Raw genomic sequence first — 115,639 nt, forward strand, 5'->3', positions numbered from 1 at the left:
TTTGTTTAGGGAAACATGAATGAAACTCATTTGGTTCAACAGCTTTTAGATTGGCTGCCGGACATGGTGCTAAGTAAGAAATGTGCCCTGAAGGAATCTACTATCACAGAGGTTTACCCTCAGTTGGACTAAATAATTAATCAAATTAATAAAAATCATTTTTATGTAAAATTAAAAATATGAACCAGAACATCTATAAAGAGGCTTTCTACAAGGCCTCTACTGATATTATGAAGAAATAAAAACATTCTACAATTAGTCATTAAATAGAAAGCAGAAAATCAACAAAAAACTGAATATATTCATAATATATCTAAGAAACCTATTTAAGAGATTTAAACCCTTATTTGAAAAAAACAAAAACAAAATATGAAATGATTAAAAAGAAACTGTTAATATAATCCTAGTATTAAAAGTAGCAAAATTAAACAAACACTTGTTAATTATACTTATACATATTTATATTGTACATTAAAGAACTTTCCCCCTGTATTCATAATAAATCATAAACTACATGTTAGGAATCATTGTTTTGATATTGTCATCAGAAAAATGATCTATACTTCCTTAACAATAATCACCAAATATTCTCTTAACTCTTAGGAAAGATTGAATCTCAGCAAAAGGAAATCTGGACGATGTGCTAAATTTTAATTGCAAAAAACAGAACAGATAAAAAAAGGTGAATCAGAACCCAGAAAGTAAGATGGAAAAAATGTGAAGGAGTAGCATACAATGATCCTATAGAGCACAGATTTAAGGACTCACCAGTCACAATCAAAGTGATTGGTGATTAATATGTTGGGAACTATAGTTATTCCAATATAGAGGAAAAAATAGAGGATACCAACCCTTCCATAAGTGTATATGACTTTTAATGACAGAATCCTACTCTTAAAAATTGAGGGAAAAGCTATTTAGGTTGAATGTTAAACTGCAGGAACAATCATTTTGCAATATACTTTTTATTCCATTTGTTGCAAATCATCTAACCTGGATCTGAAAACTACTCAGTTAACTGCACTGAGTAGTAAAAAGAAAAAAAAATACAAAGATACAGCTTTTTCCTGAAAAAAAAAAGTTGATTAAATGAGAGACAGATTTAAGGGACATTTGGATTTGGATTGGATATTTCCTAACCATTGCACACGTTTTACCTACAAACCAATAACCCCACTCCCACTGTGGTGTGGTCTTAAGATTTTTTTGTGGAACAGCACCGTGAGCCTTAATCACTTCTGGAGTGCCTATTTGCCCACCTGTGTATGGCTTCTCTTTTTGCACCTGGCTTCACCTAGTAAATCTCAGGATTCTAGTTCCTAACAAAGCAGAGCCTACTAACCCAAAGTCTGCTCATCCTTGGGAAAGCAGGGTTTACACTCCAGGCAATCTGGAAGAACCTTCACTTCGTCCTTTCCAGGCAGTGAAATACTCAGCCCCCGAAGCCCAGTGGATCGGAAGAGCCTGAACTCGTCGGAAAATGGGAAAGTCTGCTCTAATTAAAGAGGAAATTCGGATTTTTAAAAAGTACTGCCTTGGTGAAAGGGAAACGAGAGGATTTTTTTTTTTTTTTTTTACTTACGCGGGTTAATCTATATCACAATTCGCGCCTAAAAAAAAACAACAACCTGAGCCCAAGTGAAGCCTATATGGTGCCTCTGCCTGCAAACATGCCTGCAAACGTGTCAGCACATGTCTTTTTCTGAGCGCGCGTATGCACACACACACACACACACATGGAAGCGCGCGTCTTGCCTTGCGTTCCTTCCCTTCCCTTCCGTTCCCTCCCCTTTCCTCTCCTTGCGCGAGCCCGCCTAGGGTGGCTACTGTGGCAGAGATTGGTGTGTTTTTCTCCATCTGCGTCACATGGCTGCCCCTCCCCCCCTCTCTCCTCGCCCTTCCCTTCCCTTCCCTATCGCGGCTCGCCACTCAGCTCAGGTCACTTTGACAAGCTCGCTCTCCTCTTCTTCCTCCTCCTCCTCCTCCTCCTCCGCGCAATTAGCATATTAATCAGCCCAGCGATCGGATTCCGAGTCGGTCGGAGCGCAGGGTCGTCTCGCGCCTAGCCAGGCCAACGCAGCCCAGCCCTGCCCAGCCCTGGACTTGCCGACGAGCGGAGGGAGAGAGGCATCGGGCTGCCCCACTTACTGCGGTTGCTGTGCTTCCCGGCGGGGAGGCCCCACAATCGGGGGGCGGCCTTGCCCAGCGATTGGGGTCTCTCTCGGAGCGGCGGATGCCAGGACCCGCCGAGCGGGCACGTCGCACCTTTGCTGCGCCAGGCCGGGCATGTGAAGATGTCAGTAGGCTGTGCATGCCCAGGTGAGTCTAGGCGCGCGGAGAAAGAGAAGGGCTGGGGCGTACATCCTTTTGGCGAGTCCAGGGACTCCCCTTCCTCCTGCCCCTGCCCGGGCCCCTCTGCAGTTGGGAACAGGCAGTGGGGAAACAACCTCCGAGCAATCTTCCTTCTTCCAGGAAAAGACAAGGGAAAAAGAAAATGGCATTTGGGAATTTAGGTTCCCCCAACAAGCAAGGGCGCGGGAATTCGGTTTTCTGGCAGAGGGGGAGGGGGCAACAACCTGGTATCGGTTTGGGGATGGGGCGCACAGTGCCTATGCTTTTGATCGTTTTGCTTGCCGTTAATTGTTGGTATCAGTTGAGAAAGAAGTCTGGGGTTCCTGAGGGGTTCGCGGCTGGGAGGTGAATATCCGTGGAAGTTACTATGGAAGGGGAATATCCGTGGAAGGGAAGGCAATCTCCGGGAGAAGGAAAGGGGGACTGGGGGACTAGAAGTATGCTGCAGGTAATCTGAAGAGGTGCTGGGCTACGGAATCCATGTTACAAAAATAGTTAAGGGGGAGCTTGTCCTCAGTGGGTCCTATTCTCTAGGGCTTCTCTGCACGGGCAGAGCATTGGCCAGGACTGTTTGTGTTCATAGCAGAAGGATGCAGCTGTGCTGAGTTGGTTTTCTGTGATCTGGCCTCTCCTTCAAGGTGGACGTTGACGTCTGAAACATCTCTTCAGTTTAGGATCATGAATGCCCATTATTGAAGGCATACCAATTCTCAAGGATGTGGTTATTGAGTTTGCTCTGTTTGTGTCAGGGCAAAGCTTTGCTCCCTGATGGAGGAGGAGCTCTGTGAAGGGATAGCTCTTTGCACTGCTAAGTTGGCCTTTGTGGCCTGGGTGGGGAAGATGATGATACAAGTCTGTTTATGTGGAGGATGGACAGACATCTTCCACCTTTAAGAAATGGAACCTGCATAGCTTTTAAACATGGTTGGCATAGATACAGACTCATCATTGCTGAATAGATTATAATGTACTCCATAATGGCTCTTTCGCATGAAACTTAGAAGGAAATGCTACACTGTTAGGTTTAAAAAAAAGTCAGCATTTATCTTGAGTCAAGCTTGATTCTTAGTGACTTTATGGACATACCTTGATTGTTTGCTTGGCAACAGTGTGGAAACATTCTGTTGTTGTCTTCTCAATTAAGCCGACCTTGCAATTTCATGGTCATTTCCCATCCAAGTGTCAAACAAGGCTGGCATTGCTTAGCTTTCCGAGATCATCCAAGACAGTTGGATACTGACATTATGTGTTTCTTTCACTGCCCCACAATTTTGCTCATGGAGCTTTTGGATTATTTTAAGCTTCCTGGAGTATTTTAAGCCTCCAACAATGAGATAGATGGCAAATAAATTTAATAAATAATAAATAGTACTAGAGTTTCCTAGAGGACACATAAATGTATTGAATTTAGGATGAGATATGTTCCAAAATTGGAAATGCAATTCAGGTATTACTCTTCCTTAGAAACAGGATTATTTCAGCTTCTCTGCTTGAAATAAATGAACTATGCATTGTAATAGGGATAGTTTAGGACTTGCAGACAGGCAAGTCTGACATATTTGGATGCCTTTCACTCCAGGTATGAGGGATGATCTCCTCTACTGTAGTTTGACAAAGATATGATTTCTCTCTGTGAGAATTCCTGCAGTTCTTGAAAAGCAATTCAGCTCCATGCTGAGATTCTGCCAGCTGTGGAACATCCAGATAGTATTACCCAAGTTGTCTGTCTCAGTGCATCATGTTCCTTGCTCCAGATACTGGTAAATTTCTTCAATGTGTATAGAGCAGCACAACCATTCCTCCCTCCTAGAAAGAGAGAGCCACATGCCTGCTCTGTTGCTGGATATTTGAGTGGCTCACCTCTCTGATTCTGCCATTGCCCCCTACCTGTTGTCTGGCTGAATCTATTTCCTTAGCTTGCAGCAATCCCTGCTTTAAACAAGTCCTTTCCTTTCCTGTTTCCCTTCCCCCACCACCACTGCCACTACTACCTCCTTGTCCTCCTCCTCCATCTCCCGCTGGAAGCTGCCAGAGCGGCTGCTGCTTCCTCAAGCAGAAAGTCACGTGTTCTCCCTCCAAAGCCAGGCCAAACATTTAAAGCACCAGGCACAGCGTGGGCTTCTCCCCCTTCCCCCATCCAACTTCCTTTCACACTTTTCCAGGATTTCACCTCTCTCTCTCTCCCTCCCCCCTTGCCCATTGACTGAGATGGGGGCTGGCAGGATAGCTCATGGAACCAGCACCCTCCTTCCAGGCTGCAGCTTGGACATACCTGATTCCTCTGAGGGAATTTCACATTCTTACTTGCTCTGTGAGCTTGAGGTTAATTCTTGCTGCATCTGTAGCTAAATGCTCACAAATGTCTGTGCAGGATAATGCCATTATCACTATTTTGCTTTTTAGCTGAGCCTTGGGGAGGGTGGAGTGGCTGTGATGCAGCAAGGATTTTATTAAATCTCACCTTCCTACAACATTGCATTTGAAACAAACGCTGTGTTGTTACTATGCCATGCCCCAAGTTATGATGTAATCATGTTTATAGATAAGGTATTATAATTGCCCTGGGATTCAGAGGGCCTCCTAGAAGAATCAAATCAGCCTGCCAGTTGAATGTGGACTTTTTTTTTTTTTAAAATGCAAATAAGAAGTAAACTGCTGGGTTTATATTTTCGTGTATGATTTTTCTTCTCAAATTGAAGCTTTCCTTGTGATTTTGCTCTTGGAGTTCATGACAGACTGTTTATTGGAATGAAGAACAAACAAGCTCCGGTTCTGGCTTTCTGCCAGCTAGAAACATTTAATGAACCTCTCATGTGGCTGCTCTTCTGGGGAGGGGGTGCATTAACTTGGAGGAGTTTCCAGCTGTGGGTGTCTGCCTTTAAAGAGGAAGCAGTGGCATTTGTAAGTTACAACAAAAGGGCTGCCTCCATTGGTCATTTCTACATATCTGTATTTCTTCTATTCTCCAAAGGATAAGGCAAAGCAAGTTCCTCATCTTCATTCTTTAGAGTGGAGGAAAATGTCTGATCCCAGTATTTGATCTGTTCATTTGCTTTTTGCTTTACAGTTCTCCAGTTTCCCAAATTCAGATTTTTTAAAGAAAAAGTTTTCCATTTTTAGAGGGAAAAGAATGGCAAAAGTGTATAATGCAGAAGGAGGGTATAACTGATTGAAGCTGGTGCTGGACATGCTATCCCTTTGTCACTGTTCACTCAGTGAAGCTGCTCTGTAGAGTGCTTGATGATGATTTTCATGCAGTCTGGGAACTGTAAGAATTTCTACAATTGAACACAATTGAGCAGAAGTAACTTCAGTTCAAGGGGATTGCCATGGCTAGTATCCTTTAAAACCATTTTAATGGATTGCAGTGAGTCAGGCAAAAAAGTCTGCTTGGAAAATAATGAAAATGTTTAGATTTGTGAATGGTTTTTGTTTTCATGTTTCTAATATGAAAAATTGACTGACAATTTTGAGTTCACTGTATATCACATGCTTATGTGCTGAATCTATTTTCTAAATGCATTCATTGATCTACAAGTATCTCTACTATAATATTGGTGGCTTGATTATCTGCTTCTCTAAACATTAATCTACAAGATATAAGCTTGTCTTCTGGGAATAGTAAAATATAGGAAGGTCTACCTTGATGTAAAGATATAAAGATAATACTTCCAAGCTCAGTAAATCTGTATATCTGTAAATATTTTGATATGCATGTTTTACAAAGTGCCTTTAATTTTTTTCCTCAAAATTTCCCTCTTAGGCACAATCAAGTAAAGACTTTGGGTTGGTTAGATCTTGTAACTGTGGCCATTGTCTGACAGGATACTTTTTTTTTTTTTACCTTGTGGTAAACTTACTCTTTCTTTTTGTTAGTGTGCTGCTGAGGATTTCCAAGTTAGGATTGGATTACAAGAGCTTTCCTCTCAATGTAAAAGTGTCACATATTCCTGAGAATTCAGATAACCTTCCTTGCAAAGCTTTTCTTATATTTTCACATTCCTCTATGTTTTTTTTACAAATTAGCATGGATTAATTAACATCCTCTATGAAGTGGGGTGGGTGGATTATAATACATTTGGAAATAAAGGTCTTTAAAGGGTGGAATGGCAAAGAAATACCGTATTATCTTATTTCACATAACACACCAAAAAACTTTATGGTATTATGAAACCATTTCTTATGCTTGCATTTTCTTCATTGGCAGAGTATGTAATGCTGTTTACCTGTGTTATTCTACATTACTATTAACTTTGTTATTGTTTATTTGTGATATTTTTATTTCTCTTCATGCATTTATTCAAATTTGCTGTTTATTTATTATTAGATTTATAATGATTTATAATGTTAATAATACATTTAAAATATATTTAAGAACTCACATTTGCCTGGCTTTGTTAAAATTGATGGGTATAAATAACTGAAGTTGCTTACCTGTCATGTACCTCTCATTTCCAATATTCACTTGATACAGATTGCAAGAATGCAGGATTAGTAACTCAATGTTAAGTTCAATGTGAAATCACAATGATAAATACATTTTCAAATTACAAAGGAAGAGTAGTGCCTGCACTGCAGTATTGTGTCCCAATGTGGAGGCATTCTAGATTATTTTAGTCCTTTATCCTGACTTTATAATCTCAGACAGAAAATATGACTTGGAGGCAGGGGTGAAATTCAGCCGGTTCTATCTGGCTCGGGCGAATCAGTAGTGGCGGCTGCGGGAGGCTCCATCCACCCATGCGGACGTCATGACATCACTTTTTTGTGACGACTATAAGCCTCTGTGCATGTGCAGAGGGCTTTGTGCATGCGTGGACGACAGCGCATGTGAGCAAAGCGAGCACACTCATGGCGTGCACATATTTGTGAACCGGTAAGGAAGGTAAGTTTATTTCACCCCTGCTTAAAACCAAATTGCCAGCAGTCATACTGGAAATTATGGCTGAAATCCTTCCCTTTCAAGTCCAACCACCACTTTCATAAATTAGGTTAACTGCTGCCTGAATAGAATAACACTCTATCATTCATCTTTAGATGATACATCACAGCAGAAAATAAGGACCAAGGATCTGATTCAGGGTCATATTGTATTCTGTGAAGGAAATACCAGTTCTAAATTATTGTAAATATTATCTCTGAATTGCTTTTTGTATTGAGTTGTCAAGATGGGCTAGGAGAGAGATCAAAGAAATAAAAGTGATCCATCCTTTGTTTTTTTCTCATACCGGTAGTATTTTTAAAATATATTTGAGCAAGTGAGAGAGAAATTGTCCATAGAAGTACTTGATTCAGCACATTAGGAGCTTGAGTAAGTTTCTGTGTAAGAGCTTAGAAATTCTATTACCCTGTTTTCCCCAAAATAAGACATCCCCTGATAATAAGCCCAATTGGGCTTTTGAGCGCATAGCAATAAGGCCAAGCGCTTATTTCAGGGTTCAAAAAAGAATAAGACAGGGTCTTTTTTTCAGGGAAACACGGTATTACTTCTAGAGCAGTGATAGGCAATTAGGAGCTCTCCAGCTTTGGGGGACTACAACTGAATGCTCACAATTGTTTACCATCACCAGAGTATGTGGGAAAGAGGTACCAGAAAAAACTCTGCAAATAATAATAATAATAATAATAATAATAATAATAATTTTATTTCTATACCGCCCTTCTCCCGAAGGACTCAGGGCGGTGTACAGCCTATTTAAAAACACAAAAAACACGACAACAATTAAAATTTAAAATCATTAAATAATTAGGCTCCAATTAAAATCCCAGAAATTTAAAATACCCCAATTTAAAACATTATGTTAATAGCCCTGCCTGGCGGAACAACAGGGTCTTCAGAGCGCAGCGAAACACCCGGAGGTCGGAAATCTTTCGTATTTCGGGGGGCAATTCATTCCACAGGGCTGGAGCTCCCACAGAGAAGGCCCTCCCCCTGGGTGTCGCCAGCCGACATAACTTGGCTGATGGCACCCGGAGGAGACCCTCTCTGTGGGAGCGAACTGGTCGGTGGGAGGCTATTGGTGGCAGAAGTCGGTCTCGAAGGTACCCGGGTCCTATGCCACGGAGCGCTTTAAAGGTGGTAACCAACACCTTGAATCGCACCCGGAAGACCACTGGGAGCCAGTGCAGCTCGCGCAGGAGGGGTGTCACATGGGCACAACGGGTTGCACCCATAACCACCCGCGCGGCCGCATTCTGGACCAGTTGGAGCCTCCGAGTGCTCTTCAAGGGGAGCCCCATGTAGAGAGCATTACAATAGTCCAACCGGGAGGTGACAAGGGCGTGAGTGACCGTGCGCAAGGCGTCCCGATCCAGAAAGGGCCGCAACTGGCGAATCAGGCGAACCTGATAAAAGGCCCCCCTGGCCACGGCCGTCATATGCTCTTCTAAAGACAGCCGTGCATCCAGGAGGACACCCAGATTGCGAGCCCTCTCTGTGGGGGGCAAAGATTCACCCCCAATAGTCAGCGATGGCACCTGCTGACCATATCGGGGCGCCGGAAGCCACAGCCACTCGGTCTTGGAGGGGTTGAGTCTGAGCCTGTTCCTCCCCATCCAGGCCCGCACGGCCTCCAGGCAGCGGGACATCACATCAAGGGCATCGTTGGGGTGGTCTGGGGTGGAGATGTACAGCTGAGTATCGTCAGCGTACAGATGACACTTCACCCCGAAACCACGGATGATCTCACCCAGCGGCTTCACATAAATGTTGAACAGGAGAGGCGAGAGGACCGACCCTTGTGGCACTCCCCATGCGAGATGCCTCGAGGTCGACCTCTGTCCCCCTGCCAACACAAACTGCGAGCGGTCGGAGAGGAAGGAGGAGAACCACCGCAAAACGGTGCCCCCTATTCCTAACCCCCTCAACCGCTGCATATGAAATGAAATATTGACTGAGCAGTGTTGGGTTTTAGGGTTTAAATACTGCCTGTAATTTCATGAAGAGAGACAAAATAATACTGAGTCAAATTTAAGCAAATGCTGATGTTGTCCAATTTCTCCTAGCAATGGACATTTGAAAGAGTGCTTGGCAAACCAAAAGGAAGGAGTTTTCTTATTATCCAAGCCACAGGATGGCAGTAGTTGCTGACAGGAATTTTTTTTCGTTCCTACTGTCTCCCTTCTCCCTCTGCAAGTGCATGGTCTGTCAACTGAATGTTGATCCTTTGATTGCAACAGGAATTGACTGATCAGCTTCTTGCCTGAGCCTGATATCCAGGCTGAGAAAGTGACTAGCCCAAAGTCACCCAGCCAATAACTTGCATGCCTAAGGCAATACTAGAACTCACAGTTTCCTGGTTTCTAGCCTGGTGCCTTAACCACTAGACCAAACTAGCTCTCAGATGCTGATAGGAATTGTTGCCGAGGAAAAGAGAACTGGAGATAGGACTTTGCTGCCTGCAATGGCCAGATTAGAAAAGCAGTAGAATGAGGATGGAGACAGTAGGTGGTAAATGGAGGCAGGAGCTGTAAATATCCATCGGTGACGGTTGGTGGGAGATGAGAGAGCTATATTGTCCATGTGTGTGGCTTTTCCTGCGTATGTTCAGAACTGGAACAGGAGTTAATTGGGAACTGTCACATGCTGGGTGCATGTGAGACCCTGCCAGCCAGACTGCAGCAACTCGCTGTACTCTGCCGCTTGGCTGCCTAGGGGATTCACCAGCCAATCACCTCCAAGAGAAATACAAAAGAGCCTCCTTGCTGCCAGCCTGGGGCTTGCTCAGCACCGCCTGGGCATGCACTAGTCTTGGGAATAGAGAGGGGATGGGCAAGGCTGGGGGAGGGGGGACTGCAGGAGGCAGGAAGTGCTTCCTACTGGGACAGGCTAAAGCTGCAGCAAACTGGAATTCCCCTTTACCATCTAGCTAGTTCTCTTGCAATCACTCAGATTGTTTTCTGTTGAAAGAAGCTGATTCTAAACAAACTCTCAGGTCCCTTCTCGACCTAACCATCTGTCTTTCATATTTGTGAAGAACTTTCCTAAACTGGCCTCCCCTCTCAAGAGTCATATCTGCAAAGATAAACTGACCTCTGAAAACCTATGCTGGAGCAGCTGGAAGAGGCAATTGCAGCAGAAAAAACGGCAAGAGATGAGAGAGACTAAAAACCCCTCCTTTCTCACTATTCTCAGTTTCTTACCCTCCAAAGGAGCTTTGCTAGCTCAGGATTTAAATTTATATCTTGGTGGAGGTTGGAGGGCTAAGGAAGACATACAAGCAATAATGGGAAGCTAATTCAGTTTTGGGTTTAAAAATTTAGCATAACACTAGATACAATAAGAAGACCTTACAACTGCATGAGAACAAAACATTGTTCACATTCCACTACACTACAAGCTATTATTTTTATTATTATTTTATTTGTGATACAACAGTTGGTTCACATATGGCATAAAGCCATGCAATTAAGCTGAGTGGGCAGCTTTCCCAGGATTGGAGGCTGCAATTTGCATCTCCAATCAACATGAAGGTCAAAGTTGATGTCACTGGTAAGGAAGGTGCCCCTTTTTAGCCTTGGGGAAATTAAGGGTAGGAATAGAGACAGGAATCACTGGGAGACAAATTGTTCCCACTCCTACATTAAAAAAACTTTCTTAGATGTTAGGGTATGGTCCAAATCACTGCTAGATTTTTGCAATTCCACTTTGGACTTTTTGGGAGGATACATGAGTGGAAATTGAAACAGTTTGCCTCCTAGTGGCTTTTTGTTCACATCTTTTTAAGAAATAAAAAAAAATGTGCTGCTGAAATCAGCCATTTTGCCACCTCTATTTTCTTTATATTTTGTATTCTCTTTCACCTAATCCTTTCTGATTGTACTGTGTTTACATACTTTCTAAAACTGCCACTGCCACAAATTCTCCCTGTGCAATTATATTTTATATTTTGTTTTATGTCATTCTTTAGCTATTAGCAGTCTTAAGGAAGACTTTACCAGGAATTATACAGTAGTATATGTTTCTGTTTCTTTGCAAAATATGCTTTGAAGTCATAGTTCTATGAAGCATTTGTCATGCAATAATTCTAACTAAGGTGCTATCACAAACTCTGTTGGTCCTGATTTCTAGGTAGGATATGCCAGACAACAGAATTTCAGTAATCAGTTACAGTAGGTATCTCACAAATGTATGGGGACACCATGAGGTGTGTTTCATCTTAGCAAAATAAATTTTAAGGTGCCAGAAAAATTAAGGAAATTTAGCTTTGTATGAGTAAAGAAAGGGGAAGGATCTGAACTTGGTATAAAATCTAGAATTTAGTGCTGAGATGATACCCTGCTGTGAAACTGGAAGGTTACTTAACTCATCCTCTGGATTTTTTTAACAAATAACTTATGTAAAAGGCCATGTTTAAGCCATAATCATTATCTCTGCACTGCATAGATATACTTTCATTCTAATAACTTTGACTATGAAATGCAAATAAAAATGGTCTATTTAACAGAAATGTATTATCCTACACCAAAATATTATATAGAAATAAGAATAGTGAGAATTTGTTTGTTTGTTTGTTTGTTTGTTTGTTGATTGATTGATTGATTGATTGATTGATTGATTGATTCGATTTATATGCTGCCCTTCTCCGGAGACTCAGTGCGGCTTGTTCCTCCTCTGTTTGTAACAGTTAAGTGCTCCAAAAAAGCAACAGTATTTCCCCCTTTTTCTAGCTGAATGATGAACAAGAAATTTCTTTTCAGCTGTTTACTCTGTGAAAAAGAGAATGCTATTCTAATATTGCCAGCCTACAAATAAGTTTCTAACAGATTTTAAAAACATTCTGTTAGCTGTGCCATTTTTCCATGAATGAATCTCAAATAGTGAAAGTTATGTTTCAGTGATGTTGGTGTCTCATGAAGGTATTTCTATGGACCTTTTCCATTTTGTGAGAATCATATACAGAAATAAAGTACACAACAGTCACACATTCACCTCCTGCTATGGGAAAATGTATATAGTGTTTCAATACATAGGGTAATATTGAGCATAGAAACTGTGTTGGCTTGAACTACAATTATTACATTAAGCAGTCCAGAATAATCCAGAAGCAGTGATTCCCAGTAACTATAAAAGTATAATTCCATCTTTAGAATATTTCTTTGCTGGATTTTTCCACTTCACCTTAAAATATTTGGTATAGTAGTTGGTGGGGAAATGATCAGAATAGAGCTGGAAGAGACCTTGGAGGTCGTCTAGTTTAATCCTCTGCTCAAGCAGGAGACCCCATACAATTTGAGGCAAGTGGCTGTCCAGTCTCTTCTTAAAAACCACCTGTGATGAAGTACCCAAAACATTTGAAGGCAAGCTGTTCCACTGGTTAATTGTCCCATCAGGAAATTTCTCTTCAGTTCTACAGGTTGGTTCTCTCCTTGATTAGTTTCCATCCATCCATCCTTTAAGGTGTTGGTTCTCATCTTTAAAGCCCTCCATGGCTTAGGGCCAGGGTACCTACGAGACTGCCTGCTGCTACCGATAACCTCCCACCGGCCAATATGCTCTCACAGAGAGGGCTTCCTCAGGGTACCGTCGGTCAAGCAATGTTGGCTGGCGGCCCCCAGGGGGAGAGCCTTCTCTGTGGGGGCACCCGCCCAGTGGAATGAGCTACCTCCTGGAATACGACTGATCCCGGACCTCCGGACCTTCCATAAGGCCCTGAAGACTTATTTATTCCAGCAAGCTGGCCTAGTCTAAATGGTTTTTAATGGGATTTTTAAATTTTATAGACTTGGGGTTTTAAATTGGGTGGCTGATTGATTTAATCTCTTTTAATTATCTTAACTTTTGTATTGTATGTATTTTAATTTTGGCTGTTCACCACCCTGAGTCCCTTTGGGAGAAGGGCGGTATACAAATTAAATCAATCAAACAATCAATCAATCAATCCATTGCTTCTTGTCCTGCCTTCAGGTGCTTTGAGGAATTAATTCCCCCTTCCTTGTGACAACCCCTTAGATATTGGAACATTATCATGCCACCCCTAGTCTATCTTTTCATTGAATTAGACACTCCCAATTCCTGCAACCGTTCTTCATATATTTTAGTCTCCAGTACCCTAATTATCTTTGTTCTTTTCTGCATGCTTTCTCAACATCTTTTTTATATCATGGTGACCAAAACTGGATGACCACACTTGGTATGATCCAAGTGTGGTCATACCAAGGCATTATAAGGTGGTACTATCATTTCATGTGATCTTGATTCCATTCCTCTGTTAATGCAGCCTAGAACTGCATTGACTTTTTTGGCAGCTGCAACACATTTCTGGCTCATATTTGATTCTCCACTAGGACTCCAAGGTCCCTCTCACAGTAATTACTATTGAACCAGGTGCCACCTATTCTATACATATACATTTGGTTTTTCTTGTCTAAATGTAGAATCTTACTTTTCTCACCACTGAATTTCATTTTGTTAGATAGAGCACATTGTTTGACTCTGTCAAAATTCTTCTCTATCTTGAGCCTATTTTCCTGACTGTTGGCTATTCCTGCCAGCTTGGTGTCATTTGAAATTTGATGAGTATCCCTTCGTCTAAATGATTTATGAAGATATTGAAGAGCACTGGGAAAGAAGATTCTGGAATAAATTTGCTCCAATTCTTATGATTTGAGAGGCTGACTTGAGATTTCAAAAAATTGTCCTATAATGCTGATACAATATAGATCAGGACTCTCCAAACTTGGCAACTTTAAGACTTGTGGACTTCAACTCCCTGAATTCCACAACCAGACATGTCTGTTAAAGTTGCCAAGTTTGGAGATTCCTGATGTAGATATTAATAGTACTGTATATTGTATTGTCAATATAATGCTAGAAAAGTGACTCCTTATTTTAACAATAACAGTTTAGTGACTGGGTGAGAGATGTAAAGAGTTTAGCAATTTTTTTTTTTTTAGTTTCCTTTTTAAAGCAAGAACAAATATTGGTCTCCTGTTTATACAGCATTGTATTGTTTGGATATTAACATCATCTTATTATCTGATGGGATTAGGAAAATGGGCTAGTAGGATCATTTTCACAGACCTGACAATAGTGCAAACTGTGGGTTTTATATGTATGCATGTAATCTTGGGGAAAGAAAGAAATGGGGGAAATAATGGCAAGAAGAAAATCAAGCCTGCTCCTCATTTTTTATTTTTTTTTTTTTTTTTGCATAAAATGACTTATAGGAAAGGTTCTTATCAGGCAGCTGCAGGAGAACTTGTGGTTTCCTTCAGTTGATGGGACATTGGGAGAGGTGGAATAGCTCCTTATTCATCTTCTTGGGAGAAAAAACTTAACTACTCGTTTATAGCTCATATGACACAGATACTTTATTGATTTATTTGATTTATATCCTGTTTATCATTCAGGAAGTAAAGGTGGACTACATAGTACTCTTTCCTCCTATTTTCCCCCACAACATTAACTCCATGAGGTAGGTTGGACTGAGAGTGTAACTGGCTCAGAGACACTCAGTGAGCCTCTGTGGCTGAAGATGGACTAGAATCTGGGTCTCCTTGATCCAACACTAATGCATTATCCTGGTTTTCTAAAAGTCAGAAGATGGATGGGGACAAAGTTAGATCATTAAGGTGTCCTCAGTGAAACAAACTTTCTTCAAGTGAATTTGTTAATGAAAAGTGGCTTACATTTGGTATGCCATGGTAATGTTACTAGGAAAATAAGCAGTCTTCTGTATTCAGATGCTTTCTAGATAGGTTGAATGGCAACTCCTATAAAGTTAGGCCAACATGACTAGTGGCTATGAGTGCTAGTAATTATGAAGGTTCTTAGCAATAACAATTATGTGGGAGGCATCCAATATAGGAAAAAAATTAGGAGAACTGTCCACCACCTGCTGCCCAAAGGATGTATTGAGGGACTAATTTTATGTATCAGTATGCATTCCTTGGGAAATGACTACTGAACGTGGATAATATCTTGAAATCTAGATTCAAATGTGTATGCTTAGGAAACCAGTTACCTTTGCAATTATATAAAATAAAAATATGAAAAAGTAACTATGCAGATCCTGTAGATTAAAAACATCTCAGAGCCCAGATGCACAAACATGTAGATTGAAGCACAGATCACAAATGTTCATACTCAGGAGATACAAATTGCTCTATTATTTGCAGAATGCCTAGTGTTTATGAATGCCTACATTTAGTATATAACATCCATATATTTGCACAAATACCCAAATGCAAATGTTTATTAACACATATACAATAGCTCAAACACATTCATTGCCCCATATCCTCCATTAGCTCTAGCATCTGGATTCCTAGGGGAATGTTGAATGCACTAGGAAGACAGTTTCTCCTGCCAGCTCTGTCCCAGGAGAACAGTATAGTCCAATCCAGACTGGTTTACAGTCCCTTTTGGGATCCTGCCTAGTTAAATAGAGAGTTCCCTACTGAATAGGTATTTTTTCTTTTTCTCCTGTTTAATCCCTCAGCCCTGTGTCCAAGTAAGAAGGAACACTTCGCAAGTTCTAATCTTAGTGCTGCAGATGCTGCTACTCCCTGTTGAGTTTGGTGTTGTTGTCTGATAACATTTTCTGCCTAACTTGGAATTCACAAACTGCCTGCCCTGTACAAGGGCTCTGCAACAGATACAAGCTCCTTACCAAAGAGTGTCCATTGTGTTACAGGGATCTAGTTAAGATTTCCTGTTGTAAGCATACTACTATGTTTCACTTTCTCTTTTCATAGTAGAGTTAATTAGAAATGCAGCAAAAATTGATTAGTTGAAATGTTTGCCTTAGAAGTATTGCATATTATTCTCAGCAGAGAAACCATATCAGCTGAAAGCCTGAAACCCATTGTGATGTATCTTTAGAAAGTGACCATAGAAAGCAATATAACAAGCAGCAAAGATGGGGAGATTTTGGAATGGACATCACACAGCGTACCCGGCAAATTGCTGATGCCACCAGTTCTGCGTATATGCACACTATGTAACTTCTGTCATTATCCCATCAAACAACGATGGTACTTACATATACAGTACACAAAGGATTCTCCTGTCCAGCACCTATAAGCTACAAAGAAGCTTCCTGTCCAGCATCTACAACTATACAGACCAGTGGTTTTCCTTCACAGAGTGGGTGGATTAAGCTGAGCTACTACCATTACCATATATATCTCCTTGTAATTAGCTAACTGCTGTGGACTTTTAGTTCTCAAATCATTACTCTATCTGGCAGCCTGTGATACTGTAGCAAGAGTAGCTACAATGTTCTATGATTATAGAAATAGCAACCTTGGTCACAGTTTTGCAGTTATTTGTGACTTTGTTGCCTTCCCCATGTTTTACCTTCACAGTACCTCTTCTGAATTTGACTGATTTTCTTTCCTTTTCTGAGTTTTATCCCATGTATTGATTTAAAAAAAAACCTTCCTCCTTTAATCTGTGCAAAGATTATCAGTTGCCTTTTAACACAATGGGTTATTTTGGGGAAACAACTTGTTTTATACCAGCTTTTCCCAACCTAGCATCCTCTGTTTTTGAAAAAATTGCATCTGCCAGAATTCCTGCCAAACACTCACTTAAAGATAGCATCATCTACTTTAACCTTATCAGAATTTTACAATTCTATAGAGAAACTTATCTTGATAAGGAGTGGGTAGCATCTTTCCCTTCCCTCTGGTCTTATCAAAGGAAAATATTCCCAGTTTATTTACTCTTTTGTTAGTAGGATTAGTTTGTAATCTCCTGATCCTCCTAGTGGCCCTTTTTTTGATTCTGCTCTAACTTATCTGAAACTTTTAAAAATGTATACAGCTCTGAGTACAGTATTCAAATGAAGTATGCTGAATATAGAGTAACATTACAGTCTTACATCCCATGATTTGGAAGTTCTATTTCTGCTAATGCAGCCAGAAATTGTGTTTCATAATGTTTATTTATTTAATAGATTTATACGACCAGTCTTCTTAAACAACTTTGGAAAACTTACAATTATAAAATGAATAAATACATAAAGCATAAAGCATGAAAACAATAAAATAATAAACAAAAACTCTCTGCCATATCAATTTCCCTTGGGATGCCTCACAAAAAGCCTCAGTTCTCTCCTTCCATGTCTTCTACCCACACCATCCCAGAATCTCAGTAGAAAGCCAGCCCTTAATGGCCTTCTGAAAGGTAGAAGGGCAGGGACCAGTGGTGAAATTCAGCCGGATCTATCCGGATCGCCCGATGTGGTGGCATCAGCAGTGGAAGGCTCCGCCCACCTGCCCGGACATCACATCCTGTTTTTGACCCTCTGTGCATGCGCAGAAGGCTCTGCACATATGTGGAGGAGGCGCGCGTGAGCGCATTCACATTTGCTATCCATTAGCGAAGGTAAGTGAATTTCACCCCTGATAGGGACCTCTCAAATTGCTTCCACAATAGAGGCAGCCATGGAAAAGATATACTTCTAAGGTTCTGCTAGATGGCAAGATTTCAGGGAGGGGACCTGGAGCATGCCCATCCTATTTGATTTAGTGGGACAGGTGAATATTCTTAGGCAGTCCTACAAATAATCAGGTCCTGTGTCAGGTAGGGCATTAAAAGTGATAACCAGCACCTTGAATTGCCCCCAGAAGAAAACTGGAAGCCAATGTAGTTCATGCAACAAAGGTGTAACATGGATAGGTAACCAATACTGTATCTGCTGCTGTGTTCTGCACCAGTTGTAACTTCTGAGTAGCCTTCAAGAGCAGCACCATGTAAAGTGCATTGCAATAATCCAGCCTGAAGGTGACTAAATTGTGACTGATTGTGAGCAAGGCTTCCTGGCTAGGAAAGAGCGCAATTGGTGCACAAGATGAATCCTTAGCCTTGATTGCTACCTGCTCATCAAGTGGAAGCCCTGAGTCCAGAAGGACCAAACCTTTCAGACTTGCAAGTTCTGTTAACATAGACTTACAGTAAAATAGAATTAGTCCATCTTGTTGTGTTTCCTGACTAATTTACCTGGAAGGGCTGACAACAGTTTTGCAAATCTGAAAGTACAAACTTTCTGACACCACTTTTAACTGCTTGATCTATTAGGGTGGATTCTTAAGTTTCTTTTTCAGGCAATTAAACTTCTGGGAGCTCCTGCCTCTCTTTCTGATTGTTTCCTAGGCAGCATCTGTATGCATTTCACAGCTCCCTGTACTGATGTGCTTTTATAATTAATATGTTGAAGTTGGACTTGGGAGACCCAGCTTCCAAGTCCAAACTTGATCAGAGCTCACAGGGTGATTTTGGGGTGAGTCATTGTCTTGGCTCAATCTATTTCACAGGAATGTTATGAAGATAAAATTAGAGAGGAATCCTTTTCCCTTCCAAGGCTACCTTGAGTTTTCAGAGAAAAGGTGGGATATAAATATAATAAATAAAGAAATAAAGAAATAAAAGAAATAAGTTAAATTCAGCAAAGCACAGAAATTGCAAAGACCTATTTTATAATATCTTCTAAAACTAGTTGATAGCTATTAATGACTGTCAATTTAAATGTGACATGAAATCTCAGAATTCAAGAGCAGATTTTAATTAGTAACTTTAAGGAGCAAAGAAATAAAAACTAAGACTTCCACGTCTTTAGAGGGGACATGGTTTGGCACTTGTTGCTTGGCCATTCTTGTGGTTGAAAAAAATATAGAGAGTATACAAAATAATCAAAATCACATAATATTATTGAGGCTGGATGTTTTGTTGTCTTATTCAATTTTGAGAAAAGATAGTTCTGACATTTTGCTTTAGAAAACAGACAGAAGAGATCAGAACTACTTCAGTCCCTTTAGTAAAGCATGCCCTCCATAACAATACAAATGTTTGGGTAAATTCACCTGGAGATAAAGCTGTTTGTGAATATAATCCTTCACTGAGCCCCTGCTTAAAAAAAAGAAAAGAAAAAAATAAACCGTATGTTCTCTTGTGGCAATGGCAATCAAATTTGCAACATCTGCAGCATGAGTTCCTGGAATCTTGAGAATTTCAGAACAGACAAGGCCTGGTGCAAAAGTCTCCTGGAAACTTCATTGAGCAAAGAGAGCACACTGTGAGCAAATCAGAATCTTTGGCTCCAGAACTTGTTCTGGAGGAGGAAAACCAGGGGTTCAGTTCAGAAGGTCTGAAGAAAACACTTAACTTTCTGAAACAAGTGACAGGAAGCACCTGCTCAGCAGTGGCCTCTACACCTGCAGAGTTTACCCTGCTTCCAATTTATTCTAGTAAGTCACAGAGCAGACCTGCCTGTTTCACTGATGGTAATGTTCTCCCTCATGCACAAACAGAACGATAAGAAATGCCGGATAGCAAGGGTAAGGATTTGCTATCAGATTGATGCTTTGTTTTGGTGTTTTCTGTAGAAATTAGGTTCCAGAAAATATTGACCTTGCATTCCCAATGCCTTCAAGCTTGAATTCTGTGCACGTGGTTTGCAAATTTAATATAATTTTTCTGCAGTCTTCATATTTCCCAATGTATTGTAACCATTGCTGTTCCAATCTTAGCAAGTGGAGGGAGGCACCTGCAAAAAAGGCCTGAGTTTCTGAACAGCTGTGTCTCTTATAATAAGAGGAAATGCTGCTTGTCTGAGAGTGGCATCCACTGCCACGTGGTTGGATCAATGGCCATAAAGCTGTGTCCATGTGATTTATGTCTCCCAGAGCAGCAGTGCTAGCTGCACAGTGTGCAGTAAAAAGCCTGATGAACCAGGATATACAATAGAACTGAAAAGAAAGCTGCAGGTATAAAAGGGGGTGGGCTGGGGAAGATGGTACTGTAGGATTTCTAAATACAGGGTTTGAGGGAGGATACATCAATGCCTCCTGCTGGGGACTAAATGGGACTTTTGCCAGCTGCATCCCAATCCATCTCAGCATTCATCCAGTGCATCTTAAATTATTAACTTGACCATGGGCATGGCCAGAATCAGCTGGAGTTGCTGCATCTCAGTGGGTCTGCACCTAAGTTACATAGCTTCAAGACTGCTGTATATCTAGGATGCCTTCACAATGCTCTCCTCAGTTTGCTAACTGGTTGTTTTAGGTTCTGACTTTCAGAATTCTCAACCAGAATGGCTTTATTTTTGTAGGCTTAAAATACAAGAAGTTGAAAACAGCCATCTGGAGGGCACCCTATTGAAGAAAGGATAGAGAGTAAGATCTATGCTGGTGCTTATACAGTACATATTCTCTTTTATACAATGCCAAATTAACATGAATCACTATACTTCTAGTTCTAATAGCCAGAGAAGCTATTTGTTTCATTTATTTCCTAGAAACATGTATACACATGCACATGTGCACATATACAAATACATTTGTATACAATATATTGCAACACTATTTCATGTGGCATCTAGGGTGGAATTGAATCTTGATTCATCCCATCTCTGCCACAAAACCATTGATCAGAAAAACTCAAGCTCAGTTCTATTGGTGTAAAATATTAATGTTTCACAGGGTTATTTTCATAGCAAATTCAATAAAACCTATCACATAGTTTGCAAATTAGAAATGCCATAGTAACTACCATGTTTCCCTGAAAGTAAGACCCTGTCTTATATTTTTTGAATCCTGAAATTAGCGCTTGGCCTTATTGCCATGCGCTCTAGCATTGGGGGTATTGTAATATGTTTTAATATTTCATTTTATAGTAATCAGTTCTAGAAACTCAGCTTTGGTGTTTAGGTTAACTTGGATATGCTTCTCAGTATGATAGCAACATAAATGTGGAAAGGAGAGAGAAAGGGTATTTTTTGTAGCATTCTGCAATATATACAGTATCAGGATATTTTTTGTAGCATTCTGCAATATATACAGTATCAAATTTCTAATATCTACAACAAAGAACTGTAAATGTTCACTTTAATTAGGAAGCATGAATTTTGAAAAGATACTAGATTAAGAAATATTCATCATCAATTCCTAATGCTGACAGGTATTTCGTTTTCCTTAATTATCTCATTGGCACTTATCACTATGGAAAATTAGAAGGTCTCCAGCTAGTTCATGAGGGAAGAAGGATTTTCTTCAGAAAGGTTATTGTAAAGGTTTGTATTGTCATTAGTGAATTTTAGGTTTATCTGAAAAACTGGATTGTAACTAGTCCTTTTGAGTTTTCCATGGCTATTCAGCATTCTGTCACAAAGTGTGCCACTCAGCATTTGGGGAATAATGACTCATGTCTCTGCTATCATAGTGAACCATAATTGGACCAACATACTTCCCAGTCATCATCACTGCAGCCATAGCAGCTGGTTATGCCAAATGACAGATCCACAATCTCTTTGTTGCTGCCAGAAGGAACAGTTTACCCTGTTGCTATACATCTACTTGTAACAAGTATTTTCTGCAAACCCAAATTGGTAAAAAGACTGTTGCTAGCCTTTTAAATTTGGGTCAGCTTAACTTTAGAGTTTTTTTTTTTTTTAAATACACTGTTTTGCATTTCATTTAGTAGCATAGGAGCAACTGGAGGAATGTGTAAATACTGCCTTTGTTTACTATGCTAAAATTCTATGTTGCACTTAATCTGAGAATGTTGGGTTTGAGGGGGGGTTTGCAAAAAAAAAAAAGGATTCAACAGTAATTAAGCAACATAATTTGATTAATTTGCCTAAGATGGTAGATACTCACAACATGCTAAGCTAAAAAATTGTTAGTTTGTGGCTCAGTGTACTTTGCAAATCCAGGGAAATAGCTTAACAAACAATGATTATATGAGTTAGCATGTTGTATGAATTTAGTTGGTGTCTGAGGTTGAGAGGATCAGATTTTTAAAAAGAATACAGACGGGATAGATATTTGAATGCAATGTTTTAGATTTTCCTTAGGGTTGATGTGCTTTTGGGAGGTGCAGTGCAGAGACTGTAGAGCACGGGTGTCAAACTCGATTGTATTACATGACATATTATCGTGACATTTTTGCCTTTGCGGAGCTGGGGGTGGGTGTGGCCTGTGTGTGATACATCTGGCCCATGGCCCACCAGTTTGCCACCCCTGCTGTAGAGTCTGCAGGATAATGACACAAAGTAGGTAGTCTACAGTATGTTTTGATATTTTATCTTTTTTTTCGCATATGCGGATGTTTTGAATGATATGTTTTATTTTTAAAAATAAGTGAAAGCTGTTCTGGGGATTTATACAATTGTTTCATTATCTCTCCAAAATAAATGACACTAACTTTTGGCACTATACCAGAAAAATCTGATTCATACTTGGAGAGGACTCCAGAAGGAGGCAGAAAAAATGGAATTTGCCTCTTCTTAAACTGATGCATCTGAGACTGGTACTTGTCATGGAATATTAACCTAGACACCCGACCAAGTAAGACTATTTTTATATATTAAGGCATTTTTATATATTACAGATCCAAATTTGGTGATTACTCATTGAAACCAACTGAGTCTTGGAAAATTTTGTGATCTGAGTTCTGAAGCTTAGTTCTGATAATTAGAACCATGCTTGTTGTTCTATTTTCCAAAGCATAGTCTTATTTGTTCCAATGGTAGTTTGACATGTAGTGCTCTGGCCAAATTATGTTTGTGTGTATGATACAGTATTTCAGAACAGAAACTCCAAGCTCCAAATCCTTTCATGGAAAAGAAAACAAACATGCAGGCCTTTAGTTTTAATCAAATGCAATTGCTCAGAATACATGGAGTAAATTTTCCTGCAGCATTATGTTTTCTTCTTTTGTTTTGTTGTTTTTTGAGCTAGCATTTAAAACAGCATGTTTGCTAACTTCTAAACCGAACACTGGATGAGAATATGATAACTGTTTGGTCTCCATTACATTGAACTAATCAAGGACTTGTTGCTGTCCATAATTTAAAGATTTGCCTCATAGGTATACTTTGGGGGTGGGTAGGCAGCAAGGACAAACTTACAACATCACATTGCTGCTATTCAAACCATATGACTTGTGTCTAGACAGTTGGATAAAAAGATGGGCCTTTTGTTTTCAAATCACTACATGTTACATCTTTTCATTTACTGTTTCCTAATTTGCATTGGATGCCTGTGGTTTGTTTTATTATAGTAAACCTAGAAATACATTAATTTTTTTAAAAAGTTCACAATATTTTAAAACAGATGCAAATCTGTGGGGTCCTTGATGCTTTCTGAGCTTGGTTGTTTTCTTACAGGTCTTTCATTACCAAACTAAGTAACAGCATCAGTGCTAGAAAGGAGTGGGGTTTGCACTTATTTTATATACTAATGGCTTGCCCTGTCACTGTTGGTGGAAGTTGTTTTAGTGGTTCCTTGGTTAGGCTGTTGTTTACTATTAGATTGTTTGTTTGAGTTAGTGGTTTCTTGTTTACTAGATTGGGTTATTGTTTTTGATTGTTGGTCTCCAAGATTAAGACTAGATCACCAATCAAGAAGTAAACAATATCATAACCTACAAGTTTATGTGTTCTCATCTTGCCTTGATGTCTTCAGGATATTTAACAGGAAAAAGTAATCTGTCTATGCTCACATACATAAATATATAAGCAGGTTGACGTATGTCCACAACTGAGCCTAAAGTTTCAGTTGCAGTTGTTAAGTGAGTTGTGCCTCATTTTACAACCTTTTTTGCCACAGTTGTTAAGTGAATCACTGCAGTTATTAAGTGAATCACACTGTTGCTTATTGACAGTGGCCCTATCTTGTTGGCATCTATATTAAATATAAAAATTCAAAAGCAGAAGCTTTAACCATTGTAGTAATCCCATATTTCATCTGTTGTATTTCTGCATCATTGCAGGTTGAATAGGAAATCTACAAATTGTAGTCTAAAAATAATCTGAGGACACCATATTGGGAAAGGCAGTTGTTGGCGTCTCCTATTAGTGATATGTATGAAAATTGGCAACTCAACTTCTAGTTCTAAAAGTCAACTGCAAAGTTGAGTCTAGAACAGGGCAAACCCTACCACTAAATAGTGTACAGCAATAATCTCAGGATACATATCAGATTTGGTGGAAATAGCAGGGATCTTATCTGTTGAGGTAGTTTCTTCTATATTCCTTGCCCTTTATTGGAAGGCAGAGCTATATAAGCTATATAAGACCTCATATTTAAGAACTCATCAGATCCTGTATATGGGACTCCTGATATGGAACCAAATGATCCTAAAATGTCTTGGTATATTAATATCCAATCTCTGTATAACTGGATAAAATTATGATTTTCTGTTGCTGTTATGCAAGTTTCTGGCTCATTCTAAACCTCAAACATCCACGCATACAGGATCTGTGGTGTGATCAGATACCAGTTTGCCACTATTCTCTCCCTCCAGTTTTTATAGAATTAGCTTTCTATTTTAATATTGGTAATGACAATACTAATTTCAACCAGGCTTTCATTATACACTGCTCAAAAACATAAAGGGAACACAAGCAGAAGATATCCGAGATCTGAATGAATGAAATAGTCTTATTAAATACTTTGTTTGTTACATACAGTAGTTTTGTGTTCCCTTTAGTTGTTTGAGCAGTGTATAAACTACTGTATGTAAGGAACAAAGTATTTAATAAGGCTATTTCATTCATTCAGATCTCGGATGTCTTCTGCTTGTGTTCCCTTTATTTTTTTGAGCAGTATATTTACTTAGAAGTAATTCCCATTAAATTCAGACAGATTTGCTTGCTAGTACCTATTCTTCTGATTGTGGTGGTTTTTTTTTTCCTAGTACAAATACATCTCACTCTTCCACACCCTTGTAACTGAGGCAATACTGGCTTTATTTCATGCAGATATATAAGAGAGCACCCAGATATGACAAAGTTCTGTTTCCTTCCTCCCATTTTCAGACTCCCAAAATATAACACGCACTCTGAAGCTTTCCCATCCTTCTTGGATCACGGTTTTTTGGGGGGTGGGGAAGAGAGGGAACAGGCCGAGTTTCTTCCAAGGTGTGTGGGGGGGGCTCTTCTAGTTGTGAGATCTGTTTTGCAAGGCAGCTGTGCGTACTTTTACAACAGGAAGCTTTTTCCTTTTCAAGGGCTGGCATCAGCTCCTGCCCTTGCTTTCTCTCCTCTGGTCTTTCCGCTGCGTTGTCTCCCTTCCGCCTTGGGGATTTACCTCCTCTTTCTGCCGGACTCTGCCTCTCCCTTTTGTTTTTCTCTCAGCCTTGGCATAGCAGATCCCTCCCTCGTTCCTGCGATCAGAGCAGCTCCTGGAGCGGGGGAGAGAAATGGGAGGAGGGAAGAAGGTCCCCCTCCTTGGATAGCTTCTGGGCCTCTTTCTGAGAGGCACTGGGAGGTGTGTGTGTTTGTGTGCGCGTGTACGCGAGAGCGAGCGAATGTGCAATAGCAGGAGCCTCCTCCATACCCCAACAGAGGGCCTGAGACAGCAGCAGCAGCAGCAGCCATTGTTCTGGGAAAACCTGGCAAACAAAGGACGGGCTTCCTCCTTTCCACCGAAGCCTTCCTGTTTCCTCCGCCTGCCATTCGCACAGCTAGGCCTCTCGGCGGCCCCCTCGCTCCACTCCTGCCTCGTCCGGTTGCAACTCGGCTTTTCTCTGTTATTATTTTCATTTTGAACTTTTCTCTCCCCCCCCCTCCCCATGGCTGGGTTGGAGTAAGGCGCCCGCGGAACAGAGATGTTCTGAGTTTCCGTCCTGCGTTCTCCCACCTTTTCCCTGCCCCACCACTTCTGCACCGCTCCGGCAGTTCTCCTCAGGTAAGCCTCTGGGTTGGGAGGGATGCGGAGTCCCAGGGTGCTTGGAATTGGTCGGTGGTGGCGGAGGCACTTTCCAGTGGCTTCTCCCCAGCAAATGGATCTCTTGCTGCTGTAGTAGTTGGTGCCAGATCCATGTGAGGATTTGTAACTAGCTATGCAAGAGAGAAAGGCAAGAGAGGCTTCAAGCCAATGCTGGAAGATTTTGGATTAATGGGTTTGGATTGGATATAGATATATGTGTGTGATCTGTGTGTGTGTTTATCTTTGTGTTTGTGTGTGAAAGTGATCTTTGGGTAAAGAACTTGCTATTTCCCACCTTATGCATTTTAGTTTCCTTTCATCCTCTTGAATTGATGGGTAGAGATGCAAGTTCTGCTCTCAGAAGATAGTTGTAAATTGGATTGTGGAGAGGGAAGTGAAATACAGGAAGTGCAGAGAATATAACTTTGTATGGGGAGGCTTTTGGATGTGGGTACTCTGTTTTGGAGGAATGGGACTGGAAAACCAGGAACATATTTTAAAAGTTCCCAATCGAGGTGTGCAGTTCATCAGGGGGCTGAATGAAATGGCTGGCCAATAGACAACGAGGTAGAGTTTGACTCTGCAACTTCTAGAGATCATGATGACTTTCAAACAGGAAAGGCAGGTTCCTGGTATCCTAAAAAGAAATCCACCTCAGAAGTGTGCAGTATAGAAATCACAAAGTGTTGTGAGTAGCACTGTTTGTCTGGAGAGAGCTCCAGTTCATGTTGTCAATCTGTTCTTGCAACCATTTCTATAAGTCTCAGACCCTTTCCCCTCACTTCTCTCTTGTTTTTTTTTCCCTTGTAAATAAGAGTAGCATCCCTGTACTTGGCTGAGGTTGCAGGTTTTTCCAGTTCCCAGACTATTTCACTCAAGTAGAAGAACAGGATTGGTTGGTGATAAAATGGAGTTTGTATCTTAAATAAGTGTGTGTTGGCATTGCTGCCAGATTATACAGAGGGGCCTTCTTAACCAAGCCTCATGCTTTGCTGAATTTGCTACACCATTTCTAGATTTGAAGCAAATGGCCCCATATTTTTATGCTTTTAATATATGCAGCTCTTGGGGAAAATAATGAAGAGCATTGTCAGCAATTCTGTTTAATATCCTTGAATCTGAACATAGTTTTTAACACTGAAGAAATTGCTTAATGGGTGAAATGTATATTGAGTATGGTTGGAAGGCAGTTCCTTGTATCTTGATTTATTCATTTAGAAAAACCTTGTCATATTAGAAACATGCTTGCCTGGAGATTATTATATATTAACTAATTTTGAACATTAGAGACTACTGTTTACTCAGGCCATGGTCCTGAATATTGATATAGTATTAAAATGAGATTTACAGTGATAGTATTATCAAGGGTTAAATAAAAGTTGCATATTGAATTGATAGTAGTATTAAAGTTATAATCTAGATGGCCTGGGGTCTGAGATAATATTGCTAACCTTTATTGTCGTGTGTATGGTGCTTGCACTAAACTTTGAAATAATATGGAATCTGCATATCCATATTTTACCTAAAAGAAGCCTAGATGCTGAACACCAATAGTTTACTTGTGCATAGGCAAAAACAGAACTATTTCTACTCTAGCACTATTACATGTTCCTTGCAAATCTTCTGGCAGTTAGGAGAAAAGATAATTTAAACAAATAGGATTTAAGACAGAGGTCTTCAAAGTTGGCCACTTTAAGACTTGTGGACTTCAACTGTCAGAATTCTCCAGCCAGCTATGCTATGCTGGCTGGAGAATTCTGGGAGTTGAAGTCCACAAGTCTTAAAGCTGCCAAGTTTGGGGACCCCTGATTTAAGACATGGCAGAGTGGAATGAAATTTCTGCATGCCTTTCAGCTTGATGTTAAGGAAACAGCAAGAAGGCTGATAGATGAATTTGTAAAATCCTTAGACCTTCCATGCAATACATAACTCATTATGAAAAATTGGGGAATACATATTTTTAGACGATTTGGTGACTTGTTCCAATTACCTAAGTCCTTTTCTCATAGAAACTGTTAGACTCACTATATGGTGATAGATGCAGTGTTGGAAAGCAATAATATCTCAGAGGCAGGGTGTCAGTATTCATTCTAATGCGGAGTCAACATTGGGCCCAGCAGAGTGTTGTAATATGTCAATAAAAGTCAGTGGTGTTTGGCAAAGTATGGTGTCCACTACATAATATTAGAACTTTGGGATCATCCAGTGAAACTAAATTGGGAGAAATTCTAGTCAAATGAAGGAAGTACTGCTTCAAACAGCACATGATTGAAGTAGAATTTGCTATTACAAGATGTAAGGCATAGCTTCTCATAAAAAGTTTGGTAAGCTACCTACCTAGTATGAGAGATAGAGATTTTATTTTCAGTACTAGAAAGATTGAAATGGGGATAATGTTGGCAGCATGTTCTATTTGTGGGCTCTTCCAGAGCATTTTGTGAAGATAGAATGCTGGGCTACATAAATCTTTGATTTGATTCAGAATGATTTTTATTTATTTTTAGGTAGGGCAACAATATTTAACTCCTTTATATGGGGGAATCATTTCTAGTTGTTGTCCTTACTTACTGCTACTTAATTCTTTCAAATTATTAGGTAAATATATTTAGGAAAAGAAACAGAGACATGCATTATTGTACATAATTTCTTTTCTAGAGGTAACAGTGCAGGAGCTGACAGTGTCTTTACTGATAAATCTAGCCCTTTGGCTGATGTTAAAGAGTCAAGATTGTAAAGATAAGAGAGGTGGAAGGAGGGAAGAAGAAATGTAATACATTTTAAGGTTGGAAATATTTTTCATTTTTTAAAGGTAAGAATCATAGGTTAGGCTTCTTATTTCTAAGCTTTATTGCAGATGATAATTACAACTTGCTTCAGCATCTCCTTACAATGAAAACATATCCTTTATTTGAGTGTTGGTGGAGAATGAAGAGTAGTTGAGTTTGTTAACATCATTACAGTGGTCCTTTGGAGATTTAGTAGAAATAAATCTTGTGGTATTCAGTCCAACATTGGCTGCAACTTTAAGCGTAGTTATAAGGCATTACATTTTTGCACAGAAACTTAGGATAAAAACTTTAGGACATCACAACAGGTAATAAGAATATTTAAAATGGAACGTATTATTTAGAGGAAGGTTAGACTGTAGTTTGATTTGATCTTGATTCAGATGTGAATTCAGATTTTGTCTCTGTATACCCATATACAGACCTGTATATAGTCTGTATATAGAGCCTTGGTGGTGCAGCGGACTAAGTGCTGTTATGTAGCACTTAGCTGCCAGCTGCCTGCAATTAGTGCGAGTTCAAATCTCACCAGGCTCAAGGTTGACTCAGCCTTCCATCCTTCCAAGGTAGGTAAATTGAGGACTCGGATTGTGGAGGCAATAAGCTAATTTTGTAGAAACACCGCTTATGGGGGGTCAAAAGCCCTAATAAGCAGGTATATACAAAAGAATGAAGGCTATTGCTATAAGTGCATTGTAAGCCGCCCTGAGTCTTCAGAGGAGGGCGGCATATAAATTGAACTAATAAATAAATCTATATAAATAAAAATGTAAATGTCCGTTTGTACATAACCACACATCTCCAAAAGTTCTTCACCGATTGCTTTCAAATTTTGACGCAACATTGCATTTGACTACAGGCGTGTTTCTATATACCTATATTATATACATGTCACACCTGTGACAGGTAAAAACATGAAAAACATTGGAAAACATTGAAAGACATTGACAAACATTGACAAACATTGAAAAACAGTGCCATCTGCTGGACGTAAAACCAACATTGCAGCCTCCCAGCCCTGATTACGCTCAACAGATTTCTGCTCCTTATATTTAGACTCTCCATATTGCTTCCAAGAAACTGCGCATTTGGAAGGCAGAAACGCCCGAGGGCCATATCCTGCCCCCAGGCTCGGCAGGTAAGCAGCTGGCTCCCGGCCAGGAAGCCCTCGTAGCTGGCGCTTCTAGGGCTGGGTGGGGCCTGCCCGAGCCTGGCTCTGACCTCCCCCTCTCCCGGCCACCCTGCGAACTATCCTCACCCGCTGCTGCTGCCCATCCCCCTCGCCAGCTGCTCTCAGGGCTCCCTCCAAAGAACACCTGACAATGAGGCTGCCTGGGTCCGCCGAGCGGGAACCCTCCATCCCTCGCCTGGCCCAGCGCTAACACGGGCCCTGAGGTCAGAAAGACCAGACGCTAACCGGTGCTATGCAAATCTGGTCGGTGAGCATGAGATGGAGGCAACTGGAGCCTTGGGGCTGCCTTTGACCAGCACCTCCTTTGATTCCCAGGTGGGCGCTCTGGCAGTTCATGGAGCCTATATGAAAATTTCAGCCTCTGGCAGAAAAGGGGCTCTGGGGAGGCTTCGGGGGGTGGAAACGGGCAGGAGGGAGCATGGGCAGCCCTCCTTCGTTTCACCTGGAAGAGCGGGGGATTTAATCATTCCCCTGCCCTTAGCAGGCGGAGGAAGAGAACTGCGTAGCAGGGTCCAGTGGGGTGTGCATGACTCCTGGCTTTGCTGCTTTCTTCCTTCGGATGGGAAGTCCCAAACCAGCCTCGAACCCCCACTGCACCCCCTCCCTCCCTTTCCTTCCCTGCTATGCATCTCCCCGTTGAGCCCCCAAAGAACATCTGTGTAGGGAGGACGGAAGCACCCCCCCCCCCCGAGTTTCTGCTGTGGTGCGGAGAGCTGCGAAGGCCTGGCCTGAAAAGGTAAGGGTGATGGTGGGGGATGCAGAAGAGGCTGGGCCAGAGACAGAGATAAACAGAGAGAGAGGGAGAGAGAGACATAGAGAAATACAGAGAGACGGGGGGGGGGAGACACATACAGAGATACAGAGAGAGAGGGGGGGAGAGAGAGAGAGATAAAGAGGGGGAGAGAGAGAGATACAGAGAGAGGGGGAGAGAGAGAGAGAGAGATACAGACGGGGGAGAGAGAGAGACATAGAGAGACACAAAGAGAGGGGGAGACGGAGGATTTTGTGGTTTCCATTGTTTTTTAGCAACCGGTTCTCTGCCCTAATCACCAGCTGGGTAGGTGTGGCTCGGGGGCTGTCATGTGACTGATGAAAGTGAGTGACGTCGAGTTGGCCATGCCCACCAAATGTTCGTGGAGACATTGGAACTTCAGCCTCACTCTTTTAGCCCAGCGGAAGCACCAGACTGGGCCATAGCAACGCGTGGCCGGGTACAGCTAGTAATAAATAGATATGGTATATATTTTGTCTCTGTATAGACAAGAAACAATGGATGGAAACTAATTAAGGAGAGAAGCAACCTGGAATTAAGGCAAAACTTCCCAACAGTGAGAACAATTAACTAGTGGAACAACCTTTTTGACATGGCGTGCCAAAAGTGGGGGGAGCGCGTGGGTGTCATGCGTGTGGGTGCCCACACCCATAATTCAATGCTCCCTGCACATGCGCGCATGATCCCCCCAGCACTCCCCCCACTTTTGGCATGGAATGGCCCGGTGGGCCAGTAGGCCCGTTTATTGCCCTCCCCAAGCTCCAGAGGTTTCCTAGGAGCCTGGGGAGGGCGAAAACGCCCTTCCCCACCCCCCAGGAAGCCCTCTGGATGCCGGAAACGGCCCATTTCCTGACTTCCAGTGTGACCGGAAGACCCGTTTTCCGTTGCCCTGCTTAATGCACATTTGTTTGGTAGCTTTTGGAAACTATTCTAACAGATAGATAGTTTTCCATTGGATTTATTTAGATTTAGAGTTCCACAGTAGCACGTCTTAGCCTAGTCTCTTCAGGCCCTTGACATTAAATTTAAGTCTGTCACTTTCTTTTTAAAACACAGTGGTAGTACCAACCCATGGGGCTGGTGGTTACACAACAGTCTGCTGAGCAAACTGACCAATATCACTCAAAGAGCACACAGTGAAAGAATTGTACAATCTAATGAAAAACCGGAGTTTCCAACTATATAGAAAAAAGTGCTCCACCAATTAAATTTCCCATTTCCTTCAGTGTACTTAAAGGCAGATTATTTAAGAGTTAATATATTTGGAAGACTTTTGGAAATAAAAAAAAGGATGATGGCAGATGAATAACTGAATTTGGAAATTAGATAGTAGCTATGCACTGTCTAAATGGAGCTGCTCTATCCTTCTGTGGCTGAATATGTAACCTTTTGAATTTTACTGTGCTGGCAGGAAAGAAGCCTTGAGGTTTCATATTGGAAAGATAAAAACTATCAGCATTTTTGCTTTGCGGTTATTAGCCAGACTTTTTTCAATTATCCCTAATTTTAAAATGATAAGGACATACAAAACTAGAACTCTGAGAGATTAGACTAGAGTACCTTGTCAACAACCCAAATTCTGCACATGTGATCGAAGGAACACTACGATGGTCATGAATTCAAGAACAGGTCATAAATCAATTTTTCAGTGCTGTGGTAACTTCAAATAATCATTAAACAAATGATCGTAACACTAGCTGTAGAAATTTATAGCCTTAGACTATAATCCTATGAATCTTTACATGAGTGAAAGCTCAATTGAATTTAATGGTTTTACTGTGGTGGGATATATAAACCAGCAGACAACTTTCCCCCATCATAATCTTGCCTTATTGCATGATGCAGTATTGTAATTAGGATGTAGTATCAAATCTAAAATAACACAAATTATTTTACGAATTGTGTAAAAGAAGCTTTGGGTTTATATGGAGGTAGATAGATAGATAGACAGACAGACAGACAGACAGACACACACACACACACACACACACACACACACACACAAACACACTACCATACGTTTTGCAGAACTCACAGTTCAGTATAAGATACCAAATGATACATGCTGACTATTATTCTTGAATACCTAAACTCCATTCATGGGTAGCAGGAGGCATAAATATCCTAATGCTAGACAAAGGGTTGGGATTCCAAAATGTCAGTCAAACACATGACAAGAAGACTCTGCCTAATTACATCTTTGCAAACAGAGAATTCTGAAAGACTTCAGTGGCTGTTTAGTGATCATAGAAATGTTGATTACATTCTGGTTTCCATCTGTTTCTTTTACAATTACTTAAATAAATATTGCCATACTCTAGACTCTTAAATTCAGAACTGTTACTTTATTAAACAAAAAAGGTTGATAAGAAGTAGTGATATAACAGAAGGATTGTTAGATAGGTAATGTTTGTCTTTTTGCTGGTGCCACAAGGGTGTATATTAAACTTGATGTTCCTGGGGATATTTGTAACATGGAAAACGATTTGGCATTGCAGGAAAATTGTTCAAAAATGTGGAATGCATTTAATTGTTTCTAAATGTAAGATTATGCATGTGGGGAAAAATAATCGCCTGGCAGGCTACAGTATTAGGGCTCCAGTGCTAGAACAACAGAAGAAAAGGATTTAAGTGTGCTCATAACAGAAGACTGCAAAATAAGTAAACAGTGTGGCCAGGCAACTGTGGAAACAAAATTCTGGGATGTATCACTAGAGGGATCACCAAGAAAAAGGAGGTCTTAATCCTACTATATAGTCAGATCCCATTTGGAATACTATTTCCATTTCTGGAGACCTCATTTTAAAAAACGATATTGATAAGATTCAGCGAGTCCAAAGACAGGTAACAAAAATAGTGCAAGTTCTGAGGACAGAACATATCAGGAGAGATTGGAGATATGTACAGCCTGGCAGACAGAAGGGAAGGAGGCGGGACACGATTGAAACCTTTGAATCTGTATATAAGGTTCTAGAAGGCAGTATTTTCAACATTAAGCAAAAAACAGAAACACGGGAGCATAAGCTTAAACTGACAGGAGGGAAATTCAAGAGTAATGTTAGAAAGTATTCCAAAGGTGCTTTTTTCAAGAGGCAACTGGACTTTCTGGTTTTTCTTTGAAGACATTTCGCTTCTCATTTAAGAAGCTTCTTCAGCTCTGACTGAATAGCATTTTTTATGATACAAGTCTTTGAATTGTCTCAATAGCCTGTAATAAAGCAAAAATGGTAACATCATGTTTTTGTGGTTCTATCCACTTTCATTCTGAGTTGAGTTGTATAAAAACATAGTTGTGGGAAGTTACTACCAGTAGTTGTAAATTAGAAAATTGAGAAGGGGGGGAATAAAATGGATTAAGGGACTGTAGTAGTCAGTGATACACATTTAAAAAATATTTTTAATATTATACATTATATAATAATATTATTATATAAGGTATAATATTAAGTGATTTGACATTCGGCTCTCCTAAGCATTTGTTCCTAGCAATACAATTTAAAGTAACTGCCAAAGTAAATAACTTGTATTGGATTTATTATTGCAGTTGCTTACTAATAATGAAAACATCCCTGCATGTTGTACATTGGTGCTAAAGGCTCATTAATGAAAATTAATCATATTTCAACAACTTTTAAAAACCCACATTAGATATTAACTAATACTAACTTTTATCTTTTCATATATCTATATATTATGATTTAAAGTTGGTACATTTTTCCTTCAGTACCTCCATGATGTCTGGATCTTATTTCGTATGTCAAACCTTGTACCTCTAAATATGAGATGACGGCCAGGATATAAAAGGCTTAATATTGGTTCAAGTTAAAGACCTGTAAATTTGTATTTATTTTATTTCTTTTCATTTCATTTCATCATTTATTTTATTTTTTATTCATTTGTATAGTCACCCATCTTATACCAAATTTTGGGTAGTCAAGAATTAACAATAATAAAACAACATAAAACTATATTAAAATTATTAAAACCATAAACATTAAAAGGAAAAAAATTAGCACCTTTAAGCTTCCAGTAGGTAGTCACGTCATCCTATCCCAGTGCTTGGGAGGAAAGTCAAGTCTTCAGGACTTTTCAAAAGGCTAGCAAGGTAGATGTCTGCAGATTTCAAAGGGAAAGTGTTCCATAGAGCAGGAGCTGCCATAGAAGAGCCACACTTCCTAGTTCTCCTAAGGTGGCATAATGGTCCCATAATGTTTAAGGGAAGGGACTACCAGTAGGTGTATGCTCACACTATCTAATATGGTAGGACAGGTAGATTTCTTTAGGGAAAGTTATTCCCACTGATAACTTGGCCCTGTGCCATATAGAGCTTTAAAGATAATAACTAGTACCTAGAATTGCATCTAGAATTGCAGAAGTGGACCTGAAGCCTATGCAACTACTTTGCTTATAATTCTTATTCTTAAATGGACTTTTCCTAAAATACCACAAGTTAAATGCTACAGATAAGGCCGTACGATCTTATATTCTCCTTTCAGAGCAAGCAGGAATGGTAAGTGAAGTACAGCTAAGTGAAGAGGTGAATAACTACAGTCCTGTCCAACATATGATTCAATCTCAACTTGGAATTCAGATTATGCATAAATTTTTAATCTGAATGTTTTAATCAGGACTGCAGCTTCCCCTTTTCTATTTTTTTCCCAGATATTGCAAAGATTTATCTGATTCCTTTGTGTACCTTAATAGCACTTCTCTTTATTTCTTGGTGCAGTATCTGCTGAGTGACAATAGGCAGCTATATAAATTGGTTAACTAACTAAATAAAAATGGTTCTGTTTGTCCTGGGGCTGTGCTACTAAGGAAAGCCTTCAGGGACTAATGTCATTTGTAGTTGTTAAGGCAATTCTTTTTTCATCTGATCTATGTAGACACTGCCCCATTTTTCTGGCTTTCCCCAAGTAAATCACAATCAATATTACACTCTTATCTAGCTAAACCTTGTTTCACATTAACGGCTAATAATATCTGGCCACATAACTGATAACTGATAATATAGATTTATCCTATACTATATGTCTTTCTAGACTATCTGGCTGGGTTCTAGTTCTAGACTGTCTCTTTAGAGGATCTCCATATGTTCTGAACGTATAAGCACTGCTGTGTCATACTGTTAATCAGAGAAGATATATCTGCCTCATAATTATTGCAAATTATGACAATCATAAAATATTATTGATTAACTGCTGTGCAGACCCAAGTTCATCTTTTGACCATAACTGATTTAATGAATTTGTAGTGACTGGGGTATTGAACTTGATTAGTGAAGAATGTGGGATTGAATTGCACTTAAAATCCCTTTTGCAATTGGGAAAAAGTCTTTGGATAGAGCTTTGGATAGAGCTGTGATGGCGAACCTATGGCACGCATGCCACAGGTGGCACGCAGAGCCCTCTCTGCGGGCATGCCAGCCGTTGCCCCATCCCAGCTCCACTGTGCATGCAAGTGTGCCTCCCGCCGGCCAGCTGATCTTCAGGTCTCTGCCGTGCATGTGCGGGGGACACGCATGCTCATGGGGATGGGGCGCATGCGTGGGGGGTGCAGGTTGATGCAGGAGGCTTTCCAGGCCCAAAACGGGGCACGCGGGGGCCATCGTGCCCCATTTTCTCTTCCAGGTTGGTGCAGGAGGCTTTCCAGGCCCAAAACGGGGCACAGGGAGGCCTCATGTACCTTTCCGGCCCTGAGTGCCCAAACCAGAACGTGCGTACCGGAGCGCCGGAAACCTGGAGACCAGCTGGCCAGTGCACATGTGTGTGCTCGCCAGCTGGTCTCGTGTGCGCCAGAGCCAGCTGTTTCCAGCACATGCATGTGCACTGGTCAGTTGTTATTCCAGTTTCCGGTACTCTGGTGCACATGAAGACCAGCTGGCCGACGTGTATGCGTGCACTGGAAACCAGAAGAGCAGCTGGTGACGGCGTACGTGTTCACAGAGAGGCTCTGCATGCCACCTCTGGCACACGTGCCATAGGTTCACCATCACGACTATATACTGTTCTCTGGAACTGAAGTTTTGTCCCCCCCACCCCCTGGATTTGTATATTAACGTTACTGTTCTATTTGTTTCAGTTGTATGCAGAATCATGTACAGAAATACATGTTTTCTGACTATCTTATCTGTAATTTCAGCCCTTTTCCTGCAATGATGAACAAGGTATTTTCCTTTATGGTTTGTTGCAGTAGGTGCTTTAGATAAAAGATATGTAAGGAGTAGAACTTCACAGTGGCTCAGTGAGGTAATTTGAATACCAGCTGCTACCCATCCAACACTTACATAACAAAAGATTTCCATTGGAGTTGCAAACTGCATATGTTATCCACATGGTCAAAAATATTTTAAATACACCCAGACACCCTATTTCTCATTGATTTTCTATGCATCTTCAAATTCAGTGATAGTTTTTTTTAAAAAAAAATTAAATCGGTATGCAGCAGAGTAAAGAGGCAAAATAGGTCAATACAGATAGTCCTCAACTTACAACAGTTCATCTAGTGACCGTTTGAAGTTACAAAGACACTGAAAAAAGTGACTTATGACCGTTTTTCACACTTATGACTGTTGCAGCATCCCCATGGTCACGAGATTTACATTCGGATGCTTGACAGCTGACTCACATTTATGACAGTTGCAGTGTCCCGGAGACATATGATTCCCTTTAGCAACCTTCTGACAATCAAAGTCAATGGGAAAACCAGATTCACTAACAACATGTTAGTAATTTAAGAACTGCCGTGATTCACTTAACAAATGTGGCAACAAAAGTCGTAAAATGGGCCAAAACTCACAAATTTCTCCCTTAGTAACATAAATTTTGGCCTCAGTTGTGGTCATAAGTTGGACTACCTGTACTATCCAAGTTTTAAGGTAGGGGATACTTAAAGTGCTGTCACATGTTAATACAATTTTTACACACTATTTGTAGAGAGAACTACAATGATACTTTCTTCCTGCTATACTACTTTTCTAAATAAAGGGAGCCTTTTCTACGCAAAGAAATTTTACCTGATTTGATCTTTTGTTTGTACTTCTGAATCTCAGTTTCATCTATTTCATCAGTAAAATTTTTCTTTCAGTCTGTTCCCCATGTAATAAAGTGTGTACTATGTACTAACATACAAGAATAGAAATCAACAGCCCTTTTTTGAACTGCTGGGAAAAAAAAGAACAAAATAAATGAAGAAGTTGGTTGATACTTTCGTGGCAATGAATGAGGGAGTATATTTTGATTCTCTGGTACAAAAGCCATATTTTTGTCCATCAAACCAACATTTTATACCTGTAATGGAATTATCAGCCTATGACAACCAGACCAGTTTTACTTTACCCAGTTTAGGTGGCGATGAAGCAAAGAGATTACAGTTGCTGTGGATAATGAAGTGTCCTACAGCCTTTCCCAACTTAATACCTCCCAATGTGCACGTTTCAGAATGTTCAGTAATGCCTAAGCAGACAGAGAGATTTGGGGAGCTGAAATTCCCACATCTATAAAGTACCACGTAGTACTTAGGGGATTTAGCAAGCAGGAGGCCAAATGGGAAAGAGAGACTCAAAAATTTGAGTTTGCAAAAAAGGATGGAAAGCAAGTTCATTACATTCCCATTTTGGTATGAACTGATACACTTCATACTTCACAAACTGATTGCAATTAAAGATCGCAAACAAAAATTGCAATTATTTTTAGCGTGCTTTTGCTTTTTCAATATAGTTATTTCATCCAATAATACACAGTGACATAGGGTATAGAAAGATACATATTATGAGAAATACTTTTTAAGCATTGATAAATATAAATGAAAATGAGGGTGAAGGTTCATTCTCCGAGCTTGTTGGGTGGTTTCCGAATGTTTCGCTACTAGCCTAGGTAACATACATGAAAATATTTGACTTCAAAAATAGATGGGATGGATCTTTGGCAGATGGAATATAAATGCAACATGAAACAGAACTATTGCCTGTGAGATCACAGTTGAGATTATAGGTTTTTCGGCTTCTGCCTTTTAGATACCCTATACATATGTGTTCAGAGATCTTCTAGTGTAGACATAGTGTTATTCTAATACAAGAAGTAATAACTAAGTACTGCAGAGTATGGCAAGAGTAAACTCTTTCCATGACAAAGATGGATGATTCTCTTTGACTAGAATCCCAGATCGTATTCATTCATTCATTCATTCATTCATTCATTCATTCATTCATTCATTCATTCATTTTCTATGGCTGCCCCTTTTAGTCTCTGACTGAGTAGTTATCCTAGTTCAAAAGGTAAGCATTTAAAATTGAAGTATTCTGAACTCATGAATTAGTTTTGAATGTCAAGCAATAGAATATACTCCATTTTCTTTTCATTGCAAGAGTAGAAATTGGGATAGGAGAAATGAAAATGTTGTCATCAGACAATTAAGAATCATAATTGTCAGTTTATTGCATAACATCTGGAAATCTATCACTAGATCCAGTTGTATTTTTTTTAAGTTTACATACTATATATGTGCACAGAAAATATATGTGCAATATATGCTGCTCAATACTACATTTCCAATCTAAATATTGAGCATAAACTTTGCCTCAGAGTAGAAGCAAACAAGGCAATGAGTTTCCAAAGGAAAGTAATGTTTTAAAGCAACTTGTTATTTTGTTATTAACCTGTGCTAATATAAAGAGTTTTGATCTTTGGTCCTTTGGCCCCTGGGTTTTTTACATAATTACAAAGAGATGCTACCCCACTGGCTGACTTGCTCTATCAAGTTTTGATATTATGAGGGTAAATGTTCTCCAAGGTCACAAGGATTTGGAAGCTTTTGTTTCCGTTTTAGATTATTTTATCTATTTATTGGGGGAGGGATTGCCTGCCTCATTCAAAAGTATCTGTGTGGGTTATATTTCCAACATTAATATGTACGAGTAAAATTGCATAAAATAAACAATAAGCAGCCCCTCCCCCAGAATTAAACCACAGATGAAACCAGAGAATAAGTAATAAAATAACTATAAATCAAAGGATCCCTTAAAAGTCTTTTTAATAATTTCCTGCAGTCTAATAAGGTATTTTTTTATGATAGACAAGGCTAACAAAGTAGTTTCCTAAAATAAGTCCACTTCAAGCCCTCATTAAAAGAATTAGCTTATTCTGGCAAATCAGCTTCAGATACCTTTTAGATGCAGCAAATCTAAAACAAGTTTCAAATCTTTATGGCTGACCCAGCGTAGAGGAAAAATACATGAGTTTTTGGTTGTTAATCTTCATATAAACTATCAGTATATTGGCTTTCTGAGTGAACACAGCTATCTTTCTTGCCTCTCTCTCTTGCTGCATATTAAGGAGGAACTTGGTTATTTTGGAATGCCAAGTCTAGATGCTATGAGTTGGCCAGAATAGTTGACTATCTTTTTTTGGTCAACCTGGGGTTGCAGTCAGCCTGGCAAGCTCCATTACTCACCCAGCAGCAGATGGTGACTGTCAAGGGATGCTGGGAGGGGAGGAGCCGGGTGGTTGCCTCGGTGATTTCTGTATCTCCACAGCAACGGAAAGGTCATCCAGAAGGCCCCTCATGCTCTCCTTTTCTGTATGAAGCTCAGAGATCTGTTGAAACATGAGTTAGGGGTATGGCTGTAATTAAGGCTCTGCTGGGGTGAGGCAGTATACAGTGGGTGAATGGGGTTTATATGTGAGTTTTCAAGCTAAGTGGAATTTATTTTGGGGACGCCACTCCAGAACTCTTCTGAATGTTATATATTGGAGTTATGCTTCATGCAAGTAAAATGAAGACTGAATTCACACTGCTTTATCCTCACACTGAGAATAATCTATTTTTTTAAAAATTTGATTTATATGCCGCCCTTCTCCGGAGACTCAGGGCGGCTTACAGTGCGTTAAGCAATAGCCTTCATACTTTTGTATATTTATACAAAGTCAGCTTATTGCCCCCACAATCTGGATCCTCATTTTACCTACCTTAGAAAGGATGGAAGGCTGAGTCAACCTTGAGCCTGGCGAGATTCGATCTTACTTTAATTGCAGACAGCTGGTGTTAAATTACAGTGCTCTGTCTGTTGAGCTATCCATATTATCCATATGTCTTGTGTCAAAATACAGGTAGTCCTCAACTTACGACCACAGTTGACCCCAAAATTTACGTTGCTAAGCGAGACAGTTAAGTGAGTTTTGCCCCATTTTATGACATTTCTTGCCACAGTGGTTAAGTAAATCACTGCAGTCGTTAAGTTAGTAACACCGTTGTTGTTAAGTGAATCCAGTTTGATCCCGATTGATTTTGCTTGTCAGAAAGTTGCAAAAGGTGATCGCATAACCCCGGGACACTGCAGCCATTGTAAATATGAGTCAGTTGCCAAGCATCTGAATTTTGATCACATGACCATGGGGATGCTGCAACGCCCGTCAGTCCCTTTTTTCAGGGCCGTTGTAACTTTGAACGGTCACTAAACAAACTGTAAATTCAGGACTACCTGTAAATGCAAAACTAACTTACTTATCTTGGATTTTGTAAGTTTCTGAATCTGTATTGTTCAAAGCTAATGTTCTGTCTGATACATAGCAGCCTCCATTTTATCACAAGAGCATTCCTATATACATGTTGATTGGGTTGTGTAAAATTGGGTGAATATGAATTACAGTTTTGCTCAGTTTTTCCAGTCCGAAATTTGTTTCAACCTGTAATCCATGTCATTTTATTATTTAAAAAATACACAAATATTGTGTTAATGTTTATGTACATTTCTCATCATGCGTTTAGTATACTGTACTTGTATGTGTATTATGCACAAGTGATTTTTTTACATATATGGGTTTGTCTGCATTTTGTCTCTAAATTCATGCTTCTTTATACACATTTTGTTCTGTCATATGATTTTGAAAAAAAAAAAGTGGATTTTGGCATTAGACTGTATATTTGTTTGGATTAAATAGCACTGAATGCAATCCAAATTTCTTGGTTTCCAGAGCAACTGCTATCGAGCAACTATATCTTAATTGTAAAGAAGTATATATCTCAGGAATGAGTAGTGTGGGCCACTCCAGCTGTTTTCTTCATATCATTGCTGGGAAAGTGACCAAAAAGAGTCTTTGAAATGCCAGGAATAAATATGCAATTATAGCATGATTGATCAATTGATTATATGCCATCAAGTTGGTGACAATTCTTAGCCATTGCCTGCATGATTCACTCGCCCCCCCCTCCCGTATAGACACATCATGGTATCTGAATATAATTTCTAAGTCCCTCTTTGCTACTATACTGAGTGCTAGTCTGCAATTTTTCTATTGCAGATAATTGATATTAAAAGGCAGAAGCTATCCATCACTTTAGTATCTTCATTGTCAGGTGAAGATTTGAAAGGTGATTTGCTGTACCTGTTGTTGTTAGTTTGGTCTTTATCTTTAATCTTAATCCCATATTTTTCACTGTTTTCCTTGACTTTTATATAAAGTCATAATGCGTAAAATTCCATGTCTTGGCCTGATTTTTGATCTGGTAGTTTTTAGTTGTTTCTTAGTCACTTTTATTGTGGTGATGTTTCTGCAGTTGTCAGCTAAGCATTCCCAACATTAATTAAATAATCAGTACCAACGGCTATACCTGAATGGAGAAAATGAGGTGCTGCAACATGTGTGATATAGACATGATGGCACCTGCCATGTATAGAACTGGTCTTTCTTGCTTACCAAGAGCTGTTAATGTTTTGGCATGTTGCTTCTTCTAGAAGAACAAAGGCAAGCTCTGGCTTTGTTCTGCTGATTTAAATGAGGGAAAAGGGAATGAGTGGAAAAACACCCATAAAAATGGAATAGAATATTCTATAATTACAGACCTCAAGGGTTGGCAACTTCACAAAAATAGGAAACAGTAATCCACTGCAGATTTGATTATTTCATCAAGTCACATTCATTCATTTCTATTGCCTATAACCACCATGTTCTTCTAAGGAAGAGATGTTTCGCGGTTGGGTTTTTAGTCCATGTTTCAATAACCAATGCTGAAACTGTTATGGCTTTTTCCTAAACTATGTCAATTTCAGAAAAGCGCATGGGGACTGAGGTAGATGACATTTAAACATAACAAAAGCAATTGGTGGATTATCCTTTAAAAGAGCAGTGCGATTCTAGATATATTCTCTTAGCCAGCCAACAAATGTCACTAGAGGGCTCCATGTGCTGCTCATCAATTTCCTCTATAATCAATGCATTTCATTGTCAAAGATTCCAGTTTCTCTCCCTTCCCATTCTATCATGTTGATCTAGAGGATAGGATCAATAGTAGCATTTTGAAACTGAAGCCTTATATAATATGTTCCATATAAGTTTGCATTGACAGGAATTCTCAAATCCAGGGTAAGCGCCTTATAGTATATACTTTCCTTTTCTTCAATAAAAGAACATTCATTTAAACCGTATTTAGGATTCTTGGAGTCACTAACCAATAGTTCATCCAACAGTGGTATTAATCTGCCTTTCATTGAGGGAAGATATTGTTCTGTAATGATCTTGAAGCTTATCTCTGTTAAATGCTTTGATGGTACCAAATCATGTGCCCATAAACAACTTCAGAAAGGTTAGAATATGAAAATAGATTCTACACTGAGGATTTTCATCATTGTGCTTAAGCTGCAATTGTCAGCAAGCAGGTCTTGTAATCTTGTGCAGAATGAAATACCATCTACAAGCTCGGAACAATCCAAGTAGTTAGAGTACAGTAATCATATATACAAATTGGATTATACATATGAGAGAGTTTTCCAACATTGAGAGTACTAAAAGCTGCAATTTTTATGTGTCACTAAGATCACCAAAAGGATCTAGGCAACCTTTCTTGTATATGTATCAGTGTGGTATCTGAAATACATAAACTTATAATTCTGAAACACTCATTTGTCTCAGATAGTATGGATTATGTATTAAATTCTTTTGTCATCATTTATTTCTAGTTCTTTTGCTTATTTTTTGAGGAAACGAATGTCTCTTAATGATCTTCCAGAAGACATTATTCTGGTAATTGTGGATGTATACATCAATAACACACAGAAATTGGTGTATATTGCCACAAATATTATCCTACATAATGCTAATTGGTTGCTTAGTTTTGTTAGTTGGTTTCATTGATTTGAAATCCAACATGTCTCTGATATATTATTACTTTTGATTTGTACTGTCTTAACAAAAATCAAAATCTTTTATCTACAGTAGGTTTGGCCGAGTAGAAAAAAATAATGCTGCTTATTAATTGTAGATATTAGTTATAATTCCTACAAGAATTATCAAGGCTGTAGAGGAAAATGCTTCCTTTAAATATTAGATATTTCTCTACTACTGATCTCCTTACATGTAGCCGTTTGAAATGACAGCAGTGGGCTACCTTAATGAGTTTAACCACTTCTGTTAGGAACTGAAGACATGAAACAGACCTAGTGTACTGCAGGGTGAATCTTAGAGTGTCTGTAACATCATAATGATATTCTACAAATGTTTTGTTTTTTCTAAGTAGCATTCATTAATCTATGGCCTTTTTTTCCTTCCTCAGGCTGTTCCTCTAAGTCATTCAAGCTGTACTCTCCAAAGGAGCCCCCAAACGGCAACGCCTTCACCCCCTTTCACTCAGGCACTATGCTGGATCGAGATGTGGGGTAAGTGAAAAGCTCTATAGTCCAAAATTGGGATGTTCTTGATCAAAACCAATAAAATCTCAAACCTGCTTCTTCTATTCAGCTGTGAGGCATAACCTTTATAGCCAGTGAAGGGTCTTTAAATTCCAGATCAGAAGTAATGAAAGAAATGGGTTCTGACATCCGACAAAGATCATTCATGAGCTATATGTACTTTTTAGCCAACCTGGATATGGCCTGCAAGCTCTCTGCCCAGCTAACCAGTCACTGTCAACCTAATTAATGTAATTTGTGGGAAGCATCCCAACATTGATTACTTTGGAAGTGAGGTGGACATTAGGACTGCTAAAATGCAGGAAATAAAACTCTAAAGATACTGTTTTCTTCCCATGTTGAATCAAAATCAAATACAAAACATTACCTCCTTTATTCATATTTAATTTATATTTTTATGTTTTTTCAACTGGCAAAGTGAGTGTGATTTGTTTTTGAAGTTAAAATTAGAGAAAGAACCTGAAAAAAAAGATTCTATCCAGGATACAAAGCAGCTTTTTTCCCCCAAGATCCATTCTTGATTGGAAAGAGGATAGGCCAACACTTATTAATCATGCAGAGACATTGATGATACTAGTTTGTGCTGATAATAAAATTGTGATTATTTATATTCTCCTGGCATGCTAGTGTTCTTAGGAGCACAGTTTAAGTATCAATCTGGAGCAATGTGTTTCAAGTGGTAGGAAGTTCCAGGTCAGTTAATGTGTGATTTTTGGAAAATGAGTCCACTTATTCAATGATACCCTGACCTATAACATACTGCTCTTCAATGATGAGGAACCTGAAGATAGATGTGAGTCTTAAAATAGAGAAAACTTTCTTGCAGGGATTTTGGACAGAGATGCATAGTTCTTATAGCAGAGTTAACAACCTGAATATGATGTAGGCCATGAGAACTGCCTGCATGTAAAAAGGAAAAGGAAGTATAAGAATCAAAACTGCCAAGCAGCTTCTTGCCAGACAAAACATGCTATCAAACTCCTTGACAGAGCAAGGGGATCTCCATGGAGTAGGAATGGTCAGATTCATAAGGCTTGAATAACCAGTTTCTCCTGGCTCAGTCTCCTGTGGAAGGGTTGCAGTTTCCCTTTGGTATGGTTCTCCGTCGTGCTGATTGGATAATACAATTCATGGGTTGTTCCTCTACTTCCTTGCTTGAAGCTGAGTCAAAAGTCAAAACTGATTTTTAGAGTTTTTTACCCCCTTTTTAAAAGATGCCAAAATACAAGAAAAAGCACAAAGAAATATTCTCCACAGATGTTCACTAAGATGCAGCGCTGTTAAATCACTTCAAATATTCCAAGACAAACTTCCTTTAATTATATTTTTACTGTACATCAATGATTCTCCAGTGGGAACTTTGATGCAATACTTTTGGTTGTGAATTTTGCCAGTAATAAATAGTCAAACTGATCTCTAATTGGGGTTGTAGCTTAAACCCTTCATCCAGTCTGATGTATATGTGTTTGAGTACAGTGTGAATTATCTACAGCACTCAGTGTATTATAAGTTATGGTGATCATAATACTACCCCATAATAATAATACTTCAATAACTTTGAAGTCACTGGAGGATCTCTAAACTAAGAAATAAAATCTGAAGTGGGAGGTGGACATTGGTAAAACATGTTCTCTTCCCCCCCCCTTCCCCCCCCCCCAAAGTTATTTGTCTGGGATACACTCTGCTTTGTAATGAAATGATTTGATGGGGTTTTGATTAATCTTATATGGGCTTATTTCTTCGCAGACCAACTCCTATGTATCCACCAACATACCTGGAACCAGGGATTGGGTAAGATACCATATAAAGTTTGTGTGTCTCCTTGTTCAACTTAATGCCCTCCAAATGTGTTGGTCCTGCTGGAGAGGGGAGATGAAATTGAAAAAGCTTCTTATAATACTAGCCAGAGTACAGCTAAATCAGAATATTTCAAGTGTGATTAAAATGATTTCTTGATTATTATTATTTTCTTATTTCTAAGAAGTAAATACAAATAATATCTTATTTATTTATTGCTTTTTAATTAATAACAAAAAGAAAAAAGCAAAACACAAAGATAATAATGATGGGGAAACATATATTGTCAAAGAGAAGGAAAAAAGGAAAAAAGTGCTTTAACAAAAGTGAAAGAAATATAACAAAGGAAACATAATATGATATGGTTTTACAACAAGAAACAGTTATAATTCTATATATACTAGTCTAATGCAAATATTCAAGTATGTATACATTACATTTGAACAATTACCGGTATCTTATTCTATACTGTATTCTGTATAAATGACATTGGGCTATATCTGATAGATAATACTTAAAAAATCATCTTCATTTATTAGATGAAGTTAATATACCCACTTCCATTCAATTTTTTATATCACCATCTTTCTCCAATTTTTAAAGTTGGGTTTTTCCAAAAAGTCAATTTGCCAGGCTATTAAAATTCCATAACTTTTTAACTGATGTAATTGCTTCCAGAGATACACTGCAAGCAGTTGTAAATGTAAGCCAATTGCCAAGTGCCTGAATTGCAGTCATATGAACATGGGGTAGTGCAGTAGTTATAACTTCTAGAACAGATCATAGGTAACTTTTTTCAAGCTCGTGATAACTTCAAATGGTCATTAAGCAAACTGTCCTAAGTCAAAGACTACCTGTAATTTTCTGCATTTTCTATAAAGATGTTCTCAGAATTGCAGAACCCCAGAAAAATTGTTTAGAAATTTTCTAAGCAATTTATCTTCTGAAAATATTTTATATATATATATATAATAGTGATTTCTTAATCTTTATAATCAGGATAGAAGAATTTAGAATTTCCCATTCTAGAAACAAAGTAATCAAGTCCTATGAATATTAAAAAGTCAGCCTTTTCCATGTTGTAGTAGTGATTTGCACTCATGAGATAATGCACTTGTGTACAGAGTCCTGTTTAGAAGTTTGTAGAGCCTACAAACATGTTTAGTGAGAGCCCTGACCTGTCCATATCAATAGCTAATGCAGCTTCTGCTGTACTGCCTTAGTTCATTTAGAAATGTCTTAGGTAATTCTCTCTTAACTGCCCTGTTTAGCATCGTTCAAAGTTATGTTGCTGCTGAAAAAGTAACTTTACAACTTGTCCTTGCAGTATGACTGTTGCTGCAACAACTTTGTGATCATGTGATTTGAGATTCAGGCACATCACAACCAGCAAACATTTGTGACAGTCATAGTGTCCTGCAGTCATATGATTGCCATTTTGCAGAATCAATGAAACCAATGCAGAAGTCAGCAATAAAATTGCAAATTATAATCACACGATGTCTCGCTTAATTACTGTGGGTGATTCACTTAATAACCACAGCAGAAATGTGTTTATAAGTCCATTCTCGTCACGTGATGTCTTGCTTAATGATTGTTGCTTAGCATCAGAATTGCCAGTCCCAGTTGTAGCTGTTAAGTGAGGACTGCCTGTAGTCATCCTTTTGACTCTACTAGAACAATATAAAGTTTTTTTTTACCGGTGTCATGGATTTCTAGCCCCTTTGGCGTCATTTCATAAGGTTCAATACTGAGGGAATAAACTTCCTCTTCTGGATAGACATAAATTATGCTATTTTTCCTCAGTAGACTATAGGAGATGTATACAGTAAGTTCACTGCAATTATTTCTCATGTTGGGTGAATCTCTCTTTCAGAGCAAACTCTAAGGGCAGCAAACTGAAGCTTCATCATCTAAGTGTTTCATTATGTCCCAGAATTGATTGGGTGATTCCTTTGCCTCTTCCAAGAGTCAGGCAAAATCTCCCTACCCATACTTTTGCTGTACCATTATAGGAGACCAATGAAACTTCCCATTAAGGACTCAAAGGTTTCTAAAAGTGCTGTTCCAAGCATGAACAAAAAAAAGTGGGATAAAGGCTTGTTGCTCTCTAATTCTGGGTTTGGTGGCATCAAATTCTGCAAAAAGAATTTCTCTCAATCTGCTGATCTTTTTTAACCAGACCATTATGCTTCCAGAGCATCCTCTGATATCTCTTTCTACTTTGTTACTCAATGCATAAGTTGAAGCTCTTTGGTTAGAAGACTTCTGTTTCTATAGAAATAGAAATAGAATAACTGAGTTGGAAGGGACCTTCGAGATCTTCTAGTCCAACCCCCTGCTTAGGCAGGAAACCTATACCACTTCAGACAAATAAATGGTGTCAGAAGTTTCATGCAAAAATAAACAGTTGGAAATACTTCTCCAAAGGAAAATAATTCCACACTCATGTCCAACTATTTTACATTACTAAGAAGGATAGTGGACTTAGACTTCTTGTTTGAGGTATTCTTTATTTTAGAATATTTATCAGACCGCTCCTTCTACAAAGTGAAACATGACCTGTTTTTATAGACTGCGGAATGCTTATTTTCATGTTTTTGTAGTGTACTTACTATTGTTTTAATTTACTACGATTTTGTAGTAAATGAAATCTGTGAGTAAAATAATATTCTATCATTTGCCCTTTTATGGCCCTGAAAATATTTTCTAAATTGATGGAGTTACCTTTTTTTTTATCTGCAAGTCATTAGTCCATTCTCTTAAGTAGATGGCTGTTACATACTCCTGTGCAAAGTTATCCTGCCAAGTGCTTCTCCTTTTCATTCTCTTGGTCTTCAGATCAGTTATGAAAAAAGTTTCCTTCTTCCTTCGTAGTTTATTCAATTTACAGAGGCAATGATTATGCTGTCAGAGAAATTGCCTTGATATCATTACCATGGCTCTGTATGTTTCAAGCATGTATGCATAAGATCCTTTCTTTAGCAAAAAAGAGCCCACATTATTCCTCAGCTCTTCACATGGCAGCTTGCATTCTTCACATGACAACTAACTTCAGTGTTTTGTTCTGCAACCTACATAAGTGCTCCCCTGGAGCTGTGGTAACTCCATTAAATTTCCCTGAATATGAATGTAGGCTAACTCTTGCTCCCCATTCCACCCTGGAATGTGGCTGTTTTCTTTTGACTGTAACTGTGGCATTAGCTCATCAGGCTAAAAAATTGCACCCTACAAAGAAACTCCCTTCTTCATTTTTTCGTAGAGTGAATATTGCCTAGATATTTCCTGCTGCCAAAACAGTTTCTGTTTTTCACTTTGACATAATTATGCCTCCTTTCCCCCCACTAGGAACATTGCTCCATTCATTGGATGTCTGTTACACCTTTTAGCTGGACTTTATGGCACCCTTCTGCCAATTCAATACTTATTTTTGGCCTTCTAAGGGCTTTCTAAAAGTTTATAGGCTTTCTGCTCAAATGGGTGGTCGTAACCATCAAGGATTATTATGAGCTGCCATGCTTTTCCTCAACAGCAAGACCAGAAGCCTTCCTCTGAGACAGGAAAGCTGTGTATCATTTGCCATTAATAGATGTCTCAGAGCTTTGCTGGGCATAGTCTCAATATTCCTCCCTTATTATAGAGTGGACTTTTGCTTCTAAAAGGATGCAGTCTTTATGGAGTTCTCCTCTGGTCATCTTGGTGGGCCAAACCATACTCCTAGTAAGAAGCTTGCTAATCAGCAATCTTTCTGAATCTCAAGGACTATGATGATGAAGAATGGGTACTTATTTGTGATTGTATTTCTTTGATTGGTCAACTATTAATTCATCCAGTATGTCCTTTTACCTTGTTAACTCTGAGGTGATTTGGCTGTTTCTTTATCCTATTATATTATTGTTAGGAACAGAAGGGGTTCAGTGTAGTCCCTCTAAATGTTTCTGTAAACTCTTGAAGGTCCTGTGAAGGTGCGCAACCTAAGTGAGTGAATTCATAGATGACCTCTGACAAAACTGCTCTTACAGATAAATAACTAGTTTATTTCCTGTTCCATCTGCCTAATAATTTTTTTTTATTTTTCAGCAGAGCTACACATAAGAACCACTTAAAAGTTGTATTTAATTTTTAAAATTCAAATAAAATAAAACATTTCATAAAAATATGGTTTGAGATTACAATAGCATTTATGTCTCACCAAATAATAAAACATTTTGCACACTCAGGTTTCTTGGATAAATGGCTTTTTTTGTTAGATAATTGCTATGGTTGTTTGACAGGAGACACACACCATATGGAAACCAGACTGACTACAGAATATTTGAACTCAATAAGCGGCTTCAAAACTGGACAGAGGTATGTTACTGTGGCTTCTGGATGACTGAATTAGAAGAAAAGATAAAGCTTTGGAGGGATATAGTTCATATAGCTGTTAACGATTACACAAGAGAAGAAAGGACTATGGCTATTAATCAGTCCTTGGTTTTTATTTAACTTTTGAGAACTGATTTTACTTATTTTAATTCTTTTCTGTATCATTTGCCATTAATAGATGTCTCAAAACAATTTATAATTTAAAATTACATTAATAATTAAAACAACAAGTAAAATTAATGAGCATGTATGTTAAATGTTTTATAAAAACACATTAGAAAAATATAAAATAAACTCAGCAAAATAAATGACAAAACAATAGTAGAAACAAAATTAAGCAATAAAAAAATGACAGCCAAACTAAGAATGAGTAAGAGTCCTGAGAGAATAAAAATATTTTTGCCTATCACTGAAGAGGTAAATAAGGATGGCGTCATGCATATCTCACTAGAGGAAGACATTTCAAAGTTTAAGGGTCACCATTGGAAAGAGCCCCTCCCAATTAATTGCTTGATGTACCTCAATGAGAAGGCATTTGGAGCAGATATCATTTTAAGGTACTGGTAAGAAAATATGGAAAGAAGCCTCTTTCACATAGTGTTATTTCAAACTGCAAAACCCTTTATAAGATAAAACCTACACTTAGACTTGAAACTGGAAGCAGATTGGAAACCAGCTTTGTATGTTTATATTACCAAATTCCAGTCAGTACTCATGTCTCAACATTTTGTATTAATTGAAATGTCTAAACAGTCTCCAAGGGCATTGCAGTAATCTGAAGAAGACATCACTGGTAGATGGATCACTGTACTGAAGCTAGCTGTATCCAATAGCATAAGTAGAGGACCAACTAAATTGGTAAAAAATAATCTTGACTGCAGTGGCCACTTGCTCCTGAAGCAACAAGGATAGATCCAGAAGTACTCCCAAACTCTAAATTTAATAATTTATTTGGAATGTTCCCCTATATGGAACAGGTTGAATTCCACTCACTTGGACAGATACACCATTCATTAATAGCACCTCTGTCTTGTATTTGCTCTTCTCTGTGTCTACAGGAATGTGACAATCTCTGGTGGGATGCCTTCACCACTGAGTTTTTTGAGGATGATGCCATGTTAACAATCACTTTCTGTCTGGAAGATGGACCAAAGAGATACAGTGAGTCACATGGAGTTTCATGCCTGTTCGATATATACTATTGTCTTATTTCATAAATCTTTCATGCATAAAACCACAGATGCAAATAGTTATCTGCTTATCCACCTCCTGGAGTAAATCCTAAGGGAACAGCTTCCATTGTCTTTATGACCTTGGGAACTAGTACACATTTGCTGTAGCTGCCTCAGATGCCTCTTTGTCTTCATAGTCCATCACAAAAAGGAATATTCAGAAGAATTCTGAACATTAAATTCAGAAATTAAGAAAGTTGGTTTTAGACTAAGTAATGTATATATTAAGGGACACGGTATCTGGTGGTAAAGACACTGGGCTTTTTCACTGGAAGGCTGGCAGTCCAAGACACAAGCATCTTGCAAAAGCATGCAAATACAAGTAGATAAAATAGATACTACTTTAATGGGAAGGTAACAGCATTCTGTGTACCTTGCTGACCACATGACTGCGAAAGTGTCTTCGGATAACATTCCCAGCGAGCATTTAGCATTTATCATCTTGTATAAGAGTTGTACTCCCCATTGGATATTTTTTGAAATTCCCAGCTAGAATATATTACCTTTGGGTTGACAAACGATTTTCAGGAATGATTTATGTTGAAAATTCCTTGTTCCACCTACTTATTATATTTTTGTTATTCTAGGGGGATTTGTATTTCTTACATTAAAATTATGTATCACTAATCACAATACTGCTGGAAGTCCACTTTATGTAATGCTTCGCATTTTTTCCTTTGCTCTCCACTTTTAAAAATCAGTATCTGATAAGATTTTCCTTTGGTGTTTCTTCCAAAAGAAAGTTGGAAGTTAGAAGTTACATTAAAAGGATGCTTAGGGTGTTTGGAAAACCCATTAAATATATCAGCAAATGGATATTGTTCCTATTTCAGAATATTAAACTTTGAATAAAATATTACTAACATATTGACAGTTTTCTGGACTCAGGAGTCATGCGTGCATTGACTCCTTCCACTTGTCATGTTCTAGAAAGTAGATGAATTATTTTAAGATGGAAAAATAAATTATATCTGTTTAGAACAATGTAAAGCTGTTGTGTTACTGTGGGAAAATAAAGTTCTTTTTGAGATAGTTCTGTCCTACTACCCATACTTTTTAAATTAGAGGAATCTAAAAGAAATATAATTAAGATGGGTAAGGGATCTTGGCAGCATCAAGGAATGATCAACAAAAACATTATTGCTTATGAGCAGTACATTCAGGACTTGGGTCTTGGCCTGTTGTCAGTTACATTCATTGTTCATAATCTCCAAAAAATGCTTTTGCCAATGCTAGTCATGAATGTATACTACAAAGAATGACAAGTAATTTGATTTTTATCATCCTTTTCTTCCTGATGTCTAGCAATCGGCCGTACCCTAATTCCTCGCTACTTCCGCAGTATCTTTGAGGGGGGTGCTACTGAGCTGTATTATGTTCTGAAGCACCCAAAGGAATCCTTCCATAACAACTTTGTTTCACTTGATTGTGATCAATGTACTATGGTCACTCAGCATGGCAAGCCCATGTTCACCCAGGTGAGAGTGCAATGGTGTTTCCCCAGCCCCAGGGGAACTTGTGTATAATTACAGTCTTCAGCATTCTTCACGTATTCTTGTAAAGAGATCTTCTGCTTGGGAAGAGTTGGTAGCTACAAATAGAATTAGAACAAAATTATGTCACAGTGTATTTTTAAATATATTTTTATTCTAAAAAATTAATAAAAATGCAATTGCATATAGCACATGTTTAAATTTAATTTTAATTCAACTCTGTTTAGAAATGGGATAGGCAGGTATAGCAATTTTTTTAAAGTAGAAAAATAGAGCCTGAAAATTACATTTTAAAAACCAAGTGCTGCAAAAGAAGGAATGGATGGATTTATATTCTTTGCAGTCATTCTTTGCAGAGAGCTAACAACCAGATGACCCCAAACAATGTAACTCCTCCTGTTCCCCACCATTCAGTTAGAACTAAAGAAGCTCTTGCATGAGAAGCAAAATGTTTTCAAGGAAAAAAACAAGAAAACCCAGTTGCCTTTTGGAAAAGCACCTTTGGGACAACCAACTTCTGCCTAATATTCGCTGAGGCAAAGCAAATTTTGTCATTGTTATGTTACCCTCATTTTAAGAGAACAGGAAATTAATTTCATTATCAATTAGTGAAATTGTCGTATTGATTAATGAGAAAAGGACATTCAAGCTCATTATAATATAATGATGGGCTCATTACATCTGCCCATCCCACCACATTCAGCAGATAGGGCCTGCTGAGGTTATTTCATTTTGTAGATCTTAGGCAGCAGGCCTTTTTCTGCTATCAGTTTTTATTGACAAACCAGGAATTTCTTATTTGTAAAATTTCTAAAAGGGCAAAATAAAATTTTGTTATTCATTTATTTGGTCCAGATGCAATTGCTCTTTAATGGTTAGAGATTTTGGAGAATTTTTTAAGGCTTCTAAACCAGTAATCCTCCTTTATAGAAAGCTGAAGAACGTTAAATTAATGTTAGTTATTTATATAACCTTTGAAATTATTTATTTATTCATTAAACATATTTATATAGCTCCCACCTCACAATTAAGTGATTCTGGGTAGCATACAACAAAATTAAAAACAAAATCTACAAAATTAATATTACTAATAATATGAATGCAAATATAAAAAGCCACTGAGCTAAAAACAGAATAAAAAAGCGATTAGGTGCAGGGGAGATATTAATTAATCAGTGGTCATCTCAATATTTCACCAGTCCCTAGAGGTCCCCAGGCTTGTTGACCCAACTTAAACCTGAGGAACCTCAAGCTACAAAACATGAGGCCAGATTTACTTTGGAAAGGAATTTTTCTGTTAGATAAAGCAATAATTCTTTTAGGAATGTAGTTTGAAATTATAATGGTTTCTATAGCTCATGTTTTAATTTTAGATACCAAAGAATGAGAAATCAGGAAATAATCTAACAGAAGGCAGTTATAAGAAAAGAAAAGTATATGCCTGCTGGGAAAGACTAATAGAATGTCAGATATTCACTAAATGAATTTCAGATGTGGTCTAATAAAATAGTATAACTCTGGGGATATAATTTGAGTAGTGGGATGCTATAATCTAAAAAGCGATCCAGAATTTGATTCTATTATATGGCTCATAGACTTTATATACAAGCATTAAAATAGTTACTTAGAGAATACTCACTTGAATCTCATAGCCCTTTGCATTCTGCTTGTCCAGGTATCTGTGGAGGGCCGCCTCTACTTGGAATTCATGTTTGATGACATGATGAGGATAAAGACATGGCACTTCAGTGTCCGGCAGCATCGGGAACTTATTCCCCGTAGCATCCTTGCTATGCATGTAAGTTCAGAGGTTAGTAATAGCCTCTGTTTAGACTGGGTTTAAATATTTCTGAGAGTGAGTCTTGACAAGTTGTTTCGCTTGCTTTGTGCCTATTCATTGTGTTGAGGGTTTTTCTGTTGCACCATTATTTTTTGAAAATTTCAAGCTTCAATTTTTATTTTGATGTCCAAATATACTGTATCATTTTAAAAGATTAACCTTCCAGTGCTCCAATGTACACTTTATGTGTTGAGGCAACATATTTTTGTTTAACTGTTTCATTTCTGCTTCTAACATTCTCTCTCCAGGCTCAAGATCCCCAAATGTTGGACCAGTTGTCCAAAAATATTACTCGATGTGGACTTTCAAACTCCACACTCAACTACCTCCGAGTAAGTACTTTTCTTCAGCACCTATGAAACTAAGAATTACATTCCATGGTATTTCCTCCTTCGGACAGTAACAGAATTAAAAATGTCATTTGGACAATAATGTTTTTCTATATTTTACACTACTTTAAAAGCTATTGTAAGGGGTTTTTTTGGTTGACTGTTTTATGTTTGTGAGAATATACATGCTTCTATGGTTTAGATGATTATTGGCAGATAATGTATATATAAAACACAATCATATTCTCACTAGTTACATGTTTAGAGTAGTGGCAGTATTGAAATCTATTAGGCACTTTTTCTATATTACTATGATAGAATAAAGGGGTGTAAATTCACTAGTGATGTACAGAAAACGGAAAATATGCTTTGCTTCAAATCTGAACAAACAGATCTGGAAGTTCTACCAAACCATTTTGGATGAATCATGACTGGTGAAAACAAAGTCTGCAGGAATCTCAGAGTGGTTGTACAGGGCAACTAGGGTAAAGCTAGTATACACAAAATCAGAGGAATCATAGGGTCTGAAATGACTTTGGAGGCCTTGCAGTTCAACTTCCTACCCAGAGCAGGAATCCTCAAATCATCCCAGCTAAATAGCTGTCCAACTTTGTTTGAAAATCTCAGTATCTCAGACTATTATCTGAGCTACAAAGGATGCCCGTTTGCTTCCGGATACAATTCAGGGTGCTGATTATTCCCTCTAAAGCCCTTCATGTCATGGGACAGCACCTATTTAGACAGGAGGGTATCTTACAAACACAATTGATTAAAGAATTTGATTGGCAGGGTCTAGGAAGAGAGACTTCCCTGTCATTGACCCTGCCATATGGAGTATCATGCCCCAGAGGAGACGTGGGTGCCCACTCTTATAGGCTCCAGAAGATCATTAAGATTACTAGAATATAGAGGACCACCCCCCCCCGCCCACAGCCACTCTGTCTTACCAAGGCCAGTTGTTTCCATCCAGACCTCCAAAATCTCCAGGCACTGCGAAAGGGCATCCACAGCATGACCCAGGACATGACTGTACAATTGGGTATCATCTGCATACTGATGATAGTACAGTCTATGGTGACAGATAAACTCACCCATGGCTTTGTGTAGATATTAAAAAGGAGCGGAGAGAGCACCGAGTCCTGCAACACCCTAGGTGTTGTGGGCTGAACCTCACTCTTGACCAACACTGTTTGGCATTGGCCTCAGAGAAAGGTGAATGTTCTTTATTTTTTAACAATAATTCTTTATTAATGCACTTCATTATTCTTTATTGTACGTCCCACATATCAGGCACTAAGAAATTGTTTGTTTTGTCAGAATGTCTGTGTCCATATCTGGCCAGGTTCAGATCAATGTCTAGAAATCTATCTATGGCTCCAGGAGGATTCCATCTGGGATTGTCCTCTACTGCAGAATTTCTCTCTCCTCTTCTTCCTACCAGCTGTGCGTAATCCTAGAACCAATGCAGGAGTTGATGTCTCGACACAAGACCTACAGTCTCAGTCCTCGGGATTGCCTCAAGACGTGCTTATTCCAGAAGTGGCAACGTATGGTGGCGCCACCTGGTGAGACTTTAGAGCGGTAGGGAAGAATATCCTGTGCACTGACCAATAAATCAGATGTATTTCCTATCAAGCCCACCTGAGGGCAGCAGGGCATTGGCTTCCTGCAGATGGAATGCCTCAGCGCTTTGATGAGTGCTATCCTGTGCTAAAATCCTATCTCTGAAACTATAGCACAAGATGTACAAATGAAAGTGGAAGTTAGTGTGGAAATATAGATATGCTATAAAGTTTGAATCAGATGGTATATAAATTTATGAATAAATAATGGGAAGTATTCATTTATTCAGGTCTTGCTTGGAACATGCAAATTTACAATTTGACTGTGCTGAAACAATTGGGAACATTAGATTCTTTTTACTAAAGGCAAGATATCTCACCAAATTTTATTTCACAAACACTTTCATAGCTGAACCTGCACGTCAGCAGCCTAGTAAGCGCCGGAAAAGGAAGATGTCTGGAGGTAGCACCATGAGTTCTGGAGGAGGCAATACCAACAATAGCAACAGCAAAAAGAAGAGCCCAGCCAGCACCTTTGCCCTCTCCAGTCAGGTACCTGTAAGCATCCCCTTTTCATTTTTTCTTTTCCTTTTAACCTGAGAATTCCTTGGCCTGGGGCCATGTTTCATGCAGCCGAAGCACTTCCCCAAAGGATGGGTGATGCTTCCTATAACAAACCTGATAGAATTCAGGCTTCTAGGGGTCCTCCTAGAACTCAGGGAAACACCCTAAGAGTTAAGGATCACGTCTGAGCATGTAAGCCAGACATAATTGATCTCTCAAAGTCCTTTTATCCAGAAATCCATTCCCGATTTTCCCTCAGATGTTCTTTTTCAGCAACCTGGTTTAGAAAGGGAAAGCAGCTTAGTTGTTGCTGTTAAATGAATATCAGGAATCCTTGCTAATCTATTGTAGATGTCCCAGAGATATTTATCTTGATTATGCCCATCCTGTCTGACAACGTAAAAAAGATTAATGTAATCCCTTAATGTAGCTGTTCATTTAAAGGCTCTGTGTAGACCCTGTTAGGGCCAGAGTCTCATTTTTTTGTGTGAGTAGGAAGATATTCAGATATTATAGATTACAATAGGTCTTGAACCATTCAGGTGAGAATTGAGAGGAGACTTTGATTCTCCAATATCCCAGGGCATCCATTGATTTATCAGATGCTGTCTGTGCCCAGATACAATAGAAACAGATAGCAGCATTGTTCTAAGTCCAGAGAGGGACAATGTTGGAAGGGAATATTGAAACCTTCCCAAATAAAGTGCCTTCTAGATGTTCTGTGCCACTTCTAGTTGTTGAGTCTCAACATATCTGGAAGGTGCCAGATTCAGGAAGGGTGAGTAAAGGCTGAGGCTAATTTTGATTCCTCATTCTAGGAGGGTAGGGGGAGAGGTCCTTGCTGTTGTGACAGCTGGCTCCCTTGAACATTGTGATATGGGTCAGGGCAGTCTCCACCTCGATTATGTTTCGGGACCCTCTTCCCTCCTCAGGATGTGATGGTGGTGGGCGAGCCAACCCTGATGGGTGGGGAGTTTGGCGACGAAGATGAGCGCCTTATCACTCGACTGGAGAACACACAGTTTGACGCTGCCAATGGCATTGATGATGAGGACAGCTTCAACAACTCTCCCGCATTGGGTGCCAACAGTCCCTGGAACAGCAAGCCCCCTTCCAGTCAGGAGAGCAAGTCTGAGAATCCAACGTCGCAAGCATCACAATAAAGCCCCCGAAACAGTGCCCAGCCGGGCCTATATTTGACTTGGCTGGTGTCCCATGGACTGAGTCGAAACCATTCTACCTGGACAATTGTGAAGAAGAGTGGCTGGCCAACAAGGTATCAAGGCCTATGAGCACTGCAGCGCCTGCCTGCCTACAGTTAACCTGGCCACGATTCCCTGCTGTCTGCACTCTTGGCTGTCCCCTTTAGGGCAGAATTGGAACAGTGGGCTTTTAGTCCCAACAGAATTTTAATTCCTTCTCCTTCCCTGTCCATGCATCCAGTGCCCTGGATACCACAAGCAACACTGTTAGGGAGTGGTATTCATAGCAGTCCCTTAGAGCCTCAAAGCTTTGGTGGATCAGCATGAAGTACCTTGGGAAGCCACAGGACTGAGTACTTAAGATGGGCAGGAAAAATCTGGTCTAAGGTCCCTTTTATCATTCAGTTTTCTATAAGGGACATCAAGAAGGTTCAATTTTAGCAGGAGAGTCTTAAGAGTCTTGTGGACAATGTCATGACTCACATAATGACTCACACTGGGGCAGCTATGATTTTTGTGGGTTGAATTTTAAGCAGTTCATCTTGACTGACTTAGAGATGGCAGAGCAGTAATTCTCTTTTGCCTGAAGATCTCTTTTGCCCAGAAAGCCAATATGGCAGGAGATTATGTGGAGTTTTAAATTTTCTGGAATGCATTAGAAAAATATTCTGCAGTTACCTGGAAGGGCACTTGCCCTTTTTGTCACATCTTTAGGCATGGGCTGTTTTGCCCCAACCTGCTCTTAAAGGAATTTGCAGTCCTCATACATACCCTGCCCTCAGTATTTTGGGCTTTTTTAAAGAAATAAAATAAAATTGTAAGTTTAAAAAAAATCTGCCCGCCCTCCCTATTTCCCCCAATCCTGATTTTTGTACAGGCTTGTCTACTAATTGGGAGTCTTAGTTTTTGTATACAGTTCTGAGAGCTTCAAACCAAGGAGAGACTTTGCAAACTTCCTTTATACACTCCTTTGAGGACAGCATGGCTGCCCCCACTCCCCCCCTTGTGTAATTTGTGTGTGCTGCTGTTCCTGCTCCACCCTCTTCTACCATATCCCTCCCCTTTTCAGATTTGTGTACCTCGTGCTTGTATATTTCTGCGCTGTATGCTGTGTGTATGATGCTGTTCTTTCACTGTGTTCTCACTAAGGCTGCCACTCCCATTACCATTGGAAGTGGGGGAGGAGTTGATTGTGATGGGTGTCCTTCTTGGGAGGCAGGAGAGTTCAGAAGGTACTGTCACCAATTTACAGCAGTGTAGAACCACAGGAATGGGGCTGTGGCATCTGGGGAAGCAATATATCCACGTTTTGCAAAGAGAATATAATTGTTTCTTCTCTTTATGGAACGGTCTCTAGGAAACCATTGCCCAGACAGACACATCCATTTTTATTTGAAATACTGGTACTAAATCCCCAAGGAAACAAACCCACCTACTTTCCTTTCTACCTTCCAATGCTCTTCCTTAAAGCCTAGGTTAATCCTGTACGTCTTGAAGAGAAAAGATGCTTTATTATGTCACAGAGGCCTCAAAGTTGCGAGTGAGGCATGGTTTTCCACTTTTGAGAAGAGTGCAAAGTATCTTTAAGATATTTTGGCCACATCATGGCCTAGACCACGGGTGTCAAACTTGATCATGTTACGTGACGTGTCAGGAAGTATTGCGATGTTTTTTGCCTTTTGTGAAGCTCGGGTGGGCGTGGCCTGTGTATGATGCATCTGGCCCACGGGCCGCCAGTTTGACACCCCTGGCCTAGACTGATTGTCAGGGTGATTGCAAAGGCTGCGCTGTCATGGCACAATACTCTGTTAACTTACTTAGGGTATTTCTTCAAGGGGATTTCTATCTGCAAATATTTTTTCCCCTTTGCAGCATTATTGTCATCAGTTTGCCTAGAGCTGTTAGTTTTGACCATGTGAGAAGAATTTCCTTTCAAGTCATGCTCTGGAATCCTAGATATTCTCTACTCTGATGGAGCCCAGTTGGATGAACCTGAGATATATTCAGGGCGGTTTGGTCACTTTTTTATTACTGGGCCCAGGTCCTCCCCTGCGGGCAGGTAATTATAGCAGCCAGTAGTGTAATTTACAAGGGATTAGGGGTTTTTTTTTCTGTATCAGTTTCCTACTTCAAATAAGAGTGTCACGTTCTCTACTGCTGTGACTCAGCATGTAGTGATGACGTGTACTCTGTCAGCTCTCTCCACTTGTCCTTTTCCACTTCCCTGGGGCACTGTAAAGCTTTTTTTTTTTTTTTGCATAGTTTGTGCCATTTATGGTCATGTATGGTACCAATAAAACAACTTTTCGGTTTGGTGCTCTCCTTCCAGTGTCATTTCTAATGTGGATCTTGAGAAAGGAGATACGTTCTTACGTGCAGGTTCTAGCCATCAGAATTCTATGATTTAGACTGAGGTAAACAGCTGATATGATGGAATTCAAGGGCTAACACTTGTTCTCTGCTGCCAGCATCTCCCAGTTTTAAATGTGGTCCTTGTTTCCCAGTTCCCTTTCCATTTCTAAATAACTGTGTGCTGAGCACATCTAAAGGTAACAGAAAAGTTTCTGGAGCTGAAGAACAAGTGTTCTTGTGTAGAAAGGGGAAAGAAATATCACAGAGAAGCCTGAGCCATGCCCTTCCTACATTTGCAGGCAGCCAGGCAGTTTGCAATCCAAATACGGTTGCATTGTCAACTGTTTGATTAACAGAAAATAGGGCAAACAAATTTGATAGAAATCATGAATGTCTTGGAAAATGAGCTGGTTTGGTAGTTAGAACATTTTATCTCCAACAATGGAGTCCCTTTATTACTAATTCAATCTACAATCACCCGTGTCACATTGGGTAAGGGGTGGGGAGAAAAGCTAGCCATGTGCCTAGTATTGGCAATGCATGAAAAGAGATAGACTGATACCTGAAATATTTCTGCCTCACTAGCCAAGGGAACTTTAGCATTATATTAGCCTGCATCTTCCCTTCCTCCATTTTGTAAGATGTTAATACCTGTGTCTTTCAAAACTATTGTAATCTTATGCCATATTTCATTCTTGGAATCAAACTTTGCAACATTAAAGAGACACAAGGCTTTGGCTACTCTTTTGCTTCTCTCCATGTAAATTTTTTTAAAATGTGGGAAATATATTTTAGGAAACAATTAACAACTTCTGTATATAGACCTTTTATTACTTAAGCCCAATTGTGGGTTTATCCATCATAAACCCATATGATGGATTGGGTTCCATCATAAACTGTTAGACAGCAGAGGAACAAATCTGCTTCCAGGAACTTGACACATTTCATTTTAAACATTTAACTGATGGATCTACAGTCACATCCCAATAATTTTCCTACCAGAATGATTCTTGTGGAAAGAGAAAAAGCGTATCTCTACTATTCTGGTATGAGTTGGATTCTTGGCTTTCTGTTGTCTAGCTTCCGGTCCCATTAGTAAAAATGGTAGGCTTAGCAGGAGAAAAAGCTGTCATTGGTGGAGATCATGTCCATATGGCTGAGGAGGCAAGGAGACTCGAAGTACTTTTATTTTTGTTATTAATTAAACTTGAATAATATAACAATAAGATTGATAACATGAAATGGAGTTAAAAAGGAATGCAAAGTAAGTTTTAAAATGTTAGTTCAAATTGTTCCTAGTAAGGTCTTGATGGACAACATTTGGTAATATTATAAGACAGTGCATCACTCTGATAATAGGTTTATGATGTAGTTTGCACTAAGATTGGCAATAAAGAAGAACATGGCTTGCTGTATAGAGGATACTACTATATTTCTAATAAAAGCATTTTATTTTTTCCAAAAGACAGAAGAACAAGATCAGTCATTAAACAAACAGAACTAAAAGAGTTTGGTTAAGAGGGTTAAGGCAGAATCAAGCCTTATAGAATCAAGCCTTGCTCATGTTTTAAAGCAATATCAAAAACACATATTAGTCTGGGAAGTTACAACCAAAACAAAAAACAAACCTCAGAAGAAAAGAAGGCCAACTCACTTCCATATTGAAGTAAATTTGTCTCTTAAGTTATCAGCAACTGAGTTTGACTAGGAGACTTAACTTTTTAAAGGATGTCTTTTGAAGCCAATGCTTTGCTCAAGGCACCCATTCCATCCTACAAAGCCCACAAATGCTAAAAGGGATGTGTGTGAGTCTAAAAAAATCCAGTCCCACCTATATTTTTGGTCCGTATCATATATGAATCCGCTCAACCAGTCTTCAGTACAGAAACATGGAAAATAGACAGCCTTGCATTGTGAAGTGATCAGGTACTGTATATGATTTTTTTTAGTTTTCATTATGCTATGTTAGTGACACATTAAACTTGATATCATGGATTTTAAGGGGGAGCATTTTAATTGTGGACCATTTACATCACTAATAAACTATATGCTCATAATCTGCTTTATTACTGTATGGATAGACACACATCCTTTAAAATTGAATTTTACTCCATTGTGCATTATATCAAACAAAAAAATATTTTGCTGTAATTAACTCATTGTTTTTTGTCCTGACTGCTGGAACAACTTTGAACATTTTTGCCCAATCTTTTCTAGTAACTCCAGATACTACTGTAAGAAAACTATTATGTCTACTTGCAATGTTCTGCAAGTCAAACATATCCAGGGTCTCCAACTGTTCATCTTTTTATTTCCAGACTTCATCTTTGTGTTTTTCCTCTGAATATAACTCTAGTTTGTCGGTATCATCCTGAAATATGCCCCAAACTGGATTTTTGTTAATCTTAACATTATATTCTATTGATAAAGGGTAGGATTGTATTCACTCTTTCTCCAATTCCATCATCCTGTTGGTTCATGTTCAGCTTACGATCCACCATTTATTGGTATGTATTTTCTTCCCCTATGTCAGCCAAAAGTTGGTGCTAAAATGGCTTCCTGTCCTAGGATATATTAATGAACACTGAGAAAGAAATTAAATAACAATTGGGATGTATTTTGAGTCATATATGTGTGGAAGAAATGACTCTTAAAAACGAGCATTTGCTGATAGTCTGTTGCGTAATACAAAAATGACAAATTTGTCACTTTCCTGTGACTATTACCAAGAAAAAAAATGTATCAACAGTCTTGTCCTAATAGTGCAGGCAGCTGGAGAATTATGTTTCCGTTTAATAAATTGATAAACTTAATTATGTTATAAAAATCTCTCTTTCTGTATTTAAGAATTCTAGAATACATGTATAATGGGGAGGAATAGAATGTGTTTTGTGTATTATAAACCCAACACCTTAATGTTTATGTAATATATTTCAATGCAATACTAGACAAAGTCACAATATCAAGGAATGGCTCCCAAAGACAGAATAAATTCCATATCAAAACCAGAACACTGTGGCTCTACCCCCTTCCACCTGCTGATTGTAAATTTGCTTCCTACTTCTGTTCTCATGCATTGCTAATCTCTACAAAGGTGTTCCTGTCAGCCGCACCCATTGTAAAAATAAACAGTTTCCTGTAGAATAAGAACTTGTCCAAGAATTCCAAATCTAAGAATAGAAAATGGCACTTTCTTTTTCTTTTTTAAAAGTGTTGTAGCCATATGCAAGGATACAGTTTGTTTTACAAGTTGTTAATAACTCTTGAGTTCTGGTTGAGATAAGATAGTGAAGGTTGCATATCTACAATTAGGCATATCTACTTAAAAGGCTTTTAAAGGTTTTGGCAAAGATTAAAAATGGATCTCCACACCCACAAAATGAATGAGTTCACACATGTGCTTAAGCAAAGTAGGAAATCCAAGTGCTTCACTTTACCTCTTGAGGGGGAATTGATGAAACAATATTGGTACAGCCAGAGATGTCTAGTTTCTAAATTACAGCATCATAGAACTTACACTGTGTGTATATGTATCCCGTCTATCTCGCCTTGCAATGGCAGGAAATCATACTGATTTTAGCAACTGTAGTTAGAAGTAACTCTGTCCATGGCAAAAATGGGAGTGGGGAGCCACAAATGGCTCTGGGGCCTTGGGTTACCCACCCTTATTCTAAACTGAATTTAGCTTAATATGAACCCAGTCGTGATTTATTCCACAGAACACAGGGTTCTTTCAAGGAACAGCATTAACATGCAGTCCTCCAGCAATTGAGTCATCAGAAAAGTATGGCTGGCATAAATTATTCTGCCCAGACTGCCAAGCCCTATTTATGTCTTCATAGTAAAACTGCTGAGTGACACTGTTCTTTCAGCTTGTAAGGTCATTTATGGATTCTCCAGTTTTGTTCCATTTCATGATGAGCATCACTTAGTAGGAATAACAACCACTCCACTCTCTAGTGGAATGGGGTTGGATGGCCAGGCAGGGTTCCTAGGGTGGAGGTTTAGCCACCTTGTAAGCTATCCAAGTGACTGGTCACAGGTCAGGTGGTGCTACATACCTAAGATCTGTAACTCAACCTGTTTCTGAGAAATGACCTACCAGTCTTGTAAAACTGCTAAATTTAGGTTCAAAATTATGGCTGGAGGAGGAATGTAGGGATGGTGCAGGAGGAAGCAATAAAGACGTGCTGGCAGTCAGTGACTATAGTCAGCAGCACTTTCAAACCCAGTTAGAAAGGGAAGAGAGAAACAGTCTTTAGATGAAAGACGCAATCATTTCTATGGAACTTTGATAGCAGAAGGTACTACCCTGTTTTCCCCAAAATAAGACATCCCTTGATAATAAGCCCAAGCGCTTATTTCAGGGTTCAAAAAATATAAGACAGGGTCTTATTTTTGGGGAAACACGGTATCGTAAATAATAATCAGAAAGAACTGGTCTTTCCCACCTCCTTTGCCCTCCCATCCTTCGGGATAGCTCTGGTCTGTCCCACTTTTCTATGACTCTGATCCCACTGGAAGAATGTGGTAGATCTGGTCTTAGGAGCCAGGCATATGGTCCATCTAGACTTTTAAATTAAAGGAATAGTTCTTTAGGCTGCATTAGGAAAACTACTTCTGAAAACTCACCAAGAAAACTGCAGGGACTTGTCCAGGCAGTCACCAGGAGTCAACATTGACTCAAAGACACCACAAAAAGAAAAACAAATCACAGCCAGTACAGAACCCAACATGTCTCTATTTTCTTACCTCTTCAATTTATATTTCTTTGAGCTAGTCTCCCTCTTGTAATTTTTGGATCTGAAGTTAGAAGATCTTAGCTCTGTCTTTAGTGCATTTTGTGATTCTTTGAAATCCATTCAAATACTGGAAAGAAATTTTGCAAAAATGTTCACCATTTTCTTTGTTTATCTGCAGGATCACTCTCCGAATCTTATACAGAATACAAGATATATATTTAGTTTAAAAAGGGAACTGGCAAAAGAAAGAAAGATTGGGTTAGGACTTGAGCCAAATTGGGTCAGGGATTGTGGAAGTAAAATAAATCCCCAGGGCGGCAGCTGGGCAATGCCTCAACACCTTCTTCCATTTGATGCCTCCCCCCTTCTCCTTCCTAATAATGTGAAAACAGAATTGAGCATATAACTCTCACATTGTATGATATGCACATATATGGAGTTGCAACACATTATTTTGTTAAAAAGAAAAATGTCTCTACTGGTGAAGAGATTTGGAAAGAACTCCAGAAGCCATGAGCTATAGTGCTTTTCCTAATGTATTTTAATTGTCTTGAGATCTTTGGATGGGCAGCAACATTTTTAGTGGGAGGGTCAATGGTGTAAATAATAGTTTACATTTGGTAAATCCTATCACAATACCAGATATTTCTTAACTGCCAATTTACTAGCAAGATTACGGTATTTTGCTCTGCTAAAAGACCATGGAGTCCAAATGAAACAGAGGTGGTGCTCCTCACCAACAGTTCGTCTCAGGTGGGCAGTGAATCTCCTCATCTACAGAAACCTCCCAACCACTGATGCTGAGCTTGGCATCGTACATTCTGTTATATTTGTTTGTAAACAGTACAGCAGGTAAAGAGAACGGTAAACCAATGGATATCAGGCAGATTTAGCAGCAAGCCTTTTAATATGAAAGTCTAGATCAGGGGTCAGCAACCTGCAGCTCTGGAGCCTCATGTGGTTCTTTCACCCCTCTGCTGCAGCTTCCTGTCACTCAAAATATGTGTCACAACTGCCAATGTGCGATACCCGCCGGCACGCGATTTAGTGAGCTTTTCAACCCCCTGTAGGCCAACTATGGATAAATCCAAGAAAAAGTTTCAGAAGAAAACATTTAATTCAACTACATATGTTAGTTTTGTGAACCCTCAAGAAATAGGCACCGGAAGGGTTTTGTGGCTCCCGGTATTTTCTTTTCTGTGGGAAACAGGTCCAAATGGCTCTTTGAGTGTTTAAGGTTGCAGACCCCTGCTCTAGACATTAAGAAAACAATATGCTCACGCGCACACATACACACACACACACACACACTGAATTAGCTCTTGCATCTAAACTCACAAGATTCTTGGGGAGTGGCAGTGGAACTGAGAGCTTTGGACACATACACACCATTTCCTATACTGTACACCAAGATTCCTGTAACTTCTCTGAAAATTAGCCTTTCCTATGTTATTGCTATAAAGGACATACCAGGGATGAAATTCAGCTGGTTCTATCTGGCTTGGGCGAACCGGTAGTGGCGGCTGTGGGAGGCTTCACCCACCCGCACGGACATCATGACATCCCTTTTTTGTGATGATTTTCAGCCTCTGTGCATGCGCAGAAGGCTTTGCACATGTGTGGATGATGGTGTGTGCAAGCGAAGCGAGCACGCGCACATTTGCAAACCGGTAGGGAAGATAAGTGAATTTCACCCCGGGACCCATTATTTTAAAGTCATGGTTTGGATAAAAGCCCTTAATTTGTGTTGTGTTTTCTGTTGTAAACCTGGGTATCTTTTGTCCTTGTTCCTGATGTTCCACAAAACTAGCAAGGGATAATACCTGGTGGAAGAGAGGCAATTTGCTGATCTGTGTGACCCTCCTGATTGCAGGAGCTGTTTGCTTTGTAAATTTGCATTTACTGGCTCTGAACACTAAGCCAACAAATGTTTCTTCACGTCAGACATTGCCACCTCTTTTGTCAACAAAGAAAACTGGTCTTTACATGTCCCATGTTGCCAAAGCACCTATGTTGATCATCAAATAACATTTTAAAACAATTTTCCCCAAATAAAATATTTTGGATTTATAAGAAGTGCTCAGTACATTATTAGACTATCTTGAAAACTATGCATTTTTAAAATTATTTCTCCTTGAAGGCAAATTAAAACTCACATTTGTATTTGTACAAGCTTTAAGAGATTTCAGAGATTCTTGATAGGTTGCCACTACTATCCCCATTATCTATTACCTGATAGTTGGGCTGTCTTCCTTTCCACACAATTGCCTCAGCTTGCCTCATTTCAGCAATATACTTCAGAAAGGATCAAAATCACTTTATCACTGGTATTGCTAAAGAAATTCTTGCTGATCTCATGAAGGTAGAACCAACATTAAAAACACAAACCTAATCTATCTATCTAAAAGTTTCTGTTGCTGGGTTACCATTTTAAATTTAAATATTAATCATTTCAGAAATTACAGTTTTTTTCTCATTAAGAAAGAGCATATAGAATAGAATAGTTTACTGTAGTTTCCGTAAAACATATGTTTTGAGGGCAGAGAGCAAACTACTGTATGAAAGCAAAGCTGTATTCTTTCTTTGGTAATCTTTGTTAAATTTCATTATCTGAATTTTGTTTTATTTTGCAAAGTGATTGTTTTTTTTTCAGAGGCATGAGCTGATTTCAAACAGAATGCCCTTCTCAAAGGACAAAAGAAGTTCAGACTCTCAGGAAACTGCTTCACTCTACCCCAAGGCACTCTTAGCAGAGTGAACAAGGACCTTTCTGTCAGAAGTGCTTCATTCTCCAGACTCTACCACCACAATTTAGCATCTGGAAATGGGTGATTCAGGACCCCCCTCAATGCTGTGGAACAGGATGGTCTAGTTCCTCTCATAGGAAAAGAGACTAAATAAAACAATTGGTCTTGGGTTAGATAGCGCAAGAAAGGAGGGGGTGCAGTAATAACTTCACTAATTCTTGTTCAAATTAAAAATAAATGCATTAACACATTTCCTCAAATTATAACTTTCTCATATTTAATAAAGTTGCCACACCCATGCTTTTTATTTCAAATTTCTGACTTTTATATCTGTGAATTATGAAAACTTATTATTCTTTTGGCAAAAAGAAAAGTCATCAGTCCTTTAGTAAAGCTCAGAGGAAACCTGACCTTAGCACCACATATTCATCCTGTGTCACCTTCAGAGTTAACAAATATAACTGTGAGTCAGAGCTCAATTGAACAAAAGCTTCAAGCGTGACATTGCACAGAAGATCTATCACAATGGAATAAGTGAAATACATATGTACAAGAAGAAATACCACTAAATAATAGCGAAAGTCAAAATCTTTTTTAAAAAGGAAGAGAAAATAAATCCTGATGATGGACATGCTTGTATACTTTTCTTAGTAACAGGATGGAACTGATTTGCCACTGCCTACATATATAATAAACAAGATCCAAACGTTATTTAAGAAACTTGGAATGCATGACATGGAAAGATCTTTATAATGCATACCAAATGTTTATACTCTTCCTTTCTGGATAAGAATTGTTATGTAAAACATAAAAGAGCTAGAAATAGAAATAAAAAATAGAGATAATAAAAATAAAATATCAAAGGAAATATAGTCATATTTAATTTTTTTTGATACAATTAATATTTATGTTTGCAAACTATCCCTGCTTCCATTATATCCATTAACTGCTTTATGATCCAATATTTTGTTCCTTAAACTCACTTCTCTTTTAGGATCTCATTAGTCCATCCAACCATGACTTCCTTAGTCTTTCCCTGCTTCTCAAACCATTCACTCTTCATGTACAGGTAGTCCTTGACTTACAATAGTTCGAAGTTACAACGGTACTGAAAAAAGTGACTTAGGACTATTTTTCACACTTACAGCTGTTGCAGCATTCCCATTGTCACATGACCAGAATTCAGATACTTGCCAACTGACTCACGGCTCACTCATGACGGTTGCAGTGTCCCAGGGTCATGTGATCCCCTTTTGCAACCTTCTGATAAGCAAGGTCAATGGGGAAGCCAGATTCACTTAACAACCATGTTACTAACTTAACAAATGCAGTGATTCACTTAACAAGAATCTGGCAAGAAAGGTCATAAAATGGGGCAAAATTTACTTAACAGCTGCCTTGCTTAGCATTGGAAATTTTGGGTTCTATTGTCGTAAATTGAGGACTACCTGTATATGTTTTATGATTTGATCTTCATTCATTCATTCTCTCTGTTTGTACAAACCAGCTCAATTTAAGACTTTTGTATTCATCCTTCATAGTATTTAGTTCATATTCACACAGCAACCATTTGCTTTTCATCTATATCTTAACACACCTTTCTTAAGTTACCTATTGCATTTCAGCCTGACGTTTTAGTGGGTTAAAACAAATTTACAGTAAGTCTATTAAAACAAAATATTGTTTCAAGTGTGAAAAGTTATAACATCTTTTCAGTTAAATACAATTTAAACTACTGATTTGATAAAACACTCACAGATGGAATCAGCTATATTCTATTAGGGAGAAAATACTGTGGGACAGGAGGAGGTTTTCTCTCTGGAGCCCACATACAATTCTACTGAATGTTTTGGTAGACCAATAAATCCTTTGAAGATAACCGTACATGCAGGGTTAAACCTCCTGAATTAAAACTTTTAAGGCTTTGAAAGAGGACACAGAACTTTAAATGGAAACCAGAAAAGCTCTGGCAATTCATATAGCTAATGCAGGATGGGTATAATCATGTCAGCAACACAAATACATTCCATTTAGTACCAGTAGAAGCTTCTATGTAATGTTTTAAGGTTCTACAAATGCCCTACAGTGGACAGATCAAACTAAGGCTACCACAACCACATACAATACAGGTAGTCCTCAAGTTACGAATGGAATGGAGCCTGCTCATTCCATTCATAACCTGAGGCTTTGTGGGAGTGAATCTTGTACTTTGAACGTGATCACTCCCTCCTTTTGCCCACACATTTGCTAATCAAATGCGTGGCTCATTAAGTGCACAGAGGTATTTCAGAGTGGGGAAGGCCATGGGGGGGGGGTCTACTGATGGAACAGGTCACCTGCTTAACACCACCCAAGGCCTCTCCGACCCACTGAAATACCTCATGCTCCCCACAATTCCTTCCTCCCAGGTCACTTACTGTGCTGTCTCCTTTCCAGCCTCTCAGCTGCGTGCGCCCCTCTGAAGCTCCGTTTGGCATGCGCAGGCTTCGTCCGGCACTTTGCAGCCCAAAACAGAGCTTCAGAGGGGCATTCCCGCTCCCCCAGAGTTCCATTTTGGGCTGCAAAGTGCTGGACAAGGTCTGTGCACACCAAAAGAGCTCCTGAGGGATGCACCCCGCCCCTATGGAACTCCATTTTAGGCTGCAAAGTGCCGGATGAGGCCTGCGCACACCAAACAGAGCTATGGAGCTCCGTTTTGGGCTGCAAAGGCTTTCGGCAAAGATGAGAAAAGGCTTTGCAAACGGAGGGAAAGCTTCGATGTTTCAGGCCTTCCCTCCATTTGCAAAGCCTTTTGCTGCAGATCTCATCCAGGCCTCTGTTGGCAGAGAATAGAGGCCTAAAGTACCGTGAGACAAGAGATCAATAGCGTGAGATCTTGCACTGATCTTCTGTGATCATGCAGTATTTTAGGCCTCCATTTTCTGTGTACTCACAAAGACTTGAAGCACCAAAACAGGCCAAGAAAGAGAAAGATCTCTAGATCTTCGCAAGGTGATATCCACAGGCCTAGTGCCTATGAAAATTTGGCGCGGTGGGGGGGGGGGAGGGAATAGGCTGGGCATGTTGCAGAGCCTCTGTGGTCATTCATAAGGGCGAACAACTGCTGTGGTGTGCAACATTTGTAGTTTCGGGAGTTGTTCGTAAATGCTAGGGGGTGCATATCCTGTAACTTCGAACATTCGCTAAGGGAACACTCGTAACCCGGGGATTAACTGTACAATGTGTTTGCGCAAAATACTAAGCTGGTTAATATGGTTTAATGGTGATGATTCAGTATGTCATATGAATACAGCCAGACCCTCAATTTCTCTGAGATTCTGTTAAATGTATTTTTATGGAACTCAGACTGAAATTTTGAAATGCACAAAGTATTGTTTTGGGTATATTGGTCAACATATGCATTATATGTATTACACTCTGGCGGCTTCTGCTTCTCTAACTATGATGGGTCTCTCTTGATCTCCTCTTCTGATCTGTAGATTTTTCTCTCATTTTTTTGTTCTCTTCACAAATTCTTCTCAGTCTTTCTCTGTTCTTGCCAACAATCATAGAACCTTCACATTCTGCTTCATATGGATATTTGTACTCAGGGGTGAAATGCTCCCGGTTCGGACCAGATCGCCTGATCCGGTAGCGATGGTGGCGGGTGGTTCGGAGAACCGGTAGCAAAAATCCCTGCGCCGCCCTCCCCCCCATCATGCCCAGCTGAGCTGCACGATCATCAGAGGCTTTTTTTTTTTACTTTTAAAAGCATTTTTTCTACAACCTCTTCTGACGAAAAGATGGTTTTAAAAGTAAAAAAAAAAAAGCCTCTGATGATCGCATGGCTCAACTGGGATCGTCAGGCTTTTCAAAGCATTTTTTTCTGCAACCTCTTGGCCGAAGAGGCAGGGGTGAAATGCTCCCGGTTCAGACCGGCTCGGGCAAGTAGGTAGCGATGATGGCTGGTGGTTCAGAGAACTGGTAGCAATGGCAGCTGGAAGCTCCGCCCACCTGTCCCATTCCCCGGACTCGGGGAATGCACCATTCCCAGACTCCTACTGCTCACCTTTCTCCCGCAGCTGGCTGTCAGGGAAGGCAAGCGCCCGAAAGGTACCAGAGTCGCTCACTCTCCCGCTCTGGTCCACGCAGCCGGCGCGTGGACCAGAGCGGCTCATTCAAGAGGAGAGTGAGCGACTCCGGTATCTTTCGGGTGCTTGCCTTCCCTGACAGCCAGCTGTGGGAGAAAGGTGAGCAGTAGGATCCGGGGAATGAGGCGGGTGGGCGGAGCCGCAGGAGAAAGAAATTTAAAAAGTTTTCCTACCGGGTTCTGTGGGCATGGCTTGGTGGAAGGGGGTCTTGTGACTGAGTGGGCTTGGCTGTGAGTGACATCGAGTTGGCCACACCCACTCAGTCACAGGACACCCCCCACCAAGCCACGCCCACAGAACCAGTAGGGAAAAAATTTAGATTTCCCCCCTGCGAAGAGGTGGTAAAAAAACTGCTTTGAAAAGTCTCTGACGAGTTGCCTGATCCTCAGAGAGGCTTTTCAAAGCATTAGAAAAAATGCTTTGAAAAGTTAAAAAAAAAAAGCTGGCCACACCCACCGTCACATTACCCCCCCCCCAAAGCCATGCCCACAGAACCGGTAGTAACAAATTTTACATTTCACCCGTTTGTACTTGATGTGAACACTGATATATTTTTATGAAGCATTATTTTTATTGTAAGTATGAATTGCTAAAGTGGTATCTCTAGTCATAGAGGTAAGTGTCTGAATTTATAGAAAGTAATGACAGAGTTTGCACTTGAGGTACCTTCCTTTTTATCAGAGCTCCAAGATCCACAAGTCAGCATCATCTGGGCAAAACTGATGGAACCCTAATTGTGCAGGACAAATGCAATCTTGTCACAGTTATATTATTTTAAATCAGAAACCATCAACTATCTGCTAGAAAAAATCTAAACTATTTGTTCACACCAGTTTAAAATGTTTATTTTGTCTATTGTTACTTGGTGATATTTAGTAATAAATGTTCATTTATAATAAATGTTTAATAAAACAATAAAAGAGACCAATATCATGGAAAATCTGAACAGTTCCAGAAAACATTAAAACAATCACAAGAGGGCTGCCTGCTCTATGCTCCACTCTGTGTTCTTTGTCCTTTGCAAACCAGAAATGAGCAGTGTTTGCCACTTGAATTATTTTTGTGGCCCTATAACCTCCAAAAATTCATCCCAATTCTTCCAAAACACGCCACCAAATATGTGATGCCATTTAGCTTCCTTCTGGCCTGACAAATATGGCCCTAGCTTCTTGTTCTGATGGCAACTGTTTTTTTTTTTTTGTTTGTTTGTTTTTGCTGGGCCTCCAGCATAGCCAGCCAGCAATAGAGCCTTCTTCTTAAGCCTCTCTCTTGGCTCTCTTTATCCTTATTCTTCCAATTGCACCGCTATCTTGGATCTTCTCCCTACTATTATGTAAAAGAGGAGAGGCATTTTATTAGACTCTTATCACTGTTTAGATACCTGCCCTATTAGGGCTTAGGAGATACTACAGAGAGTCCTGACTTGTAACTTGTTTAGTAACCATTTGGTTACAATGGCACTGAAAAAAAGTGATTTATGATTGTTTTTCACACTTACGGCTGTTGCGGCATCCTGATGGTCGTGTGATCAAAATACAGATGCTTGGCAACGGACTCATATTTATGACAGATGGCAGTGTCTCAGAGTCATGTGATCACCTTTTGCAACCTTCTGGGGAAGCCAGATTCACTTATATTACTAACTTAATAATTGCAGTGATTCACCTAACAACTGTCTCGCTTAAAATTTGAGTTCAATTGTGGTCATAAATCAAGGACGACCTGTATTGATTTCTCACCAGATTTTCTGGGGATTGTCCCTCTGGATTAATGGACAAAATTCTCTCCCTGGACTTTCCTTGGCAGGTAGCACTGACATCCTTTCCCAGGTTGGCCTTATTACCTGATAATATTCAGCATCTGATCCGCATCCCAACTCCACCTTCATTGGTAAATCAAAATCTGTGAATGTCTATGGCAGAACAATAAAACCAGGTACAGGCAAGATAGATGTTCTTGACTCCTACATCAATACATTCACCTCTGATTTTTTAGAAAACATCATTAAATCTGCTCCATGGGAACACATATATGCAGAGCCCTCATCTCCAAAACCACATATTAGAACAGCGGTCACCAACTGGTGGTCTGTGGTTCACTGGTGGTCCACGAGAAAATTTTGGTGGTCTGCAGAAAAATTATTTGCATTTTTTATATTGCACTAAATCAGGGGTCCTCAAACTATGGCCCCTGGGACAGATATGTGCAATGAATGTTTGTGTTGCTGTAGAGTCTCCCCCTTTGCGGTCTTATGTGGGTCGGAGGGAGACAGAAATTCTGATTTGGGGTCTGCTTTAGCCTCCTGGTGCTGGCGTTTGGGCGAAGGCTGGAGGAAAGTGCTGCTGGTGGCAAAGAGCCGGAGGGCTTTGTTCCAGTGGGACTACATCATGGCCTGGAACTGGCTGACCATCTCAGCCCGCTAAGCCTCCAGGCACCGGTACCTGCCCTTGCACTCCCACAGGTCTTCCCTTCTGCTTGGAAAGCCTATGCTTTCCAAGCAGTCCTCAGTGAGGTGCTTCTGCTGAGCCTCCTCGGTCAGATCCAATTTGAAATGAGTTGTTTTGCCAACTCTTTCTCATGGTGGCTGCTTAGCTCCAAGAGCTGCTTCCTGTTGGGGCCCTAAGGAGCCCCGGCGGGGAGAGGAGAAGTGGCTGAGAGGGGAGGGGCAAGTAGAGGCTGGTGAGATGCTCCTCAACATGAGTGACATTGAGTTGGCCACACCCACCTAGTCACATAACCACCTAGCCATGGCCACCCAGCAGGTCATTAGGCAGAACATATTAGTGGTCCGCAGGATTTAAAATTATGAATTTAGTGGTCCCTGAGGTCCGAAAGGTTGGTGACCCCTGTATTAGAAAGTGTTGAGTCCTGGGGGTCACAATTAGCAAAGTTGCTAAAGAAAGAACCATAGTGTTTGGATGTGGCTGATAGCTTTACGTATCTTTAAAGAATTAAGAGTTTCTCTAACCACTTTTCTACATTTGTTTGACATGATAAGCTAAAATGTGGTTAGCTAGTTTGCAATTCAGTGTTTTCTGCAGATCCAGTCCCTGTTAAGTATTCTTCACTTGATGTCACATATAGAAGAACTTTCTTGCAAGAGCCCAGTTTATATTGGGACAATCCTAGGTGAAAGTTAGCCACTATCAGACAGCTACAAGAAGCTCTCCAAATCACAGAAGAAGCAGAATAAGATATGTTGCTATAAGAAAAATTTAAAGTCCATTTTAGGAAAATATCTCAAGGCAACATCTCTGAGGGAGATGGGCAGTTAAGAAATAGGAAGTATAAATAAATAACAAGGGTGAGGCTAGCAATAATTTTTCTTCATTTCAGTTGCTCTAGGTTAAACCCAGAGTGCAACTTCAAACATCATATCACTTTATCCGGGTGTGCAGTTTCAATGTTATTTCTCTGTTCCCAATCCATAGAAATTGTAACTAGGTGGATTTCATATTTTTAGCAATATCTCACCTATGGTTTCCTCCTGCAGATGCTCCAATTCCATGCTTTATAACACCCTGTCTTATCTTAATGGATTGAATTGACAATGGATTGAATTGACAATGGATTGAATTGGGTTTAAAAAAAACAACCACCACCAACGGGGAGGGGGATTTAACAACTACAGGATACCTTTGCAATTTCAGGGCCCTATTTCAACAGAGGAAGTGCGAAGCTACTTTTGTTGAGAAACCTTTGAAGTCCCGTTTGCCAAAGGAGGATGTTGCATTAGGCGGGCCCTTGGCGACCTTACGCCGCTGGCCAAGAAAAAGTTCACAAGTTTTCTAAAACTTGTTTCCTTGGAATCCGAGGGCCGCCGGTTGGAAACTGAAGGCACCACTCATGAAAAACAAGTCAAGGAGAAGTCTTCCGTGCGGGGCTGCGGACAAAATGGGGGCGAATGATTCTCGGGAGCTTCCAAACTCCCGGCTCTGGTCTAAAGGTTCGTCGTTGCTTCGGACTCCACGCTCACGTCGTTAAGGAAACCAGCCATTAAGCGTCTCTGCCTCCAGTTGCTCCGGATTGAGGTGGAGTCGCACCAGTCGCACTTTTGGAGGTCAGAGAATAGCCAAGCCGCCCAGAGAGAAAACGAGGGCGCAGAAGGTAAGGAAAGGCCGGGCGGGGATTGGATCAAATCCCAAGGGTAGTGAAACTAATCTCGCGTGCCCAGCCCCTCCTTATGCAGGGCAAATCCGCTATGGGAATTCGCGTCGACCCTCCTTAAAGATCTGGGTCTCCTTTCGCAGGCGCGGCGCCCCCCAGTGTTCGCGGAGCTGCAGCATTAAGTGAGCCTCTTCTATTCCGACGGCGGGAGGGGTGGATGGGTGGGGGGGGGGGTCCATCACCCCCAGTTAACTCCGGCTCGTGAATTTTCCTCAGAAAGAAGTGAGAACGAGGAACAGACGGAGCGACGGGAAGTTGAGACTTTGCGGACGGCTCGCGCGCGCAATCCTCGCTCTCCAGGGCCAAGGAAAGCTGGAGTTGGAGGGGGGGGGGGAGGAATCGCGCGGCGGAGAACTCTCGGAGCCTGGTTGAATCGGAGCTGAACAACAACGCGCCTTGGTCCGGATTGAACCCGCGCGATTCACCGCTACTTCTCTCTCTTCCCCTCATCTATCTATCTATCTATCTATCTATCTATCTATCTATCTATCTATCTATCTATCTATCTATCTATCTATCTATCTATCTATCTATCTATCTATCTATCTATCTATCTATCTATCTATCTATCTATCTATCATCTTCTTCCTTCTCTGTGTGGAAAGGTCGGGAGTGTTATTTCATGAAGCCAGGTTTGCTTAACCCAGGGAGGACTTGCAGCTGTGGTGCAGTTCACTAAGGATTGAGTACAATAGTTTTATGGCGCTGCCAGAGCGGAATAACCCTGGGAAAGGCGCGCTCCTAGGGCAAGCCAAACCCTGTTTTTTCTGCCTTCTCCTCCGGCGCCCGCGGCCCCCTTCCGGTCCTTCTCATTCCCCGAACCTCCTCCCAGGTGGCGAGTCATTTTCCTTTTTCTCTGCAACTTTTGGAAGAATTTGGACGGATGGCAGCGAAGTTGGACCCACCTCCCATCCGGGGCATCTTAATTTAAGGGAGAGGCAGGAAAAATAGAATAGAATAGAATTCTTTATTGGCCAAGTGTGTTTGGACACACAAGGCGTCAGGATGAAGCTGGGGGTTATTTTTAAAAAGGTGCATGGGAAGCTGAGGTAGCCAGGGCTGCACTTTCCTCTGGGTGTTACTTCGGAAGGGAAGGCAGACAAATATTGAACAGGAAATATCCCCCAACAGCCTGTCCGTTAGCATGAACTAAGGACGGCTGGCTGGCTGGGTAGGGAATGTGCAGTGGAGCAACTTGGGTCATATTCATCCCCCATTAATCTGTGACACTGGCACTGGAATACATGGGGTTCCCTCCGCTGGTGGGATTCAAGTAATTTAACAACCGGTTCTCTGCCCTAATGATTTCTTCCAACAACCAGTTTGGCAAACTGCTCAGAAAGTTAACAACCAGTTCTCCCGAAGTGGTGCGAACTGGCTGAATCCCACCGCTGGTTCCCTCCCTCCAAATGTGAAAGTAGAAAAGTACTCTCTCGGAATACTTGTGTTAAGCAGGTATTAAAGGATAGGGTTTCTAACATGTCTCATAAATCTGATAATCTTTTAGTTAAAGTAGGTGACACAGGTGTTTCAAGGACCCAATATCTGTTGAATTATGAGATAATTATTACAATCTAACAGTAACATAGCAACTAAGCATCTGCTAATATGGACCTGCTAAATAAGGGCCTTTCTCCGCCATATTTTACACTGACATTTTTCTTCTACGTCCACAGCTCCTCCACTAACCACTGTACTTTATGTCTGTGTCCTGTTGGTGACTCAGATTGGCAGAAGGGAAAGTAATAGGAAGTATTCAAATGAAGGGGAGTGCAAAGGAACACCTTCTCCCTAATGTTTTGTGGAAACTGCTGTATTTAGGCAAATAGAGAGGGCTTCAACATTTTCCTTCTGAGAAAAAGCTAAAATTCTTTAGGTTTGGAGAAAAAAAAAGTATTGATTGGGAATGTAACTGAGACATAAAAAAATTATACATCAGAGAGAAGGGTTTTTTGTTTCAATCTTCTCTTCAAACACTAGGACCAGGGATCATCCAATGGAACTGATTCAAAGGAGATTTAGAACAGTACCTCCACCTTACACCAGTACTTCTTCATGTAATGTATAGCTATAACATGGAGTTCATGGTGATGGCCACTAACCTGGATTGTCTTAAAAAAGGACTTGATAAATTTAATGAGGATAGATCTGTCAAACCTGTCAAGTGTTACTCAGAGTTACCCCTGATTTCTCCTGCTCCCTAGGATAACTTGCCTCCTAGAGAGCAGGAGAAAGGCATACCTCTGCATTTTCCTTCCAGCACCCAAGAGATGTCTGATTGGCCATTGTAAGAAGCAATATTCTAGATTGAGATGGGCTTTGTCTGATTTTTTCAGACTGTTCGTATATACTTATGGCTTGATTTGGGGAGAAGTGGGTGAGGGGCTTTGGGTTTTTCAACCCTCCCTTTGAGCACTGAAAGTTGAATGTCACCTATCCAATAAAATCCACACTAACCACTTTCCTTATCCTATTTTTGTCCTCATAAGGAAGCTGATGATGTTTGATGTTTCATCTGACTTTTTCCTGGTGGTTGCTGGGTTATACATACTTTATGGTACACACTCCTGCTTTATCATCATCTAGGTTTCCAGTGCTAGTCAGAGGAAGCTTCAAAGAGTATTATATCTAAGTAGAAGTAGCATTGGGCAGAGATTCCTGTAAAGAAAACTGAAGATCCACAAAGGCTTTCCAAGTTGTCCTAGGATTTGGGATTGTGCTGCCTATTCACCCTCTGAAGATGCCTTTTCGAAACCTCACACAACCCGTCTATCACCAACCACCCAGTAACTCACATGGTGACTTACAAGGCTTGTTCGATATGGTGCACGGTTACTTGGGAATCGTGCAACCCAACAGTTTCCCCAAAGGTAAGAATTATAATGATGCAGGAACCATTTCCATATCATCAATAACCATTTTAGTACAGAATGCCATTGGGTTCTTCATAAAACTTGGTCAGCTGTTTGTTTGTTTTTTTCTCATTGTGTGGACGTCTCAGATTAAATGTTGTAAAGAACACACATTTGAGAATTCTTAGGAAAGTCTTAACTATTTGAATACCAAGGTTGATGCCGCCTAGGCAGTGCAAATGGCAGTGAGTTTGCTATGGCACTGTGGGGGAAAGCCAGTTTAACTGTCTTAATGAAACAGTACTGGAAACAAAATACTCAATGCTACCGTGCTGAAATGAGAAAGGTGTTGATTTATTGTACCAGGTTTAACTGGCATTGAAATTCTGAATGGTATGATAATAAGGGTGCTAGGAGGCGGTTAATCCATTTGTATACTTGAGCCTGATAGGTAACTATCATCTACTATTTGTTTATGGTACATTTATTTATTTCACAATATTTCTTTCTTCACATACTGAAAAAGATGAACTAACCTTTGGAGAATGCCCATATTCATTGAAAAATCAATGACTGCTATAATTTTGTTCAGAAAAAATAGTATTAATTTTCAAATAGTTTTAATTAATCCCCTTGCCATCGGTAAGATTTATGTTCGTCAGTAATTTGCTATACATTTTTAATATTTTTCTTTTGAGGAGATGAGTTTAAGGAACATTACTAATGAAAAGCAGTTCTGGACCAACCTTGTTTTTCATTAGAAATAAAATGTAGCCACAGACTTCGGTGGGTGGCAATAGCCTGAATGGATCAGATTGGTCGTCCCAAGAGACATTCATTTTTAGAACATTTTATTATATATCTATTTTTAAATGTGAACGATGTATATTCCATTTTTTTTCTCAATTAAAAATACCTGAAAAATATTTCACTGTTGTCTTCTGGTGGTTTGCTACCACAATTCCAGTTTCTGATACCTCTGAAACCTGAGTTCGGGGGTCAAATGTTTCCGATGCATATTAAAGTGTTGAAACTGTAACATGACTCCACACATAAATTTTGCTTTCCGATCCCTCTGAGAAATAGACTACTATATAGTAGACCTGTCTGTGGCATTCTACATACACGTCTTCCTCCCTGATCTGAACTCGGGATAACCTGTTTTTCCAGCTTACAGTAAAAATAGGCTATTTACAAATAGATTTTTCTTTATGCCAGTTAGAAAATACTTTCTTTTTCTGGTCTAGCTCCAGTGTCAATCAACTCTTCTCAGATTTTTTAAAGTGCAAAGAATCTTGTGTAAATAAGAACAAAGAACCTAACAAGCATTTGATCTGACAACTGTGCAGTCACTTGAAAAAGAGAACAGAAGCAAAAGGTCCACTTGAATTATAGGCAGATGCTAGAAACCGAATTCATAATCTGAAAGTGAAGGACGAAAGGCATAGGGAATTGGCTCACCATGGAGTAGAACTAAATGAAAAAAAACCCACAAGTTTTTTTCTTGTTTCCAAGAATCTTTTTTTACTCATAGGTGGCCCCAGAAGAACAACCACAAAACCTTCCACTTGTTTTCATGCAATTTTGGTTATAAGATTAATGCTGTTTTCTAATAAATTGTGTCAAAGTGTCAAATGAAACTTCTGTGGAAGACTTCAAAAGGGTTAAATGGTATAGTTATCCTAAAATTTACACAATTTGTAATTTAATTGCACAAAATTTGTAATTTAAAATAAGTCCTGCTTTAGGCATGAAAGCCGGCTGGGTGAGTTTCGGCCAGTCTCTCTCTCTCTCACCTCAACTCACTTCATAGGATTGCTAATTGTGCAGAAAATAGGAAGAGGAAAGAGTATTAGAACATTTGGTGCCTTGAGATATTTATAAAAATAATAAAGGCAGGATTTTAAAAAATATAAAATCTAGAATCAGAAAATGCTCCTTTTTATCAATTAAAAGAGCAATAAATATATGAACTATTTTAGAACGGTCTTCTGAAATCTTCAATATTATGGCTGAATGTAAGTGTAAGTGCAATGGCAACGCTCCACTCATTTAATTCTGCCACTGCTGACATGCAACAGGACTGTGTTTTAATAGGAAAAATGGGGCAGTGGGGTGAAGGAGCTATAGCCTCTCCTGGGCTATTTATCAAGGTTGGCTTCCCAGCCCTTTTTTCTTTCTCGTGGCTTTGATTCCAGAAGTGAAGAATGTGAAATTGACCACTACTGAATAAGCTGGAGGAAGTGGTGTCTTGTTTCTTTTCTTAAAAAATATTTCTGTGGTACTTTTAACATTTTAATAGGATATTTTAATAGAAAGCAGAATAAAAAACATATTTTTATTAAGAATATTCCAGGGTTAAACACCTGAGAGAAATAAAAGTCTGTATCTGATACAGTGGAGAGAGAGTTCCTAGCAAGGCCTAAAGCACCTGTAGCCTAACCTAGGGGGACACGGTTGCTCAGTGGCTAAGACGCTGAGCTTGTCGATCAGAAAGGTTGGCAGTTCGGCAGTTGGAATCCCTAGTGTTGCATAATGGAGTGAGCTCCCGTTACTTGCCCCAGCTTCTGTCAACCTAGCAGTTTGAAAGCACGTAAAAAATGCAAATAGAAAAATAGGGACCACCTTGGTGGGAAGGTAACAGCGTTCCATGCGCCTTTGACGTTTAGCCGGCCACATGACCATGGAATTGTCATCAGACAGCGCTGGCTCTTCATCTTAGAAACGGAGATGAGCATCGCCTCCTAGAGTCGGGAATGACTAGCACATATGTGCGAGGGGAACCTTTACCTTATCCTCTACAGCCCTCTCCCTTGAATCAGATATTTCAGGCCCCTGAAAAAAAATTAACATAGGATAAGGTTTTTTTTACATTTTGTGTCTGCACAAGATTTAAATACAATACCACTATTTGAACAGCGTTTCAAAATAAATTAGAAACTTAGTATAGATCTCTTCAAAGCTTATAGAGATGGCTTTGCAGTGTCTCCTTCCTCTTACTAGCCCAAAGTCTGTGCTTTGAACTATCCTGATTTCTAAGGCAGCCAACATGCTGTTCATTCAGATGTTTAACCTGAAATGCACTAGTAACTACAGCATGCTTAATTATAGTCAAGTTGTTTTCTATCCATATTGAATTGAAGCTCAGTTGAAGCACTGCACAGTTTTAGCTTTAACACATTGTACACAACACCCTCCATTGTATACAAAGGTAGGACAGAAAGAGGATTACATAGTATGAGAATGGCTGTATCAGTTTGACCCTAAGGAGGCTGCTTCATTCTTTAGAATAATGAGGCAGGCCCTGAGGCTATGATTTCTTATCTTGAATATAATGCTTCTTGTGATGCAACTCAAAATGTTAAGATCCTTTTGACAATAGTGTTGCATGTTAAATTGTATTTAGATTGCAGACAACTTGATAATCTAACCCTTGTGTCCTTCCTGAAAGTTATTGCTTCTTTCTCTTTTGAGGTTAGAGAAAATTCTTTAAGCTTCTGTGTTTAGTCTCTTGCAGTTAAAAGGGTTGAGAATAATAGCTAATGAAAGTTGAGAGTCTTCTTCTAATTATTGTTCTTCTGGACCTTCAATCATTGAGTATGAAATTACAAATTAGTTAGATATAAGTAACTTTAAAGGCCCACGGTGCAATATTTTGCTTTGAAGAATAGCCATCTATTCCCTTCTTAGTTGTTGGTCTCTGTGTTTTATTACTTCTCTTTAATTATTAAATAGCAAGCAGCTATTTAAGAAATATATACTCTTAGTTTATCTTACCCTTTAAAAATGAATCTAAGGTCAGCAGGCGCATTGAGCAACAGTGTATTTGTTGTATTTAACAGTTATCTTTCCATGAAGGCACCAGTTCTTTTATTCTTAAGAATGCTAGGTTTGCTTGGATATCAGGTGTCAGGTAAAATATATGTATGGTGGCTTTTCCTGCCAGGATGTTTCTATTGGCAATTTTACACAATCATAAAATGATTCCTTAGGCAGAGTTTGCCTGTGAAGCACTAGACCTAGGCAGTAGGTATTCTAATCAACAAGGCCACATAATTGCCAGAATCCAGCTCTTTCTTAGCTGTTTAGCCATTCTGTCAGTCACAGACCTTTGTTATTGTGGCTATTTTTTTAACTTTATCTTTGACTAACACCAGATACAGTGTCTGGAGAAAGTGTGTGTGTGTGTGTGTGTGTGTGTGTGTGTGTATGTATGTATGTATGTATGTATGTATGTATGTATGTATGTATATATTTTCAATTAAATGTAAAAAATGTTCCTATCCCTGGAAAGGGAGATAGATAATAGGCTGTGGAGAGCTGAGGATGATATGAAGATTGTTTTGAAGTCCATTTTCACATTGGCAGTTGCTGTGCTTTTCATTAAAGGCTTGAGTACCAACATTTTTATTTATTGTAAAGGAGCTGTTCCAGTTCAGTCAATCATTAATTTTTTGTTTAACCACCAGGCAGCTTTTTCTAAATGCAGAATAAAGAAATTAGTTAGAGTAGGTGGAGGGAAACCAGCATATTAAGATGAGAAAAGAGATACAGAAGTGACATGGTAAAGGAAGGGTGGTGCCTTTTCAGACAACTCTTAACAGGGTCTCTAATTATCAACATTCTATGCTATAAAACTTTCCAATTTGTTTTAGAATCATGTCCCCTGACCTATCAGTGCTCACTGTATGTTTGGATAATTTGTATACACACTGTACATGGCTTTTTGTTATCTTTTATCATGTGAGTTTTTAAAACGTTCAGTTGTTTTTCTAGTTGCCATTGTTTAGAGCTATGAATTAAATAGAACCCAGCAGTCCCCCCTCCCCCGTCTTAAATTTAACTCTTTGGAGTATTTCTTTTTCTTTGAAAAGTGCAATACTATACATTTAGCCTTATGAAAAATACATCTGTGAATTATAGCTCAATATTTTGATTTACTGTTTCCTTCTACATCTCTTTTTTATAAGATCACTCAGCTGACTCATATTTTGGATCACATTCCAGTAAGACACAAGTTTGATAATACTAAAGTTTAACCAGTTTCTCTAGTTTGTACATTTGGATTTTTTGTTTTCCTTTCTCCCTCCGTTAAAATATATCACATTTGTCAGTGTAATATAATTCTGTAGATTATAGATTAACGTATCAGTGCATTTAGTTTTAAATCATGCCATTGTGCCATATCTACTTAAGTTTGCTTAATTTATTCTAAATTTTCCACAGTTAGAATGGGGTTTAGAATAAAGTTTTCTTGAAGATTTGAAAGTTTAATGAAGGGCAGTTTAGAGGTCCATAGGTTTTTTTTTTTTTTTTTTACTAAGGTAAGTAACTCATCCTGTTTTCACTTAAGGAAATACTAATTTTTAATGGTAATTGCCGATAAAAAAATTTCAAATTAACATTGCCATTATGATAACTGATCATCATGATAATATAAAAACATGAGATAAACCTTAGTTATATTGTGATACCCACATACACAAATAAAATTTGATAGCTATATATTATGTATCGTATTTATGTAGTATCACATAGTATAATATTAGTTAATATATAAAAATGTCTATAAGTTGGTAATAACAGATGCTACAATTTTATCCTATATTTAAAGTTTATGTTAAATATAAAAGTAGAAAAACTAAACAATTGGAGATAATAAACAATGATATAAATGCATGGATGTGACATTTATTTGATTGAATTAACCAAGAAATCAAAATTCATTTGCATTCCCAGATAAAAGTGACACATGAAATAGCAGCAGAACAGTAAAGAGAATCAGTTCGGTCTGGTGGTTAAGGCACCAGAGTAGAAAACAGGAGACTATGCATTTGTCCCATTTTAGCCATGAAAGCCAGCTTGGGTAACTTTGGGCCAGTCATTCTCTTTAAGCCCAACTCCATCTCATTGAATTGTTGTGGGGAAAATAGGACGAGAAAGGTGTGTTGGGTATGTTTGCTGCCTTGACTTATTTGTAAAAATAATAAAGGCATCATATAAAATAAATAATAAATAAGGAATAGAAATAAATTATTACTGTGTCTGTAAAATTTGTCCATCCACTTCATCTACTGATTGTTTGCAAGTTTTGCATTGCAATAATGCAAATTTAACCACAAATATGTTACTTTAGAATATTTAATAAGATATATTAAACATACAATGCATCCAGATAATCAAGTAATGTCTTAAATAATGATTCTATCTGACAATCGCTGCAATCTCTATAAAAGTTACAGAATAGCATGACATGGACCAATGAGAAAATTTAAACTGTTAACTCTGAATTCATTTGCTTAAATATAAATGAAACAGTGAAGACATTGAAGACAGTTATCTTCAGTTAAGCCAAGATTAATTATCCTGCTAATTTATTTCTGTTATCCTGCTAAACTGTCTCTGCTAAGTTATCCCTGCTATCCTGCTAAGCCAGTTATCCTCCTCAGCCAAAAGCAATATGAATAAGCATAAAGACAGTTTCTTGTCTGCATTCATTCCTTGGATGACCTATAAAATCATTTTAATTGATGAGAAGTTGAACCTCCAAATGTGGTTTCTTCATATTCTACTACCAGGAATGATCAGTCTTTGATTGGTTCCTACTAATCCTATTAAGTGAACCAAAGCCTACATCAGTTCAGTATCCTATGTATCAGAAACAGAAATTCAGTTAGCATAGGAGCTCTCCCAGTGCAGAGCACAGTAGGAAGAAGCTGCTTTAGCAGGAGCTAGATTCTGAATGAAGAGAGGTAAGATTTCTTCTCTGCCTCTTTCTGGTTTTTATTGCCATGATCCACACATCATATTTCTTCTTCATGAATAGGAGCCATAACCTTATCTAATATGCTGTCACCTGAACATTGTACCATCAGACTACAGTATTCCATTGTTCCTAGAATTTAAGAGGGGAATTCTTTGACATTTCCAATATTGTGATCCAATGTTGAGTAGAATATCCCCTGTGTGATAGTCAGAGCTATCAGCCTCCTATAGCTTTCCTTGACATTGTACATACATATTATACTAGGACTAACAATAAAGCCTTTATTATTTTGATAAATAACTCAAAGCACCTCTTTGGAAACGTTCCTTCCCTTTTTGCCTCAAAGCCACCCTCTTTACTCTCTACATCTAACTCTAGTGGCTATATATCTCATTGCAAAAATTGCAGAGTAACTTTTCATTTTGAAAGTGATCAGCTACCATTATTAAGACTTTTCACTTCCATAAGAAGTAAATAGAGCCACCAGAAATCTCTTAAGAATAAGAAAATGCCATTGGAGGGTATCTTAGATCAATGTGGATATATAAGTTGACTTTAGCCACAAATCAATTTTTGAAGTCCCACAAGTTACCCAACTGAATTGGTTTCAAATGATCTTGAAATAATCTCAATTTTTCAAAGTCTCATTAGTTTTGCTCAAAAATATATTTAACCTTCTCCTACCTCTTCTTAATACCAATCCACTAAGAGATCCAAACCCTGTTATGATAAGGAATGTACAGCCAGGACAGTGCTAGCATATAGGATGGCCAGAACAACTAATGATTTTAATACCTGTGATTTTTTTAAACACATAAATATTATAGGCGAATGAAGGAAAAAACAAGTTTGTACTAAAGTTCTGAGTCAGGAGGTTATATGTGTTTATGGCTATGTTTTGCCTATTTATATCCTTTTATTTGTGCCAATTTTTTTCATGTGTCCATGTCTTATGTCTATACTGTTACTTGTTTCCTTGTACTTTGCAAGGAAGTAAAAGACCAGCGGAGCTATCCCTATAGAAATTATTTGTAAGAGCTAAAGGTAAGCAAGCTCACAGCAGCCTTCTGTAAGAAATCAGGTTGGCTTCCTTCATGTTCCTAGGAGGCAAGGAGAGCCATTTCCAATGCTTTGCTGGTATGAAGCAGAATATGCTGCCCTTTAGTTATCTGAGTTTAAGAGGTTTTTAAAGAAAAGTTTCTTGAACAAAAAAAAAATTGTTTCCCTTTTCCTATTCTGTCCTATGTTATGGTAAAGCAACAAGTAATTTGATGCTAGGCTCCAAAACCCAAGAAAGATATGCAGAGTTACTTCTACTACACTGTAAGCAGTTTCCTTTATTGTTCCTTACCTATAGATAGAAATCTTGCCAAACTAAAGCAATTACTTGCATCATTAAAGACCTATCTGAGAACTTCAAGGGAGCAGCTATCTTGACCCTCTTTCTCCCAACCAAACTATTTAAGCTTCATGGTTTCTTGGTCCTCTGGAATGCAGCCCCTCACTCCTGGGATTCCAGACTACATTCCATCATTTGATTTCCTCTGTGGGATAGAGCCTGCATTCAAACAGAGATATCTTTTTAACATTATTTTACTGATTTATCTTAAATGCTTAGGATGCAATGCTCAAACTCTCTTGTACAAAGAAGTCTACAGAAGCTTCAATCCCAGCAAAAATGTTGTTTGCCAAATGCAAACTGTGCTCCTGCAAATCAGAAGCTTGCTTTTCTTTTTATAAAAAGAACTACTTCTCATTCTTTGTAAAACACTTTATGTGCTTTCTTCAGTGCTTTCTTTACTTGTCACAAGAGATCTTAGTAAATCTAACTCATTTAAATTTATATTGTATCTAAGTCATTTAAATTAAATCTAATTCCGTTACTGGTAAATTTATTTGTATGTTATATAGAGTGCCTTTCAGAGGAGTTCCCAAGGTAGCATTAAGAAAACCCAGATCATAAGGGAAAGTTGGGACAATGCATTAAAAGGAAACAAAACCAAAAATGTTTGTTATGGGTAAACAAGGGAGATATTTATGCAAATAAAGTGAGTTTTACTGGAAGTACAAACAGCTGAGAGAGGGCTGGAAAACTACAAAAAGATTTTAATGCTCAGAGGCTACATTTCAAGATGAGAGGTTTTTTGATAAAGGATGGCAGCATCAATTCTCACACAATATACAATTATGAAAATAAAATGTGCTGAGGCATCAATCTGCCTGATAGGTATGCTTCCAAACCTGAAAAGCATTTAATACAATTGCTACACACTTTTTTTTCTTTTTACGACTCTGTAATCTCTTGCTTTGGGGTGGAGTCAGGGTACCTATTGGAGCTGAGCATCTACTGGCCAGATGCCCTTCCTGATGCCTACATAGAGTTCGCAGCAGATACTTTCTCTTTGCACCTTGATAGAGAAACATCTATCACTGTGTAGGATTGAACGCTAAACCTTCTGAGTGCTTAGAAGGTTTGAGTGCGAGTGCTGAGTGGGAGTCGAGCATTTTCAGCTCTAGGCCACTATGCTGCTCCCTATTGCTACATGGTTTTTTTTTTTTTTAAATCCCATATTCTCTTGGATATTCTTTCTGAACCCTGGGGATTTTTGTGTCAAATGTTTACTTCAGACTAAATCATATATTTTAACAAGCAAAAACCACACTTATGCTAAGCATTTTTAATATCTGAAAATTAGTACATGCTGTCATTTTGGTCATGAAACATATAGGTCATAAACTGCCTTATAATTTAAAAAAATAAATAAAGGCCTACTGCAAAACTCTTAGAGCCAGCTACTGTTGTTTTTACCAGCTACTCATGATTAGATAGAATAATGGAAACTTTCAGATCTGCAGATTGGTTCTTCTCTGGTGCAGAGTAGCAGTTCATTGATTACTATATGGATATATTGTAATCTTATAATTTTCAGATGACTTCCTTGTAGATGTACCCAATCCCCATGTAGTGTTCATCTGCACTGCGTTGCTCAGCAGCTTGGTCAAATATTTGTTATGGTTATTTTCTATTGCAGTTGGTCTATTCCTTCAGATCACTTCAAGCTGATAACCTTTAAAACAGAGAACATTTGCAAAACATGTAGTATTGCACCACTCTGATTGTGGAATATCTGGATGATACAATTAAATCCAGTTACCTGAACTTTCTTGTTCCTGGAACTAAACTTTATGTGTTCTAAGACTTTCTAAGGTTTCCAGAAGCCCATGGGCAAAGGATCATGAGATTCTTCCTGCATCCCATGCCATTGTAATCTTTTCTTTTCTGGCCATTTAAGTTAGTGGTACACCAAACAGAAATATGTGGGAAAGTCAAAATATTGAAAACTTCTAGGCATTATTTTCATTTAATTGTCTTGAATTAAAAATGTCTTCACTCTTTTAAAAATGCTATATTTTCCATACATATATGCAGTAGTAAATTGGCTTTGGAGAAAGGGAGCTGGAGAAATGACATTTTCAGCCTGGTGGCCCAGAATACAGACAGGAATTTTTCAACAAATCCAGATTTTGGATTGTCTATAAATGTTAATAAATAAATGATAGCATTTTTCATCAACCTCTCTGTGCTTCTCCCTAGATCTCCTGACATACGTGATCAAGAATCCAGATTTCCTTCGAAACCAGACAGTGTATCAAGAGGTGAGTAGAGTGTAATCCTTGTGATTAATGAAAATGTAGAAATGTCTAAAACTTGATATGCTGAGGCCTCCTTGTCCTTTGCTAGATGATAGATCTAGTTAATTGATTGAGACTTGAAAATAACACTCTTGCTGCTTAGTGGGGATTTTTTAGGCAGTAAAAGTAATAAAACAAGATGGTATCTGAGGTAAATCCAATGGAATATGCCCACTCCTGGAGGCAGTCTTCTGTTTAGTCTTCTATCCTTCTCTCTGTATTATGAAGTAGACAAGCATCTACAGATTAACTCTCTCTTGCTTCCCTCCATGTCTAGATGCTCAAGTATGAGACGGGCTTCCTAGTTTGTACTGTCATTGGTCTTCTGTTCATTGTCCTTGTGCCACTAGTGGGCTTCTATTTCTGTTGCTGCCGCTGCTGTGGACACTGTGGAGGTTTCATGTACCAGAAACAGAATAAGCACACTGCCTGCAAGAGACGGACTCTTTTTTGCTTTCTGCTGGGTATCACTGCTGTTGTTCTGTAAGTTTCATCCTATGGAGAATAACAGAATGAGCATGTGGCATTGTGACTACTGTATGGGCTTTTACTTATCTTTATAGTCTCTGATTTAAAGTAGCTATTCCTGCACCACTGCATTGGTTTACATTGACAGAGAATTGTGTAGCACCTTAAAGTTTATAGTTGTATCTCATTACAGTGATCCATGAAAGATGAAGTTATAATAAATTGATTACTCTTTAAGATGCTTCTTGTTGATTTTGCAACCTGACCGACATTCTGGAAATACACTGAAATCAGATTCTTTGATTTGTATGGATAGTACTAACACAGCAGATATTCCTAATATAATTTGCAGAGTGGCTGAAGGACAGAGTTAACTGAGATGTGATCCAGTTCTTTTGTCTCCTTGGCAAGTCTGTCAGGATTGTTTGTGCTTGGGGAATGGTTTCCTGAAAGTTGGGCCTAGGATGGGATGGGCCAAGTGGGGAAGCACTAAAGGAAATGACCATGTTGGGAGAGCAGATTCCACTGTGTGGGACTAAACAGTTACAAACTTGCTCTATGGCCAGAGTGCAACCATGTGATAGCAGCCTGGAATATTCCTAGTAATGCTTGATTTTGCCAAAACTCCCTTCAGCACTTCTTTTCAGAAACAAGCACATTGTTAAAACATAAATATGCCCTTGAGCATGTGTGGACTGCACACCCACCCTTATTTTTCCTTACAGAAATTCCCACACATTAGAGAGAACTCTTAGTATATAATTTGTTTCCATGCTATTCCCAGAAGGACACAAAGATCAAAGTTAGTCATAATGTATTTTTGTTAATTAGTTTACTTTACTTTATTGTCATTGCACCTCGTACAACGAAATTAAATGCCATCTTCAGTGTACATTATAACTATAAAAATAAAACACAAACACATATCCTTCACATTCTATACAATTGAATTGAAAACCCCTGATATTGCATTAATATTGCACTATACAGTAGAATTCAATATGGTTACTGCCCTGGGATAAAAGCTGTTTTTCAGCCTATTTGTCCTTGTTTTTATTTTCCTGTACCGTCTGCCAGATGGTAATAGTTCAAAAAAAGGGTGCCCAGGATGAGATGGATCTTTAAGACTGTTTTGAACTTTCTTAAGGTAGCAGAAGCTGTAAAGCTCTTCCAAAGAGGGGAAAGGGCAACCAATGATCCTCTGGGCAATGACGTTAACCCTCTGGAGTGCTGTCCTATCTGCCACTGTGCAATTGGCAAACCATACACAGGTGCAGTAAGTTAAAATACTCTCTATGGTGCAAGGGTAGAAGGCCACCAGCGGTTTTTCATTCAGTTGTTGTTACCTGAGAAGTCTCAGGTAGTATAATCTCTGCTGGGCCCTTTTGACCAGTGCTGCAATGTGAGTGCTCCAGGTCAGGTCCTCTTTTATGCTAACACCCAGAAACTTAAAACTGGCCACTTACTCCATTCGGTCTCCATTGATAAGCAAGGGCTGGATGTCTGATCTGTTTCTTCTATAGTCCACTATAAGCTCCTTGGTCTTACTGGTGTTAAGGACCAAATTATTGTCTCCACACCACGAAAGCAACCGGTCCACCTTATCTCGATAGGCAGACTCATCCCCTCCCCAGAGATGAGTCCCACTACTGTTGTACCATCTGCAAATTTAGTAATAATAGTGTGAGTGGGAATGCAGTCATGCACATAAAGAGTATAGAGTAAGGGACTCAACATGCAATCCTGTGGTGTACCAGTGTTAAGAATAAGGGCTGAAGAAATATGATTACCTAATCTGACCCTCTGAGAGTGGCCAGACAGGAAATCCATAATCCAAAGGCAGAATGCAGACAGGATAATGCAGACACAGGATTACACAGAGATAGTGCATGGCATTGTTAACCACAAGTGAATTGATGGGGTTAGAGACAGCAGGTGCTACAGAATTAAAAAAATACATTGACAAATTATCTAACTAGGGGATTCCAAGCTGAAATCACACTATGATTCTGTAATGTTAGAGAGAATACAAGGCATTAAGTGCTGACTCTGAATTATACTTATTTTTTCCTTATATTATGCCCAGCTTCACACATAATGTTAAGGTATTTTTTAAAAATGTATTGTTGAATATAATAAACTAGCTCATAGGTAATGTTAAGGCAGAATTGGTGGCTTCATACATCATGCAAAGCCAAAAAACCCTCAACTCATTTACATCTAAACATTTTACAAGATTTGTATCCCCATAACTTTTCAAATACTTAACGCAAGATCAATGTCTAAGTAAATTTTTATTTATTCACCCACTCACTCACTGCATTTATATCTTGCCCCAGTTGGACAAGACCTCAACATACTACTATGTTTGCAGCCTGTTGAATGATGTTACTAGTTGTCCTTCACAGTTTTGTTCTTCTCTTTTTTTACTTCTTCTGCTAAAGGGCTGGAGATATATGTGCGTATGTCAGCAACCAACGAATATCTCAGGGTCTAGGGAAAGGTTTTGTCATTTTCAACAATACAGTGAGCAACCTGAATGTTTATCTGAAGTCTATACCTCAGGTAAATGTGACATACTCTATATTATATCTTTACTGCTCTATTTTATCCTGTGTATCAGTCCCAGTTGCCATCTTAGTTTTTAGTATCAAAAAAGTGGTTGTCGAGCTTTATCTCCAATGAGACCATGCCAAAATTGGAGAGCAGTTAGTCAGATGGCCGTGCTCCATACTTCAGGACAGGAGGGCATTTAGATAGGACTTCTAAAGATGACTATAATGCACAAGTTACACTTCTCCTTTCAGAAGGTGTGGCCCCAAGTTGTGAAGGGCTTCATTGGTTGGTATCAACTCTTTTTACTTGAAATGAACTAGCGCAGGAAACATATGGCCATAATGTCCAATCCAATTATTCATCTAGCTGCTGTATTCTGTACTAATGGATATTTCTAGACTATCTTCAAAATTAGCCACATCTCTTTCCCTCTTCCTCCCTTCCTCCCTCCCTCTCTCCTTTACCTCCAGAAACCAAATATTGTATTTATTTTGTGTATCATATTTTTTTCAGTGACAAAAAACTCACAGGACATAGGATAGTTCCTTAGAAGTAGTCCACTAAGATCTTCAACAAATATTGTTGCAGGGCAATATAGGACCTATTTTCTAAGCGCGCTATCTTTCAGTCTTTGATTTTTATATAATGACTCTTTTGTTCAACAATTCTGATGGTTAAAGCAACTTTGCCAACTGAATCTATATACAAATAGTCAATTTATGACTTTATATCTGGCAAACATACAGGAGGGCATTTTGGTACAATAAAAATATTTTAATACTGTTGTGTTCAAATTGTATATGACATCCTACGTTTTTCCTCATAATCTCCATGAATCCTGAGTTCAGGATTTCAGTTTTGTGTGCTATCTTCTCTGCTAAAATGGGATTTTATTTCATCTCTCCCACAGGAGATTAATGAAATCGTCAACTCTAGTAAAGTGCCATTGGAGGAGGTCAATAGTAGCTTGTCGAGTAAGTTTATGCCTTGGGTACAATTTGGGGGGGGGGGGAAGACATATGCAGTCTTTAATGAAAGAAAGTAAAAGATGGGATTCACAATGACATAATGGAAATGCCTCAAATTGTGAAATGTCATTGTTGTACTGCATCCTATAATTACAGATTAGGAAAATACCTCTGAATGTTTCCATTCTAGAGAAATAGGAGGCAAGAGCATTATGAGTTGTACAAAATAAAGGTGCGATATAAATATTTATTGTTATTTTTGAGTGCATGAGTCCACAAACTTTTTTAGGTCAACTGATGTGAATCATATCATTTCTTGCGGAGCTTGTGTGTTTAAAGTGAAGAAAAAATGGGTATGGTCAAATCAGAAAGTATACCCAAAAACATATTTCTATTTGCACATTTCTGTCCATCCATTCTAAAAATTTTAAATGGCCATGGGGTCTTACAGGGAAAGGACACTGGAAAAAGTATTTTTGTTAATAACTTTGTGTTGATGCTTTCCTTCTTTGCAGATATTGGTGATACTTTGGGGAGCAAGATTAAGGATGAACTAGGTGGACGAGCAAACAAAGTATTAGACACAACTGAGCAGCTTCTTCAAGGTATTGCAAGAGAGACTGGATTGGGAAATGATATTGGGATATAATAGTAGAGTAGAAGCACAGATACATTGGTAATAGAGGGCAGCTCAGAAGTTGAAGGGACTTTTACAGAAAGTTCTCATGAAAAAACCCTAGACTTTGTTATAGTTCCAGAGACAAGTGATTTGCCAACTTCATCATAAGAGATGCTATGACAAGAAAAAAAGTTCTTGTTTTTCCCTCCAGAGCAAAATCATTGGAACGAAACTGCTGTAGACCTATTGATCAACTCCATTCTGTTTTATACGTTTGAGGGGTAATTCCCTGTGGACAAAATCAGTGCCAGCCTTTTGAGATAGACCAGTTCAAGAAACAGACATTAAAGGGATTCTAGGAATGTCGTTTATTGTTATATAGGATTTAATAACAGAATCTTGATAGCCTGTCCAAGTCTCTTTCTGTCCCATCTTATAACAAACAAAATCAAGATGGCGTTATTTTGAGCTTCTTTCTCATGCTTCTTTCTATTTCTGGACTATGTAATATCATATCCAACACCTTCCTTAATGGTTTCTTGTATCTTGTGCAAGATCAGCTCTGAGTTATTTTACAATCAAGAACTAAGTGGTCACTTCAGGTTGGGGAATTGTTTCTCAGTCTTCCTACTTTTGTTCCTCTGTCCTTCCTACTTTTTTTTTAATAGACATTCACAGCATAGACCAGGAACTCCAGAAAGTCAACCAGACTGGTGCTCGCTTGCAGGAAATGCAAAAGGAACTGAACAAAAATCTGACTGGCCTGAGAAATGAGATCAATGAGACTCTGAAAGAATGTGGCAGCTCATGTGGGAAAGTGTCCGTAGAGAACCTGACACCTGAGACCAATTTTGATACGGTAGAATGGGGTTTGGAAGAGGGAGAAATATTTGGATGGGCAGGGTGGATTATTTGACAGCATAGGAAAAGACCTCATGGGTATGGTGAACTGTTCAGTGTGTTTGGGGGGGGCATAGAAATGCAATTCATGATACATCTTAAAAGTCAGGCTAAGGAAGCATAATGTAATTGGGATAAGACTGCTGAGATAATTGACCCATGGGAGGCTGAAATCAGAAGCCATACAATCAAACGTGCCCCAATTGTATAGGATAGATTACAATGTAGGAGTATGTTCTCAAGATGTCTAGATCTGTGTTCATTAACTCCTAGTCATCCATATGTATACACACATTTCTATGTGGCAGCTGTTGCTTCATGTGTTTTCAGTTCATCCCACCTGAAACATAGTGCATTCCCCATTGCTTAATTGGGGTTGATCAAACAATAAAAATATATGTTTCTGCATTATTTCTTTCTGCAGATTCCTGATCTCAGTGATCCACTTAATTTGATATCTAATCTGACAAGTTTAGATCTCAACAGTACTGTAATAAAGGTAACACCCTCCTTTTCTTCTACAATTATCCTTTCAAGTATCTACTCTTAAGTGCCAGTGCAATAAGATGGGTTGCCCATGAAAGGAACAGGACAAAATGGTCACTTCAACAATCATTGGTCATTGTTTGGAGTCATTTTGTTCATGGACTGATGAACCCTATTTATATGAAACCTGTCCTGTGTCCTCTAAAGGAATTAAATCTGTTAATTTGGGGAAATGGCAAATGTATCTTCTTGGGGCTTTGTCTTTTGTTCAACAGTTTGGGGTCATGTTTTACTTGACTGACATTCTGAGATCTGAGCTTTGTTTGTATGTGTCTTCATCTGTGTCTGATTGTATCTCTTTTGCTTGTAGGCTAGAAATTTCATTGAAGAAATACCACAGAAAGTCTCTGATCAAACCAAAAAGGAGGTATCTGGTAAGTAACCCAATCATAGAATCTCATCTTCATTTCACACATTATTCTGTGGTTTCCAAAGGCCTGTAGGTGTACGAAATTATTCACATGACTGACATTATATATGGGGAGGGGGTGCATTTATTAGAAAAGGTCTGAGATATCCCTCCCTCATTAGAGAAGGCCTTAGGCCAAAGGAGACCACTGTTCCTCAGACGGCCAGTTGTGAGTCCCTCCTTGTGAAGTGGGGCCACGGGGTTCAGATGGGTTTGCTGATCACTTACCTGGCTCCCTGCCACGTGGTGGCAGCCCTGCCCGAGCTACTCAACGTTATTGCGGTGGCGGTTGATACCCCCAGACTTATGGTCATGGGGGATTTCAACCTGCCATCCGTGGGTGAGGCATCTGAGGTGGCTCGGGAGTTCATGGCTTCCATGACGGCCATGGACCTGACCCAACTAATTCATGGCCCTATGCACACTGGGGGAAACACACTGGACCTGGTTTTTGTCTCTGGACAGTGGTTGAGTGATCTCGAGATAGGGAATATAGTAATCAAGCCCTTGTCATGGTCAGATCACTCGCTCCTTCGCCTTGAACTTCGAACCGCGGCACCCCGCTGCAGGGAGGCGGAACCGATAAGATGGTACCGCCTCAGGCGCCTGATGGAACCTGATAGGTTCCAGATGGAGCTTGGGCCAATCCCGGAGGTTCTGGCTCATGCCTTGTCTGGAGACCTAGTGGCCGCCTGGGATAGGGCGGCTGCTAGAGCCCTGGACCGAGTCGTGCCTTTGCGGCCTCTGACCCGGCGCCGATCTCGCCTGGCTCCTTGGTTTACCGAGGAGCTGAGGGAGATGAAGCGCCGGAAAAGATGCCTAGAGAGCTGTTGGAGGGCTAGTCTTTCTGAATCCGACCGAACACTGGTAAGATCTCATATTAGGAGTTACCTAGTGGCGATAAAAGCAGCAAAATGCACTCATTTTGCTGCTCTTATTGCGTCATCAGATAATCGCCCGGCCGCCCTGTTTAGGGTGACCCGCTCCCTGCTCCACCAGGAAGCACGGGAGGACCCCTTGGAGGGAAGAGCCGAGGATTTTGTTCAGTATCTGCATGACAAAATCACTCAGATTCGGGCAGGTCTGGACTCCGACTGGATAGATCCAGCGAGGGTGACGGAGGCAGGTCTTGAGACTGTTATCTGGGATGAGTTTGATCCTGTGACCCCAGATGACGTGGACAGGATTCTGGGTAGATTGAAGGCGACCACATGTTTGTTGGACCCGTGCCCCTCCTGGTTAGTGCTGGCTTCCCGGGAGGTGACGCGAGGCTGGCTCCAGGGGATTATAAATGCTTCATTGAGTGAGGGTGTCTTCCCCGCCGCCCTGAAAGAGGCGGTGGTAAGGCCCCTCCTCAAGAAGCCTGCCCTGGACCCGGCAATATTGGCTAATTATCGTCCAGTCTCCAACCTTTGCTTCGTTGCGAAGGTTGTTGAGAGTGTGGTTGCGCGACAGCTTCCCCAGTACCTGGATGAAGCGTCGTATCTGGATCCGTTCCAGTCGGGCCTCAAGCCTGAGTACAGCACGGAAACGGCATTGGTCGCGTTGGTTGATGATCTCTGGAGGGCTCGGGACAGGGGTTGTTCCTCTGTCCTGGTCCTGTTAGATCTCTCAGCGGCTTTTGATACCATCGACCATGGTATCATGCTGCACCGGCTGGAAGGGTTGGGGGTGGGAGGCACCGTTTTACGGTGGTTCTCCTCCTTTCTCTCTGACCGGTCGCAGTCTGTGTTGACAGGGGGGCAGAGATCGACCCCGAGGCCCCTTATATGTGGGGTGCCGCAGGGATCGGTTCTCTCGCCCCTTTTGTTCAACATTTATGTAAAGCCGCTGGGCGAGATCATCCGTGATTTCGGGGTGAAGTACCATCAGTACGCTGACGACACCCAGCTGTACATCTCCACCCTGGACCACCCCAATGATGCCCTTGAAGTGATGTCCCAGTGCCTGGAGGCCGTACGGATCTGGATGGGGAGAAACGGGCTCAGGCTCAACCCATCCAAGACCGAGTGGCTGTGGTTTCCGACGTCCCGATATAGTCAGCTGGTGCCATCGCTGGCTATTGGCGAATCATTGGCCCCCACGGAAAGGGCTCGTAACTTGGGCGTCCTCCTGGATTCACGGTTGTCTTTAGAAGAGCACTTGACGGCCGTGACCGGGAGGATTTTTCATCAGGATCGCCTGATTCACCAGTTGCGCCCCTTTCTAGATCGGGACTTGCTACGCACAGTCACTCATGCCCTTGTCACCTCTCGTCTGGACTATTGTAACGCTGTCTAAATGGGGCTCCCCTTGAGGTGCACTTGGAGGCTCCAAGTGGCGCAGAGTGCGGCCGCGCGGGTGGTTATGGGAGCAGTGTGGAGCTCCCATGTAACACCTCTCCACGAGCTGCACTGGCTCCCGGTGGTCTTCCGGGTGCGCTTCAAGGTTCTGGTTACCACCTTTAAAGCGCTCCATGGCTTAGGACCTGGTTACTTACGGGACCGCCTACTACCATCAATAGCCTCCCACCGACCAGTACGCTGCCACAGAGAGGGGCTCCTCCAGGTGCCGTCGGCCAAACAATGTCGGCTGTCGGCCCCTACGGGGAGAGCCTTCTCTGTGGGGGCACCGATGATCTGGAACGAGCTCCCCCCAGAGATACGGAGGATTCCGGATCTGCTCACCTTCCGCCGTGAGCTGAAGACTCTTTTATTTCATCAAGCTGGCCTCGCCTAAATCTTCTCCCTTTTAAGTGCAAATTTTAAATTTTAATGTGTTTTAAAATATGGGTATTTTAAACTATGGGTATTAATTCAGCCAAATTTATTTAATTCATTTTATTCGATTTTAAATTTTTATATGTATGTGTTTTATTTTGTGGCTGTTCACCGCCCTGAGTCCTTCGGGAGTAGGGCGGTATAGAAATTCAATAAAATAAATAAATAAATAAATAAATTTGTGGATACCTTACAAGCATCCCCACTTCAGCTAAATACAGTTGTCCAGTATGCCCATCTTTCCAAAAGAAAGGCTTCTATCTTCTTCCTCACAAATGTAATTAATTTATAATGTATGTATTATATTTATATCTCACATTTCCATTAGAATCATAGAATTAGAAGGGAACTTTTAGGTACATTAATTGAGTCCCTTCCTTAATGCAGACATTCAAAATAATGCCAAATTACCTCCCCTGAAGGACAGCTCACCATGTTTCACATGCTTGGTTCCACTATCAAAAGGTGACCTTTGGAATTTTCTAACATTTAGCTGGAATCTCTCTTCCTGTTTCTTATGACCATCACTCCATCTCAGGGATAGAGAACAGGTCTTGACTTCTGTGTGACACCTCTTCATTTCCTTATTTTCCCCTTCCAAAATATTTGCTCAGGTCCAAACATACCAATTTGCTTTGACTTCATTTTCAAAATAAGAGTTACCTTTTAATCCCCTTGTTGCTCTTTTCTGCAAGTTTTTAACTGAAGTTCTATTAAAGCGTGTTGCCCAGAACTGGACACTACTCAGAATAGAATGTAATTATAACTTCTCCTGACTAGGTAAATGAAGTTTTGTTCACACAGTCTAAGACTGCATTTGACTTCTGAGTAGCAATATTTTGAGTTGCCAATTCCTATTCAGTTGTAAGATTTTTTTTTTCAGATTTAGCATTATCAGGCCAGATATCCTTCCATGCTCTCTACCTATACATTTATTTTATTTTTTCCTAAGTGAAGACCTTCCTTTGTTTCATTAGTACATTTGCTTTTGTGATTTTTCTTAAATCTATCAATATAATTTTGTATTGGGTTTTAATCCTTTTGAGCAATATTCTCCAACCTGAAAACTTCTAGATATACAGACTAAGACTTCTGGCATTTTCAGGAATGGCCAAACTGACTGGGAAATTCTGGGAGTTGAAAATCATACATCTGGAAACACTGTCCCAAGTATTAATCCAGGTTGGGCTATCCTACAGTATTAGCATCCTACAGTATTAGCAATCTACCTAGTTTTATGTCATCTTGATACTTGATAAGCATTCCTGCCAACTGTTTATTTAAAATAGTTAATGATAATTTTGAAAGGTGCTATAAATAAATCCTAAATATATAGTTATTAATAACAATAAAATATAGACTGAAGGTCTACTGATAATTAACCCACAGTTAAAAATATATGTATCTCGATCTCTCTGTATATATATCTCTGTAATACAAAGGTCTGTGGTATAGGCCAAAGCCTGTCCGAATAAATATATAGGTTTCTTGCTAGAAGGAAGCCTGGCACTTCTGGAAGAGGGCTCCAAAGCCGAAGAGCAGCTATAGAAGATGTCTCCTCTTGGGTTTTCACCAAATATGCCTCAAAGGGTAGGATGTCTCCAAATGATTTTGGCAAATGGTGATGGCATTTCAAAAGGCCTTGGCCCATGCTGTGTACAGCATTATAAATCATAAGCTGCACTTTGAACTGTACTCAGAAATTTACAGTAAATGCTTTACTCTGCTAGGATGCCATTATTTCAGTTCCTTCCTAGCCATAATCTTGCTGGCTTCCTTAACACACTAATGTCAGTGTCAGTATTTTTTGCCTAATGATGTTTCCGTTCTTGGCATGAATACAATGGTCAGTATGGTATAGATCATGGGTGTCAAACTCAAGGCCTGGGGGCCGGATCTAGCCTGTGGGGTGCTTAGATCTGGCCACCCTGGAAACAGCAAAGGCTTGGCCCATGGTGCCTCTGCTAGTGAAAATGGACCTCGAGAGAGCCGTGTATAGCCCACCCGAGTTGTGTTTTCACTGACAGAGGATTGCCAGAGGCTGTCGTAGCCAAAAATGGACCTTGAAAGGGCTGCGGGTGGCCCTCCCAAGCACCATTTATGCTGGCAGAGAGTTACAGGAAACTGTCGCATCCAAAACTGGAGCTCGAGACCCCGTTTTCACTGACAGAGCACTCAGGCCACCACAGGCGCCCCTGACAGTGATGTTGAGTTGGCCACGACCACCCTGGCCACGACCACCCCAGCTCCCCGAGGTCAAATACAACCCTAATGCGACCCTCAATGAAATCGAGTTTGACACCACTGGCGTAGATATTAAGTAATTAGTACCCATATATACCAAACCTACTAGTTTTTGCATGCAAAAAAGCCCAGGTCCAGTCTCTGGCTTCTTCAAGTAGGACTTAAGAGATCCATAGCAGAAAGTCTGAAGAACTGCTACTCATTAAGTAGCCTGCTTGCTTACTGTATTAACTTATTGGGTGGTTTATTGTCTTATGTAATTATTTGCCACTCTAAAGACATTCACATCGTGGATGCAATATGTTCTCACTGAATCAAGAGTGCAACAAAATTAGCCTCAACCGATGTCATCTCCAAGTTTCTTATTTCTAACATCTGTGCAAGTTAAGAAAGACTTCAGTGAAGCAGTATACTTGTGTAGAAGACTTTTCCAACTTTGGTTAGAGGTAGAGGAGAGTCCACCAATCACATAGAAGAAGGCGGCTGCAAGGAAGCTTTCAGGCACTGAGAAGCTGTGATAGACTTCTATGCAGGTACCCTTTTGATTTTTGCAAAAACTCCCAGATGTTGAGAAGTGGTTGAGAAGCAGTATCCCTCTGAGGATTTGCACAGTCTAATCAGTTTCCTTTTTTTTACACCTGTGTAAAGGCACACATTTATCCTATCTATGTATGAATCAGCCCATTATGGCTTGCTTAATTAACCATTAAAATGGTTAAAAATCCTGGGAGTTTGTAAGAAAATTAGACAGTGTAGATCATGGATATCAAACAGAAGGCCCGCAGGCCGGATCTGGCCAGTGGGGTGCATAGATCTGGCCCGCGGGGCCACCTTAGAAAGAGCAAAGGCACCTGCAGTGCCTCTGCCAGTGAAAATGAAGCTTGGGGGGCCCTGCGGTGGCGATGGCCGCCTGCAGCCCTCTGCCAGCGAAAATGGAATGTGCGGCCCTCCCGGGCTCTTTTTTCGGCTGCAATGGCCTCCTGCAGTCCTCTGCCAGCAAAAACGGAGCTTATGAGGTCTGTTTTTGCTGGTAGAAGGATGCAGGAGGTCGTCGCAACATGAGTGATGTTGAGCTGGCCATGCCCACCCTGGCCACGCCCCCACATACCCCTGAGGTCAAATACAATCCTGATGTGGCCCTGAATGAAATTGAGTTTGACACCCCTGGTGTAGCTAATATGTGTAAGATGAAGATCTGATGCAGTATTAGGCAGATATCCTATGTTTTGATATGTTATATTGTTTTTCAGTTTCTTTGCTCAAACATATTTAGTATCCTGAATTATTCTACTTATTCTTCCCATGTGCAGCTATTTTCCTGCTCCTGCTACACCCTGACTTTAGTTTATTTCACTTAATGGAAACTGATCCCTCAAAAAAAAAAAATGTAATCTTCACTCCCAGAATTTACACTCAGCTTTGTTTGTTGTTTATTGCTTTGTTAAAGATGCTTTAATAGAAGTATTTGATTTGCATCAATAAAAGATTTTAATTGCATCACTTAAATTAAGATGCAGTGTGAATTGTATCTGTACAGAGTACGAGTTGGAGAGCTTAACATATCCATTGCCCTTGGATAATTGTTATTGTTTAGGCAGTCCATGATAATACACATAGTATAATGGGTTTATCTGTGTTTGCTCCTATTATTAAAGAGATACAGAATGAACTTCGCAATGTCAAGAAGGGAATTAATGAAATCAGTGATAAGTTTCACAAGCTGATCTCAGTGAAGGATATCTCTGCATTCATGGAAAATATTGTAAATACAGCAAATGACTATAAGCCACATGTGGTCAAATATGATGACTACAGGTAGGAATAAAACTTTTTTCAATTTTTCATATGTTGCATTATTACTTGGGCTGAATTCAGAGTTCAGATGGAATGATATCTACATTCCATTTTAGCAGGCAGAAGGTCAGTTATAGAAAAATATTGTGTAGCTCAGAAGAAAAATGAGGCCTGTAGAGTTCTCTGTTTCAAGCATTGTTGTTTGAATGAGCAGCACCTCTAATCTGCAAAAGTTCAAAGCTCTATTTAATCAGCATTTAATACTAGTTCTTATGCTTTGGGCTTGAATTGGATCTTATTACTTTCATTACTTCCTTTAATTTCTAGTGCCTGTGTTCATAATGCACTGAGCTACAAATGATCCAAGCACATTTTAGCCTAGGATGCAAACCCATTTCATGCAGTTACTTTGTGGTTGAATGTATTATGCACCTGAGAAAATTTGGTTAATTGAGAAAATTATAATCCTGGTTGGTAAGCATCCTGTTTGAACAAAACTAGTCTGTTGTAGATGTTAGCACAGCGTGATCCTATCTTATTCTGATTTCAACTGAATTGAACTGATTTGACCTCATTGAGCATGTTTTCACCTCTTCCTTCCTGCATTGTTGTTTAAAGTCTGAGTGTTAACTAGTTGATTTTTTTCACTACAGGTGGGGTGTTGGCGTCTGCCTTTGCTGCCTGTTGCTTGTAATAATTGTATTCAATGTGTTGGGCCTTTTGCTTGGTGGCCTTGGGCTAGATCCAAATGGAGTGCAATGGCCTACCAAACGGGGCTGCCTCTCCAACACTGGTGGAAACTTCTTTATGGCGTAAGAAATGTTATGTTCTCTCCCTCCTCAGTATGGGGAAATAACTGACAATAACCTCTTTGTATCCTTCCAGATCATAGCCACAAACGCTGCTTGTATTTTTATATAATGTTAGTTGCTTTGGAGAAAGCACTTTATGGAAAGTTTTCTAATTTTACACTTAGCATAGATTCCTACCAGGAAAATATAGAGTGGTATTGTACACAAGTGCCACTGTTGATGGCAAGGTACACTACTAAGTTGAAAATGTCCTTGCCTCAGCACATTGTTTTCCTGCCTTGCTCTATGGATCTTCACAGAAGTGGCACCATGACAATATAAAACCCAACTGTAGAAAGTTCTGTGTGTTGCTCACATCCAAATCAATAGTTGTATTGTAGACCTCTGATTGTTTCTCATCTTTCATGACAGGAGTGTTGGATTCAGCTTTATATTTTCATGGTTGCTGATGTTGCTGGTTCTAGTATTATTTTTAGTTGGGGGCAATTCATACACATTGGTGTGCCGGCCTTGGGCCAATGGAATTATCCTTCAGGTAAGCCACCCAAGTTGCTACTGTATTTATAACTGTTGTGTCCCCTCATGATTAGGAACAAGGAGACAAGGGCTGCTCAGAGTTGGTTGATAATTGAAGTTGCACATAAGCCTAATAAAACAAATGCATAAATATTATGACACAGGGAAGGATAGCTCATATTTATAGAGTTAATAATGGTGTATTAATTTGCCATCTTTGTTTGCAGTTCCCTCTTCCAACTTTCATAAGTCATTTTTATTTTAGTCTCTGGCTGCAGCAGTTTCAGCTTCAGGAGAGGAGAAAATACAGCTGGAGGAATCAGTAAAGAGTTTAAGAAAATTTAGAAAAGATTTCATCAGCTGCCACTTATCTTTTTTTCTAGTATCTGGATACATCTGGGGTGCTCCCTCAATTAAATGTGAAAAAGCTCATGAATTTGAACGGTTCTGATGTAAACCTGACCAGCATATACAAGTAAGTGCCAGGCTGCTTGGCTCAGCTGCCATTATGTTTCTCTTCAGCTTCCTGAAGGAGAAGGAGAATCTGGAGAGAACATAAATGTTGCAGGCCTAGTGAAATAGATTTTGGAGGTTGTACAGAGGGAAACTTTGTACAGAAGAAGGACATAGCTGATTATCAACCTGTAATGAAATACATGGAAGCACTATACAGATTAAAGCAGTGGTTCCCAACTTTTCTTTGACTATGCCCCACCTAAGCACCTCTAAAATCCTGATGCACCCCCCCCCCCCCGTGACATATAATTCTTCAAGTCTTGTCTATTTATATATTAAAAAGTGTTGCTAAGGTCTAGAGTCTAGAGTCTAGACACTACACATTTTTGAATTGCCCCCATTAAAAATCAAATTGTCCCCTATGGGGCGTGGGCCCCATTTTGGGAACCACTGGATTAAAGTATTAATAAATGAGTAAAAGCTTGGTAGAATATCGTATGAACCATATTTCCAGAATGTGGTCTCTGCACAAATCATGTGCTTTAGGTTAGCGGCCTCCAATCTTTTGGGTACCAGGGATCCAAACCTTCCATGGAGAAAGTTTTTTCCTTGGACCGGAGGGGGCATGGTTTTGCGTGCTGCCTGCATCCCGTGGATGGAGCTTTGCTTGTCTGTATGGACTGGTTGCTGGCATGCCATGGACTATTACTGGTCCAAGGACCTGGAGTTCGGGACCACTGCTTTAGGTCCTACTTTGACGGAATTCTCCTAAGCAAGTCCCTTCAGTTTCCCCTTCCCGATAGATGAGCACCTCTTATCCCAGCCCATTCTTCCATTCCATTGGTCCCAGATAGTCTATACATCACCTAAGTGACCAGAAACAAGTTGCTGTAATTGCAGTGAAGCAGTTGAAAATAATGTACATATTTTTGCTATCAATGGCAGAAAAAGCTGAACTTTTCCCACCTGCTCCTTGCAAGGAAGAAGACTTGTTGTTTATGTGTGCAAGTGATAGGAATGAATACAGGTAGTTCTCAATTTATGATCATAATTGAGCCCAAAATTTCTATTGCTAAGTGAAATATTTGTTAAGTGAGTTTTGCCCCATTTTACAACCTTTCTTGTCACAGTTGTTAAGCAAATCACTGCAGTTAAGTTAATAACACTGTTGTTAAGTGAATCTGGCTTCTACGTTGACTTTGCTTGTCAGAAGGTTGCAAAAGGAAATCACATGACTCCGGGACACTGCAACCATCATAAAGATGAATCAGTTACCAAGCACCTGAATTTTGATCACATGACCACGGGGATACTGCGATGGTCATAAGTGTGAAAACAGCCATAAGTCACTTTTTTCTGTACTATTATAACTTTGAATGGTCATTAAATGAACTGTTGTAAGTTAAGGACTACCTGTAATATGCCTGCTTCTACAGTAAGGCCATTCTGAAGAGGCATCCTGGCCTCTTAACTCAAGTTTTCCTCTTTTAAAGGAATTGTGAAGAAAATGCACCCTTGTGGAGTACTTTACACCTAGATGAGATCGTCTCTTTGAATGACACCTTCAACATCAGCAAGGTAAATGATGGCTGCCTATACTGAATCAATCCGGTGCTAGAGAAATGCCATAATCAGTTAACATTTTGTTCCCAGAAATTAGCTTAGGGTTGTCACCAGGAATAGTTACAGCCTCCTTGAATGGTTCTAGAGAATGTACTGAAAAACAAATGAAGTTGTGCTCTGCATATAGTCATCTGGCATTTCTCTTTTCCCTCTAGTACACTCAAAGCATTGATTCAACCTTGAATAAAATAAAGATCAATATTGGATCTATTGAACTCCTGAAGGATGACCAAAAACAGAGCTTGCTGGATCTGAGTTCAAAAGATGGGCCTCTGAATGTGGATTTTAACAGTACTCTTGAACAAGTAAGATAAAAAATAAAGAAAAGGCTTGTGAAAGAAAGGAAAAATGTTGTTATAAGTTCCTTCCCAGAAGGAGCTCTATAAGGACCAGACATTCTTCTGTATCTTCTCCAACTGCTCTGTTGGAGAATGGGCAATGTTCACATTTACTGGGGAACACATTGCTGTTTCCTGGCACAGACGTTAAAGAGTCTGCTACCTGAAGGATTCTGAGTTGATATTGTCAAATATTATAGCTTATTGGCAACTGCTCCAGTTGTGATTGTGTTTGGCTAAGCTCTGAGGTTACCATCTATAGCCAAAGAGTTGACAGAGTATTTACAATATGTACCTTTAAAGTTTTGTGTGGGTTTTTTAAATTGTTCATTTTTTTAACATATATGTTTCTTTTTAGCATTCTGTGTAAATTAACATCTCAATATAGAATTCAGAATTCTATGCGATCTGGGATCTGTGGTATAGGTGGTTAGAAAGTAAATGCAAAAGTTAATACTCATGTGGAATAATGCACAACGATTAGATAACTTTGTATATTATTGTACTCTAATTAAACAGTAATCAATTTTATTCACAAGAACTTTTGTACAAACTGTATAAACGATTAGATAATTGACTAGATACCGCACTTGTAAATATACAATATGACTACACATTGCCGAACCGTTTAGTTTGAATTGTAATATGTTCTTAAATCAATAAAATTGCATTAAAAAAAATAACATCTCAATATAGTATAATGAAATAATAAAAATGTCATTCTTTATAAATAACAGCAACTACGAGTAATTAAGCAGTGATCAGATAGGCTAGCATGATTGATCAATTTGCCTGCTAATATTGTGGACACAATAGAGAAGAGGACACACTTTACCTAGTCCTTAAAGGATAATCAGAAAACTTATTGGATTGCTCTGCTGTCAGAAAACAGTCATAAAAATACCTATGTATCCAAAAGCAAATAATCTAACAGTTGCTAGTGGACATTCGAAAAATCTCTGCTAGTAGATCAGCAGAAAACAGGGATGAGGTGAACTTACTCCTCCTAGTGATGAGATGAGGAAAAACAATAACATGTATTGTATTAAAACATTTGAGTATTGACTGGAAAATATGCAGAAATATTCAAAAGTAAATCTGCCTTCAATTCCATATTTAATTCATTCAAATGTATTTTGCTTGCTTGACTTCTGTGTTCTCTTTTTCTCCTTTTTCTACAGCTTAACCAGAATCTGACCAAACAAAATCTGAATACCTTGGCTAATAACTTGGAAGAACTGGCAAATACTGTGAGTAGTCCTTGGGAAAGGATACCCACATGATCTTATATATCTGTCTTCCTCAACTTCTAAGTATACAGCAGATGTTATGGGAAATCCTTTTGAGTAGACATGGAATTTGGCAGATATAGCTATTCTCCCAGCTGCCGCTGGAAGATGTAAACTAATTCTATTATAAATTGTGTCTTGGAATGTGGCCTTCAAGTAGCTTTGATAATGAACTGCACAAAAATAACAAGACATCAGGAAATTCTGAATAATAATAATAGTAATAGTAATAATAATAATAATAGTAACAAAAGCAATAATAATAATACTCACTGCTCAAGAACAAACACTACAAACTAATGCCATGAAAGCAAAAATACAAAAATCCACCAACAATCCAAACTGCTTCACATTTAATATGTGAATGCAGCAAAACTGCACAAACTGGTTACAAAGCTAGACATGACTGAGTTGCTAAATTAATCCACTGGTCATTATGTAAAAAATACAACTTGCCTGTATCCAAAAAGTCATGGGAACATAAAGTGGAAAAAGTTATAGAAAATGAGAAGGTGAAGATCTTGTGGGACTTATGAATACTGACGGATTGTCACTTGGAACACAACACGCCAGATATCATAGCTGTCGAAAACCGAAACGTACAATTTATTGACATCGCGGTACCAGGAGATGCCAGAGTTGAAGAAAAAGAACTGGAAACAATCATGAAATATCACGACCTGGCCATCGAAACTACACGGCTATGGATGAAACATGTAACATTGGGGCACTTGGTACCATGTCCAAGAATTTTATAAGATACATCAACAAAGTGCAGTTTCCTGCAATAATACCAGTAGAACTGCAAAAAACTGTGCTACTTGGAACATCATACATCTTAAGAAGGTACTTGGTTGATACCTAGGACCCTGGCAGCAACCCGTATCTACCATTAGCACCAGTCAATGGTATTTGTGATGCACTTTTGAATGTTCAGTTGACTGAGTTTCATGTTTAATGAATAAAGTAAATAACAACAACAACAATACTGTATGCTACCTGATTCCCTACAACCCTGGATAGCTCACAATAATCAATCAAATACATTACAATAAAAATCAATAAAATATAAAAGTTAAAGAAAAAAGATATCAAGCACAACAGACCAGATGGAATGAAGTGAGAAGTCTCATTCACCCTCACCAAAGGCATGGGTGAAGACATGGGTGGCTTGAATTGCACCTTAAATTATACCCAGAAGCAAACTAGCAACCAGTGCAAAGCAGAGATGTTACATGGGCATACCAAGGCCTGTGCATCACCATTCCTGCCATTGCATTCTGGGCCAGTTGAAACTTCTGGAAAATCTTGAAGGGAAATCAGTGTAGAGCACATTGCAGTAGACAAACCAGGTGACTAGGCATGGCCGACTATCTGAAGGGACTCCTAATCTAGAAAGGGGCAAAACCTGTACACCAGAAGTGCAAACACCCTTCTGGTCACAGCTGATACCTGCTCCTCAAGCAGGAGCTGTACGTCCAGGAAGATTTCCAGATTGCACACCAAATTTGAAGAGGCAATGTTACCTCTTCCAATGGTCAAGAATATGTCTGGGCTTAGAGAAAGAAAGAGAACCCTCTAAAATTGCTCCCACAATCCCTAACCCATGGAGTTATCTCAGGATACTGTGGTCAATGATATTGAAAGCTGCTAAGAGATCAAGGACCACATGATCTCCATCTTGGCTCAACCATATGCTCAATCAATAAACATGACCAAGGCTGTCTCAGGACTAAATCCTGGTCTGAAACCTCACTGAAACAGTTGGAGTAGAACCTGTTTTGAACTAGAAGGTAATTGTTGAGGGAGAATGGAGTGAAATGGGGCATTGAAATTGCAGAGTACAAATGCTAACTGGATATGACTCCATGTCAAGTTTAATGAATACTGTGTGTATAAAAACAATAAATAATCTAATATCATTCACTCGTTTTCAGACAACCAGTGATACAGGTAAAAAGTTGCAACGTCAAGCTGATGAGCTGAAGAAAATCCAAAATTGGATAAATCTCAAATTTCCTCCAGAAATTGTGAGTGTGGTTTCCCTTGTCTCTCTTTATCTTCTTTGACCAAACTTGGTATAACTGAATGAGGAATTTATTTGTTTTCTCCCTTAGAAAGCCTTGAAGGAAAGCATCCAGAGCTTGCAGAAATCTACACCTCAAATTCCAGTAAGCAGGCTGGGTGGAAGTGAAAAACTGGGGAAGAGGCCTTTGATTCTAGGGTTTCTAAAGATTTCTGTAAACAACTTTCGTTGAGATATTTTAGAAGTTCTGCTAGAGGCCAATCTGTTGAGATAAGAGATAGAAAATTGTGACTTCATATTACTAAGTGCCAATTGGAGAGTTCAGAAATTTATCTTGGCATAAAAAGGTTTTAAATTTATTAAATTTATGACAAGACTGAACACAATTAAGAGGTTGGTAGACATCACACAAAGGAGAGAATGAGTATGGAAGGTCCATTTATAGCACGGGTGTCAAACTCACCACATCACATGACATATGACTTTTTTTCTCCTTTGCAGAGCTGGGATGGGCATGGTCTGCATGTATTGTATCTGGCCCATGCGCTGCCAGTTTGAGACCCTTGATTTATAGCATTAGCAGAGCTATTTGTGTGAATTTGAATATCATTGATTTAAAATGCTTATTGACATCATTCCCTTCATGTTTAATTTAATAAAAATGTATCAAAGAACATGTCCCAGCTTTCAATATGCTGTGGGATTTGTGACGCTAGATGTGCAAGCTATTTTTCTTGAGCAGACAGCTCAGATGTATCTGAATAGAAGCTTTTGAAGAATCTAACACCGATATATCCCACCAGAATCGGATAAACTTCACGCTGTCGGAAATAAATGAGACCAATTCATTTATACAGCACCAGACAGAGAATGTTATAAAAAATGTAAGTTTTCATCAGTACCTTAGTATGTTTGTCTGCTTATTTATTTACAATGGGAATAAACTCTGCCAGTCAGCCCCAGCACTTTGGTCAGAACTGACATCAGCAATCTAAAGTGAGATGGGGGTGGGGTGGGGGGATGAACAGACGCTCCAGGATCCAGCATATTATTTCCTAGGGCTGTGCATGATTTAGAAAAAGTCCTTCAGACATTGTGGGAGTACTGTTGTTCATTAAGTGGCCTGAAGGAAAATGCTGCTACTTTAAGGAATCCACTCATTAAGCCAATAGGTAAACCTTAGGCTAGCTTCAAACCCTGAAAAACATTGTGCTACTTTCATCAATATAGGTAGCTTTTGACTTATGACATAGTTGGGGCCAAAATGTTGGTTGATAAATGATATTGTCATTAAGGAAGTCATCACGTGATTGGATCACAATGTTATGACAGTCATTAAGCAAATCATATCATTAAGTGAATCACATAGTGTTTAAATGAATCTGGCTTCCCTGATTGACTTTGGTTGTAGGAAGATAGCTGGGCAGGTTGCAAGTCTCAATCACATGACCACAGGATACTGCAACCAGTTGTAAATGGGAGCCACTTGCATTCCTGCATCCATAGGAGTGGTATGATGGTCTTTGCTTTGAGAACTGGTCATAAGGCACTTTTTCTACAATCATTAAACAAATAGTCATAAATCCAGGACTACCTGTAGTAGTATGGCCATGCTTCTTATGCTTGCAGGAAATCTGAAGTAGTTCTTCTGAGTTATTTAAGCATGGAGAGCCTTATTACCGCTAGCAAATCTTGCATGAAAGAGCTCTGCTTGCTCGCTCCTTCTCCCCCCCACCCTGAGTCTTCTAGAGCTTCATTTCCATTCATGGACTGCAATGCAATTTATATAGGATAGAGCCGTGGTGGTGCAGTGGTTAGAATGCAGTACTGCAGGCTAACTCACTGCTCACTCCAGGAGTTTGTTTCTCACTGGCTCAAGGTTGACTCCATCCTTCCAAGGTTGATAAAATGAGGACCTAGATTGTTGGGGGGTCAATATGCTGACTCTGTAAACCTCTTAAGATAGGTCTGTAAAACACTATGAAGCGGTATATAAGTCTAAGTGCTATTGCTATATTTATGCTCCAAAACTGATGGATCTGCAATGCAGTTTATATAGAATATTTACACTCAAAACTGAACCATTTCCTGGGTTTGAACCCATCCTCTTCTCTACTTCCATGTAGGAGACCAAGACTTTTATATGGAACACAGTGAATTATTTTTCCTCTTATCTGACATGGGTTGAGAGTTCTGTAAGTATTATCAATCATTTCTAATAGAATAAGGATGGTCTTGCTGGGCTTACACTTTTATCTTGCCAACACTATGTACCAGTAGTTATCTGTCCAAACCCTTACCAAACAACATGTAGATTCAAGAGGCATGACTATTTTTTAAGCCAAGAACCTTTCCATTCCCTTGGTATGTTGTATGAAGATCAGTAGAATTGTTTGGTGACCCAAGTAAAACTTATCTATTTGTTTCAATATACCAATTGTGCTTTGTTAATCTGGGTTTAAGCATAGTATATTGTATAAGGGCAGCCATAAAAATGCAGTATACAATTATTGAGGGATTGAGCTTTTCCTTCTGAGTTGGAAGATAAATTAATGTAGATTTCAAAACATATGGTGGTCAAATAATGAAAATTATTGTCCCGAAGATCAGAGCTTGGTTTTCTCTGATGAAACATCTAATGAAATGTTTTGTTTTGCTTTTAAATCTTTGTTGGCAGATCATAGGAGAATTTGGTCGCTGCGGTCCTGTAGCCTGGGCACTGGATAGCGTGAATACCATTGTCTGCAATTACCTTGTTGATTCTTTGGTGAGAAAATCAGTAGGACTAATCAGAACATTAATTGAGATGTAGGATTGCTAATCCTGTCAACATGGAATTAAGGCAAGAGATGGTCGTTACAACAGAGTGTAACACCAAATTGTAAATAAGAGGCGCATATGATTATAATTGTCTTGGGCGTCAGTTTGCTGTAACAACCCATGTCTTAATTTTGAGAAAAAAATGCAGGGAGAAATTAGAGGTGCACATACTTCTGAACAGAAACAGGAGTGGAAGGTACATAAAGAATGCTCTAGCTAGTGCATATTAAGACCAGAAGGTGCAAATACCTTCTATGTGAGGATATGTCCATCATTAGAGATATTTCTCTTGGCAGTCTCAACCAACTAAAGCTGGGCTGAAATACATAAAGCATTGCCTCCAACAATTTATCCCTTCTGTTTCCCCCTCCTAGAATGCCTTCTGGTTCAGTCTGGCCTGGTGCACAATCTTTCTGTTGCCAAGTATCATCTTGGCTGTGCGGCTTGCCAAGTTTTATCGTCGAATGAACGTCGATGACATATATCAGTAAGGATGATTTATACGTAGTAGGGCATGCTGCTCCCCTCCCCCAATATTGTCTATGAACTAGTTTGAAAATTTCTTCAGAATCATCTGTGCAAGTACCCCCAACCCCTCCTGGGGCTACATTTCATATAACTGCTTCAGAAATGTGATCTTGCCATAGCATAACTGGAAGATCTTCCTTTTCTCTGCTTCTCTGTGTCATGATGTCCAGTTCAATCATTAATTATTTTTGTGGTTCCCAGTCTATTTTTTGTGAGATCTATCTATCTATCTATCTATCTATCTATCTATCTATCTATCTATCTATATCTATATCTATATATCTATATCTATCTATATCTATCTATCATCTATCTATCTATCTATCTATCTATCTATCTATCTATCTATCTGTCACTGACATATCCCTTTCTTCTATTAGGGATGAGATTATGGAAAACTTTGAACTGTGAGTATCTTTCTGTATCTGTGAGCAATCTTTGCTAGGCAGCACTGAAGTTCAAGCAAATGTATTAGGTTAAAGAAGAGTTATTTAATTAGCCACTAAAGGGGTGTGAAAGCCATTTGGGGTGTAGGGAATACCAAATATAGTGTAGGCACCTCCCTGTTCTGGTGTTAATGCTTAACAAGGAAATGAACATAATGGTGTGCAGAGTGGGAAACTCATTGCAATACTGTTAAGTTTTTGCAATACTGCAAGTTTTTGTCACATGACGACAAATAATGCTTGGGATGATGTGAAAAAGTAGTGTGTGGTATGTTTATCAGGGTAGAGGGGATTTTTAAAACTCTTATCTTATAGCATGAACTAACAGTGAGGGACTGAGAGCTGCCGAACAACAAAGCAAAATCTCTAAAGCTTCCTATTTCCTAATCATCTGTACCCTTATTGTGGCTTACCAACCATCAAGGTTCAATTTTCTTAATTTCTTCTTTTCCCATTACAGGTCAAGGCAAAGCATGTTCAAAATGCCCCGGGCTGAGCTGAAGAAATAACATTTCCTTTTTCAACATTCCATCTCTGAGAAGCTATGAATGCAACAAACAACGGTCGAGAGAAGTCTTGGGTTTCTCTTGACATTGTGCAGTGTGTGGATCTTTGCCACATTTTTTTCCTGAACAAGTTTGTAAGATGGCAACCACTTTTTCCCTTCAAAAGAGACTACTGTGCCATAAGCCCTATGACAGAGAAGTATAGTTTGGCTGTACACTCAGTCTATGAAGAGGATTGTGCTCTTCTCTAGAGATTAGGCTTGCAGTCTATATGCTGTCCATTTTACAGGAAAAAACCCTGATGCTCAAGGGGCTCCATAGTGATACCACGGCATTCTACTGAATTACTGTACAGACCCCAATATATAGCAGAACATCTTTACAGTAATTCTTTTGATCCTCAACAGATCTAGAAATCTTTGCTAGATTAAGCTGAATTGCAAATAGTGCCTTCCTGGATCAATACCTACTCCATACCTATTTTAAAGGTTGATACTCTGAAGAGAAAGCAAATATGAGCCATAATGAAATACTACTGAGCAGTTTTGTATCGGGAAGAACGAATTGCCTTAAATTTTATCTAGAGCACTTTGCAGATGTTGTCTTGTACTTCAGTATATCATTGCAATCTAGTCATGTATGTTTTTCTCTTTCCTTCTTCCTCACATTCTCCAATACTTGATTTGCATATTGTGGGCATTTATTTTCTCCCCAATATTATACCCAATAATATTGG

The 115,639-nt window shown here is 39.5% G+C and overlaps 2 protein-coding genes across 8 annotated transcripts; both read left to right on the plus strand.

The window, feature by feature from the left end:
- Positions 1-1,946: 1,946 nt before the first annotated feature.
- On the plus strand, positions 1,947-69,398 carry LDB1 (LIM domain binding 1). Of its 7 annotated transcripts, XR_011600530.1 has the most exons (12): positions 1,947-2,319; positions 44,309-44,411; positions 46,191-46,235; positions 50,516-50,591; positions 51,668-51,770; positions 53,147-53,319; positions 55,010-55,144; positions 55,423-55,506; positions 56,945-57,068; positions 57,475-57,623; positions 58,562-58,905; positions 68,579-68,666. XR_011600530.1 is itself a non-coding variant. In XM_070946391.1 (11 exons), exons 1-11 carry the CDS (start codon positions 2,295-2,297, stop codon positions 68,681-68,683), a joined length of 1,122 nt encoding a protein of 373 aa, XP_070802492.1. In that variant the 5' UTR covers positions 1,947-2,294; the 3' UTR covers positions 68,684-69,398. The 7 variants fall into 7 exon arrangements, 6 of the variants coding, with proteins under 6 accessions (XP_070802492.1, XP_070802488.1, XP_070802489.1 ...); XM_070946391.1 differs by lacking the exon at positions 58,562-58,905 and having other exon boundaries at positions 68,579-69,398; XM_070946387.1 differs by lacking the exon at positions 68,579-68,666 and having other exon boundaries at positions 58,562-64,333.
- A 10,215-nt stretch (positions 69,399-79,613) lies between these two features.
- LOC139318535 (prominin-1-A-like) lies at positions 79,614-114,912 on the plus strand. Its single transcript, XM_070946011.1, has 24 exons — positions 79,614-79,839; positions 90,183-90,244; positions 90,558-90,763; positions 93,193-93,313; positions 94,215-94,278; positions 94,788-94,877; positions 95,560-95,750; positions 96,216-96,290; positions 96,648-96,711; positions 103,405-103,564; positions 104,197-104,355; positions 104,767-104,890; positions 105,255-105,346; positions 106,821-106,905; positions 107,106-107,255; positions 108,470-108,538; positions 110,515-110,607; positions 110,695-110,748; positions 111,407-111,487; positions 112,730-112,798; positions 113,281-113,370; positions 113,798-113,910; positions 114,332-114,358; positions 114,858-114,912. The coding sequence occupies exons 1-24, from the start codon at positions 79,710-79,712 to the stop codon at positions 114,904-114,906; spliced, it is 2,418 nt and encodes an 805-aa protein (XP_070802112.1). The 5' UTR covers positions 79,614-79,709; the 3' UTR covers positions 114,907-114,912.
- The last annotated feature ends 727 nt before the right edge of the window (positions 114,913-115,639 follow it).

The sequence above is a fragment of the Pituophis catenifer genome, unplaced genomic scaffold (assembly GCF_029215685.1).
Source record: "Pituophis catenifer annectens isolate HBS135680 unplaced genomic scaffold, rPitCat1.0.hap2 SCAF_6, whole genome shotgun sequence".
NCBI lineage: Eukaryota > Metazoa > Chordata > Lepidosauria > Squamata > Colubridae > Pituophis > Pituophis catenifer.

Bases quoted from the DNA above. Each gene is read 5' to 3' on its own strand.
- LDB1 (XM_070946387.1), top strand. From the start codon at position 2,295: ATGTCAGTAGGCTGTGCATGCCCAG. The intron at 2,320-44,308 runs GTGAGTCTAGGC...TTCCTTCCTCAG, and splicing joins AGTAGGCTGTGCATGCCCAG to GCTGTTCCTCTAAGTCATTC. The intron at 44,412-46,190 runs GTAAGTGAAAAG...ATTTCTTCGCAG, and splicing joins ATGCTGGATCGAGATGTGGG to ACCAACTCCTATGTATCCAC.
- LOC139318535 (XM_070946011.1), top strand. From the start codon at position 79,710: ATGCCTTTTCGAAACCTCACACAACCCGTCTATCACCAACCACCCAGT. The intron at 94,878-95,559 runs GTATTGCAAGAG...TTTTTTTAATAG, and splicing joins AACTGAGCAGCTTCTTCAAG to ACATTCACAGCATAGACCAG. The intron at 112,799-113,280 runs GTAAGTATTATC...CTTTGTTGGCAG, and splicing joins TGACATGGGTTGAGAGTTCT to ATCATAGGAGAATTTGGTCG.